We start from the raw sequence: 138182 nt of genomic DNA, 5'->3' as shown, positions 1-138182 counted from the left end.
AAGGGGGACGCAGGACCCGCAGCCGAGCGTCACCAGAGAACTAGTTAGGAGTACAAATCCTCAGCCCCTACCTGAACTCCCTGAATGAGAAAGCTCGGGGGAGGGCCCCTCAGTCTTTTCTGACACACCTTCCAGATAATTCCGAGGCACACTCAACTTTAAGGTCCACTGCATTATGGGAAACGCCCTGAGGCAGGTGGCCAGAGGGAATGACCCTGGCCTCTTTCTACCAACTGAGCCTCTTACGCGCCAGCCACGACCCACCTCCAGAAGCCCCAAGTCCAAGCCTCTCTTTCTTGCTTCTCACCTTGGGGTGTCCCAGTTGGCCGCCCCGCCAGTGAGAGCGCTTGAAGGAAGACACACACCAGACAGGGCAGTCTGGGCAGAGTAGGCACCCCTCCCGATAGCAGGCATTTCCTGGACCCTGAGCCCTGAAGAAGAAGAAACTGCCCCCACCAGGATCCAAGCCTGGCAGCAGCCAGTCCCGACAGCTGCTGGGGTCTCCAGGAGAACCACAGTGGCACTCGGCAGAGGAACGGCTGGGCTTAAGTGCCCAATCATTATGAATGGAGATGAAATGCATGTGTAATAGCACCAATTACGAAGCCTTCGTCTGTGATTCATGCGATGCCATTCACCACTGTCAGGGCACCGGGAGCCGGGGTCCAGGGCCCACCATGCCGCCTATTCTGCTCGGTGGGTGGATGGGGGCTTCCTCCCTGAACATAGGGCTGAGCCAAAGTTGGTGGGTGAGAGAGGACATGGCACCCCCGTGTTTACCCCACGCCCAACTCCCCCCTTCTTCCCCGCCATGGCGTTGCCTGCCTAATGAGTGACGCCTCTTGGAGCTGCTCTCCTCCCTGGGAGTCTGTCTGCACCAGGAGGGGGCGGTGTGGGGCACGTGCCTTGCTCCTCCTGCCACTAAACACCTACGGAAAACACAGGGAGGTCGGGGCAGCACGCCCAGGGCTCTGGAGGAGGGGCAAGTCTGAGGAGGAACTTTGGGGATGAATGGGCATCGGCTCTCTCTTCCGTGCCTGGCCCAGTGGGGTCCTCCCAGGGACTTGTGAAGCAGGCCCATCTTCCCACTTTACAAAGGAGGAACTGAGGATCAGAGAGGTTAGACACCTGCCTAACGTCACACAGCCTGGAAAGCACGGAGACCACTTGAACTCAGCACTGCTTCACATCAGAGGCTGTGCCTTCTCTTCACATCCATCCCCAACCCCTGCAGGGCACGGCCCATTCACAGGCCCAGGGGAACCTTCTCTGGGCTGTCACAGCTGCTCCCAGATGACCGTGTCGCCCTTTGGGATGTGGGCCTGTGGCTTAGGACAGATACCGTCACACGCTAAGACTTATTTACACTTGAACATGGGTGAGCTGACCAGATAGAGCATGGGAGGGGGTGGCAGACACTTCCTCCACTTGACCACTTGGCTGGTGCTCCTCCTGCCCGCTTTTCCCCACGAAGGTGAATTTCAAGCTCCTTTCCTGGCCTCCATGTTCATCCCCCGGAAGCAAAGGGAGTTGGGGTAAGGAGTGGGGACAGTGCTGCCAAGAAGCATGGGAAGCCGTCACGTGCTCCCTCTGAGGAAAAGCTAACCAGGAGACTTACCCACCTGGGAGCCCAGTGTGAAGGTAATTAGTGATTCAGAAAAACAAGCTCAAGAGGAGCTGCCAAGGGGTGGGGTGGAGGGGGAGGGCAGGGAGGGCCATGTGGCTGGGCCCCGGTCACCTGCAAGGCCCGGGAGCTTGTCTTGGGCCTCCCTCCACTGCTGCCCCAGGTCCTTCTGAGGCAGGTCTGGCTGAGTGCGGAGCGTCCCGCTTGCATTAGGATTTACCCCCTGAATTCCTGCCGTGTTCACTCACTTTAGCTTTTTTTTTTTTTAACACTGAGCTGTCCCATCTAGTCACCTCTACCCCTCGCTGCCACCTCTCAGGAGATGAGGGCAGGTAAAGGGTAGCCACCTGTGTCCGCTTCTCACAGGCACCAGAGACGGCAAAAGACTTGCTCAGGGTGGACCTAAGGGCCAGGTCTCCCGCCCCTTGGCTGGAGCTCTTTCCAGTTTGGCCCTCTGGCCAAACACGTGGGGACAGTCCACCCCTCCTGGATGGCATCTAGGGGGGCCTGCATCTCCCCTCCCCCCTCTCTGGGGATGGCAGCAGGTGCTCAGCAGGTCCAGGAAGCCCTCCCTCCGAGGAGACAGGCAGACGTGAGGCTGAGCCCTGACAGGGGCGGGGAGGTGGACTCTGGCATGCTGCCCTTCCGGGCCCCAATCATTCCTTTCTCCCCTATGTTACTGTCCAAATACGACTGCTTGGTAAGTGGGGGCCCTGCCTGCAAGAGGGGCTGTCACCTCACTAGGCCGTCCCCTCTGGTGGCGGGCACAGTGCTTTCTTTCCTCTCCCCACTCCTGATCGGGGGGGTGGGGTGGGCTTCCTGGGATGGAAAAAAGCCTGGAGGAGGAGGCGGCACCACCCTGAGGGAGGGGTCACCGGCCTCAAGCCTCCCGTTCACCCCACTGGGCCATCCCACACAGCGGGCAGCGTGTGTGAAATCTTCCTTCCCACCGGCCCCTACCAAAGGGGACCTCTCTCCTTCGGAGATAACTCGGGGCACGGCTCTGCTGGAGATCAGAACTGTCCAGGCAGAAAACTGCCCAAACAGCCAGGCTCCTGTGAACTGGCCAGGCGGAGTCAGCTCCTCTCCTGGCATCTGGGAGGGTGCAGGGTCGCATCGCCTGGGACAGGAGGGGCCTCGGCTCTGGGCAGGAGACCGCTGTTTCTCCAAGCTTGCCACCCCCCGTGGGCCCCTCCCTCTGGCTGGCTGGGGGCACTCCTGTCCCCAGAGACCCAGGTATTTCAGCTAGTGGTCCAGTGCTGTGACCAGCTTCCTCCACCAAGCTCAGCCTGGGACGGTCCTTGATGAAAATGGAAAGCCTCACACTGCTGGGCGCAAGGTGGGCTCCACTGCTTACTTCCCAGGAGACCCTGGGCAAGTTTCTTAACCTCTCTGATCTTTGTTCACCAAACATAAAGTTGAGCACCTACTAGGCCCCAGACACTGTTCTGGGGGCTGAGGAAAAGCAAGACACAAAACAAGACAGCCCTGTCCTTTAGGCCTTACATTCTAGTGGAGGGATACTGTCAACAAATGAAAAAGTGAAATATATAGTATATCAGATGGTGTAAGCACCAGACAGAAACATAAAGACAATGGGGGGTAAGGAGCAGGAGGCTGGGGGAGCCATTTCAGAGTGCTCAGGCCAGGCCTCCGTGCCAGGCTGACACCCTAGCAGAGACTGAAGGGGTTCTGAGAGGACCCAGAGGAGGGGAGAGACAGAGGGGACCGGCAGGGCAAAGGCCCCGAGGCTTCGGCACGCTCGAGGTGCTGTGGGGCTGAGGGTGGGGCTTACCTTACAGGGCTGCTTTGAGGATGAAAGAAATGGCATTTGTCAAACTCAGCAGAGAATGTCTCAGGAATCTGGCACAGGCCAGGGGGCGGTGGGGAGGTGACAGACACCAGTCACTGGAAACTGAATACAACCAATGGGGGCAGGGAAGGGGAGCCCAAGGAGGGAGGGCCAAGGAGACAGATGGACAGATAAACATAAGGAGACTCATGCCCGGGAACCTAAATTAAGGATGAAGTGTAGGAGAAAAGAAATGTGAGAACACAGCCGAAGGCACTTGCAGAGGAAGCGCTGTGGGGACGAGATGAGGAGCTGAGCCTTCTGGGGAAGCGAGATCCTGGAGCCCGGGAAATGCTGGGAAGTGGGCAGCCCTGAGGTCTAAGAAAAGGGAAGGAACGGGCGTCTGCAAGGCAGGGCACCTCTGAGCTGTCCCCGGGCTCCTGGGGGACAGCCTGCCCACCCTATGAGATCCGTGTGTCCCCAAGGCAGAACCTGGGTCTTCGGACCCACACTGGTTTTAGGGTCCAGGACCAGCCTTTACCTAATCCCACACCTGTCGCACCAGCACGTGGGGCCTCTCAGGGCCCCTGAGCTGCCACCTGCAGCCAGCGAGTCCCTGCCCCGTGGGGAATCCAGTGGCCTGGCTGAGCTGGATTCCCCATGGCCCTGGGCCCTGAGCTCATCCATCTGCACGTTGCCCATCCTTGTCCCAAGCTGTCCTTTCTCTGCTCGAGCTCATCCCCTGGCCAGAAGCTCCCCGCTTTCCTCAGCCTGCACGGGTAGACACCACCCACACTGAAAACTTACTTATTTATAACCTGCCTCCTTCCAGAAATTACCTCAGGGAGCTAAGTCACCACCCTGCGGGGCCTCCCAGCTCACCTTCTGCCTCCTGGTGGACGCGGCCCTGCACACTGCCCCCGCCCGTCCCTTCCTCCCCCTGCCTCCGACTGAACTTTATCTTTTAAGATGCCTGGGACACCGCTCCTGATCTGTCTCGTATTGTCATTGCTGTGTCTTGTCACCTAACTTCCCTCCACGGCCACCAGTTGCCCCTGACCTGGCCCTTTTCAGGGACGAGCAGCCCTTCTGATGCGTCTCTGCACTGACAGAGCCCGGCCCGGTGTCTGATGGTAAATGTTTCCCGAACTGGAGCCCAGAGGCCTGCCTGCCCTGTCTCCTGGTCCCAGGGGGGCTGTCTTGAGGAGAGATGGTCAGCCCCACTTGCTGGGGCTAGAGGGGACAAAGGTGTGTGTGCCTGGCACCGCCAGGCACCTGGGCTCTCAGACTCTGTGGTTCTCCAGGTTGGGCCCCATCTGCTGCCTGACGGGGACCCCTGCTCAGGGCCAGGTAACCATCACCCAGCAGGGAGCTGGACAGAGGTCGTGGCCAGCAGCTCACCCAGGCACAAGGATGGCACTGGTATGCTGGTGTCCAGGCCCACGCTGTCCATGGGGCGGGGGAGGGGCCTGGAGGCTGCCTGTTCCCTAGGCCCAGCCTTGCCTGCCCCTCCCCTGACTCTCCAAAATAGCCCAAGTTTATGGTACCCCCTCCCCCACTTCACACCCAACCCCAACCAGCAGCAGAAACACCTCGTCATCCACAGACAAGATGTTCAAGAGGCAAATGTCGGGCCAGAGAGAAAAACAGAGAATCAGCCCAGGAGGACGTGGAAGCTGCCTCAGGGCAGGTGGAGGAGGGCTGTGGGCCTCAGCCTGACACCCCCCTGACCCCCCAGAGGACGTGGAGGGACTGTGCTAGGGCCTGCTGGCACACCCCCCCAACCCCGGGGCACCGAAGGAGGCAGGGCAGCCAGCACCTGGGCTGGGCTGGCTGGCTTTCCCTAGCCCGGAGGGGAGGGACCCGGTGACCCCTGTCCTCATTCCAAAGCCTGTCATGCCCACTGGCCAGCTGGTCTTAGGCAATGCCCAGGCCTGGGGGCAAACGTACTGGGCTCTGCATTTCCTCCCTAGAAGGCCTTGGTTTCAGTCCTCGGCCTGGGCCGGGGTGCCTAGTCTCCTTATTTTTTGTCCTATGGAAGCCCCACAATGAGAAAAAACACAGCAAGCTCAGATTCGGGCAGTTCTGGGGAGGGAGGAGACGGGAGCTTTCATGTGGAGTGCAAAGTGAGGGAAGCAACAGCAGGACAACAGAGGGGCCACTCTGAGCCCCCCTAAGGCAGAGGACCCCCAGGTCGCAGCCCCAGGAGGTGCAGAGGCAGCCACATTAGCAGATGTGGATTCACGAGATCCGGCTTTGAGTCTAGTTTACCACCGAGTGGCGACCTTGAACAAGCCCCTCTGGGCCTCGGCTTCCTTCTCTGTAAACTGAGGTTAATAACTTCTGCCTGACATGGGCCAGATGAGATATTCGAAGAGAGCAGAGGCGACGGCACGCAACACCCAGCAGATGCTTCGTCAGTGTGCAAACCCAGCTCCAGCCGCCTGCGGGGCACATCTTCTCCTTAGAAGGGAAACCTCATGGAGAAATTCTTCCCCGGGAGTGATTTGGCCAAAGCAGGACTCTTGTCCTCAAGGGGGTTGACAAGTGAGCTAGGCCAGCCCAGCCGCTGGGACCTCTGCAGAGTGGGCGAGGGGACCTCTGTGAGGGAGGCGAGTGTTCCCCGTCCCATACATCAGCCTCCTGTCTGCCCTCGGGAAAGGAGGAAGCACCCGATTCTGGCTGCTTCCAAAACCACCGGTGGTCTCTCTTGGCCTGCAAAGCCACCCTGGCTGTCACTGAGCCCCACTCTACCTGGGACTGAGGACAGTGGGCAGGTGGGGACAGGACCAGCTTGTGCTTGCTGCCAGGTCTGGCCAGAGAAACGGAACCACAGCACCTCGGCCCATGGGCCCAGCCACGGTGAGGGGAACAGGGGTGAATACCCTCTGTCTGACCTGGGCCGGGCTGGTAGCTAGACAACAGGCTCCCACAATCAGCTCAGCTCACTTCCCGTTGGTGTCTGGTCTGCTCCTGTCAGAACACGCTATTCAAACCAGACTCTGCGTGTGGAGAGATGCCTGGGGCAGAGTCCTGCTCCTGGGCCCCACCAGCCCTCAGTGAGGACCCCAAGGCCATGGGCACAGCACTGCTGGTCCCTGCCAGGGAAGGCACGCACACAGACCCAGGTGACTGAGTGGGGAGGGCCCAGGCCCAGAAGTGTAAGAGAGGAAGTGTCACCGTCTGCCCTGGGGCTTTCCGATGTCACCCAAGGGAAGTACAGACCCTCAGAACACCTTCCACAGGAGAGTGAGAAAGGAGCCAGTTCCCCACCATTAGTGGAAAAGGCATGGTGTAATGTGGGGCAGTGGGTGTCGGTGGCTAGGGGGTCGGAAGCCCTGGCTCTGACTCACGGCCGCCACTGGGTGGCTGTGTGATCTCCGGCGCGTTGTTTACCTTCCTGCAGCCTCGGTCTATTAGTGGGGATAATGCCTCCACTGTAAATTCATTGGGAGGATTAGAGACTAGTGCTAAGTATACGCATGGAGTGCTCAATAAGTCGCAGTTGTCATTAGTTAATTTTTAAAAAAATTCTGTGTCTTCATTTGAGTTCCAGGAACAGCTGAAGGCCCCCTTTGCCTGGGCTCCTGTGCAGGAAGCCAGGGCTCAGTGACAGGGGCTTTTTCAAAGCCCAAGGCAGCTGCGACACTGGTCTCAACAACCAGAAGCCAGAAACCCGGGGTGGGTTGCTGGCTCTGCTATTGGTCCAGTGTCTTTGACACGATGCTGAACAGCTCTGAGTCCTGGTCTCCGCATTGCTTCCATGGGGACCCATGACTGGCCCCAAACCTCCCACTTCAACTGGAACACCCTGGCTGACATGACTGTACACCAAAAAGACCTAGAGGACCTCAAGGGGCTGAGTAAGCTCAGAGCCCCTGGCTGGGCCGCTCTCCAGTGAGGTGAAGAGGAAATAAACTCACTGATGGTGCAGCCCCTTGGAATCCAAGAGGGAAGAATCCGAGAAGGCGCGAAGTCCCCAGAGAGCCCGGAGTGCTCAGGAATAGGGCCTGGCTCCCCTGGCACCTCACTCATCTCCCCGGCTGGTCCCATCCCCATCAAGCTAAATCTGCCTCCTCCCTCCCCTGCCCCCCACTTCAGAAGAGTCTGAATTATCTGCACTTGTCTCTCCCCCACCCCAGGGTACACAGCCAAGAGAGGACACCCGCAGGGTCAGAAGACTGCACTGAGAGACCCACAGGACTCACAGCAGACCCAGGCCAGGGCGTGACCTCGCCTTCTGAGCTGGCGTGGGGGGCATGGGGGAAGGAACTAGGGCAGCTGACCCTGGCTTCATTCGGCCCTGGGGAAGGTCCCTGCCTTCCAGCCCTGGGACACCTGCAGCCCTGCTAGGCCTGCCACGGCCACAGCCACGGAGACCTCTGTTCCTCCCTTGTCTTCCAGGCGGGATATCCACCCGCCCCGGTCTGGCAAGCCCGCCTGGCCTGCACCCCACTGCCCCACCTCCTGCCCTCTCTTGGAGGGGGTGTGCAATGAAACTCTTCCTTCCACGACCAGGGGGAGGGCCAGCCCCGGAGGTGCTGGGGACGGCAGCAGGGCTCTGAGACTCAGCAGCATGACAACCTGGGACACCAGAGGTGACAGAACCAGTCCCTAGACCCAACACACAGTGTCCCAGAGAGGCCCCAGCCAGGCTTCAGCTGCCAGCCACGAGACCAGACGCCAACCCAGGGCTCCCTTTTTCAAAGACTCTAAAGCCACCCTTCAGGGCTGCTTTCCACTGCCCCACCACCCCCTCCCACCAAGGGGCGTTTAGGGAACCTGGATGGACTTAGGGAAGGAGTGCTGGGAAGGGACTAAGCCACCCCCAGCCCACCTGGTTCACCCATTTCCAGCAGAACCCTGAACCAGGGCTTTCCGGGGAAGCCAAGCAGGGAGAAACGGCCGCAAATCTGGGCTCATCACCAGGCAGCCTGTGGCCCGCCACCAGCTGTGGGGGCCCGCAGGGCCCAGGCATCAGGCCCTTCCTGTGGAACTCTCTCCTCATCCCCGGTGAGGCCTGGACACCCGGGTGTCCAGGAAACCTTCGGGGTAGGCATCTTGTCACCCTGATAAGAGGCCTTCCCCAAATCTGGGATCACAGGCCCGGCTTCTGGTCCCAGCTCTGCCTTTTCTGAGCAGAGGACACGGAAGCCGGTGTCCCCCTCTCGGAAACTCCTAGTTCCTCTCACTCTGAGCCGCGGGGAGGATCTCAATGAGGTGGCACACCTGGAGGCAGCTTGCCAAGGGCACGCCACAGAGTGGGCGCTAAACATACTCTGTGGTTTTCTTCCCCTGAACCCAGCCTGACCCCGGAGAAGGCCTAAGAGCAGCTCCCCTCCAGGGCTCGGACCCTGTGGAGGGTGGGGGTAAACCAACACAGGGGGCCTGTGCAGACAGAAGGCAGGGAGAGCTCAGCAAAGCACACCCCCAAGTACTGGGAGGCGATACAGCAAAACAGCCCAGTCCAAGTAGTAAGTCAAGTGTGTGCCATCTCCTGATGAGGCGTGCAGGGGACAGGGCAGGGGTGTGATACTCCTGGGGGCCTATGGAACGCTGCGGGGACAGGGAGGGAAGTGGTGAAAAGCTGGGTCAGTTTGGCCGAGGATCCTTCCTGCCTCTACCCACCACCACCCCGGCCCCCTTGCAGGCCTGAGAGATGGCCCAGGCTCCTGCCACTCACCCTGGCCGCCCTGGAGGAGTAGGGATCCTCGAAGAGTGCCCACATGCGGGGTTGCCAGCCTCGGCAGCCCCCGGACCCGGCTCCTGGGCCCGCGCCTCCCTCGTGGGGCCCCAGGCGTTGCAGGGCCAGCTCCCGCTCCTCATCGCCGGCCTCATCTCCCTGTCCCGCGCCACCACCGCCTCCGTCCGGGCTCTCGAAGATGTCCAGCGCCTCCTCGGCGTCGCGGTGCTGCCGGTAGGTCATCCAGCAGCAGGGCTCCACGTCGGTCTCGTCGATGCCCCAGAAGGTGAGCTCCTCCTCGAAGAGCGGCCCGCACACGTCGGCGGGGCAGTGCAGCTTGCCGGTGCGGTAGTAATTGAGCACGTACGCAAAGACGCCCGGGTGCCGGTCGAAGAAGAACTCGCAGCCCCCGCCGCCGCTGCTGCCGCTGCTGCCCGCGCCGCCGCCATCGGACTCCGGCCGCCCCCCGCCGTCCGGATCAGCCAGCCAGGCGAGGCGGGTGCCCGGCAGGGTGCGCAGGGTGCTGCGGTAGGTCTCATGTCGCGTGCCGCCCACGTTGATGATGATCTTCTCCGACGCCTCGCCCTTGGCCATCTCCTCCTTCAGACATGTTTTGGACGGAGGCTTGTTCCCCGACTTGCGCCCGCGGTAGGAGGAGACACACACCGAGCTGATCATAAGAAGCGCTGCGGGGCTTCGGCTTGGGGCGGCCGCTGCCCTCCAAACACCCTTCCCGAGGAGGCAGCGTCAGACGGGGGAGGGGGAGGAGACGACAAGGAGGCAGGAGGCGGCGGCAGCCCCCTCTGCAGCGTGGCCCTGCCCCTGCCTCCCCCCCGGGGCGCTGAGCGGGAGGAGTTGGTGCACAGGTGGTTGGGGTTTGGGCAGGCAGCCCCGGGAGGGAGGCAGAAGAAGGAAAGGAGAGCCGAGAACCCCAGCGAGGGGCCGGAGGTGGCGGGGGTGGAGCAGGGGCAAGCTCCCGCGCTAGGACTGGACACTCAGACGCTCTGCGCCCGGGACACACCCCCACTTTACCCCCAGAAGGCAAGGAGGCGCACAGTCCCGGCGCACCGCGAGGCTCCGGGGCGCGCGCGCGCTCACTCTCACGGGCCACCTTCTGGCTCCCTGACCGCGCCGAGCCCCGGTAGCGGCCGGCTTCCCCGCGGTGGCGGCGGCAGCGCAGCAGCAACAAGTCTTCCGACCGGCTGCCGGGGCCGGGCCGACGCTCTCACGGCAGCCGGAGCTCCGCTGGCCCGGGCTCTGTGCGGTCAACACAAGGCGGCGGCGGCGGCATGTGGCCTCTATCCCCCATTCATAAATCCAGCGCAGGGCACCGATGGCGGGCGGGGCTGAGCTGAGCGCGGCGATAGGGCGGGCGGGGGCTGCGCAGGGCGAGGCGGCGGCAGGAAAACAAGCGCACCCGCAGGAGCGAGCCTCAGGTCCTGCGTCCGCGGCTGGCAGAGGCTGGGAACGGCGCTGGGTTGGGTGGTGCGCGGCGGAGGCTACGCTGGGGCGAAGGGGGCCTCAGACGGGGCGTCCTGGCTGCGCCAAGCCCAGGGGGCGGGACTGCCCCGGGGAGCTGGATTTGGGCACTGGCGAAGAAGTCTCCCGGGTGGCGGCCAAGCGGCCAAGGACACCTGCAGGCTTCCTGGGATGCGCCAAGTGGGAGCCTCAGCGCAGCGCCCCGGCACCGGGCTCCTGTGATCTGGCGGCGCTGGGAGCCATGCCATCCACGCGTCTACCCATCTCCCGGGGCGCGGGCCTTGGCTCGCAGCAGGGGGTGGGCGAGAGGTGGCCCAGCGAGCGGGAGGAGGACGCCGCGGCGCCGGTGGGCTGAGGCTCAAGGGGTTCTCTGTCTCCCTCCGGCGATGCTAGCAGACACCCTTCTCCGGTGGCGCCTTTTCCTCTTGGGCTCCGCCTCGCCCGGGCGCGCCCTTCGCTGGGCGGGGTGGGCGGGGCGCGACGCGGGGCCGATAGGGCTAGCTGCAGGGCTTCGGCGACTCGATCTCAGCCTTCCTCGGCCAGGCCGAGCCCAGCCGAAGCGCGTAACCCTCTCGCCGCCAGCGCCCAGCCCAGCGCGCCACCCTTGCGCGCCTCCGCCACCTTCTCCGCTCGCCCCACTCCGCCCGGCTCCCCGCCTCCCCCGAGCCCGCAGCTCCTCCCACTGCAGCCCGGGTGACAGAGAAGCGCTCTCCACCCCTGACCTCTAACCTCCGCTCTCCCCTTCTGGCGGTTTCGGTAGCCCCCTCCCCGCCAAGATGGTCTCTTTGTCGTGGTTTCATTGCGGCTGACTGGAGGCGGGATAAGAAAGCGAGTGCAGAGATGGTGTCCCGTTCTGCCCCAGACACCCTGCTGGGCCTCCTGACCACCCCGCCCCCATCCTCCGCCTGCCAGGCCCTGCCAGGCCCAGCCAGGCCCAGCCAGGCCCAATTGCCCGGGGTCTCGATGCTTACCTCCTCTGTCACACTCATGGGATCCCCGGCGGTGGAGTGGGGACCACGCTGGCTCCTGGTCTGGGGGAAAGGAACTGGAGTCCTGGCGCTGTTACGGGTGTCGGGTGGCTGGGCCTGGGAGACCATTAAGTTAAGGCCAGGCTTGTCGTTGCCGGCCCTGCCCTGTGACCCCGTCCTGTTTCTGCTGCTGTTTCACTCACCGAAGTGTGACTTTGCCCTTGTTGTGACCCATCCGCCTCTCTGACCCCAGATCCCCCAGGCACTGCGTTTTCATCTTGCTCTCTCCCACAATGCCTGCCTCCCAGAACTTGTTTGCTAAGTGATTGAGAAGCCGCCATGCCCAAAGCATTAGGCACCGGCCGACTCGACTGGCCTCATCCCAAAAGCAGCTTCCAGATTCATTTGTTTTTAAGTCCAGAACCTCTTCTACATCTTTAAATTAAGTCTCATCTTAATTTTCATTTTATTTTTTTACAGTCGTAGGCAGCCTCCAGGTCCGTCTGGGTGATGCAAGGAGGATCTTAAGGCAGAAATGCAAGGCGACTGGCACGCTTGCCAGGACACCTGTGCACCATCGGATTTCCAGACCAGGAGAACCTGGCGGCACCGGACAAGCAAGACAAGGGCCTCTGGGTGCTCCGAGGAAAGGGTAAAAGCCCATTGCACATTCAAGGGATTCTTATAAGCCAAAGCCTCATTAATGATGGAGCGAGAAAACCAGAGTGACAATGATCTTTGATGATCTACATTAATAGGCAGAGGAGGTGGGGCATCTGGCCTGTAGCCAGAAACACACATTCACTGGCACCCCGTTTGTGTCTCGTCCCCCTACCCCTTGGCCTTGATGTTTGCATTTGAGAGTTTAGCTGGCTTTGAGCTTCCTGCGGCAAAAAAAAAAAGAGAAAAATCCCAAACATGACTGGAAAGAGAAGATCCAGGCCTGGCCATAAGCTGGAGTGAGGAAGGAAGAACCACAGCGAGAATATTAAGGACCGGTCTGTAATGAGCAGCTGTAGAGTCCAGCCTGGTTGTGCACTGGCAAACTCCCTTGCGGTCTGGCCCCGCCCCTTTCTGTTATTCGGGCAGCCTGAACTCAGTCATCCCAAGAGAGAGGCTGGTGGGAGAGGTGAGAACCCATCTTACTCCTGAGTCATTTGTTCGTTGGAGTCCTACTAAGTGCCAGAAGCCGGTCCGGGCACTGGAAATCAATCACGACGACACAACCCCACCCCATGCTTTCCCTAGTGAATTTCTGCGTTCTCGCTCTTGGTGCTGCTTCCGTTCTGCGGTGTTTGCGGATGGTGATTGGCAAGTGGGGGATGGGGGAAGAAAGCAAGCTGCCGGTGGGGGGTGGGGGGTGGAGCCCTGGAGAGGAGGTCAGAGAGCTGGCGTTGAGAGTAAGGGAACCCCGGAAGAGCCAAGGGAATCGGAGGGCCCAGCCCGGGAGGCGCAGTGGGATGAAGGTGCCCAGGCGGAAGGGCCCCTGACTCAGGCGCTGACAAGCTCCTGAATTGGAGGAGCTTCAGGCCACTGGCCTCCAGAGAAGGCCTCAGCACTGGCTGAAGGTTTTATTCTAGAGCTCTGGGCTAATTCCTTCTGGAATTTTCTGGGGGATTCAATGCCACAGTTGGCATCCTAGGGCTCGTCTCCCACCAGTTCTGCGCTTATGAGGTCATGCTATTTCCCCAGGAAAGCACAGAGCCCAGGAAGCGGGGAGAGCCCCCTGCCTAACCTGCAGTGAGTCTATTCTGGATGGGTGGGTGCTGCCCCCTGGTGGTGCGAGGAGACCCTGCGCCAGACCTCCCCTCAGCTCAGGGCTGTGTTGATCAAGAGAGAAGGGGGCGAACCGGTGGGGTGGCAGCTGATTCTGGACTTCCCATCGGTTCCAGGACCTCATATATCTCTGCCGGCATGACCCTCCCATGTGGGACTCTGCCTGCTCATTCCCCTTTCCATCCTTGATAGCTGACAGGCTGAAGGAAGACTGATGCACTCACAGTTGGAAATTCCTAATTCTGCATCTTCTTTCCCTCAGTTACCACCTCTTCTCCACCCTGGTCCCCTTGGGGCCGAACATCTCTGTCCAGGAGCCAGTTCAGGCTGGAGTGTCGGCTACCACGGGCTTTCCTTGCTGGGAATCCAAGGGCAGCAAAGGCCGAGGAGAAGCACGTTTGAGTCCAGAGTGGCGCGAGGGGGCCTCTGAGCACCTGCAACTTTTCTGCGGCCCCTCAAACAGGGCCCTTATTCTCAGAGCGGAGACTGATCCCACCAGGGCAAGCTGGGGAGCCTGACATCAGAGCCATTTCCCCTCCCCTCTCCCCACCAGGGCTTGGTGGGGGGCTCAGCCACTTCAAGGTGACAAGAAATCTCTCCTTTTTCTCTGCGTGCAGTCTCTCCTTTGGACTCTGCTTGTTTGGAGGGCTCCAGGCCTAGTAGCAGACCCCACGGCTGCCAGAGCAAGGTCCTATCCTTTGCTACCCACACCTCCCTCTGTTGGCATTCGAGCTCCTGCCAGGGACCACTCCCTTCTCCCTCAGGTCCAGATCAAGGAGCCGGCACCCTTTCTGGCCTGCCCTGCTCCCCAGCCCGGTTAATTGAATCGCTTTATCGGCCATCATCACTAAGGCGAGGCTGATAGGGCCCGCCTTAGGAAGGGAGGGTGAGAGGAGGCTCCAAGCCTCCGGTTTGCTTATCAATTCATTTAACCTCGCCTCCCCCCACTTCCTGCCTACCCATCCCGCCCGGCAGCCTGCAGAGATGAGCAGGCTCCAGATCAAAGCGGAGAGCCTTCCCAGGAGGGGTCTGAGGAGGACCCGGTGCAGAGGACAGCCCAAGGGCCCTGCGGGGGGCGGCTGGAGTGCCCCTGCACTGGGGCTGAAGCCAGGTTTTGGGTTACTGGGAAAATTTGCTTGAAAGTGTATCTGGGGATCTCCAAGTGTGGCCTTTGATGGCCCAGCTCTTAAAGGGAAAGGACCAGAAGGGTGCGGGCCACAAGCTCAGGCCTGGCCAGGACTCCGAGCTTGTGAACCATGGACTTGGAATTGAAGGGCCGGAAGGCACCTGAGTGCCAGCTTGCAGCTATGGTCTCCTTGAGGGATTTCAGGCCTAGGGAGCAGCAGTGAGCTCTGGAAGATGGGCTGGGCCTGGGCCTGGGTCGAGGGCAGAGGGCAACACAGGGGCCCACATGGTCTCTGCATGTAGAACAGTGTTCACGGGAATCACACGGCCAGGGCCAGCTGAGTGGACCCGCAGAGCCCTCCTTGCTCAAGGCAGCTGCGGTAGACGCCCAGCCTACATCCAGAGAACATGCACGCACACGTAGGTTAGCGTGGGGCCCTGCTGGCGAGACTCCTTTGGCACGCAGCCTGTCTCCATCTTCAAAAGTACAGATTCCTCCCACCTGGGCTAAATTCCAGCAAAACTGGTTCATTTCATCAGCATAGTTAATTAGTCCTGATGGACCCGGTCCCCTCCAGCAGTGTCCTGGGGAAGGGAGAGAAAATCGTCTGGAGAAGCCGGACAAACTCAGGCTCCCCTTAGGTGGTCCCAGAGCCCAGGGACCCTCCCCTGCTTGGGCCAGCCTGGGAAGAATGGAGACCCAGCCCCCAGCCCCCTCCAAGCTGGGGAGCCACAGGGCAGATCAGCACCATCTTCTGCTTCCCCGCTCCTGTGCCTGGCATGGCGTAACCTTAACAATGGTTGGTTTGCTGTTAAGGGACAGACATGGTCTTCTCCTCACTTCCTGCGCTTCTTGTTACATAAGACGATGTAAGTAAAGAACGCAGTGGTGTGCCTGGCCTGGTGTGGCAGGTCGTTCCGAGTCAGGTGCTGACTGCCCCGCTAGGAGGCAGGGCCCTGCCAGATCCTTCTCTGTGTGTATTCTCAGCGGCTGGCACAACTCTGGGCACTCAGAACACTCCGTTTGGGCCTGATATGTGGACTTAATGGGGGGTAGGGCTGGGGGAGCAGGGCTGTTGGCAAGTTGCCATCCTGGAGGGAGCACAGGACTGAGTCAAGAAACCCAGGGCTTTGATCCAGTGTCCCCCATGCTTGGTTGTGGGAATTCTGGGTAGAACCCTCCCCTCTCTGGGCCTCAGTTTCCCCAACTGTTCTACGAGGGTGTTGGGCCAGGTAATCACTAAGGTATTGTGGTTATGATTGCTGCGAAGCAAGTTATTGCCACAGTTTAGTGGTATAAATCCAACAAGCGTTGTATTTGGCTCGTGGTTTTATGGGTCAGGAAGTTAGAAGGGGCGTGGTTGGACAGTTCCACGTGGGTCTGTGAGTGTCTGAAGGTCAGCTGGGCCGCATGTTTACTAGGGTTCATCCACTAGGGCACGTTCACCTGGGGCTGGCAGTTGATATCGGTGGTCAGCTTGGGTTTCAGCCGAAATTGTCCACCCAAGCACCTGCAAGCACAGTTTCTCCAGCATGGGCAACGTCAGGGCAGCCAGACTTTTTATGTGGCAGCCGGGTCCCCCCAGAGCTAGTAACCCTTGAACACCTCCAAAGTGACAGAGCATCACTTCCATAATAATGCATTGGTCAGAGCAGGCATTTTTTCTTCCTGATTCAAGGAGGGCATACCGTGTCACTGAGATCCCCCACAATCTGATACTTCTTTTCCCGGAAATGGTTCCTTCCCTTGCCTCCTTCCAGGGCTTCCTTGGGTTTGAGGCTGAAACTATTCTTTCTGAATAGCTCTGGGAGAAGTCTCCCTGCCTGGGTGACAAGCCTCCAGGAGGAAGCAGGCCATGGACTTACAGGTACAAACAGGAAGTTAACATTTAATGAGCACCTATTATGTTCCAGCTGGAAAGAATTCTCCTGTATCCCAGTAGGTACTCCAGGAGTTCATCTATTTTCCTCACACCATCTCTGCAGGAAAGAGATTTTGTTGTCATTCTCCTTTTACATTAGAAACGGAGGTTCGGAGAGTTAAGTGACGGACCAAAGGTCAAGCAGCTGGGGACAAAGCCACGATTCAAACCTACCTTGTGGCTCCACTTCTGGAGCATGTGGGGCAGAGGGAGCTGTCTCCCCTGCCTGCCACTTGTGTTTCCTCTCTGCCTGCTCCCTCCACCCGGGCCCCCACTCAGCCATTCCCCTCTCTCTGTGAGTGTCCCTGTCTTGTGCCTCTAAGCTGACACCCCCTTAGGAGATAGTACCCTCACAGGGGCCGATGACTGGGAGTCCCTGGCCCCCTGGAATAGATCCATCCCATGGGCAGCCACAAATTCTTTGGCCCCTTTCCTCCCACCGACAAGTGCGGTCTCACTGCCTTCCCATGAACCTTGGGCAGATGCTGTGACCCTGGCAGAAGTGACACTGAGTCATTTTTGAGGCCCAGGCCTTAAGAAGTGGCAGCGTCCTCCTGTCCCTTGAAACAATCTCTCTGGCCACCCAGAGATGAGCGATGCCCGAGTGGTCTGTGGTAGGCGCGCCTCTGGAGACACACGGAGTCCAGCCTTGGGGCCGTTCTCACCAACATGCCGGCACTTGCACGCAGGTGAGTGAGGCTGCCTTGGGCCCTCCAGGCAAGCCCGCCTGCCATTGAATACCACCAAGTGACCTCAGCTGCCACCAGGAGAGTCACTCACAAGCTCTGCCCAAATCCCTCACTGAAAACTCCACAAGACGTAATAAAACAGTTGTTTTAAGACATTAAGATTTCGGGTAGCTTGATACGTAGCAGGACGCACCATCTCGGTTCAATCCTTTCATTATACCTATTTTACAGACCAGGAAATGTAAGCTCAGAGGCATTAAATAACCTGCTCTAGAGCTCTCAAGAAGCAGAAGGCCTGGCTGGCATTTGAACTTGAGCTTGGGAAGTCCAGCTCCTTAGCTCCCTCAAACCCAAGGCCTTTTCATACTGCTCCTTAGTGCACTTGTGCATCCCTCCCGACAGGAGGGTTGACATTTCAACCAAAACCTTAACCTCCAATCACAGGGTTGAGTAAATTTTCCAGGAGTGGTACTTGTAGCACCAAGACATTCCCCATTCGGGAGGCAGGTGAGGAGATTAGGGGGCGGGAGTGGGGGCGGGAGGGGTTCCCTTCCCCCACACACACTCGGGACAGTGGGGGATGATTTATCTATCTTTGTGAGTCCGTAACTGGCACGGAGCCTGTCCCAGTGGATGCTTACTAAATATTTGTTTAACAAATAAACGAGCCCAGGAAGGCGTTAAGTGATGGAGTTGGGAGTGGACCAAGATCTGGATAGAAAGGTTTTCCTGCCATCTGCTGGCTGTTCCTGGAACAGCACCATCTTCTCTGGCTGGAGGAGGAAGTGGAAGGTGCCCTGTGGGGGCTGGGCTGTGTGTGTCCCACCCAGGCAGTGGGATTCCAGGCTGGAGAGGGCAGGGTGGGAGTGGGGGGGGCCTTACCCCTTCCCCCAGGAGCCAAACCTCCTGCTTCTTTTACTGTCTGGACTCCTTGCTGGCGAGGCAAGAAGCAGCGCCTCCCCCTCCCACCAGCCCCTTCGGTGCTTCAATAAATACTTGAGATTGAAATTTGAGAAAGTAGGCAATGGCAAACCCCGTATTTCATCTTCACCTTGTACTTGAAGAGAGGGGCCGCTCTTTCACAACTTAGAACGTGGCTCGCTCCCATGAACCCTCAGGTCCCCCGCTGGCCCCTACCTGGCTCCCAGGCCTTCCCAGCCACCCCACCCCTTCCCTGTGGGGGCCTCCACACACCGCAGTCTTGCAGAGCTGACAGATATAATTGCTCTTCCTGGCAACACGGCAGGGCAGGAATTTCCCCCTCCAGGCCCTGTAAGTGGACAACACCCTCCTTACATCGGACACAAAAACCTGACAGCCAGCTGGCCCTTGGACAACGCAGCCAAAAGTCTTGGAACAGCATAGAATGGCCAGAGTTGGGCTTCCCCGCTGCAGACGAGCAACTCTGCCCTCCTCCCGCAGTTGGGTGAGCTCACAGAAGTGGAGTCCGCTGGTACAGGGGGCCGGCCGACTGTATATTCACTGGGGAAAAACCTGCGTGTAAGCGTTGCCGTGCAGCATAAACCCAGGCTGCCCGCAGGTTGGCTGGATTCACCCCAGAGAGCCCGCTGTTGCAAATGCTGTCTGCGATGGCTGATGGGGAACACTGGGAGCTGATGGGGCCTGCTACAGGGACACCAGGGCAGTTCCTGGGAGAGTGAGTAGGTGTCCCTCCTCATCCTCCCCAAGTCCCCAGCCAGTCAGCCACACCCAAGGCTCCCACAGCCTCCCATCCAAGCTTTTACCCTAACACTGCCCCACCCCCACCCCACCCCCCTCTGGGCCAGTCAGAAAGGCAAGAGGGGGTTGGTAAGAACAGACACTTTATTGTACACCATGGGGGGAGCAGAGAGGAAGGAGGGGCTCCAGGGTGACAATACCTTGTCCCCTCCCCTGGGCTGAGTGGTCTTGACCGACCCAGGGTTTTGGCCAGCCACCGGCACATGGACTTGAACCTGTGCCAGGACCTAGTGATGCTCTCGGTGTGTGCCTGCATCTGTGCAAAGCAGCGCTTGGGATGAGGAGGGGCCCTGGGCCCCCTTCCGCAGCCCCATTTGCCAGGCCCCACAGACGGGGCAGCAGGTCCCCCAGTTTCAGGGCCTAGAGGACGCTCAGGGGGTCAGGTGCCTTCCAACCTGCCCTTCTCTCCTCTTCTCCACCCTGGGGACTGCTCTGGGGGCAGTGGCAGGGGTGCTGCTGCGAGGACAGGTGGAAGGGCACCCCAGCCAGAATACTGCAGGTCTGCCCAAGGTCTGGGACCACGCGGCCCCCAACCCCCAGCCTCTTAGCTTCTCCTGGCACCAGGAAGGGGACGATCTCTACACGTTTATGGCCAGAGGGCAAAGCTACCCTCACTGGCTTCGACTTGTGCACCCACCCGTCCAGACCCACCTGGGCTTCAAGTTGCCTCAGTGGAGACGGCTCCCTGAGCAATAAGCTGGTGATCGGGCCAGAGGACAAGGAGCAGGGGACTCACAGGCATGCCCTGGCCTGGAGCCCACTGTCTCCTGTGGGTGTTGCAGGACGGCACCACAGCCAGGGTGGGCGGGCACCCCACCTCCTGCTCCCCCAGGAAACCTGGGGCTGGATCTGACCTCATCAGAGGCCCCACCTGCCCCACTTCCAGCCCCCCAAGGACTTTTGGGCAAAAGTGTGCGTGCCAGCAGCCCAGGGGCCAGGTGCACGCAGCTCCCCTCTGAACACAGTCAGGACTGTCCCAAAGACAAATGCAAGGTCCAGGTGCTGGGAGAGGCCTTCCTGGGGCTGCACCATCTTAAGGAGCCCAGGACTTTCCTTGGGATGAAGAGCCTGGGCCTCCGGTGGAGACAGCAAGAGGTTGACTGGAAAACAGACGCAGTGGCCTCCCTGGCCCCACCAGGCCCCTCCTTTCCAGTGGCGTGAAGGCAATGGGTCCCCCCAAGGAAAGCTCGCCTTCCCCAGACAGGGGGCTTCTGACAGGCTGGCCCTGAGGCCTGGCTGAGAGGGGGAGGGGGAGGCAGGGAGGGCGGTGGGGTCTTCAGGAGCACGGTGAACATTGGGGTTCACAAGTCAGCACCCTACACACAGCCACACGCACGTAGGCACACACGCCACACACGCGCGCGCACACACACACACACACACACACACACACGTCAAGCTCCGGGCCCTACGGCTAACACAGCAGACACAGCCGGATGGGCTAGGCGCGCTCACCAGCCCATGGGACTGAGAGGCTGCCCGGCTCAGCCCCTGTGGCAGGCTGGTGGCCCAGCCACAAGCTACAAAATTAAAAATATATCAGATATACAATGAAAATAGATCTGTACAGCATTGAGGATGGAGAGAGTCCACCAGCCACAGGGTAATATTGGGGTTGTCATTAAAAGCATGGACACCCACATGTTCAGACTGACTACACGGCAGAAGTGGGGTGTGCAGAAGAGTATGTATAGTGGAGTGTCTCTCCTGGGGCCTCGCTTCTCCTGTTGCTAAATCGGCTGGGACTGGGCTTGGGGCCACAGGGGAGGTGCTGCTGGGTGGGGGGCCTGCAGCGGGACATTGTGCTCCAAAGGCTCGGGTCTCTGGGGAGACCTGGGTCTCTCCTCTCCCGTCAAGTCAGGAAGGTGGATGGGGCTGAGAGGGCCAGAAATGGTGGGGGAGGGAGGGAGGGGCGGGTAAGAAAAATGGTGGGATGGGGGATGGATCCGGAGGAAAGGGAGGAGGCAAGGGACTAAGAAGTGAAGGAGGGAACCCTGGATCTAGTCTGTCCCCACCCCCACAAGTGACTCAGGACGCTCTGCCAAGGTGCCCAGGCCTGGGGATGTGGCCTGATCTCTCCCTTCCCACCACAGCTCTCAGCGGTTTGCTGTGGCGGCCAGTCTGCCCTCCTTCCTACCTTCCATCATCCATCCCCCCACCCACCTACCCATCCATCATCCATCCTGCATCCATCCATCCATCATCCATCCACCTACCCAACCATCATCCATCCATCCATCCATCCACCAATCTACCTACCCATCCATCATCCATCACCCACCCACCCATGTACCTACCAATTCATCATCCATCCATCCATCCACCCACCCACCAATCCAGCTACCCATCCATCACCTATCCATTATCCTCCCATCTAATCATCCTTCCATTGGTCCATCCACCACTCCCAGCCTTACCCTGAGGGCAGTCATATTCCAGGGTCAGCCAGAAGGCAAGAGTTGGGGTGGGGAACGCTGTGGGGCTGCGCTCCAGGACAGAGACCCAGCCCCCTCCTCTTGGCAACCTGCAGGGTCCACCGCAGCGCCTGTGGCCCTGGGTGACGAGGGTCGGGTGGCTTGGGAAAGGTTCCTGAGGTGTCTGTCCATGACGGGCACCCAGGGAGCCATGCTCACACGACAGAGGGTGAGTGGCGGCCCAGAAGGGCAGTGGAATTATCTCTTTGCCCAGGTGCTGGGCGTCCTGGGTGTGGGCCCCAGAACTCCAGGGACCTCGTTCCAGGGAAGAAGCTGCCACTAGAGAGAAAACAGGGGCCCCGATGGAATTAGGGGATGTGCTTTGCAGCTGTGCTGCACACCATCCGAATTGTGCTGTGGGCGTGTGTGCTCTGGAAACCTCCGGGAAAAGCAGGGGCCACCACCTGGGGCTCCAGGATGGGGCTGGGGGCCGGGAGAGGACAGGGAGACGGCTAAGCCCGCACGGAGGTAGGCAGGTTCCAGCCCAGTCATCACCTTCCCAGGCAGGATGTGGGAGCACACCCTGCCCACTGGGGCAGAACCTAGGACATCAGGGATTGCACCTAGAGCTGGAGATGGGGGTGCCCCTACCCCTCTGCTGTTGGAGTACCACATGCCTCAAATGACCCCAAGCCCAAGCCCCGGGTGCTGATACGTCTGTCCCATCTCCAGCCTTCAGTCAGGCAGCCTCTGAGTACCCCACCCCACCCCGCCCCTGTGCCTGTCACCAGCACCACCACCTGTCAGCACAGAGGGACTCCAAGACCTAGGAACTGCAGGTAGCAGGTTAGGGGGAGAGAAGGAAGGTGAAGTGACCCCGAAAGTGGCCACTTGGAGTCTCCCCTGCGCTGGGAATCAGAATTTCAGGATTATTCCAATTATGTGGCCACCATCTGGGGGGATCTTAGAGGGTTAGATGGGGCGGCTCCCACCCAGGTCTAGGGAGCAGAATTGGCCGGGACTGGGATGGGGGATGAGTCAGGGCGGACCCCGCTGTTGGGAGGGGTGAACAGGCTGGGACGGGGGCTGGCTGGGTGTGGCGGAGAGGTGGGTGGTGAGGGGGACTGGTGGTCACAGCTCTGACTCAGGGGTGCTGGCCAGGAGGTAGCCACTCCCATAGCGTCCATTGGGGTCCCCGCTGGGCTCCAGGGGCGATGTGCTGCCGGGCCCCAGGTAGGAGCGGTGAGTAGGCATGGGGGAGGGCGCCTCGCTGGGCACCTTGTTGAGGATGAAGCGGGTTTCATCGTTCTCCTCCAAGTTGGAGATGTCCTTCATCATGCGGCCCTTCTTGTAGGACACGGAGAGGGTGTTGGAGCCGTCGGAGAGCAGGTGGAAGTGCCTCAGGATGAACACCACGGGGATGGGCAGGGTCGCCACCAGGATGAGGGTGATCAGGAGGGCCATGGCCCAGTTGGGGAAATACAGATAGCGCTCGGCAGCCTGGGGGCGGACAGGGGAGGGCAGAGGGCCGCTGCCTCACAGGGCACACTGCCACAGCCTCCCCCACCCCAGACTGCCTCTTCCCACCCTCTCCAGCTATCCCAGCCACTGTTCTGGCCCCTGCAGGGGTCGTTACTTAAGTTAGCTGGTCACCTGCGTCCCAGTCTCTACACTTGCAAAAAGGAAGGGTGATGTCACTGCCCACACACAGAGAGACAAAACATGAGTTAGAAAGACTGGACAGGTGTGTCAGCCCTTCCGACCCTCAGTCCCGAGAGTCCCGGCTGCCACCCTCACCTCCTCTTTGATCCAGGCGCTATAGCCCGGGGGTGTGACCCCCAGCTGGATGATGCTGGCCGTGGTGAGCACAGCCATGCACAGTGGAGACACGAACTTCCACATGTAGAAATAGAAGCGGTAGGGCCGGAAGCCCAGCATCTCCGTCAGCTCCTGCATGAACCTGCCAGGTGCAGCAGAGGGCCCAGAAGTTGGTGCCTGAGCATTCCCCCCCCAAGAGCCACCTCCTCCAGGAAGCCTTCCCTGACCATCCCATCCCTCCCAGGCTCTTCCATTCTTCGACTTCAAGGCTCCCGGTATATTATCTGTGGCCCTGCTGGCCTCTGGGCAGGCTCTGCCACCTTCCTGTAACCTCCTCTGACTACATCAAGTCACATCCCACCCAAGGCTACCATACAACCCATGGGGCACACCAGAGGGCTGTGTGCTCTGGGTGCCCCCCAACCCCCACTCACAATGGCCTGGCTCTAGACTCCCCCTGCTGGAAAAGCGGTGGCAGTGCACCTTCCCCGGTGTCCAGCAGGCTCCCTGACTCGGGTTTCTACACGGCCAGTGGGTGGAATTCTGGGAGGCTAGCAGGCTGTGTCCGGGAATGGCGTTACAACAATCACCTTTACCTCAATAATACCTCACTGAAATATCGCATTTCTTTCTATTATAAATGCAAGCAACCACGGTAGTATTAACAGCACCTGGGACTCTGCCAGCAACAGATTAAATCTCAGATATTTTCCTATCACATTACAGCGGAAATTACCTGCAAATATCATTGATTCTCATCGCTCACTTAAAGTTACTGCTGTTATTAGACCCATAGCTAGATCTTGCGACTTAATGCAGTAAAAATGAAGTACACAGATACTACTACAGCTCAGATTTTCAACATTTTGCTAATTTTCAGTCAATTGAGTTGCCTGCACAATACTATATATTTTATCATATGCATTTAAAAATAATGTTCTGAGAAGGGTCTAAAGAGGCAGCACCTTTCAGCAGTGCGTCCCAGCCCCGGCTCTCGGGGCTGCTCCCTGCCTTCTCACCGGCCCCTCCTGCACCCTGCCAGGAGTGGGTGGCTCTCTCGGGGACATCAGGGAGGGGGAGAGAGCCTGATTCTAAGGCCAGGTCCAGACATCAGGGGAGGGTCAGGCTGAGGGGGTCAGTGGAGCCCTGGCCTTAAGCAAGTGGGAGGGACCCAGTCCTGGGGCTTTCTGGGTGCACAGCTTGGTCCTTAAATGAGGAATGAGGTGGGCGGCGGACAGTGAGCACAGGTCTGCTCAGGCTCGGGCCATGAGACCCCATCCTTTCTTACTGCTGAATCCTCTCACCCACCAGACCCCCAGCTTCAGGCCCCAGCTACACCCCGTCTCTCACCCCTGTGTAAACAGCCTCAAAGCTGTGAGTTGGGCTGCTGAAGTCTACCAGCGCTTGGAAGGCAGGGGCCCCTCGCATACCCACTAGGTGTTTAAGCTTCAGAAAATTCTGAGCAGTCGGTACCCAGGAGAGGTGCTACGGTCACTTCAGGCAGTGGAGGGCGGTGTCGGGGCCTGAGGCCTGGAGACTCGTGCCCTCAGCCTGGCTCTGCCTCTCACCAGCCAGGATGCCTCCCTCTGAGCCTCAGTTTCTCTAAAGGACCCGTGAGAGCACTTTCAGCTCCGTGATCCCCTGCCCACTCGCAGCAGCCCTGGGAACACAGCACTCTCAGGGGTGTCACACCGGGACAGACCCCTCCTCCTGTCCACATCTCTCCCCCATGGCCCCTTACTTCTTTGTTCCATAGATCCAGGCCACAGCGATGTTCTCGAGGATGACAATGAGGGTGAGCGGCAGGGTGGCCGAGTAGTCATCAAACATGGTGACAAAGTAGTTTCCGGAGCGCTGGACGAACAACAGCCCCACGAAGAATGCAAAGACACAGCAGCCCACTACAGAGAGCCGGGAGGCCGGTGTGGGGGCAGAGGTGCAGGTGGGCGGGGCCCGGGGGTCTTGGGGGCGCCCAGGCCCCTCCCATCCCACTCCTCCCTCCAGCAGGCCCAGCCCTGTGGGTCAGGAGTGTGACTCTCCAAGTCAGAGCCGCAGCCCCGCTGTTGTCCCCAGGGCAGCCCACAGGCCGGGAGCAGTTACCTGTGAACATCTCCTTGGGCACCTTGAAGGTGTCGATGATGGGCGTGGTGATGCCGGCCATGGTCCCGATCATACTGCCCAGGCCCAGGTTGATGAGCATCAGGAAGAACATGACGGACCAGAACGGGGAGGCGGGGAAGTGCGTCATGGCCTCGGTGAAGGCGATGAAGGCCAGGCCTGTGCCCTGCACGGACTGCGGGGGGCAGGGGGCAGGGGGCAGGGGGCAGGGGTGAGGGCTCTGTGAGGGCCCACGCCCCCCCTGGGAGCTGCTGGCTTCGCCACCTCTGCCCTCAGAGCTTCAGGACTTTCTTAGGGGTCCCCACCCTGAACTACGTCCAGCTGCTTTGGCCAGTGTGTCTCAGATTTGAGTGGGCAGCAGAATCCTTCCCCCCGAAAGGGAGGAAAGCACTGACTGATTCAGGAGTTCAGCTCTGGAGCCTGGAACCTGCCAGCTGTCCAAGGACCCCAGGCGATTCAGACGAAGATGCCCCCTTTTAGAAACACACTCAGCTCAAGGCATTCCTCCTCTAAGAAGTCTTCCCAGATTGCTCCCAGCTCTGATCTCCAGACCTCAACCGCGTGATCTCAGCCACGGCTGCCCCATGGGATCACAGTGGAGCCTTTAAAAACACCCTCGCCTGGGTCTCACCCCAGCAACAATGATCAGATTGGTCTAGGGGTAAAGCTGGGTATCTGAGGGTGACAGAGCCCCCAGCTGGCCCCAATGGGCAGTGAGGTAGAGAACCCCAGTACTGATGCTTGGGCCCCGCTCAGGGGGCGACTGACCACACGCTGCCCACTGGCACCACCTCCCCGTTGTCCTGTGACAAGACTGGGACAATATTAACTCTCGACTCAGGACACGTCATGAGGGCCGAAGGGGACAGAGAGCAAAGGGCAGGTGCTGCTACAAACTGTTATTTTCTGCCTGCCGTGTGTAAGGCACTGCTCTGAGTGTGTGACACGTGGCAGTGACCAGGGCCCAGGAAGCCCATTCAATGAATGTGAAAGTCGTCCCACACACTCCCTGGGATTTCTGTGCCGTGTGTGTCAGCCTTGTCCCCTCACCAAGACTTAGCCTACCTGAGGGCAGGGGTTTGAGCTGATACCTTCCCCCCTCCCTGTCTGGACACAGAGGAGGCCCTTGCTTATCAGGTAAACAAATGAGCCCCATGGCCTGTCTGCCTCCCAGCCCAGCCGGGAGGGGCAGCCTGTCCCACACCTTGTTCAGCTCGTCCTCCAGCAGGCAGGGGTCAAGGCCCAGGGCTGAGAAACGGTCCTCCTTCACGGTCATGATGACCTTGTACATCTCCGTGTAGTCTTTGGTGGTCAGGTGGGAGAAATTCACGTGGGGAGGGATGAGGTCCCGGCTCAGGACGTTGGTGTGGAGGTACCCCAGGATTTTCTCAGCATTCCTGCAGCAAAAGGGGAGATGACCCCCCAAAAAGGCAGTGGTGAGCACGATCCTGGGGGCACCTCCTGGGCAGGACCTCCCTCTGCCTGGCTGTCAGCAGAGACACCTGTGATACCTCATGGTCCAGGGCTGGGGCTAGAGATTTCCTCGGGCCCTAGGGGCCACAGGGACTCCCCGTCCACAGCCCTCCCGCCCTCCGGGTGGTGCAGACAGGGAGGAGAAAGGATGGGGGAGAGGTGCCACCTACTCGACCACGCATTTCTCATTCATGATGTTGGCCTTGAAGCCCAGCACAGCGAACACCACGAGGGTGGCCAGCACCGAGGTGAAGAAGTTGATGAAGGACACCAGGGCAGCGTCGAAGTGGCAGTTGTTGTCCTGCTTGTTGTAGCTGGAGAAGGCGATGACACCCCCGAAACCCAGCCCCAGGGCGAAGAAGACCTGCGTGGCCGCCTCCCGCCACACCTGCGGGTCCAGCATCTTGTCCAGCTGTGTGGGAAGGGACAGTGGTGGGGGGAGAAAAGAGACACAGTGATGGTTTTGTTCAGTGCAGTGGAGGTCCCACCGCGCTGCCTTTCCTCAGCCTCGGCCAAGTTCAGGGGCTCCTTGGCACAGTGGGAAAGGGCTGTGTGACCCTGGGCATTTCCCCTAGACTATCCGTAACCATTTCCCCACGTGCGAAACACAGACACCAAGAGTATTGACCTCAGAGCCTCATCATCGGGCTTAGGTAAGAAAATGAACACTGCGTGCTTGCAGACTCTGGTCATTTTAACTGCTGTCATTGTTTACCATGGAGCCATCATACGAAGAGACATCACCAGGGCCATCAGTATGATGCATAGCACACAGCCCTAGGGAGTGCCACTCACTTAGACTAGAGTGTGAATGGTGCCTCCTGGAGTTGCTTGGGGTGCAGCCTGCACAAGATGACTGAGAACATCAAGGTCTCCTTCCACTTCAAACCACAAAAGAAGATACCAATGTCCTCCTCCTGCCTACCCACTCTCCCGTTTCCCAGAAATAAAAGGCCCAATGCTCATTCACACACACCTACCAACTCCAGGTCACAGAGGAAGCCCACCTCACCACGCCCAACCCTTCCTGGAGAGGGGCAGCCCCTGCCTGACCCCCCACCTACCCCAGACCCAACAGGAGCCTGAACCACAGCAGCATCTGGAAGGCAGGGGACAATTTCCAAAGCGTTTTCACGACCGTTTTCCTTTTACGGATGAGGAGGCAGGGACCAGGGACCCAGCCCAGGGCTTTAGAGTCAGACCACCTGGTCCATCTACATCATCGGACTCCCACCTTCAATCAGCTGAGAAGACTGAGGCAAGTGGTTGTGCCCGTTCTATGCGCCTCGGTGTCCTCATCGGGGGTGTGGGAATAACAACAGTCTCCCTCCCAGAGCGAGGGTGAGCATCAAATGGACAGCCACCGGTCGTGCCTGGCCCCTCGCAGCATGCAACCCTGACAAAACGCCTCGGTCCTCACTGGGACAGAGGACTTTGCTGGGGCGGCGAGGGGCAGGGATTGCTACTCACACTTTGCAGAGAGGACAGAGGCCCAAAGGTGCAATGACTCATTCAAAGCCCCGGCGCTCACCCAGCCGGGGCAGAGGCGCTTCTAAACTACAGATCACCTCACACAAGGCCATGGTGCCCTCCTAACACCGTCCGTGACCCAGCTGGCCCGTAAAGCCGGGGGGAAATCACCTGCTGGGGGCCAGGGTGCTGGGAGGGGCCGTCTGGATGTGCAGGCTGGTGAAGCGGTTTCAAAGGTCACCGCGGAGCACGCACAGAGGGCGCGCCTGCTGGAGAAACGGAGCAGGCCCTCTTCTTCCCCCAAGTGCAAGAACACAGGCCTGCCATTTCTTAAGGAACCTCTCGGGGGCCCAGGCTGGTTTTGGAAATCAGGCTTTCGTTCCCAGTTGTACTGCGGGCAGGTAATACAGCCCATATGCCACCCAGTCACGCAGCGCCCCAGCGGGGTCTGGGACAAACCCGCCATCAAACCTATTCGAGGTTCTGCCGCAGACTATGAATATCCACCCGAGTGATCAATAATGACTATAAATAGCCTTGTATCTGCTCAGGTCATTCTGACACAAAACCAGTTCCCAGGGAAAGGAAAGAAAACACCTTTGTTTTTCCGGGCTATTTGGACTCAGGCATCGTGAATAAGGAAATGGGGCCCATACACCCTCCTAATGGGGATTCGAGATGATAAAGAAGAAAAAAACGCAACCATCCTCCCCTACCGGCGGTTTTGCTTTCCGCAGTTTCAGCGACCTATGCTCAACAGCAGTCCGGAAATATTAAAAGGAACATTCCAGACATAAACGATTCACAAGTTTTAGATCATGCACCATTCTGGGGGGTGTGGTGAAATGTCACGCCATCTGGCCCGGGATGGGACCCGTCCCTCTGTCCAGCGGGCCCCTCTGCGCTCGCGACCAGACGTCAGTCACTGCAGCCACCTCGGCTATTGGCTTGAACGTTGTGGTACCGCATATTCGTGTTCAGGTCACCCTTATTCTACTTAATAATGTCCCCAAAGTACAAGAGCAGTGAAGCTGGTAATTCAGATACACCGAAGACAGCTGTGTTTGCCGTAAGGGAAAAGCTGTGTGTATACACAGGGAACAACTACTGTGTGTGAGGTTCGGTACTGTCTATGGTTTCAGGCATCCACTGGGGGTCCTGGAACGCATTCCCTGCAGATTTGGGGGGGGGACTGTTGTAACCCTAGTCCTACTGGTAGTCCTTCTGCACCTCCCCTCTCCTGGGAGGGTTTTTTTTTTTTTTTAAGATCCTCCCACAAGGTTCCAGAAATGGGCAGAGGGATTACTTATGCCGGCATTCATTGATGTAATAGATGTCAATCATGACCATTCGACCAATCCGGAACCTGGGCACTTCTCTCAGGCTAGAGACCAGGCCCTAGTGGGAGGGCTCTGGGGAAACTCCAAGTGGCAGTTAGCTGCTTTCCAACGAGAAAGCGGCAGAAGGTTCTGGAACAGAGGCAGGTTGGGACGGACCTAGCTCTGGTCACATCATCTGTGTGTTGAAGTATGTCTGTCGGTTCTGTACTGTTGGCTGGAAGACCTTCCCCACTCCATCTGAACACTCCGACCGCAGTGAACTTGAGACTCTTCAGAAGCACCACAATCTCCTCCTGCCTGTGGTTTCTGCCCAGGCTATTCCCTCTGCCTGGAATTTCCTTCCTCCTATCATTTTCTGGTGAACTCCTATGAATACCTCAAAACCCAGCACAAATATCACCTCCTTTTAGAAGCTTTTCCTGACTGCCTCTAGCAGAACTAGTCATGGTCCTGGGCTCTCACAGCTCACACCTGACTTACTGGTGAATGTGTCTGCCTTCCTTTCAACACTTTGTGCTTCTTAAGAATGGAGCCCACCTGGACCATCTTTGTATGAGCAGCACCTGGCCCACAAAAGCGAAGGGAGGATTGGGGCAGTGGGGAGGGGAGAACAAGAGAGAGACAGACAGACAGGCCAAGGCTGACCTGTGTCCTAAGGTGAGCTGAGCCGGGCGCCTTCAGTACAGAATGCCCATGGGCCCTGAACTTAAAGGGGGTCTTTCAGGATTCCTGGGGTGATGGTGCATGACTTCAGCAAGGTGCTGACCACAATGTCAGTGGAACGAAGCCACAGCTAGACCTCAGGAAGCTCAGCACCCTTTCTGAACATCAGAATGAGACAGCAGAGGAGAGAGGTGGGGAAAAGGGAACTGCGCCAAAAGCGAGGCTCACACCCTGCCTGGGGCGCTCCCTGAACAGCTTCCCTTCACGTCCTTGGCACACGGCTGAGTCACTCCTGACACAGGGAGCGAGGGGTTTCGTAGCATCTGACTCAGGGGCATGGAGATGCATTTTGAGTCCATGAGCTGTGGCTGAGCACGCAGCCCGAGTGGGTTTATGACAGGAGCACCCGACCTCGTCCCCTAGTACACTGCCCCACACCTGCCCATGCGAGAACCAGATGGGACTGCAAGACACCAGCTGGCACTGGAACTCCGGGTGCCCACTGCCTATGGGCAGAGTCACCTTCAGAGGGACGGGAGTAACAATACTGATGCTTCCTGGGCCTGTCCCGACTGCTGTGACGGAGGCACCGTGCTTCTCCCGTCTTGCAGCTGCAGCAACGGACAGGCTGAGGAGCTTGCCCTGCGACTGCGGAGCCATGCGCTGAGATCTGACCCAGGCCTTGGGCTCTAGGGCGCCCCCTCTGGTGACAGGCTGGGCTGCCCACATCATCCTGCTCAGAGGCCTCACTCTAACTGTGGAGCCAGAAAGTCTCACTGCAGACCTTCATGCCGGGGCCTTCAGGGCTCACAGGGGCCCCACATTTCTTCTCTCAGGGCTCCCGCACACCCTTGACCCTGTGGCCAGTCTGGCTCACTGGTCTGGAGCTCACTTGTCTAGACTCGGGGGTGGGGGGGAGCAATGCCTACAGCTCTGTGTGCGGGTGGGGGGGGGGCACCAAGTCCAATGCCTGGAGACTGGTGTGGCTCCTCCCATCATGGCTGCTTGTCTTGTGGTTCAAAGGTGAAGAGGCAAAAGAGGGTCCACAGTAAGGTCTCCCTTTTGTCACCTCTGTAGCCCAGACGCCCTGTCCCCTCCCCTGGACAGGGCCATGACTTCAGTTTCTTGCACACCCTGCCGGCAATAGTAACGTGGTATATTTACACACACACACACACCCCCGTGCACACACCTGTGGGGGTGTGTATTCCCCCCTTTCTCTGCTGTCCACACCAGAGTTGTCCATGGAGCTCTGCACCCTCCTGGGCCACCTCCCTCATCCCACCTCCATGACCCCTCAGTGTGCGGAGCTGGGAACCTGCAGCGTTCCAGGGCTTCCGGCTGGCTGCCCCTTCTCTGCCTCATCCCCACAGTCTGCCCAAGGGGCCTCCAGGCCTGGCCCCTCCGTCCCTGGGCCCCAGGTACTGCAGCTGCTGCAAGACGTCCATGACTCCAGGGCTGTCCTTCTTCATCTGGACTGCACCCGGGATAACCGGGCCTGTCCCCTGCTCCGACTCCAGCCTGAACCCCTTCCTCATCGCTGGCACCCTGCTCCACCCAGCCGGGGGAGCTCAGTCCACCATCAGCAAAATCCCCCATCTTTCCACCCTTCCCTGGCAGCTCCCTCACCTCCCTGTTCTGACTCTGGGCTCTCCAGCCCGGCTGCAGGTTAGAACCCCCTGGTGAGCTTGGAAGAGACTGGACACCACACGCAGTGCTCGGGGTAGTTAGTCCCCTCACTCAACTGTGATTAGTGGGAGTGGGCCTGATGACTGGCCTGTCTGCCCTGCTGCCAGGGCTCCCAGGGGCACCTGCTGGGTGGGGAGGGGCTGAGCCAGCCTGGCTCTACCCTGAGCCCTAGGCTTCCCTGTGGCCCTCTCAGGGGAAGAAGGCACGTCCTCGGGGTGCTGGGGCCTGCAGCATCCAGGGCGCTGCTCGTCCCTCCAGGTCCCTGCCCCGCACTCCACTGCACTGCTTCCTCTCCCCAGTGCGAGCTCTGCCAGTGTCCTGGGCGACTCCAGCACCCACGTCGGTGTGCCCTTCCACGGCTGCCTCTCGGGCCCTTCACTGTCTCCCTTCCAGGGCTCTTGTCCCTCTCCCACCCCTGTGGTCATGCCGTGGCCTTTGTCACCATCTCTGTGCTCCAACCTCAGCATTAAGGAGCCCACGCTCCAGATGCCCATCTTTCCAGCTCACTTCCTCCAGCATCTGGACTCCAGAAAGTCTTCTGTCTGTCCCATTGGGCCCTCCCTCCGTCTCCTGCCGCCCACCCTGCGTGTGTCCTCACTTCCCTTCCTCAGCGGCTGAGTGACAGTCCATCCTTCTGGTCACTCCCCTGCTGACATTCTCGACTCCCCTGCCATCCCCCCATTGTCATCACTTGATGACCTCCACACACTGGGGACACCCAAACCTCCATCTGCTCGGGGCTTGGCCCCCACACAGCCAAACACACAACGCATACCTGGCTCCCCGGACAGGTGCGAACTTGGACAAGTCACCGACTCTCTCTGTCCTGCAGTTTCCCAGGTGCGAAACGGAGGCAACAGTAATGCCATGTCTGGGCTTGGAATGTGTTTAAATGAGCTAATGTACGGAGGGTGCGTGCAACAGTACCTAGCATGCAGTGAGCACTGACGGTGTAAAACACGGGTGGTTCTAAGTCCCATGCTGGTCCACTTCAGCAGCTCATACTCCCCGACCCCTAACCTCCGGGAGCTCACCTGGCACTCTATCCTCCTTAGGCCTCCAACCTTTCCTCCGTCATTCTCCCTCTCCTGCTCCTCAGAGAAAAAGGACACGATCAGAAGAGGAGGCCCGCCGTGAGCAGCTGTCAGCGCCTGCGCACACAGGCTGGCCCGTCCCTCCTGTCCCTGTGGGGACAGCGTGTGCTCCCCACTGCTAAGATCCACCCCTCCACTTGGGCACCGAGTCCCATCTCTCCGGCTCACTCAAGGGCATTGGTTGCCTCCTCCCACAACATCAGCTTCTCCCCTTGTTGGATTTTGTAAGTGTGTAATTCACGGTGGTTGTTAGCAGACCAGGTTGGACAGCTGCGGCCTTGTGACCAGAAAGCTATTTGGTCTTCATCCACAGCTGCCGTCACGGCTCCCGAGACCCTGGAGTTTCCTAAGTGCGCGGAGTGAGAGAGGTGCCTTGTGTTTCGTGAGTGAAGCAAGTTCGGGAAGCCACCAAGGGTGGGGGCTGGCTGCTGGGGGACCAACCATGTGGTGAGAAGAGGGGCGAGGGGCTGGGGAGGGAGTCCATCACCAGGAGCTGACGCTTCGTGTCTGTATCATGAGGCCTCCATAAAAACCAAAGAGGACGGGTCCCGAGAGCTTCGAGGCTGGCAGACACGTGGAGATGAGGAGAGAGCAGCTCACCTGTGGGCCCGGCAGCTCCACACCTGTCCCCGCACCTGGACCCGTGCAGCTCTTGCTGTTCCTGAGTTAAAACCTTTTCTGATAAACCCATGATCTGCTAAGTAACGTGTCTCTCTGAGTTCTGTGTGCCCTTCCAGCAAATGCATCGAACCCAAGGAGGGGGTTGTGGGAACGTCTTATCGACAGCCAGGAGGTCAGAGGTACAGGCAACAACCTGGGCTGTGGCTGGCATCTGGGGACGGGGGCACAGTCTGTGGGACTGAACCCCTGACCTGTGACATTGGATGCTATCTCTGAGGAGTTTCAGAATTGAGTTAAATTGAACTGAATTCTCAGACACTCGGCTGGCCTTCCGAGAATTGCTGGATGGAGGCGCAGGGATTACCGCCCCCCTGTTGGAAATTGAGTCTCAGAATGAAACTTAACGGCCATTACCACCATCGATTTTAGAACATCTAGCGGCCATTACCACGGTCAATTTTAGAACATCCTCATCACCCCAAAACAAAGCCATACCCATTAGCAGACAGTCATTCCCCACACCCCCTGCAACTGCCCCACAAGCCCAGCCTGAGCCAGCCCCACAGACCACAGTTTCTCCAGATTTGCCTGTTCTGGAACGACACACTGCATGGTCTTTCGTGACAGGCTTCTCTTGTGTACGTCATGTGTTTGAGGTTCACCCACGCTGCAGCGTAAGTTGGTACCCCGTTCCCTTTGATGCCTGGGTGCTATCCCACAGCGTGGATACGCTACCCTGACCTTTCCATCCCTCCATGATGGACATCTGAGTTGCTTCTACTTTTTGGCTATTGCCAACAGTGCTGCCGTGCACGCTTGGGTACGAGTTTCTGGGGGGGACACGTGTTTCTAGCTCTCTTGGCCGCGTGCCCAGGAGTGGGGCTGCTGGGCCACACGCTAACTCTGCCTGACCTGGGGCACTGCCGGATTGTTCTCCCAAAGCGGCTGCGCCATTTTCTGTCCCCACTGGCAGGTCGTGATGGATCGTTTCCATCAGCTGAAATAACACCTCTGGTCCCGCAGCCCGGTCCAAGTAGCACCCCATTTCTCATGCCTCTGCACCCCTTTACAGCACAACTGAAAATAAACGGCCTCTATTACTCATTTCCAATTTCTCACCTCCAATTTCCCCTTGAACCCCTTACTCGGAGACTGTCCCCGGCGCTAACGACTCTTGTCGATGGAGTCCATCTTGTCGATGGATTCTTGTCGGGATCACCAGTGACCCCCCTGTGGCTACGTGTGCCGGCTGCTTCCCAGTCCCCGTTACCTGGTCTCTCTGCAGCTGTGGGCTGGCCCATTCCCTCCTTCCTACAGCACCTTCTCCTCTTTGTCTCTGGATGGACACCTCCCTCCTCCCCCTCCTCCCTCACGGGCTCTCTCTCTCCCCCAACCTCTAAGCCCTGGGACCCCAGTGCTTGGTGTCCAGACCTCCTGTCTGCTTTCACTCTCAGAGAGTCAGTAACCAGCCCACGACTTTAAATTCTTGGACTCCCAAATTTACACGTCCACCCAACCTACACACTAACCCATCCACCCATTCAGCACCTCCACCCACCGAACCTGCCACATCCAAAACAGGACTCTTTATGCTCCCCAAAAACCAGCTCCTCCCACCATCCTCCCCCATCTCGTCCATGTCACCTCCACCCTCTTCGTTGCTCATTGCCGGGGCAAAAGGCCGTGGAGTCATCCTGGAGCCCTACCCCCACCCCAGCTCACACCCAATCCAACAGCAACCCTGCTTGACTGATTCACTTCCTCCAAATCCACACTGCCATGCCTGGGCTCCAGTCACCGGCACCTCGCACCCAGAATGAATTCTAGCCCCTGGAAGAATTTGCCTGGAGGCGGCCTTCCAGCAGGTCTCCCTGCTCCGCCCTGGACCACTCAGATTCTCTATGGCAACCAGAGCCATAGAGATGACTTCCAAGGTGAAGTCAGAGCAAGTCACTCCTCTGCTCAGATGGGTCCAGTGGCTCTGGGAATGAACTCCAAAGGCCTTGCCTGGCCTGCTGACCCTCAGGATCGGCTGCTCATTGCCCACCCACCCCCGCCCCACGTCTGCACGTCCGACCGCCTTCCCCTCCACTCCAGCCACGCTAGCCGCCCTGCATGCACCAGCCACATTTAATCTCAAGGCCTTTCCTTTGCCCTCCCTGTTTGCAGTGAAATGCGCCACCTCCACACAGCCGCACAGCCTGCTCCCTCGCCTCCTTCGGGCCTCCCCGCAAATGTCGCCTTCTCAGTGAGGCCACCCTGAGCACACTGTCTGAAGCAACCCCTTGCCCCAGGCCTCCTTGCTCTGCTGTATTTTCCTCCTCACCCACACCACCCAGCATCTCCTTTGTCTCACATTATCTGTCTCCCATCAGTAACACCCAGGCTACACAGCGGTCAGGAAGGTCACCTGCTTTGCTCACAGTTGGGTCCTAGGACCCACGCCAGCACCCAGAACATCCCAGGCACTTGCTGAACCTCTGCTGCATGAGGCAATAAATGAACAACGGTCATTTGGGCTGTTTTCAGTCTTTTGCTACTAAAACAAAATGCTGTAATGACCCAACTGGGCACAGGTCATTTTGCTTGTGGGCAAGTCCATCAGCAGGACAGACACCTAAAGGGGGATTGTGAGGCCACAGGGCGTGAGCACTGATAACTGTGATGGTCATTTCCTCAAATTTTTGAAAGTTAAAAAACATACCATCACCCACCACATTAGGCTGAGCAAACCACACGATTAATGGAGTGGTGCCCCACCCTGACTTGCTTTTTAACTGGACGGAAAAAAGTAATCAGGACAGAAGTGGCTTGAGGAATTTGAGAAGTCCATTAGCCATGAACATGGGTCCAGGTCCCATCCAAAATGCTACTGGCCATGGTGGTATCCTGACCATGTGGCATCTGTCATGCTCAGGAACTGCTTGGAGTCGAGGACGGGAAGTCTGAGTCCTACGGTTTGGACTGCCTCTGCTGTTGGAAGACTATGGGAGAAAGTGGAGACTTTGCGTCCAGGGCATTCAGCACATCCGCAGGGCGCCTGTGCTTCCCTCAGGGCGCTGAGACACCCTGGCCAAAACCCTTCTTGGCCTCTGCCATGGCTGCCCCTGTCATTTCCCCTGTGGCCGGTGGGAGTGGGGCAGGACGCATCCCGGGTGGCCGTGTGTACCCCCCCCCCCGACACTCTGTGGCGCCATTCCAGGGTGAGAACTTGCAGTGGTACCAGGGGTCCTCCTGTCTCCCTGTGCTGTCCTGGACTAGGCATGGCTCCACCACACCTGGGCTGTCAGACGGTTGCTTCTGGGAGCTGGGCCTGTGCAGATGGCTGGGACGGATTTGTCCACAGGAACCTCCCCCAGCCATCGCTGCTGGCCTCACCTACATCGAACAGTGACGCAGGCTCTGGTCCTTGGTGGAGGACGTCCCCTGAGACCCTGAGGCCCCCCTTCCCTGCTGAATACATCCCTCCAGGGTCAAGGGCAGGAGCTGCACCACAGAACTGTGCAGCGGGCAGGGTCTCGGGATGGGCCCACAGATTCCATCAAAACGGAAAGTCACAAGAGCTTTGTGGGCCAGAGGCCACACTGGCCGGGTCCTGGTGACCTGGCTCCTTCAGGGCCTTCTGGACGTAGTTCCTTTATCCTTCACCCGCAAAAGGCTCCTGCCTCTGCAGATGCCCAACTGCTATTACATGGTTTCCCCCAACACCCAGGAGGGGGGGTTTGGAAAGGAGCGCCCCCTGCTGTTCAAAGTGCACACTGACCATTTGTGCCCATCTGATCGACAGTAACTGAAGTGTAACAGACTCAGGGACCGTGAACGGAGGCCACCAGTTTGCGGAGCATTTTGGCCAACATCTCCCGAAGCTGGAGATACGCCTACCCTTTGGGATAGCAATTCCACTACTAAATACATGTGCCCCAGGGAGAGCTATGCACACGAAGACCTGTGTAATCATGGTTGTCATAGCATTACTAGCAATGGTGAGCGCTGGAACAAACTTAGAAATGAAAAAATCGACTTTAGCTTGGTGCTACAGGGGAATACTATGTAGCCCCAAAGATGGATGCACTAGGCTACACATCTTCATAGCTAAATCTCAAAAAAGAGTGTTGGACAGCCCTGGCTGCTGTGGCTCAGTGGCTTGAGTGCCAGCCTATGAACCGAAAAGTCGATGGTTCGATTCCCAGTCAGGGCACATGCCTGGGTTGCAGGCAGGTCCCCAGTTGGGTGGTGTACGAGAGGCAACTGATTCAGGTATATCTTGCACGTCAATGTTTCTCTCCCCTTCTTTCTCCTTCCCTTCCGCTCTCTCTCTAAAAATAAAGAAATCTTTATGTAAAAAAGAAAAAGATGTTTCCAAGAGTGTCTGATTCAAATGGGGAGCAATGTGTGTGCTGGGACTGGCAGCCAACGCCACGATTTGGTTCCCTTGTTCCTAGAATTAAACACCAGGCCTTCCTGGCACCACCAGGGGGCCCCTCTGGGGGCCTGTGTGCATCACCGCATTTACGACCATCTCCAGAGCATATTATTTCCTTGTAAAGTTCAGCAGAGTGTAACTGAGAGACTCAAGTGTGCGCATCAGACTGACTCTAGAAATAGAGTTGAAGTAATTCATAAAACTGTTCACTTTCTTCTCATGGCTGATACCTGCTAAAGAAACCAGGTTTGCAGTTTATTCCCTTGTCAGACACCTCCGGTTCACAGCAACCCTGGGCCAGCCATGTGGCCCGGGAGTCACACTCATGCCTCTGGAGATTCACCGAGGGCCTTATAAAGTGGACCTCCATAGCCGTTCCCATAGAAACCTCAGAAGTGACTTCCCAGTATGCTGAGGGCTGGTTTCTGGGGTCTGGGGTATAGGGAGCGAGTGTGTCCTACCCATCGCCACCCACCAGAGGGAGCAGGAGGGGATGGGGACTCCTCACCCTGTGTCATCAGGATGCACTTTCTGTGTGAGCGTGTTTGTGTGTGTGTGAACAGGTGAGACACAGTACTACAGAGGGCCAAGGTTGGGGGCCTGAGGCTGGCAGGCTTCCGACTCATGTGCGTGGACTGCTGGTGGTTGACCCGTCAGCTGGCATTTGGAGGTGGACTTCCCAGCCTGCCCAGCGGGGCTGCTAATTACATGGCTGGGGGCACCTTGAAGGACGTCCCAACCTGCGCTGAAATTCTCTTACTCCTCAGGGACTGGCTCATGTCAGCCGTGCCCAGAGGTCGAAAGGGGAGCAGCCTGGCAGGGGCACATGGTGGGCAGAGACCTCGGGAGGAACCCTGGGTGACCTCCTTCGGGACGCCTGCGCGGCAGGCCCGGGAGACGGGTGCAGCGGGCCTGCTCAGCCCCTCACTGGGCTTCTGGGAGGATGGAATCAGAGAAGATGTGCATGGATTCTGTGAGGGTAAAGCCACTAATCACGTGATCTCTCATCTTTATAGTGACATTGTTCCCCTGATCCAGGTACAGGCTGGGATTCCCAGGGGCACCTTCCTTCTCCTAGGCATCTTCCTGGTTTCTGCTGTCGCAGATGCGCCCCATGAAAGCCCCACCACTCCCTGCCCCTGGGCCCCAGCCAAACCTGACTCCCCCAAGGCCTCAAGCACGCCCAGTGCTTTTCCACACTCTTGCTCACGTGGTCCCTTTGACCGCACTGTCCTGCCGCTCACTGAAATCCTATCTGCTCCCAGAGGTTCAGTTCACACATCACCCCCTCCCTGAAGCTTCTTCTGATTTCCCCCAAATTAACGTGATGTCCTTCTCCTGGGAATGCCAGGGCAGGGCCGAGGCTCTGCCCCCAGGGCACCCCTCCAGGGCCTGGCACACAGCAGCTCCCCCACGAGTCCAACGCTGCCTGAGGCGGCCGGATGCCTACCTTGGGGGTGAACATGTGCAGGATGCCGTCGATGGCGCCTCGAAGCAGCAGCCCCCGGACCAGGAAGCAGGCCAGCACCACATAGGGGAAGAGGGAGCTGAAATACATCACCTGCAGAGAAGACAGGGACCCACCATGGGGCAGGGCCCCCCCGCAGCTGCCGTCTCCCTCCCCACTCACAGCTGCGGCACATGGGCCCCCTCTGATAGTTGCAGGAAGCAGAGCCCTGGGACCCCTGGGCACAGGGCCAACCCCACCGCATGTCTGGCCTAGAGCCAAAGCAGAAACAGGAGCACAGAAAAGCCGGAGTCAGCAGGGCTGGGCCTGGGACTGCCTTTCTCTTTCAAGGGCTGGCTGGGCTGGGCCCGAGGCCTCCCTGCTCCTGAGGGCCACCAAGGGGGCGGGAGCCCTTCGCTTCCCCTTCCTCATTTTTTTCACATCTCAAGCCTGCTTTCCTGCCCCTGGCTCCCCCACTGAGGATCTCCCCTGTCCTCAGAGCTCCTATGACAGAAGGCAGCCAGGAGGTCACAGTCAGGGCTCCCAAGCAAATACATCAGAAGAAGGTCCTGCCTCTCGCGGTTGTAAATTGTGTGCCATTTTCTAGCATGTGTGTTTCTTGTGTCTTTGCACATCCCCCCATGCCTGGCACAGAGCCTCACGCAAGGAAGACGCACACACAGTGTCTGCGGCACTGAAACAGATCTGGAGGGTCTGCTTGGGCCCGGAGGGGTGAAGGTCAGGAGCATGCCTGTCTGCAGTGTCCGCGTCTGCAGCCAGACCCCCGTATTCTCCTCCTGGCCCTACCACTTACGTAGTACGTGACCTTGGACTGTTTACTTAGCCTCAGCTGGCCTCCATCTCTTCATCTATAAAATGATGAAGGGCATAGTAACTCCCAATTAAAAGGTCACTGGGGATCAAATGCATCTCTACACTGGTAAGGGCCATAGAGTTGGGCTATGATTTTGGTCTTCAGAGAGGGGGCTGAGACCATGCTACTGTTCCAAGGCTTGGCTTCCTTGCTCCTCAAGTCTGGTAAAGAGCCTGGGGCCCCAGGCAGACAGATAGCCAGGGCTCTAACTCCAGCCCTGAGGTGGACAGACTGGCCGCGTGATCTCAGGCGAGCTGCTTTCCCCTCTCTCAGCTGCATTTTCCTCTTCTGAAAAACGAGCGGACTGGGCGACAGGATCCCTAACGTTCTTTCCAGCCCCGGCAGGCAGTCCACAAACGCTGAGAAGAATGAGCCCTTATTTGAAGGAGATCCGACTGTGGGGGGATGTGGGGGGCTCGGCTGGTCTGCACCCGCAGAGACCTGGGGGGAGCCCCCTCAGGGGGGTGACAACACTGCAGCAGGGCCTCTCCATCCCACACTAGGGGGACCTGTGTCCTCATCCTGAGTTACCCGGAGGCCAAGCCCACACACAAGACCCTGCGCAGGGCAACCCAGATTTCTCAGCCCCCAGCCCTCCCTACTTTTCCCAGACTTCTCAGGTCTGAGTGCCCCTCCCAACTCACCTTCCCCGAGGACTGGATGCCCTTGACAACGGCCAGGCCCACAATGGTCCAGGCCACGAGGAGGCACAGGGTCATCTTCCAGTTGAGGCCGCCGCTCTCAGAGATGGAGTTGGAGATGTCCAGGGCCTCTCGGTACCAGAAGTAGGTGGTGGCTGAGCTCTTCTCGCACTCGGTCTCCACCACTGCACCAGCAGCAGAGGTCTCAGCGGCGGGGCTGCAGGACCCCCATCCCCGTGGGCCCCCACCAGGGCAGCAGTGGGCGAGGGGGCAGGGGAGCTTGCAGCAGGGAGGGGCAGGGCCTGTGCTGCATCAGCCAAAATCTGGCAGACCCTCAGGACGCCTGGGCTCCCGACAGCACCAGGGCACATAGACCTCAGTTCCCACCGATGCCACGCCCTGCCCACGTCCAGGCGGGAAGGGCCAGGCAGACCTGGCCCCTAGTTCCTAGGGAAGGACCTGAGCTGGGAGCTGATGACCTGGGTCTCCATCCCCTGGTTAAATCAGTGGTGTGACCATGGGAGAGTGCTTTCCGGGCCTCAGTTTACCTGCCTGTGAGTGGGAGGAATCGCCCAGGCTTTTATGGAAACAGCACCCAAGTCAAGGCCCTTTCCAGAGAGGAGGGCATTCGGGCAGGGCAGAGTAATTGGTAACAACTAGAGAAAAGTCGCCATTTCCAGAGTTTCACCCGCACTCACGAGTTTGTTCAATCCCCGTAAGACTCTGTGGGGCAGGCTGGTGAGTGGGCATCCGAAGGGGCAATGTGGATCAGAGAGGGCAGGTGTCTCATCCAAGGTGACACAGCACTCAGTGCAGCCCCGAAGCTGTGCCGAAGCCTCCTCGGCTCACTCCGCTCCTTCCCAGGACAGGGCTGGCTGGGGTCCCCAGCCGGTCAGACTCAGGGGGGTCCCATACTTGCCTGCCACAGTCCCATTCCTGACAACTGGACATTCGCTCCAGGGCAGCGGGTACTGGAAGGACTTGAAGAAGTAGAAGATGCTCCACCCGATAATCACATTATAATACAGCCCAACGAAGAGGCAGACCTGAGGACAAGGGTCGTGGCAGGGGTCATGGGGGCGGCAGGGCACTCCCCCACCCTTCCCCACCCACCTCCCACCCCACCCAGGGCTCAGCACCAGGCGGACCGCACACAGCACAGCCTTGGAGGAGGAGGAGGGATGAGACTGGGCAGCCCAAGACCCCTCCTAATCCTCCCTTCCCCTGGTATTCCAAGAATCCAGAGAAGAGTGTTTCTGGTATTAAAGTTCTCTCCTTTAAGCAATAAACTCTTAACATGTTAATCTTTTCCAGTGTGAAATTCTTCTAAGATGCCCTAAAGCACCTCCCCATCCTCGGCTGATGCCTCAGAATCAGAACCCGGGACCCTGAGGGCACGCACAGCGTTAGCCTCCGTGGTCAACTATCCCCAGACTGCGGTGCCTTTCGAGGTTTTCTGGATGCTTCTTACTGGCTTGTTGCATACTCTCTTCTCTCGGGACACTCCTCTCCCGTGGCACTGCCTGCGGCCCACCCCTCGGAGGCCGTCACCCCTCGGAGGCCGTCAGCCCTCGTGTTTTGGAAGCGCGATAACTAACTTGGGGAGGACTGACTGAGGGTCCAAGGCCGCTTTGAAAGCAGTGCTTCCTCATGCACAGATCTGCTGCTGCGACGGTGACAGGCCCCCTCTGCCTTCTGGGGGCCTGGCCGTCTTATACATCAGGCCACTGCTGGTCAGTGTGACAGCTGAGGGCCCTGGCTTTGTCAGTTTCACCTGCGCCCTGGCATGCAGGGGCAGACACCCTACGGTACCCTTTAGGGGGTACAGAGGGAGAGGGACCCCCATCACCTTTACTGGCTGCTTCAGTCTAAGCGGGGACCCCACTCACACCCATAGCCAGACCCAGCAGGGGGCCATCCTCGGCCGTGTCCCCCGTGCACAGGTGACGCTGGCACAGAGGGGTGGCTGTACAGACCCTCCTCGGCCTCTGCCTGAGCCAGGGATGGGCAGGCCCTGCAGCCATGCCCAACGGAATCCTCCGTCCCGTCCAGAGGCAGGTCCCAGTTTTCAGCCCCGGTGTGAGCGTGGACACCTGTGGGCTCTGTCCCTAAGGGAGGCTCGGTGTCCCCACCTAGAGCACTAAGCCAGGCCTTGTGGACAAGCTGAGAGCCCTCATGACGCTCCCCACCCAGAGGTCTCCCTGACTCCCACTGTTCCAAAGCCTTACCCATCCCAGGCAGGTCCTGTCAGGGTTGCCCTCCAGCTCTGCCCATGCACCCACCCAGTTAAAATGCTCTATGACCAAGAAAAGAGAGGGTGTCTCCCTCAAGGGAGCGGATAGGCTGGTGAGCAGAGAGGGGTGTCCAGAGTGGTCTACTTGCCCCCAGAGAGCTCCAGCAGAGGTGTCCCAGGGACCCTCTGTGCATACGTCCCCACCTTTCCTCCTCAATGACGTCCCCAATTTAGATCCTGCCTCAGGCCGTGGAGCCAACTTTCGGTTGAGGAAATCCCGTGGTCCTGAGTCGCCAGCTGGGAGCAATTCTCCCGTGGAGGGTCTCCTTCCCTGCCCTTGGCCCGGCCCAGGATCCTGGTCTGCAGACCCCGTACCCACGAGCCGCCCCCCCGCCTCCCAGGAAGTGCCCGGGGTCAGCCCCCGACTCACGATGCAGCTGGAGAAGCCGATGCCCCCCAGGCGGGGGCACACGTAGTGCCACACGCCGATGCTGCCCCGGCGTATCCTCTGGCCCACTGCCAGCTCCAAGAAGAAGAGCGGGATCCCGATGATGATCAGCAGCACCAGGTAGGGCACCAGGTAGGCACCTGCAGGGGAGGGAGGGGCGTTGCAGGGCGTCGCAGGGCGTCTGGGGCACAGCGCAGTCCCGCCCACCTCTCTGATCATCTCGGGCCGTCACTGGGCCTTGGGCTCCTCAGGAACGGGCTGGCTCATACGTGTGACCTACACACACTTGACCTTCCTTCTTCCCCTCGACTCCCCCGACCTGAAGCACCAAGGGAGGATCCAGACCTGCATCAATGTCTCCCGCTTACGAGGCTGGACCCAAGACAGACAGGCAGACAGGCAGGCAGGCAGGCAGACACATACGCCAGCAGACACACTCACCTCCTGATCTGCTCTGTGGACACCCGCTCACAGCCCCTGCCACCCACGGAGCAGCGGCCCAGAGGGATGGGCCCCCCGGAGGCACCGACCCTGGGCAAAGCCTTCCCTGAGTCTGCGCCAGACGCTGACGCAGCAGACGGGGCAGCTCCAGGGAAGCAGAGCATAGAAGCTCTCCAGGGAGAGGGGTCGAATCCGCGTGGCCCTGAATCTACAGCTAACTGGGAGGGGCGGGAGGGAAATTAGCGGTTCAGGAAGGTATAGCTGGGAGGATCGTAAAGGAGAGAATGGATGCCGCCAAAGATTCCAAATGATAAATGAAACTCGCTGTCCCAGGCCTCGCTGCACACGCAGTCTTGTTTCCAAGTGACAGGGCATTTAGCAGGAGAATTAAAACCTCATCTGGACGCGGTTGAGCGGCCCCATGAAGAGCCGTGCCAATGGCTCAGTCCTGTTGGCAGAGTTGCTGGCCCAGCCCTGCCTGTCCGTCAGGTGGCGTCAGGCCAGCGCCGGTCACCAGTGCCCTGCTGGTCACCCCAGACCACGCCCTTCGAGCTGAGTTTCCAGAAGACCCTCCAGCCACATGGCTCTGCCCCACACAACACGATGTCCCCCATGCTGCCCAGTGTGTGCTCGGCCTGCCCACAAACCCGGGGGATCGGCACCTTCTAGGCACAAGACCCAGCCTTGGCAACCATCAGGCGGGGGCCCCTCTGCACCAGGCCCACGCAGGGAGGGCACGTCAGGACAACAGAGGGCTCAGGTGCTCTCCTGGGCGAGCTGGCAGGTCCTCCAGATTCACATGAGCAATGTCAGCACGTGTGCACACACACACGTCACACAGAACCAGCTCAGCACACACGTGCTGAGGGGCCGAGAGAGCCAATTGGGAAAGGTTTCCAGGGGAGGCAGCCCACTGAGCTCACACAACAGCCTCCAGCTCACTAACACACACACACACACACACACACACACAGTCACACACACATGCAAATTCCACTCGCCACTAACGAGCAGCCCCCTTTAAAGGAGGGAAGGTCTGTCTCTGAACCCAGTTCTGTCTCTCAGTCTCAGGCCAGGGAAACGGAAGGGAGAGCAGCAACCCGTGGGGCAGTGAAGGGACACAGCCATGCTGGCTCCACATTCCGCCCGAGTGGCCTCGGGTGGGCAAGGCATTCGGGGAGGTGGGTTTCAGGGTGTCGGAGGAGGAGTTTGGCGTCTTCTCTGGATGCACCTCTCCTCTCCCTAGAGAACCAGGGAAGCCTCCGCGTGAGTACAGTCCAAAGAGGGGCCTGCAGCAAGGACCGGCCACCCGCCACCTACCACCCGCCACCCTTCGCTCAGGCCTATCCACCTCTGCCAGGCCCCGGGGCGCTGCCTTGCCTACGGGTCTCACACACAGGCAGAGGCCTCGCCCACTGGAGGGCTCGGGGAATGCAGGCTGGACAGGCAGGATTTCTGGGTAATCGGAAGTACTTTTTCATATTGACCTTTGTTGGAGTCACTGGGAAAACGCACCCTCTTGCACCCCAGGAAATACAACTTAGGGATACCCCTGGATTCCCTTTGATGTCCCTGAACAGCAGGAAACTCAGGCCATCCGCCAGAACGGCAGGAGCACTGCTCAGGGTTAGAACATTGAGCGGACGATGGTCTTTTTCTAAAAAGAAAGTGGTCTGGGCCTGCTGAGATGCATGCTGAGTAGGATGGGTTGAGACCCAGAGCGGAAGGGGTGTGATTCTGGAGTGAGACCTCCTAGGGGGATTCAAACTCGGGGCCTCTCCTGCCTGTGAGGCAGTCTGTGTGGGGATCGCATGCTTAGGCCTGGGGCCACGCTGTCCAGGCTTGAATCCTGACTTTATCACTAGCTGTGTGACCTTGAGCAAGTCATCTAACCTCTGTACTTCAGTTGCATGGTCTCTAAAATGAGGGTGATAATAACACGGGGTTGCTGGGGGATTCGATGGTTGAACCACATGAAACTAGTGCTTTGATTGTGCCAAGATGCTCAAATATCCGCAGTTTCGTCCACTTCAGCCTCATATCTAGCAAGTACCTAGGACAGTGCCTGGTGCCTAGTAAGCATTTAATCATAACGCCCAGAAGTGTCTCCTTACAATGTGTAAGATCCCGTGTTCAGCATTCTTCATGTCAACCTCCTTTCATCCTCCCAGCTACCCTGTCAGGCAGGAATTACTATTATTCCCATTTTACAGATGAGGAACAGAGAGGCACAGGGAGATGAAGCTATACCACAGATTGCTGACTGCTGGACGGGGACTTGAACCCAGGCCCGCCGGGATCTCGGCAGGTCTCAGCGCTTAGCAATTCCTGGGGAGCCTCACTCTGTCATCCTGAGCTCCTGCCTACAAGGGTTCCAATTCTGCCTAGGACAGGGGGTATTCCTTTTCACCCCTCAGCCCGGCCTATTTACAGGACGCCCCACAGCCCACTGGTCTGCCGCTTACCGCCTCCATTTTTCTGGCACAGGTAAGGGAACCTCCAGATGTTGCCGAGGCCCACGGAGAAGCCGATCTGGGCCAGGATGTACTGCAGCTTGCTGTTCCAGGCCGGCCGGTCCTCGGCCTCCAGCTCCTCCTCCGCTGCCGCCTGCTTGCCGCCTACCCCACCTGCCACATTCAGGATGCTTTGCTTGTAGTCCACGGGCTCCTCGAGGGCCAGCAGGTCAGCCACTGACTCCGTGACATGCTCATTGCTGTGCTCGCGCTGGGTCACCTTGCTGTTCTTCGGCATCGGTGCCACCGGGGCCACGTGGCCCTGCTGCCCAGCACGCTGAGAAGGCGGGACTCAGCTGTTGTCAGCTCCTTCTCATCCGGGACCTGTGAAGCCGGGCGGGCAGGAGAGGGTTAGTGGGCCAAACCGGAGGGGCGGGAGGCTCAGGTGAGTGCAGCCAAATGAACTCCTTGTCACGCACTCAGAGCTGGTCAGCGGCGTGGAATACTGAGCCGGCCTCCTTCCCCACTGGGGGTGCCCACTGAGGAGCCCAAGGTCTGCAGACTCAGTTTCCCCCCAGGGCAAATCTAATGAGGCAGAAGAGGCCAGAGCAGACACCAAACCCAAAGCCAAGGTCATCCACAGAGCCTTGTTCTCTCTCATCAGAGCAGATCCAAGTGCTCACGACTGATTGTGTGGAGGCCCCACTGCCATCAGCTCCCACGGTTGAGCGGGTTGTGCCAAAGCCAAGGCCATGACCTCTGGTTCTCATGAGCCTAAAGCATATGGTGGGACTCGGAAGCCAGCAGCTGCCTTCTTTAGGGTCCTTCCACTCAAAACATCACCGTGGGCCCGAGGCATCATCAGGGCTGGTTAGAAATGCAGAGTCAGGCTCGCTCCAGCCCTGCTCAGCCCTTGTCTACTTCCACAGGACCCCCAGGTGACTCAAAGGAACATAACACAGGAGTGGAGGGTGCTATCATTCTCACCGTGGGGCCCCTGGACACCAGCCCCTGTGGCCCCTTCTTCCCCAGGTAGGAGCGCTGAGCACACTCAGGGTTCTGGCACCAGAGTCCTAGAGGTGTGTGCTTGTTGCCAACAAATCCTGGGTCATCGCTCACCGATGACATTATCTGAGGGCCACCTCAGCCAAGAGCCAGCTCTCCATCCTTCAGGGACAGTTTTAAAGCAGACACTGTCTGCTCCCCAGGGCGGGGGGACCGGGGAGGCAGCACCTTCCCCACCACTCCTCACCCATCTTCCCTGCTTCCCCAAACACAAATAAAGCCTCCAGGAAGTGACCCCTTCAAAGTACCCGGCATTCTGCTCTATTTCAAAGCACCTCCGCACAGGGGGAGGTCAGAGAATTGTAAATTAAACACAACAGACACCTGGCCTGCAGTTGCCCTGCATCTTTCTGGGGATGTAAACGGGCCCGGCTCTGTCATTACTTAACTAAGCGACGCGCTGCCTCTGGAAGCCAGCTCCTGTCTGTTGTCCTCGGACGGGCCAGGGCAAGGCACAGCACAAGTGTGCCCGCTGCCCTCCCCGCTGGGCTTGACTCAGACCCTCTGGCTGACTCCAGCAAAGACCGCCCTTCGAGGGGACCTGGCCAGCCAGATCCTGCTCATGAAGTGGGGAGACCCGGCAGATGGAGACAACTGTCCACGCTGCATGTGGGGTGAGCCAACCCTCCCAGGTGAGGGCTTGGGCCACATCAGCAGGTGACACTTCCCTGTCCTCTTCATTCAAGGGGGACAGTGAGTCCTTAGTGACTGCCCCCTGCCACCCCAGGAACAGTCAGGGTCTTGGGCTTTGGAGTGACTGAGACAGAGCCACCTGCCTAGAAGACTCCAGAATTCCCTAGAAGAAATACAGCTCTCTGTTGGGACTCCACAATGGATCAGCTAACTGTCCCATTGTGTCTTGGAGGTATCCCAAGGAGGAACTGTGTGTCTGTGGGCCCTCCAGCCCCTGCACAAGCAAGTGGCACCCCAGGGCCCTAGCACTGGGGAGGTCCGTGTTCTTGCAGGGCTTCCAGGATAAGCCCCTCCCCCGCCCCCAGCAACAACAGGTCCCCATCCCCAGGGCCCTGAAAGGGAGTGAACCTAAGGCGCCTGCAATGGCTGCAGTCTAGCTTCCCCGCCTCTCCTAGAGCTGACATGGAGAATTTTTATTAACACTGGACTGGGGAGAAGGGTCGGGGTCCCACTGGAGACCATGTGGGCAGGGCGCCTCAGCGCAGAGCCCGTCTCCAGCTTTCCGGCTGCAGCGGAATCTGATCAGAGCGACCTGCAGTGCATTAGGTTTGATTTACTGTGCATCCTGCCACAACGGGAGAAAAGCAAGGGGGGATTCCGCAAGTCTGCAGAATTTATCTCGATGCTGACTCCATACACAGCTCCGTGAGTGGCAGCTCTGGTCGCCAACATGGGAAAGGGCTGGGGGTAGGGACGCTTCACTTTCAACTAGGAGGACTCAAGGACAAAATTAGCAGGCTGTGGCAAAGCCCGAGATACCACGGCAGCACCACAGGAAACGGCGCAACAGGAACGGCTTCTTTCCCCCCAGATGGCACTGCCCTCACCCCGATCGAACACCCTGCACTGCAGGGTGGGGCCCGGGGGCCTCGGGGCACCGTCACCTCTGCAGCAGGATGCAGCGTGCTAGCTCCACTGTGCAGGCTGAGGCTTGGGGCTGGGCTGCGATTGCGGCTGGAACCTCTTGTGCTCAGTGAATATGCTCAGGTGACCACCCCTGACTCTGACACTTAACATGTGAAGGCTCGAGGGACCCTAGCCCCAACCTCAGTTTATGTAGGAGGCAGCAGAGGCCCAGAGAGAGCGCGCCAACAGCCCAAAGGCGCTGGGCCAGCCCCTCGTGGACGAGCACAGGGCGAAGGTGGTGGTGGTGAAGACTGGGGGCTTTGAAGCCAGACAGGCCCGGGTCTGAGCGCTCGCATGGCTTTCATTCATTCATTCATTCACTACAGCAAGTACCACCACTGGCCCTTCAATGCCTTCTTCTTCCTTTAGTGCCCGGCCCTTCTACAAGAAGTACGAATTCCCTGCACTGCTGGACACGTGCAGGGACAAGACAAATCCCATGCACCTAGAACAGGGAAGGCAGGCATGGCTCAGGGGTCTCCTCACTCCCGTGCTCTCTCCTTGACTTTAAAGGGGAGGTGGTGCCAGCAGCAACCAGGAACAACCCCCCCTCCCCACCCCACCTGCTTCCTGGAGTCCCCGTGCTGGTGAAGGTCAGCTTTCAGACCAGCACCTGGGAATCCAACGTGTACGCTGCCAATGACCCCAAAGCATGACCTAGGACAAGCACCAGGGTCAGCAAAGGACCTAGGAGGGGAGCCAGTCACAATCCAGGTATAAGAAGGTCAATGAGGGCCTGCGAGCCAAAAGATTGCAGTTCGATTCCCTGTCAGGGCACATGCCTGGGTTGCAGGCCAGTTCCCAGCAGGGGAAGCACGAGAGGCAACCATACATTGATATTTCTCTTCCTCTCTCCTTCCCTTCCCTTCCAAAGATAATTAAATTAAAAAAAAATTTTAAAAAGAAGGTCGATGAGTTGCTGGGCCTGACCCACCACCAACCAACCACACAATCTGGCAAACTGGCACAGCAGCCCTGACCTTCAGGGCCTCAGTTTCCCTGTGTGTGAAACAGGGTGGTCTGGGTGACGTCTGAGGACCCTTCAGCTCTGCATATATCCAGGGAGTGCCCCCATGCACCGGGGTGACAGGGAGGCCTGGCGTGCCCCAGGTTCTAGCTGCTGCAGGTTCTTAGGCCCGTCTATCACACCACCCTCACTCACCCCCTGAGGGCTTGCTGGGGTGTCGGGGACACTTGGACAGCCACCCCAGCTGTACTGGAATTCCCCCCAGGGGTAGCTGGGTAGGTTGAGAGGTTGCTTTTGGGAGCGACACGTGAGGTGCCGTTCCATGGCATTCTCTGAAAGGGACGTGTCCATCACTCCAAGCGCAATGCAGAGGGGCTGGAGGGCCAGGAAGCCCCGTCACCTAGCAACCATGCGGCTCTCAGCTCGGAGGCGCGCACGTGAGGGAAGAAGGACTCAGCCACCGAACTGTGCATCTTCCTAAAAAGAGAAAAAAACACCGACTAGGAGACAGACAGGGAAAAACACCTCCTGTCTGGGGGCGGAGGGCTTCAGGCTGACTTTTCAAGCACAGCTCTCAGCCAGCACCTCAAGGGGTGTGGGGTGGCTGCTCGCCCCAGACCAGGCCGAGCGGGAGCCCCTCTGCCCCACGCAGCCAGCGCCCTCTGAGCTGCCTCCTGGGCTCAGGGGTCTCTCCCTCGGGAAGATTGTACTGTGTAACTCAAGGGAGCCACTTATTTTCCAAGTCAGACCCCTGGGGAGCTGAGCGGAGAGGCCACGTCTTTGGGAAAGCAGGCAGCCAAGGCGGCCCCAGACCCCGAGCCCCATGGGGCGGGCCCAGCTAGCTGCCCTCCCGTCCCTCGGCTCTGGAAAGAGTGCTTTGCATTTCTTAAGTGCAAACCTCTGCATCAAGGAAGCCGGGCAGTGAAGAACCCCCAGGCTCCCAGGCCCTCAAAACAAGGCCCAATCAGAGACTAACTCGGGCTAAGAAGAAAGCGAAGTTGGGGCCCTCTCTCTGAGAGAACTTGACAGCTTCCTGATTTCCACGTGACAAGCCATTTCGGCCCCGACAAACTCTCCTAATTACCTCAGAGCCTCGGGGCTTCCACGGAGCCCAAAACAGGTCACTGTGATCAGAGACACAAATTGTCCTCCAAATCATTTTTAATTGTTTTACTGAAACCTCGGGCAGTCACCTGGAGCACACTGCTGTGGCAGGCCCTGGCCTTGACCGGGTGGCTGCTCTCCTTGGGTGTCCTCGCCCAGGACACCCAGGCGGGGACACGAGCACCATTCTCGACCTCTCCATCCCTCCTGCATCTTCCGAGTCACTGAGTCCTGTCAGGAGTTCAGATCGGCCTTCTTTCCCACCCCTCATCGCCAGTCCAGACCCTCCCTCTGCTGGACCCCTGCCGCAGGCTCCCAGCACACTTCTCTTCTAGGCCTTCGGAGGCAGCGTCTTGAAATGCCATGTGGCCTGCTGCCGACTTGCTGTGGCATTTACAGCTCCTCTCCTGGGCCCCCACCCGCCCCCCACTCCCGCTGCGTGAATCCTGCCCCACGCTCTGCCTACCAAAGCCTTTCGTCTTTGGAGGCGCGGTTCAAGGTCCACCGTCCAGCCTCCACAAGGCCGTCTGCCACCCCTAAGTGAGAATGAATGTCCTTTCTCTCTCCTTCCCAGCCCGCCCCTTGGAACACTCTTCTAGGCTTTCACCATCTGGCTTTCTCGTACAGCTGGCTGTTGCCATGGCTGATTCCTTTCCTGAGTGCCATGCCCAGCCCATACAGGGCGGAATGTGGCACTTAACGAATGTCCCAGGGTCCCTGCCTTCCCAAGAACCACCTGCTGCCACTGACGGTGCAATCTGCCCCCTGCCTTTCTCTCTGAAACAAAGAGGCGGGCCTGGGGGGCTGACAGATCTGATGAGCGCCGGCTGAACCTCCAGGAGAACTGCACACCCAGCTGGGATGGGGGCTCTGATGGAGCAGAGCCCCGACACACATGTAGGGGGGACCCCAGGACTTGGAAGCTGGCTTTCCGTTCCTTATGCATCTGCTAAACAGGGAACAGGGCTTACCTACCGACTGTATCTGGTTACCACATGGATGGAAGGGGCAAGAGAATGAAAGGCTGATTGAGAAGCCAAATAAACGGAACGGTCACCTCTCGCTCCACGTCACAGATTTATGGGGTCTGAAACCACCCTTGCTTCTGCAAGGCCACGTCCTGGTGTCTTACTCTGACACGTGCTCAGGAGATGATATGAATGAACTGAATGAGCGAATTGATGACCTGATGCTTGAGCTGCCCGACTTTTCTAGAGTCTGATGTAATTCCCAGCTTCAACTCTGTTCCCGTTTGCAGCTGCGATATTCTGATCTCAGGAAAACCAGATGCCCACGGATGCCCCGAGCAGCAGTTCAAAGCTAAGGCCTGACTCTTGCTCACTGACTGCGGGCTTCTGACAAAGGAGCTACTCTTCTCCGCCCCACTTTCTGCACTTTGTAGACAGCATCCATCCTCCCCGCCAAGAAACAAGCACCAGATGGGCACAGGCTCAGCCCTGAGTGTCCCGGGGGGGCTGGGGGGGATAGGCCCGAACAGCAGCTCGGGCCCAGGAGCCAGTGAACCCTCTGCAGCGCAGCTCACCTTCCCGTCCCATGTCCCTGCGTGTTCTCAGCAGTGGGCATTTTGTTTTCTCCATCGAGAGGAAGGGAAGCAAGAAAACGGGCAGATGGTCGGGAGGGGTGGGGGCAGGAACCGGCACCGGAAAACGTGGGCGGGCCAGTGCCAGCCCAATCTTTTGGTTCAGTTTCACCACTTCACGTGGGGGAAATACATGCCCAGTGGGGAGGCAGCGAGACCAGCACCACGGCCTCCCCACGGGCTCATGACCTCGTGCTAGAGTTTAGGTGCTGAGGGAACTTCGACGGCACAGCCAGTGTGGTGATAGACATTGACATCAGCGGCTCCCAGGCAGCATCTCCTGAGGGCGGACTCTGCAGATACCATCATATGCTTTAACCCACCGCCAACGGTGCGGGGTCGGCACCACCATCGTGCTCGTGGACAAACGAACAAGCAGCGGCTTAGAGGGGTGAACGACCTACACTCCATTGACCTCCAGGCCCATTGATGCTGGTACTTTCTGGAACTTACTGGAAAGGGCCAATGGACGGTTTTTACCCAACTAGGGTCCCATAGCCTCCTGACCAACAGCCAACCTGAGGCATTGTTGATTGTACGTCACAGCCTGACTTTAAGACGGGACAATGCAATGCACGCAAGTATGCATCTTGGAATGGACACAATGAGGTGTACAGTCGGGAAGTGGAGGCCCTGGGTCCCCACCAACCGTCTGACTCCAAAACCACAAAGCTGTCACAGAGGGATCATACACTTTGGGCCTGGGAATCCTGGGTTTGAGCCCTGGGGCCTCTGACTAGAGTCTTCGGGAAAGCACACAACCTCTCTCGGTTTCAGGTCCTGGCCCTGACATGATGGGAATGGGTCTCTGACCTCACAGGGAGGCATGGGGATAAAATGAGGGGACACGCCACAGACCAGCGCCAGGTTCATGTGAGAACATGGGGGAGTGGGCTCAACCAGGAACGGAGGTGCACCCACCCACTGTCCCGCGGTGTCCTGGCACTGACTTGGCACAACAGCAGGTACCTGAGGATGCCGGGGTGGGTGACAGTACGCAGGAGCTCAGGGCTCCCACGGAGCGCCTGCTTCCCTTGTGGGCCGAAGGAGAATGGAGCCCGGACCCCTGTGAACTAGAGATTCTGCTGAAGGGTAAACATGGGATTCTGAAAATCCCTCTCCATATCTCCCCCTCCTTCCTCGACAAATATTTACTGAACACTAAGCATGGTCCAGGCCCTCGCAGGGCAGAGAACCGAGCAAATAATGTTCCTGCCCTGTGGGATCTATATCCTAGTGCAAAGGGACAAATAAAGCAGACAAACATGTAATTAATAATGTACAGAAATATACTATATCTGTAACATACATAAAGATATCAGGTAAATATGTAATAGAGAGTAGGAGGGGATGGAGTGAGGCAGGAATGCTACAATATAGAGGGGGTTAGGCAAGGAACTCTGAATGAGGCCTGGGAGAGCCACGCGGATATGCTGGGAAAGCACCCAGGGCAGCACTAACAGGGAGTGCAAAGGCCCTGAGGCAGGACTGGGCACATCTGATGAGCAGAAGGACAAGAAGAAGGGGCTCCACATCTAGAGTGTGCCAAGCAAGGGAGAGAAGGGAGGTGCTGAGACAGGGGCGAGCCGGAGCCCCAAGCAGGCAGGATTCGAAGGCCACGGAATGTACTGGGGGATTGCTTCCAAGGCCAATGGGAAGCTGCTGGCAGCTCTCGGGCAGGGGGATAAGGGGACCCACCTGTGTTAACAGGGATCACTTTCATACATGGGGAAAAACAGGGACAGTGGGTAAGAGAGGATGGTGACCCAGGCCAGGCTGTTAGATGAGGTCTAGGTTTCACAGAGAGAGGTAAACGGATGACTCAAGGGTGCTGAAGGGCACGCCAGGGCGCGGACAGGTAGACTGTCCCAATTTGGAAGCCAGAATATTTTTAAAGAGCAGATGTGAAAATAAAACGTCCAGGCGTGACAAGTGAAGGCCTCATTCTCCTTCTCTCATTCACAGGAGGCCCTGGGTGGTGACAGATGAGTGCTCACAGCATCTGCCCAGATCCTCTGACCTGGATTTCCTGAAAGCCATTTCTTTTCTCTTGTCTCAGACAGAGAGACAGGAACACCGAGGGAGCCAGGGGTGTCCAATTACCTGAGTCGCCCACCCGACTGCTGAAGAGCACTTGAAGAAACAGCGGTGAGGAACCCTTAATTACAGCCCACCATGATGCCTCTTTCCTGAGAACCAGAAACGTCTGTCTGCCTCCTCACCAGCCTTCAGGGCAGCTTTGTGAAGGGCTGGGCAGAAAAGCGCTCCTATCATGACTGATCGGAGGGCACAGCAAAGGGAGAGGCAACTTTGAAGTCCTACTATGCTTACATATGTTATTTATCCCCCACCAATGTGGGGTAAACTGTTATTCTCAGTTCACAAACAAAGAAGCCTGGGCAAGATAAATATCGAGTACAGGATTGCCCAGCCATGCCCTGGCCAAGTGGCTCAGTTGGTTGAAGCATCATCCCATGCATCAAAAGTTTGCAGGTTCGATTCCCGGGTCAGGGTGCATGAGGGAGGCAACCGATCAATGTTTCTTTCTCTCTCTCTCCCTCTGCCCCCTCTCTCTAAAATCAACAAACATATCCTCAGGTGAGAGTTTAAAAAATGAAAAACACGACTCACCATGAGTGGGGGAGAATGGGGATTCAAACCATGGTCTCCCAAACTCTGCAGCCCACATTCTTTCCAATACACGAAAGCTTCCCAGTCTTTTGCATGCATGTCTGACCCACAGAGAGAAGCAAACTGGCATGGCGCACTGGGGTACCTGGAGGGGGCTCCAGCACCCTAGGCAGCTCCTGGCTACTCCAAAGAATGAAGGAATCCTGCCTGGTGGGCCACATGCCACCCACCTGTGGCACCATTTGGGAAGTTCCCCAATGTACCAAGCCTCGTGGCGAAGTGTTCACCTGAGTTTCATCCAGCAAACTGACGGTGGGGGAAGTCTGACCTCCACCATTTCTCCCCGAGGTCGGGAGCCTCCTCAGCTAGCTGGCTCCTTTGCCAAAGCCAACGACATAATGCGATTTGGGGAGCGGGTCAAGGAAATTTCTTCCAGCTGTTCTAAAGGAGTCCCCAAGTGACCAGCAGGCAAGGTAGCTCAGCGGCATGCCAGGACCGTGGACAGCGCCCACCAGGCGACCCTGGGAGCCAGTCCACATCGCCCAGTGCAAGAGAACCCCCACCCTGTCCTGTAGACACATGGAGAAGGAAGAAGTCCGTGTCCTAACTGCGTATTTACCTGGGAACACCTGGAGAAGCCTCTCCACCAGGTGAGTCCACATCTCCTGAAAGGTAGCATTATCAAACAGTGCTCCCCACCTGGAGTGGGATTTCAACCCAAAGGAGCCCAGGTGTCTTGTAATTAAAGGGATGGCACAAGCAGCAGGAATTTGGGGTGTGCACCAGTGAATTCTGTTTGCAACCGAAATAGGTGGCAAATTAGCGGTGCACAGAAGCCAGCAGAAATTCTAATTAAACCAGCAGTTTGAAATGATGGACTACAGCGAGAGGCAACTTATCTTCCAGTGAGTCCTGAGTCGGCTCTGGGAGGCAGGGTGGCAGCTCAGTGGGATCAGCACAGCTGGCGAGGTGACCCCAGGCTGGGGAGCAGGGACCTGATCTCCCCCGGCCCTATGCTTGCCTGACGGGCCACAAAGCAAACAGGCCTGCACCTCACCTCCCAGGCTGGGGACTCGCTTGACCCAGAACCATTCCCTAAGGAATGTACCTGGTTCTGAATGTGAGAATAATGTCGTCCAGCGATCCAGCTTGTGCCTGAGCTTCTGTTCTCACTAGTTGCCTATACACCATGAGTATCTAATTATGTTTTTTAGTGCCTGGATTTATACATAAATGCACGATGTTTATATTTTTTAAATGACTCGTGCTGGGGGGGCAGGATTATTGAGGGGCTCCACGTCCATAAAATGGCTGCCTGGGGGGCAGGGGTGTCCGGGAAGAACACCTTGTGTCCTCGGGGGTAGGGGCAACACTAATGCTTCCAGCGCAACTATCCACCCTCTACGTACAGGAACTTCCCGCCCAGATCACGGGTGGTTTGGAGGTGCCAGGAAGGCCAGGGCAGTGTGGGCCTGCTCCTCCGGCAGGGTGATTTATTTTCCAGAGAGAGAAGAGATGGAGAGAAGCATACACCAAGTTTCCCAGAACTGCCGAGGGTGCAAAGCCGCAGAACCCTGAAGGCAAGGAGGGTGGGCTCTGCAGCGGGGAGCCGAGGACACAAGCAGCGTCCCTCTGAGCAGCTGACGCGTTCGGGCAGCTGCTGTAAATGCCCCTGCAGCTCCGTCCGCAGCTCTGCCCCAGGACCTCACCAGGAAGGGCTGTGCAATGTCCCTGGCTCTTGCTCTCCAGCAGAGAAACCTGACACACTGGGGTTCCCACCCGACTCTGCAGAGGCAAAAACCCTCCCCACAACACCCAGTCTGCTCTCTGAGTCTTCCCCTCACCCTAGCACCAACTCCAGACCTGGACAAACTGTGAGGGAACGAGGTGGGGGCGGGGGCGGTGAGAAGTCAGGGAGAGAAATGCAGACGTGACAACAAAGCGCCCAGACACAGCCTGGAACCTTCTTCCGGATGGATTCCAACCCACGTGGAACCACGGACTGCATTCCCCAAACCTTCCCAGTGGAGGTCTGTTCATTCGGTACCACTTCCCACTGGTGGGGGCTCACTGCCTCCGTTCTCCAGGCTCAGACTTCAAGAACTCGACCCGCGGGCTTAGACAACCTCGTGCAGGTAAATGCCTGGGGCCGGCAAATGCATATAAAGGATGGAGACAAAGCACATCATCGTCAAGAGCACGAAGTTTGGAACCTGGCAGACCAGAGTTCAAACTCTCAGGCTGCCACTCGCCTCTTGGGTGACCTTGACCAAGTTATTTAACATCTCTGAACCTCAAGTCCCACATCTTCAAAACTGCCAAATGCAGTATCTGTCTCCTGGGACGGAGTGAAGATTAAACAAGATGGTGCATGAATAAAGCACTTAGCACAGCGCGGAAGCCTCCGTGAAAACCTGGATATTAGCGCTGGGGGCCAAGCGTGGTGTGAGCTGTTAGACTCCAGAACTGCACCCCCACCCCCACCCCCGCAAGAGCTCACAAAGCGGGCATTTCCCCACAGGCTCTGTCCTGAGTGCAGAGAGTGCGCTAATGCGGATCTGCCCGTGGGACTGTGCTTTTGTCCTCGGAATGGGGGGGACACCAGCTGAGGGAGGCCGATGCGAGACTGCTTTGCAGGGGCTGGGTGACAATTTTCTCTTTCCTAACCCAGTGCTCCAGATGTGTGGCGATGAAGACTTCTTGCAGCCCAGCCTGGGAAGGAGTGATAACTCAGACCTGGTTCTAGAAGGGGAAAAAAAGCCCGAATTCATCTTCCCTTTAAAGTATTTTGCTGCTTAACAGCTTTAAAGGGATTAGTGATGAATGGTGCTCCGGCAGCTCAGCCAGACAGGACAGGGGCCTGAGGGAAGGGAAGGTGCCCAGGGAGAGAAGCCTGCTTCTCAGAATCTTCCCATCTCTGTCCCTAGCACCCTTGGAGTTTGCCACATAGCCCAGGAAGGGCATTGATTTTTAGGCTGCACAGCCCCCCCACATGTGTGCAAACACATACACGTTTCCAGGAGCAAAGTGGAGTGCCCTGGGTCAGTGGGGCCATCCTTACTGCCCCAGGGATCCCCTTATTTCCTCCACTCTTGAGCAAACACATTCAGCACCCAGTCTAGACATCCCAGAGGAGGAAGCCAGGGGCCCGGGACGCTTCAGGGCAGGCAGAGGGTGCACTCCTTCCCTCTTGGGAAAGGCCAGCCTCACCTTTCCTAGACAGCAGTCTTGCAGCTTCCAACTCCACTACAGATGGGACAGGTGGGGAGCAGGATGGCAAGACCAGCTCAAAAGGCAGGGACCCCTGAAGTCCACCCAGCAGGTGCCACAAGTTGGGACCAGGCCACAGCCACGAACAATGCTCAGGAGTCCAGGTCTCTGCGGGAGCCACTGCAGCAGGCCCAGGTCACCGCAGACCCAGCAAAGGCTTGCCCGCCCCTCCCCCAGAGCCAGGCCCTTCCTCAGGCTTCCCCATCCAGGGTCTCCTGGGGAGAAATGAGGGTCAGAAGTAAGTCAGTTTGCATCTAAGCAACAGGGTCCTTCTCAACCAGGAGTGAAGCCTGTCACTTCTTTTTGTCTCCACCCCCTCTCACACCAAGGAGCAAAAACAGGGAGAGAAAGAACGCTTCTGGTTAAGGCCCAGAAAGAAAGAGGTGGGGAAATCACATTTAACGAAGGCACATCTGCTACCTGTCTGGCGCATCTGCTACCCGTCCGCACTGGGCTTAAAATGCGCCTGCGGCAAAGGCACCTCAGGCATCCCTGGTTTTCCACCGAGGAAGCCCAGGCTCCAGAGGCAAAGAGGGGCTCACCCAAGGTCACCCTCCTGGCACGTGNACAACCACACGCCCCCCCCCCCCCCCCCCCCCCCCCCCCGCCGCCCTGCTTGCCCTTCCCAGGGCTCAGCACCCGAGGACCCTTGCCCAGGATCCAGGAAGCCTGAGCTCCACTTAGCTCCCCCTGAAGACTTGCTCACCCCCTATGCCAGGGTCGAGGGCCCCCCAACGCCGGCCATTCCCACTCACAGATCCTGGTTCCGAACTCCATTCAGCTCACAAGCAGCGGAGGCAATTCCCCGTGTGACTCAGGCCGAGCCGGCTCACTCCAAGCAGGGCGGGCAGCACGATCTGCCTCCTGCACTGAGTCACCTCCAGGCTCAGGATCCACTGACGCTCACCACCTACTTAGCCACAGCTGCTCCATTCGAGAAAAAGCCAGCAGAGGAGCCGGAGCCTCTGACGGTCCCCGTGGATGGGCCACAGCCAAGGACAACCAGCGTGACCTCAAAGCCCTTCCTGCCCAGTGCTGGGTCCACCTCACCAGACCTCTGATAATGTGAGGCCTGAGACGCAGGAAGCCCCCGAGGCTAACCCCTGCACACTCTGACTGCATCCTCCAGGCGCAGGGGCGTCCATCAGTGTGCCCGGCACAGCCTAAGGGGGCCTCACTAAAGTTTGGATTAATTTTTTTTGAGCTATCACAGGATCTTCTTAGTTTCTAGAAGTTCCTGTTAACAAGGGCCAGTGCCCTCAAAAGCTCTCCCCAACCCCACCTGCCTCGTGTTCACAGCTGAATTGCCCCAAACATAGCTCCAGTTAGAAATTCCCTAATCCAAAGAATTTGTTATAATATTCACCAAAGGAAAGAGTAGTGGGATCAAATTGGGTTCTTTTTTTTTTTAATACCTCCTGGCAGAGACTGGGTCCTCTAAGTCGAGCGACCTCGGGTTTCTGACACTTGGAGCCCTGAGAGAGCTGTTTGGGCTTTAAAAGGAAACACCAGGCTTCCTTCCGGCGGCAGCGCCCCTGGAGTACTGCGAGCATCGCTAGAGAGCCGGGCCCCGTGCGCACAGGTATAAACGTGGCAGAGGCCTCTCTCCCGAGACGGCGCCCCCTCCAGACCGGTACCCCGCGCACGTTCCCCATCTCCGCCATTCCGCTCCCAGATGCGCTTCCCTTGAGGGAGGAGAGGCTTCCCGCTGGCTCCGAATTCAGCGAGGACCAGCCCCAGAACCGGGGATTAAATATTCATCTCGGGAGTGAGCGCTCTGCTTCTCCTGCCAATGATACTGTCAAGGTCACGGGCCTGAAGCCTAGCGGCTCGGCGGGGGTCTCCAGCCGCGCAGATGCCTCCCCGCGGGAACTGCGCCCTGGACGCGCAGCTCCAGGTGGGGAGACCGGCTGGGCCTCCTCCCGGCTAGCCCCGGGCGCTTGTCTCTGCAAGTCTGCCCCGTTTCCTCCGGAGTTCTTGGGCCCATTAGGGCCCCGGAAGCTGGCGTCAGGTGTCCAACTCTTGAGTAAGGCGCTAGGCACCCCCGAAACGCCAGAGGAGCGCGGCCCGGGGCTCCGTCGCCAGGCAACGGAGGCAGGAAAGGCGGGAGGAGCCGGGGCCCGCGCAGAGCCGGGAGGATACAAGAGCAGTGCCGCCTCGCACCCGGGTTCTTAGGCCTTCCTTGCTGGGGCGGGGCCGGAACAGCTAAAGTTGCGGTGGCTGACCTGGCAAAGCCAGGCAGGGCGCGGCCCGCGACTCACCTGTCCCCCGTGGACCGTCGCGCGGACTGGACCCCTGCACTCCTGCAGAGCACCTGCGGCCCCCGACGGGTGGCGCACGGCCCCTCCCACAGTCAGCTGGAGTCTGGCGGCGACGACGGGCAGGGGCCGGGGCTGGGAGGGGACTCGGAGGCGAAGCGCGTCCGCGACTCTGCACGCTTCTCACTCACTCCCTCGCCGCTGGTCCCGGCCCAGCTCCCGCCCGCGGCTCGCTCAGTGCTCCGGGCAGCGGTCCGGGAACCCAGGTGTAGCGGCAGAGGGAGCGCGGGGTTGCACAAGCCGGAGCCTAGTGGCACCCTCCCTTCGTCCTGGTCACGCCGGGCTCTGCGGAGCGGAACGAAGCTGGGCGGAGCGCAGCGCGCACTGTTCCCTCGCTTTCCGAAAGGCCACCCTGGCGGCGGGGCGCCGTGACGCAGGCTTGACTCACGAGCGGGCCCGCGTCAATGCGAGGCTTTGGGGCTGCAAGCGAGGCTCTGATGGCCGACGCAGGTGGAGGGGAGGGGAGTGGGCAGAAAGACAGATAGGGGCTGCCCAGGATACCAGCCTCTTGAGGCCCCTCACCAAGGAGCCCAGACCCTGGAGAGGAGTCACCTGGGCTTCGGCCCTCAGAGAGGAATTGGACCCTAAAGGCCAAGGCCCCCCTGAGTCTTGGGCCTCATTTCTTCACCTTTTCAGACCCGGCCCTTTCGGCCCTCCCTCGTGATCTCCGTTGCACCCAAAGCGCTGGTTCCCCCTGCCCTGGCAACCTGCACCTTCCTGCCTCTTCCCCTCCTCTTCTCTCTTGGAATGCCTTTCTGTTCCATGGCCCTTCCATCCCACCGCCAGCAGGACCACTCACTGTGCAATTCAGCCCCTCAGCCTGTCCCTCGTCTACTGGGCTCCTACTGAAGGCGGGCACTGCAGGGGCTGAGATCGCGGAGACGGTGGTGGGAAACCTCTGGGGGAAGCAGAGTGGGGTTTGCCTGGCAGCCACAAGACAGGGGATCGTGTGGGGTATCTGGGATGCATTGCCTCTGCTCTAGAGGACATGAAGGGGACCTTGGCATGAGAGACAGGTGTCTGGGAAGGATGGGAGGGGTAGGGTGTCTCAGTGGCCCGACTGAAAGGCAGTAAGTAGGGCTGTCATCATGAACTGAGGGCTCAGAGACTTTACCTTTGCTTTTTGACAAGGTGGCCTGCCACCGTTTCCTGGATGCTGGCAGAAGACAAGAGACTCCTGGGCCAGAGACAAAGGACTTGACTACTCAAGGCACAACAGGCATCTTGGGCCTCCCAGTCCGATCAGTTTACCTTAATGCCAGGCCCATGGGAGGAGCCTGGGGCTGTGCCCAGGTGGCAGGGCACCTGCAGGGGAACTCTGAGCTTAGGAAACCCCAACCTCCTACACCAGGCTTTGAGCAAACCTGCCAGCCTTTGCCCCGAGGTTGTTACGCATATCATCGGTATTATGCTGGACCACAGACACACCTGTCCTCCACTGGGGTGACCCTGTCTCCAGCTTCCAGAGCTGTCTGCTGCACAAACACCCTAAAAGGATAGTTCTGGAACAATAAGCCATCCATGCCTCTTCTTTTAGAAGCACAAGGAGGATCACAGCCTTCTCAAGCTTGCAGTTTTGCCCCCTCCTGAATAGGTGCCCCCTACCCCCAGCCTTATCCCGCATTACGCTCCCTGCAGCCCACCACTGACACTGGCTTTCTCGAGCTCTCCGATCGCCCACTCCGTCCTGACTCAGCCTTCCGCCCCCTTGCCTCGGACCCTAATTCTTCAGCCTCTCCCGACCAAGGATCAGAATTCGGTCAGCCTCCTGAGTGGACATTTCTTCTCCTTAGTAGCCTTTGTCCCATTGGTAGTTCAGTACTGAATGGTGTGGCAGCCCCCCGGCTGATGTGTACATTCCACAGGGCAGAGACCACTCCCAGCTTCAACACGGAACGGCCTCTCATAAAGACCTGCTGGAACACATGGGGGTGCTGCCTGAGGGATTGAGGGGGGTGCCAGGTGAAGGGGAGCAAAGGGGGAAAATGGGACAACTGTAATAGCATAAACAATAACACAATTTTTAAAAAAGGGACAAGAAAAGATTTTCTGAAAGAATAAATGAAGAGCAGTTAGATACGTGGCTATCGAGTCCAGGAGCGTGGACCGGAGACAGACGGGGTCACAAGCACGAATGGGGTCCTGACGCAGACAGAAAAGAGAGCCCTCCGGGGAAGCACGGAGAAGACAGCAGGACAGAATTGGGAGCAGTAAGGAAGGGTCAGGACTAGGGACAGAGAGGAAGAGCCGAGGGGCGGGGAGACCCGGACAGGGTTGAAGAGGAACAGGCCGTCCGCAGTGTCCAGACCCACGGACGGGTTACAGAGGCCCTGTAGTTGTCCTGGCCAAAGGCACCCGTGGGTGGCAGGCAGGGGACCCTATTGAAGACCCTGGGATAGAAACAGGAAGTAAGGCTTCCATCGTGAAGTCTTCCAGAAGCTTCCAGTCTCAGTGGCCTATCTAGAACACTGATTCTGCCTTCTACCAGGCCTATAGAAATATATTTAAGTGACGTTGTTTTAACATCAACAGTATGAGGTAAGTACTATTAATCTCCCCACCTTGCCAATGGGGAGACTGAGGCTTAGTGTCTAAATAATCTCCCCAAGTCAGAGAGTGAGGTCTGTCCTGGTCCCAAGTCTTTGCTCTAAACGTGAGCATTTAGGGCTGTCTGTATAAGGCAGGTCCCTCTCCATATGTCTACGCCCTGCCTACCATGTCAGAGTGCGATGCTTACAGGGCGGGACCCTCTTCACTCATGCCCCCATGCCTCGTGTCCCCAGCATAGTGACCTGCACCCAGCAGGCGCTCAGCCCAAGCTTATAGGCTGGGCAGCCCTTCACACTCCACAGGTTGGACACTGGTCACCTAAGTTGAGTCTGTGTTTCTGAGTATCTTAAAGGCACAGATGGTAAAGAAGCTATGAGCTTGCCTTTGTTCTACATGGCACAATTATCCATTTTTCCAGAGCCTTCCGCCCAATCCTTTGACTATACTCTCCAAGAAGGGAAGCCTGTATCTCCCTCGTTTGAAGCTGGGCTCCGTGACCCCGTGAATGAGAGAAGTACTACAGGGTCTACTGTGTCCAGACCCAGGCCGTGAGCCCATGGTAGCGTCCATTCATTCTCTCTCAGGATGCTTGCTCTTAGAACTTAACTCCCATTCTGTGAGGAAGCCCAAGCGGCCCAAGGAGAGGCCCACTCAGACAGGAACCCAGCCCTGGCTGTGCTCTTGACCCCCAGCCGGCCCCACCATGCCAACCATGGGAAGGGGTCATCTTGGAAGCGGTTCCTCCAGTCCGGTCAGGCCTCCCCAGCCAGTGCCGCATGGAACAGAGACAAACAAAGTCCTTCCCAAACGCCTGACCCACAGAAACCATGAGAGACAGAGAGAAAAATAATTATTGTTTTAAGCCACTAAGCTTCAGGGTGTTTTGTAACACAGCAATAAGTAACCAGAACAGCCCTGTAATTGCTGAATAATTATGGACGTAGCAAGCAGGTCTGGCCCACGTGCTGATCTCACACCTTTGAGAACCCCCCCACCCCTGACCTGAAAGCAGTCAAGGGGCCTCTGCCCACAGCAGGTGGTCGCAGAGACCCCATCCTCCTGACGAATTGTGTTCAATCAGCAAAGAGCATGAGCCCACCTCGCCCATGTACGGCGCAAAGCCCAAAGCCCAGCTGGTAAGCCCCCACCCACCTCTAGCATGGCGTATCTGCAGAAGACATGCTAGGTTCACCACGGTTCTTTGAGACGTTACCCTTCCCCGGGCCTCCAAGGATCGAAGCAGTCCCTGTGCATGGTGGGATTTTACCTGCAGGAAGGCGCAGGTGCCAGGGCGACTCCCTGGGGGAAACAGAAACTGGGGGTGAGACGTGAGCCCCAAGCATCCCCGTCTCCAGAGCTGGCCCACGTCCCTGGCCCTTCTGACTCCTTACTCCCCTTTCCTGCCCTGGGGCCACCGTCCCTAACAAAAGGTGGTTCGCTGTCCCACTGGGCCCCCACTTGGCTACATGGTGCCTCACCAGTCTCCTGGAGTCACAAGCCATAGTCTCAGTCCTGCGTCAGGAAATGAGTGAGGACGTAAGGTCTCGGTCCTGCGAGGCAGGGGGACAGAGCAGCGCGGTCCCTGTCAGTGCAGCGCAGTAGGTAGCACAGTGCATGTGCTCGGTCCCTGTGGTCGTGGTTCATGGCCTCACCCCTCAGTACCAGCCTGGGACCCCTCAGGGCTGGGGTGTCCTCACCTGTGAAACGGGAGTAGTAATAGTGCCCCCTTCACCGGTGTTAACTATTAAATGGGAATTCCCCAAGTAACACTTTGGTCACAGCCAGCCTGGCACATAGTAAGGACCTCATACATGTACATTCCTGCTGCTGTGATGATGATGATGGTGACACAGTGAGCAGCTGAGCCAGGAGCTTGAAGGGGCTGCTTCAGGCTAGGGCTCTTTGTCCTGGGGTCCTCTATAGAAGGAACAGAACTTGGAGCCCACGGAGGAAGCTTTGCCTTGCAAGCCAGGCTGTCCAGAGGGTCACCTGTCCAGACTTGAGCCACGTGGCAAGGAGGGAACAGTGAGAACTGAATAAGGAAGGGACTTCCCTGGTTAGACGCAGGACACCACAGGCAGCTGGCCCTCCTCACCTGCTGCTGACCTTGGGGCATGGCGGCCCTTCCAGCCGCTCAGAGCCCACCTGCTGCGGCCGACATGCAATGGGTGGACTTTCAGATCCAACTGAGTCATGCTGGGGGAGAGTCCTCGGGGCCAGTGCTTAGGTAAGTCAGCTCACGGCGCATCCAGGGCAGGGTTATAAATCGGAGGACAGCCTGCAAGGTGTAAAGGAGCTAAACAGCCTTCCTCTGTACAGGGCAGAGCCCAACAAAAGCCCTGAAGCAGCCCCCCGAGGTGAGAAGACCACCGCGACCTTCATCCAAATGAAAAGGGAACCTTGTTAGCACCTACGGGGTGTGTCCCGTCCATTTTTGCTCTGAGTATTATGTTGCTTGGAAGAGGGATTATCATCCTTCCTCTCTCTCTCTCTCCAAAGATTCAAGTAAGAATCTTTGTAGCAACAGCACAGATGAGTTTATTCTGTTACATGGCTGTTTCTTCTCAAAATCCATTAACCTCAGTTTCTTCGGAGTTTGTAACAAAAATCACTGGAGTTTACTTTATTTCAAGCTTAAAAAATGAAGCAACGATGTGCAATGGCTGCTCAAACGGAAGCACCACGTTTCAGAAGCAACTGAAGTCGGAGCTGCATTTACGGAATCGTCGTTGGCAGGCGCAGGGTTGGGAATAACAAGTTCTCGCTTCCCGTCTGGAGCTAGAGGACCAGTGCAAGGAAATGAAGAGCAAGCAGGAGCAGGCTCATGATGGAATTCGCCGTGTCCCCGACCCACAGGCCTGGATCCAGCCAGGCTGTTTAGACGCTGCGGGCTCAAGGGACAAGTGGGAGAGAAAGCCAGAATGTGAGTGGACGTCCCGGAGGCAGAGCCCGGTGTGTGGAAAACCTCTGCTTCTCGTGGGAGGCAATGAGGGAGCAGGCCCCGGGCCAGCCTTTGACCTTAACCAGGACCCACTGGTCTCGAAAGCAGCCTAGTGATTCTGAATCCACGGAGTCCTTATGGAGTAGGGAAGCCCCAACTAATCACACACTTGCGTGAACTCACAGAAGACACACCCGAAGGACTGATTCCAACGGACCCTCCACTTCGCAAAAGGACTGGCCTCATCTCTCGTTCTGAGACAGCGTGACGATGTGCGGTGTCAGATAAACTTGGGTTCTGATCCAGCAGCACCCTACAAGTGACCTTTGACAAATCAGTTCACATCTCTGACCTTCAGGTTCTTTACCTGGAAAATGGAAGGAATAATCTGTTCTCTGTTGTCATGGGGTCATTGTGAGGATTCAATGAGACAAGACCCTGTGTGTAAACTTGAAGCCGAATTAAGAAATAATTGAATTGAATAGCTGAATTAAGAAACAGCCATTTACCTTGGGGTTGATGGGGGGAGGGGTTCAATATAATGTGCATTCTCCCCTTAAATCTGAGAGCTTCATTTAAAACATAATTCACATCTAAAAAATACTAAAAAGAACATAACTCAGCAATGTGATTGGATGCCAAATTAGCATGTAAAATATCATAACCTTCAAATATACCAACCGGTGAGAAGAAACCAGAAATGCTTCAGCTACAAGAGCAATAACCAAAAAAGAAAAATACTGGGAATAAACTTTAAAAGATGTGTAGGAAATCTTACATGATCTCACTCATGTGTGGAATCCAATGAACAAAATAAAGTGACAAACACAATAAAACCAGAGGCGTGGATACATGGAACAGACTGGCAAATCTCAGAGGGGAGGGGGTGGAGGGACTGGAAGAGATTAGCCACAGAACATACATGCACAGCCTGAGAACACAGACAGCAACGTGGTGAAGGCGGGAGTGGGGGAGTGGGCCTGGGGGCTAGGTGGAGGGGAGCCAAGGGGGCAAATAGGGGACACGTGGAACAGCGTCAACAATAAAAAACAAGAAAGCACCTGAATGCCACTGGGAGATAGCAAAGGACAACAGAACACAAGAAACGACATGTTCTTTTGTGTTAAAGTTAATTCACTCTAAATTAACCTATAGTTCTAAAAGGACTTGATGAAAATAACAATAGGGTGAGCTGTTGGTTTTTTTTTTTCTTTTTAACCAGACTAGCTGATTGCAAGGTTCGCATGGAAAAAGAAACAAGCAATTAGCCAGGGAAATCACCAGGGGAAGTGAGGGGCGTGGCGGGAATTCTCCTGCCAGCCGAGCTGCAAGTCTGAGACGTGAGAAACCCAGGAGGCAGAGCCCAGGCATCCAGAAGTGAATCCAGATCCCGTCACTGAGGACGTGAGGAGGATCACATTTTAAGTAGTGGGGGAAAGACCGATTTTTAACACACAGTATTGGTTCGACCATCCACAAAGGAGTACATATGATTCCTTTCCATACTCCTTCTACTAATATAAATTGTAGATGTATCAAAATTAGCAACTGTATGAAAGTGGGCCATAGGAAGGCATCTGAAGCAGTACTTAGAGGGATATTTATCACCTTCGATGGATATGGTAAAGAAAAAAGACTGCAAATCAATGAAGCAAGCCACCATCTCAAGACCCCAGGAAAAGGAGACAGCGGAAGCAACGAGAAAGGCAATGCAGGAATTAGTAACATAGGGAACCAAAAGTACACTAGACAGGGGCACCCGAGTTGGAACCTTGGCTTCAAAAAGTCTAATTTTTTAATTTTCTAAATGTTTTTTAAACTATTTTATTTATTTATCTTTAGAGGGGAAGGGAAGAAAAGAGGGAGAGAAATATCAATGTATGGTTGCCTCTCATGAGTCCCCTGATGGGAACTGGCCTGCAACCCAGGCATGTGCCCTGACTGGGAATCGAACGGGTGCAAAATGGTGGGGAGGTCTTGGCTGTTTGGGATGGAGGCACGTGCTTGTAGGGAAATACAGGAACCATTAAGGAACGACACTTAAGAAGCTGGTGTTGTGCTTTGCCTCTGGGGTGAGGAACTGCATGGCTGGGGCAGGCACAGGAGGAAGAGTTACCTTTCATCCGATACCTCTGGGATTTCATCCCGTATTCTGTACCGTGTACAATGTAGTCCATACATCTCTGTCTGCTTCTATACAAATGGGAGACTTCTGGAAATGGATGCCTGAAACTGCCCACAGTGGCTCCCTCTGCAGAGTGGACAGAGGCTGGAGGACCCTGGAAAGGGAAATTGGTATTGGACTTACCTTGGTTTTAATTTTTCTTGGAGCCTGTGCATTTATAACTTGTTCATTAAAATTGCAAGATGCGTTTCTTCTTGCTTTTCTGGGCTGCCCCTCTATGCCGCCCTCTCCTGGGTCCCCTGTCCCCTCCTTCAGGCACACTTTGCAGGGACTGAGAATAGGACAGGTCAGCGTCCTCATCTGTGGAATGGGGATGACAGCAGCATCTCTACCATTGGACAAGACAACAGACACCTGGGAGCGCTCAACAACCAATAGTTACCTAGAGCATGACCTCCCTTTTCTGGGAGTGGCTGACCCTTCCCAGTCTTGCTCTATACTTCCTCTGTTTAGCAGCTCCCTCCAAACTCAGAAGGAAAAAAGAAGTGGCCTAGCCTTTGAGTAATCACAGTATCTTCTAACATTTCCTGGGAGCTGCAAGGACATTCCTCTTGTTGGTACCTGAGGGGAAAGTGAACGAGGGTGTTACCAGTTGCCCAGGTACCCAGCGCCCTGGGGCCCCAAACTCCCAAGTTGGGAGGGAGCCCTGTTTGTCAACACAAAGGGGTGGGGTCTGCATAGTGAGAGCAGCAGCAGCTGGGAGGGGGCGCGGAAGGGGAGGGGCTAGGACACGGAGGAAGGGAGCGGGCTGTGCGCCCCCGCCCAGATGTAAAACCCACCTGCCCCGGGGCCAGCGTGGAGCTTTCCTACCTGAGTCAAATATAGACCCATTTCCATAAAAGCACCAGACTGCTTCTATAAATACCTCAGCCAGTTTTCCGGGGCTCTCATGTGACTTTGATGCCTACCTCGGCTGCGGGGATCCGTCGCCATGGTGACCAGGCCACGTGACCAGCCACTCTTCATTCATGGCAAGTTGCCGCATCCTGGGGTGGGGGGTGGGGTGGGGGGGTCGGGGTGGAGGGGGCTGGAAAGAGGGCCAGGAGAGGGAGAAGGAGACGAACAATAAAGATCAAGCGCCAGCGGTCCTGGGGGGAGACTGCAGAATTCTCGCTTGACTGCAAGGACGCTCTGACAGAATCATTGATCTGCCCAAGCTGCCGGTCAGGGGAGGGACCTTTTATTTGTGCAGCTATAGACATCTTGTGTTCGAGTCGGGGGAGCAGAGGTTCAGGGCTGGAAGCACCTTAAGAGTCCCCTGGGCCACTACTCTTGCTGTCAGATGAAGAATATCAGGCCCAGCAAGGTAGAGTGGCTTGTCCAAGGTCACACGGCAAGTCAGTTGCTAAAACTAGGGCAAGAAAAGGGGTGTGTGTTACTGGCAGGCTCCTCTGCACCTAGGTCAGGCTTGGCTCTGGGCTGAGGGTGGCTCCGGGGAGCAGGGAGCGGAACTTTAGGTACCTTTGCTCCCAGGTTATCCCAGCTGGCTGCCGGGGGGCGTTCCAGACAGGTGGGAACAGCTCAGTGAGTCTGCACCAGGACTCAGCCCTGCCCCCCACCCCCACCTCTGCTGACAAATGAGGAGAGAGGGCTGAGAAATCACTGAGAAGTCCCTCAAGGTGAGCAAAGGCAGAAGTCATCCTCGGCAACCTAGGGACATCTTTTTTTTTTAAATCAGAATATCCCAGGTCTGCCCCCATCTATCTAAATCCTTCAAACAGCACTCTGTTCTCTGTCCCTCTTTGCTTGGTGCTGGGGGAGGAGATGAAAAGGCAGGAAAAGGCCCGTCAGGCCGTGGTGGAACTGCCTGCTTAGGTGCACACAGAGAAGCAAACAGAAGAGAAGCGTGTTGACCACCAGCTGTGTTCCAGGGACTGGAGACAAGGTGGGTCACAGAAGTCGGGGAAGGCTTCCAGGGGGAGGTGGGAAGGAGGGCCCGGCCTGGCAGGTGGATGGGAGGCCCTCTAGGACATGCCTGGTGGTGGCACAGGTGCTGGGTGTTCAAGCAGAGGGACAGCGCTCTGGCTGCCGTGGGCTGAGGGGAAACGCCGGCCAAGCCTTGGGGTAGGACGCTGGGGACCTCAGAGCTGATTCATGCAGTCCAGTCACATGCACTCAAGTGCCTAGCAGCAAGGGTCCAGGGGGAGACGGATTCAGAACAGACAAAGAAATGCTCGCCTTGGAATATTCCTGAAGGAGATGGAGAACAAAAGCAGACATGAGCCATGGACTCTGCCACCACCCTGCCTTGGGAGAGGTGTCCAGCGGCCTCCACGGAGATGCAAACCCACTGGAGGCTGGTGGCAGCCGCAGTGGCCCAGGACGAGGCTCAGTCTCCCTTATGCGTCACCTGTGCCATCTCCATGGAGTTGAGGACACAGCCCACCTGCCCTGTCCCACCGAGGGTTGGCCTGCCAAACAGTGGACTGTCCCCACCTCTGAAGAGGGAGGCTGGGCCAGCCCGCAGCTGTGCCCTGGGTGAGCTTACCAAGACCGCTGGCTGCCAGAGTCCGGAGACAGTGCCGCCCTACTTCCATCACCGTCCCCCAGCTCGGAGCACAGACTCACTCATGGCTGGAGTCCATGAGTCCATGAGTCCATGGCATGAGTCCTGTGCTGGACTCATAGCGCAGACTCACTCATGGCTGGTTGGTGTTAGCGGGGGGGTGTGGGCAGAGCGCCGCTTCGGAGATGGACCCGACTCAGTCCTGGCTCTGTCCCCACTCCCGTGGCCTTGGGGAGCTTGTTGAGACTCTGTGGGCCTCAGCTGCTTCCCTGAAAAAGGGGACAGTGTTACCCACTTTGAAGAGCAGTTGTAAACATCGGAGACAGTGGTTATGAAGTGGCTGGCATGCAGAAATGATTTTAAAACCCATCGCCTCTGTTCCAGCAGGTGGGTGATGAAGTGCAAGTCCTTGTGGGTGGGTGGCCACTCCTCCCAGAATTCTGCTGGGTCTTCCCACCTGGCGCCTTCCTGGGCTCCGCCCAGTCTGCTTCGAAGCTCCTCCCACTTGGCTTCACCCAACAGAAGCCTTTCTGTCCCTCAAAGCCCCCTTTCAATGCTTCAATGCCACTGTCTCCCGCTGTCCTGCCTGGTCCCCTCCAGCCCACAAGAGGTCCTAGAGCGACTCTGGAGCCAGTACCAGCAACTGGCCATGGTGCCTTCCTTCCGCACAGGGCGGACCCCGCCTTTAATAGCAGCGATAACAAGAACTACCATTCTGGGGCACCCTTTGCTGTACCAAGAACCTAACATGCATGAGACCAGCAGAGGACGAGAGGCTCATCTTCGGTCTCACAGCGGAAAGGTGTTGAGGGTGACCTAACCCAAGCCCACCAGGTTCCACGGCTCCTGCGTCCTCACCGTTGCCTATCTTCTCACTCTGTCCCGTGAGTGTATAAGCCACTGTGATGTGGCAGAAAAACCACGGATCCTGGAGTCAGCTAGAAATGGGTCCAAAGCTCACCTTCACCACTGACTGGTCGAGTGGGCGCCCTCGTCCAAGTCCCTAACCTCTGCAAATCCATTTCCTCACCTAGAGTTGTGAGTGGGGTTGGACACTGTGACACACAGCGACGGGCCAGCCGGGGGCAGAGTCAGGTCTAGAACTCAGGGCTCCTAAACCCAGCGCTCTGCTTTCTCCCTCGCTCCCTGCTGTTCGCGCTGAGTCTCAAGAAGGAGTCGGGACCGGGGCCAGGACGTCTCCAACCATGGAGGAATTTGCTTTGGAGACAAAGAAAGACTGACTCCTGGCAAGGAGAGTCGCTCCTATTTCTGCGCCAGACAAATGGGAAGCTGCCACACAGCCCGTGATAAATCTTTTTGCTAAAGATGGTGCACCGCTCTGGGCTGGTTATGTGCAGTCTTTGGACGGCATACAAGTCAATTACTGGGACCAAGTTCCCAGCACTGAAAGGAGATGTGTTCATTGAGGGGCTGTCACGGAGCCAGAACTTCCCAGGGACCCGGCCGAGAAATGGGTTCACTTCAAGCTGGATGGGGGTGACTGCACAGTAGCGGGACCTGCCTAGGGGCCCCATGGGGAAGGTGTCCCTCAGTCCCATTGTGATGGCTTCCCTCTGTGTTTGTCCCTGAAGCCACCGCAGGCTGCTGGGCCAGCCAGGACCAGTCTGCCCACGTTAGAATCACCAGCCTCACCTGCCCTCACTCCCAGCTGCCTGGATTTGGGGAAATGAGTTACCATTCCAGGCTGAACTCGGTGCACAGCAACAGAGCTGCACACAGGACCTTGCTCCCCCTCCACCCCCAGTCTCAGAGGCACTTCCTTATGCCCTGAGGTACTCCTTACCCGAGCCCTGCCAGGTCATCCGTCTGTACCCCGGCCCCCCAAAAGCCTCCCAAGCATGGCAGCTTGCTGAGGCAGACCCTGGAAACTGTTCGGGGCCAGCAACTCCAGCCTCCCTCACCCACCCAAACCCTAAATGAAGCTTGCACTCGTCCTCCCAGCCCAGAGATTTTAAACCTAATATGTTTGCTGCTCCAAAAGGGTCTTCCCCTGGCCTCATGGCGGCATTCGGTATTTCCGGACCAAAGTTTGAGGTCCGAGCAAGGACCCTGGCCTGGGAGGTGTGAGCCTCGATTACTGCTGTGCGACTTTGGACAGGCCGTTGACCTTTCTAAAAGACGTAGCCAGCGGTTCCTCCCAGCTCCAAAAAGTGCTAAGATTCATCCTTGGGGTTTCCAAGAAGGCAGCTGGGGATGGTTGGAGCATAAGATGAGGGGGCGGGGTGGCAAGAAATACAGAGGGGAAAGATTAAACGCAGAGGGCAATGGTCTGAATCACAAAGAACTTGAATGTCACACTTCAAAGCTTAGGTTTTATTTTAAAGCTCACGGAGGACAGGGGAATATTTTTAAGCATGGGAAGTAGAGTTGCCAGATTTAGCAAATAAAAAATACCAGATATCCAGCCAAATGTATACTGGGCACTCTGCATTTTATCTGGCAGCTGTGCGCAGATGCGAGCAGCAGACAGAGCATTTGGCCACTGAGTGGACAGTGCATGGGAGGGGACGAAACTGGGGGCAGAGAGACCGCTGGGAGGTCGTTATCACGTTCCAGGCAATAGCTGCAGAAGGTAATCTTTGCCAAGTGCTTGTTTTTGCCAGGTGCTGTGCTAGGCATGTTGTGTGTATAAATTCATCGAAGTCTCATAACAAGGTGTGGTATTGAGCATCGGTCCCAGTTTACAGGTGAGGAGACCGCAGCACAGAGAGGCTCAGTGACTTGCCCAAGTCACACAGCCTGTTAGTAGCAGAACTGAGATGGGAGTCCCAAGCCCACATGCTTCACCACTGAGACACAGTGCCACCCCTAGGTGCCAGGAGAACCTGACCCCAGGCCTTGCCGTGGGAACTGGGTGGCAGTTAGAAGCAGTTTTGAATTCAGCCCCAGTCCCGGGGGACTAGTGAAGACAGGAGAAGTGAGGCTCACCAATCTGACTGTATCCAAGTTCTGGGTTCAGATCACTTGATAACTTTCAAAGCAGGAAGAGAGGCTGGTAAGAAGAACCACCACCACCAATTCTCAGCATTGACCAAACGCCAGGAGACATTATCCACAGGATGTGAGGGGAGAGGGGTGTGAAGGGGGACTCGGGGCTCTGGTTGGGGAGGGCTGAGGGCCACCTTAACCGGAGAGAGTGGGAGGATGAGCAGCATGGGGGTCTGCACCCCCAATGTGGGGGTTCGCAGAGAAGATGAGGTCAGCCCAGGACGTGCTAAACTTACTGGATCCAAGACAGTGAGGCCATCGAGGCCCAGANGGGGCCAGGAGACATTATCCACAGGATGTGAGGGGAGAGGGGTGTGAAGGGGGACTCTGGGGCTCTGGTTGGGGAGGGCTGAGGGCCACCTTAACCGGAGAGAGTGGGAGGATGAGCAGCATGGGGGTCTGCACCCCCAATGTGGGGGTTCGCAGAGAAGATGAGGTCAGCCCAGGACGTGCTAAACTTACTGGATCCAAGACAGTGAGGCCATCGAGGCCCAGAAAGGTTAGGTGACTATCAGAGTCACACAGAAGGTAGATGTTACTGCAGGACCTGGAACTGAGGTCTCCTGACTATACCTGGGGTGCCTGGCACAGACAGAGCCCTAGTCTAGGTTAAAATGGGGGGCCCTGGCTGGTGTAGCTCAGTGGATTGAGCGTGGGCCTGAGAACCACATGATCGAAGTTCGATTCCCAGTCAGGGCACATGCCTGGGTTGCAGTCCAGTTCCCAGCAGGGGACTCAAGAGAGGCAACCATACATTGATATTTCTCTCCCTCTCTCCTTCCCTTCCCCTCTAAAGGTAAATAAATAAAATCTTTTTTAAAATCTTTAAAAATGGGGTGAGGTTGGAGACCCCCCCCAAACACAGTGTTCCGGAGCCACTGTCCGATGCCTATGCACTCAGCTCTGGGGGCAGGGTCTGCCCTTCAGCTCTGACTGCCGCCAAAGCCTGGGCCAGGCTGGGCGGAGTTTCGGGCCCTGTGAGCCCAGGGGAGTCTTTCTGCAAAGGTTTTTTTCTCCATCTGTGGAAAATGGAACGACATCCACAGCAAAGTCGTTACAAGGATTAAAGGAGCGAAATAAATGGGAGAGCGATGCCCCGGGCACATGTAATTAGTGACTGTGCCATTAGCCGGCTCTCCCGCCTCTGCCGCTACCCGTCACCCCTGCCGCTACCCGTCACTCCTTCCGTCCTGCTCCATCTCCCCGCCCCCCAACTCCGCCCTCCCATGGCCTCATCTTCCCCGGCTCGCTGGAGGCCCCGGGCAGGGTCCGGTCCAGGGAGTGTCGGCAGAGAAGCCACCTCCGGCCCAACCTGCTTGGCTCCGCCCCGCCCCCTTTCCACCCTCGCATGCACAGGGCAGCCCCCCCCCACCTCCAGTTCTCCAGGTGACGCACCGGGTGGACCCTCCTCCCTCCACATCCGCCCCCTCCCCCCACCTCGTTCAGGGAGCTCCGCCCACTGTTGCCCAGGGAACCGCCAGAGGTGGCAGAAGGGACAACAGGAGAGGCCCGAGGGGATGGGGAGGCTCCAGCCCTGATGGCCTGACAAAGTACAAAGCCTGTCCCTGGGGACGAAGCGAGGGACTGACGTCAAACTGAGGCTGAAAATACAGTCAAGAAAGTCACGCGGCTCCGTGAAAAACGAGCTGCTCGCCTGCCAGAGACCGGGGACGGGGAAAGAGACAGAGACCTCGGCTGTTCAAATCCCCACATCACGTTTGGCCCCTGGGACCCTCTAGGATGCCTGCTAAGAGGTCTCAGGGTCACCAACGCCCCATTGACAGACCGCGGCACCCCACACCCCCGGAGAACAGCCGGTGTCCTGAGACGGGGGGGGGGGGGGGGGCNGGGGGGGGGGGGGGGGGGGGGGGGGGGGGGGGCACAAGGTTCAAGGTACCAGCCCTGTCCCACCCTGGCCCCAGTGCGCTGGGAACACCCAGGGGGCCCAGAGAGCCAGGACCAGTGCCTGCGTGTGGGGTCCAGGTTCCTGCGGGCACTGAGCTGTGACATCCTCATCTCCCGGGAAGACCGCCTTCCTATCTCATTTTCTCCTCCCCCTCCCCCCTCCCCCCAAGGTCTTAGGAGTTGCCCCTTTCCTACAGGAGAGGCTGAAGTCTTGAGGTCTTGAGTTCTTCAGTGGCCTGGGGCCTGCAGGCAGTCCGTGTCACCAGGGCCCCAGAATCCTCTGGGGCGCGTGGTCCTCAGAGAGAGGTTTCCTGCCACTCTCAGACGTCCAAGGGTCTTTCCTGGACTGGCGTGAAAGGGGCAGAGGACCCCTAGGACGTGAAGCCCAGCCTGCGCTTGGGGCTTTCTGACACCCAGGGCGGGTGCTGTCGAAGGCAGATATCCCCGCCCCCACCCCTGCCCCTACCAACCTCTAGCCGCACCCCACCCCCACCTCCCGGCACATCCCCACCCCCCACCCCCACGTGTCGGCTCTCCTTAATCTTCTAGGAAGTAAAACATTCCCAGGGAAAGTGACAGGGGTTCCTCCCAAATTTTTCATCACTCGGTAGCAATAAAGACAAGGGAGCATTTAAGCTATTTTAACAAAATAAAGAAAATGTGAGTTCTCTCACCCCGGGGCTGGAGATGAGACTCTTACCTTCTGCGCCCCTTCCCGTCCCTGTATCTTTCCCGCTCTGGCCCTCCGCCGTCCCTTTAACCCCAGCTCCACCATCCTCCGCCGTCTGCAACCCCCCACCCCACTCCCCACCCCCAGCAGGACCTCTCCGCCATGAATTGCTCTCCCCTCTGAGCTTCTCCTCCACAAACAGACCCTCCCCTTGGGGTGCACGGCTCTTCCAGGGCAGAGCCCAGCCCAGCCCAGCCCACAGGGTCACGGAGCCTAACCAAGCAGGGCTCCCTGGGGACAGCCGAGGGCTCCCGCTGGTGCCCCGAGAGCACTCGCTCTTCCCACAGCCCCGGGGGCGTCTACCGAGCAGCAGCTTCTCTCCAGAGGCCTGCGAGCCTGAGCATCGCCCAGCACAGCCACGTCCAGCCGGGAAGGCCAACTCCTCCGGGTCGGCATTAGCCCTCCCCCTGCCCTACACCCGACCTGTGGACTTGAGCTCCATTCGGGGACCGGGAAGGATGTGACTGCCCTCTCTTAGGTCCCCAACTCCAGCACTGGCGCTGGGCTCAGGGGAGACACACAGGTGCTGGAGCCTTCCCTGTTACCCGGACTCTGTCACCAAAACTCCCCCACCCCCCCAGTCTCTGTGCTAGTGCGTGTGTGTGGAAGGAAGGGGGTGTGCACTCAGAGTGGGTCAGGGAGGCAAAGTAGGAGGGGACTAAAGAGCATCATTCAAGGTGAAGTAGCAGCAGTGGCCTGAGGTTGTCTGGATGCGAGCAGGGCCCTCCCCCTGCCCTCTCTGATGGACAGGGGCTTTGATCCTGGGGTCTGCGGCTCATAAATAACATCCCGGCAGGGGTACCCTGGGACTGCTCCGGGGGCAGCTGGCTGACAAGGTCATCTCATCGGGCAGACGGGGACTCACTACAGCTGTGACAGGTTTAAAGCCCGCCAGCAGACAGTAGTTACCTCAGATTTATCACCCGTCCACGAGGGCAGAGGGAGCCCTTAAATCACGGTGATGGGAAAGGCTGTCGGAGGGGGTGCAGGGCAGGTCGGCTGGAGGCAGGGGCTTCCTGCCAGCCCCTCAGGTTGCAGTCCTTTCCAGAGGGGGATTTACAGCCCAGGGCTGAGTAGCTGCTGCCTGGTAGCTCCTCTGGAGGAGCCAGGAGGAGGAGGGTGCCCCGTGCCAGCTGGGCTGGGCAAGGCAGAGCCGGGCTGGGAAGTTCAGGGACTTAGCACCTGAAGTGCCGGCCACCGCAGTTGTGAGAGGTGGTTTCCTGCCACCACGTGCCACCACCGACTGTGCCTGGCCAGTCCCACCTGCCCGGCAGCATGTCTGTCTGTAAGCAGCCCCAGATGTCTGGGCTTTTTCTGTGGCTGTGGTCTGTTTTAAGGTTTATATGTGCACATGAGGCCATTTTGCATGGCACCTGAGCCCTGGACCGGGTAGAGGCACCTAAGGATCAGTAGTGCACATGCGGGGGTGAGGGTGGGGTGGGGACGTACCCAAAGGTAGTGGGATCTGGGTCTCTCCTGTCCACGCCTGCCCACCGCATGAATCTGGATAAAAAGAAGAGAAAAAGACATTAGAAGACAGGAGAAAAGCTGGTGGTGTTAATACAAGGGCAACCACAGACGAAAGGAATGAGAGGGGGGAGAAGGGGGCGGGGCTGGGTTGCAGGGGACATAGGAACGGAGAAAGAGCTGAAAGGAAGCACCCAGATGTCCCATGACAAAGTCAAAGTGTGGCCACAGAGAAGGGGAGGGAAAGGGAGAAGAGGTGTAGGAAGAAAAGCAGGAAAGACGGGAAGAGGAGAAAGGTGACCCAAGGGGAAGGAGGGACGAGACGGTGGAGGAAGCACCATCTGTTTCCGAGGGCCCTGGGCCCAGGCTCTGCAGCTGCTCTCACTTCAGCTGGGTCCGAGCACGACAGCTGGTGGTGCTGGACCCTGCCCTGGGGCGGCCAGGCCCCACCACAGGCTGGCCACCACCCAGGACTGCTCAGACCACAGGTAGAGTGACCCAGTCTGGGGCAGGGACCCGGAAGGCCAGCATGTGCCACCTTGCAGAGACCCCACAGAGAAGGGGTCTCTGTTGAGGCAGACATGGGCTGACTATGCATGCAGGCACCCTTGCAAGCCCAACAGCCGCCCAGCACACAGACACGTGTCCCACGTGTCCCTTCGCATGTCCCTACATATCCTAGAGACACCTCTGTCCCAATGACCAGAGGCAGGTGCTACTGCCTCACACACAGCACAGTTGGTCCCGGCCCTCGAAGTCCCGACAGCACTCGAGCTTCCTGCGTCTGCAGCCTTCCTGTTTGCCCTTGAACCTACTGCATGGGGTCTTCCAGCCGAGTTCCCCGAGCCAGGTGGGCCAGCTGGGCTCCAGCAGCCTGAGCCCTGAAAGGCACAGTCTGGACCCAGGCACTGAAGCGGGACAAAGCCCACAGTGCCTTCCTGCAAACCCAGCTTCACCATGGTAGGCCCCACGAGGTGGGTGTGAGCAGTTGGGGCGCTTGCGTGTTTGTGGCCACGCACCTGAGGTGTGTCTCCCTGTCTGTGCATCACAAGGCACCCAGCAAGTTCAGAGGCCAGTGTGCTGAGCCAAGCAACAGGTCTCCAGTTGTGACGTGGGAACCTCTGGGTGTCAAGAAAAGTCCCTCGGGATCCCTTTCCATCCTACACATGCTCAAACGCCGCCTCCTCCATGAAGCCTCCCTAAGACTCAGCTGTGCTCCCACAGCTCCTGGTCTGAACCTGACATTTTAATTGGCTCATTACCCGTGATTTCACTCATGACTTCACCAGTGATTTTCACGCAAAGTATATGACACAGTCACCACCTGCTGTGGCAGACAGACCTCCAATCAATGTCCAGAGTGGGGTCCCCTCACTCTGAATGTGGGGAGGACCTATGACTCTCTGGGGCTCTTGGAACATTTTAAACCCTCTCCTTCTCCAAGATCTGCGAGAATTTTTATCCTGATGAGTAATTCCTAGCCCCATCACTCGGGACGATGGGCCAAAGCAACATCACTGGGTAACGGCACATCACCGCTTGTCAAACCTGGGCAGCAGGGGGCGCACTTCTCCCTAACCTGCCTTCTCTGGAGACAGGCTCCTTCCTCCGCCACCAAGCTCAGTCCTTAGCACATATTAGGGCCACCATCCATGTATATTAATGGAGGACTAAAAATCTGATGGACTGGCAGGTGTGTCTCGGTTGGTTGGAGCGTTGTCCCACAACCAACAGGCTGCAGGTTGGATTCCCAGTCAGGGCACATACCTAGGTTACTGGTCGATCCCACGTTGGGGGAGGCAGCCAATTGATGTTTCTCTCTTGCATCAATATTTCTCTCTCTCCTTTCCTTTCTCCCAAAAATCAAATTTTTAAAAAAAGCCCTCAGGTGAGGATAAAAAATAAAATTAAATTAAAAATAAAAGACTGATGAAATAACGCAGGAACCAGACTGTTTTTCTGGGAACCAGGGCGCCTAGGGGGTTAGCCTTCCGCGGATACAGGATGGAGCCGGGAGAGACCAGGCTGCTCTGTGGGCACAACGCTGGACACCGGGTGGGGTGGCCTCTTGCTTCAGCAAAGTTGTCACTTGTGGGGACCTGGTGTCCTTCCCTGGTAGGAGAGAGGTGCTATGGGCCTCAGGTTCAAGAGTGTCATACCCACCGTCCCTCAAGTGGAGACAGCAGCAAAGGGCACCGAGAGCCTTCAGCGGGTTTGTTGGCACAGGTTCAAATCCACCTTTGGGACACGGGGGACCTGGGCACAGAGGAGGCTGTCCACGGCAGGCAGCCCACGAGCTGGGGACCTCTGCACAGAGTGGGACTCGAACCCACTGCTGGAGCATGAGGGGCAGCTCTGCCTGCAGCCTCCCCGTAGACACCCCCCCACCTCCAAGTTCATCCAGGAGAGGACAAAGCCTGCCCCCCAACAGTGGGAGATGCAGTCTTGAGGAGGCCTGTCCCTGGGAGAGGTGACAAACAAGTTCTCACTAAGCTCCAGGGGCTAATGCGTCCTATCCTGCCTCAGCTTTTGTGGGGACAGGAGCTGAGGTGGGAGGGGCTTGGGAGGGTGGGGTCAGGGGCAGGAGGCAGCCAAGGCACAGAAGGATGGGACAGCTTTCCTTCCCCCTGGTCTGGGGCTGCAGCCCTGCTCCGCTGTGGCGTTGGGGACAGAAACAGGGGAGGGGCTGCTCTCAGCCAGTACTGACTCTCCCACTAACCAGAGGGAAAAATAAAGGCCCCTCCACCCTTCAGGCCAGCTTCTCTCTGCAAAGGAAATAAAACGGCCCACTTACTTTTATTGCTCACAGTTTTCCTGGGAAATGGGCTATTAGTTCCCCTAATGTGGAGATAATGGGCTCATCCCCCTTGCGAATGGCACAGCCCCAGCACTGAGGGGCACAGAGCCAGCGGGAGGCCTCTTCTGACGAGGAGGATGCAAGGCCTGGTAGCAGGCAGGGACCAGGACCCTTTGGGGAACCCCAGGCAGGCTGGGGCTCCCACAGCCTGGCTCCAGCCACCCAGGACAGAGTCCTTCCTGCCCCAGGAAAGGTCACTTCTGTTCTCGAAAGCCCCAACTGTCCTCTCCTCTTGACTGATGGGAACAGAAGATGGTCCTTGGGTGAATGAGGGTGTCTCTCACTCTGGGGGTGGGGAAGACCACTACTAAGCAGCTTGCAGAGCCAGAGAGAGGGTTCCCGGGGTCTCCCTGCCTGTCACTCACCTTGCCCCGGAAGACACCATGCAGTTGTACAGTGTTTGCATCTAACTCTCAACCACACCTGGGGTAAGTGGGTGCTCTGAGAGTGAGCCGGAGTCAACAGGTGGAAACCGTGAGCCTTGGGCAGGAGGAACAAAGGCCATGCAGCAAGGCAAGGGCGGGGCTCGGCCTGGACTTGAACCCAGCCCTGAAGGTCCGGCACAGAATGGTAATGTGAGCCTGGCTTGCTTCCCTCCAGCAACTACTTTGTCCCCTTCCCTCTGCCTTCTTCACCGGGGATGGAGTCACCACAGTGAAAGCATTTTGGGACCTTGCCAGGGACGGGGGTCTTAGTGAATTCCCTGCCCCCCTGTACACAGGGTGGGGGCTCCTCCACTTAAGAAGGGCCACTCTCCCACACCAAGAACGAAGGAAAGGGCAGGCCCAGGCCCTCCCCACCGAGGCCCAGCACCCTGCGAGGCGGTGGCGGGCGCCTGGGCCTGTAGTCACACGGGCCATCCTCCATTTCCATGTTGCTGCTTTGCTTGTCTCCGATGCCCTGTTTCTCCATCTGGGCTGCATGCTTGGGAAGGCAGGGACCCTGACTGGTACAGTTTTGCCCTGTGGGAGCCAGGACAGTGTGGGGCAGGTAAGGGGGCCTCCATGGCAGCGGTGGACGGGTGACTTGGGGCAGACACGGGACATGGCTCTTTTCACGCTGGGCCTGGTGAGGGGGTGACAATGCCCTTTCTACCCGAGTCTCAGTTTCCTGCTGCTCCTGGTCTGCACGCATCTCCCTGAGACCTCCAGACCCGGCACACAGTAGTTGCTCTCCTTCCACTCCCACCTGGTGGTCCCTAACCCTAAAGCTGTGAAGGCACAAGCAGGCAGACAGCAGGGGCAGCCTGACCCAGGGAGCAAGGGGCAGCTTCCTGCCATCCCCCTTCTCGGCTGTCGGGGCCAGAGGGTTGGCTCCAGGGCCCAAGGCTGGAGGAGAGTGAGCCCACATCACCTTCCTGTTCCAGAGGAGAGGGAGGGTCTGTCTAGAGCCTTAAAGCTTTGCTAACAGGGCGCTAAACGGGCGCTGGATGTGCCTGGCAAACCGCCTAGCCCAGACTGGTGCCCAGTCTACGAGGTGGGGGCAGCCTTTGACCACACTTTTGGGCTGCCCATGGGGGTCATCGAAACCCCTTCAAGGGGGTGGCGATGGGCGGATTCACTCCATGCTTCCAAGGGGGAACCACAGAGAGGATGGAGGGGTCCAAAAGCCCTCCAGCTGCTTCCAAGTTTCAAAGAGGGGTAAGGAGACAGCGACATCAGTAGGCACTAGTGGGGAGGCACCAGGGAACACAAGGAGGAGGCTGGGCAAATTTGAATGTGCAAATGAGTAGGATGGCTGGTTTACTGGTCAGTCCCCGCCTCCCCCACTCCCTCCCCCTCTTCTCTGGGCACTGAGGCCACAGCCTCAGACTCCTCCTTCTCCCCTGGCTCCTCTGGCAGCTCCTCCTTGGTCAGGAGATCCCGTGCCAGCAGCTCCAGGTGCCCCAGGCTTATCCTCCGCAGGCGATCTTCGTGTTCCCGCCTCAGCAGCCGCAGCACCGCCTTGGCGTCCTGGGGCCCGAAGTGCTTGGCGAGGACCCCGCGCAGCTGGTGCCACAGGGGCTGGGGCTGGAGGGCCTGGGCGGGCGCCGTCTTCTCCGGGGGCCGCATGATGACATTGATGGAGGCATTGGGCCCGATGCAGTAGTCGGAGAGACACTTGTCATCCGCCAGAAGCTGGCCGCGGAAGAGCAGGTGCTGCTGCTCCTCGGGCACCTGCAACCGCTCCGACACCAGCTTCTTCAGCGTGGCCACGCTCTCCTGCCCCGACACCTTCACACTGCATCTCCGGCCCAGGAGGAGCTTGACCGTGAGGAACATCGGTAGAGAGCAGAATCAGGAGGGACCCATGCTCCGGTGGCTGCCCTGAGGGTGAAGGGGCCTGCAGGAGGCGGCCGCTGCTCCCTGTCAATGAAGGGTGGTGGCCCCACAAGGCCAAGAACTGGCCCGGGGGGCAGGCATTGGCTAATGCACGGTGACGTCACAATGGCGTCATGGGACATGAGTGGACATTTGGGGTGTAGAGTGTCCTTAACTCTGTGAGGGGGGAGAGGAGGAGAGAAGAAAATAAGAGGTTCAGGAAAGGAAGTAAAGGACGGAGAGAAAGAATAGCAAGATCAGGTATGGGAGGGCCCAAAGGACCGGGCGGCGGGAGGGAACTGGGCCACGTGGGTGTCTGTTCTGCCAGGGCCAGCCCTGTGGAGAGATGCCATCTCAGTGGTCGATCCTGCCCTGGGGCTGGGGGGGGGCGTCCGTCTGGAAGCCCTCGGCCTAGCACTCTAGCATCTTCCTTCCATCACGCCCTTCACACGCCCTTCCCGAAGCTGACCCTGGGACGCAGATTCCAGGGCCCGGATTTCGCTGGGAGGCGACCCCAGGAAGCACTAGTAGGGGGTGTGGAAGTGAGCCCAGGAAGCGGGGAAACCGCCAGCTGTGTTGATGGGCAGGTTGCCTTTGTGAGGCACCGAAAGCCTTTGGTGCCACCAGGTGCTTTGGGTGACCTGGGAGGCAGGCACCGCCTTCACCTCCATTCACTAGAGAGACGGTGGGGCTCCGCCTAACCATCGGGCAGCAATCCACTCAGTGCTGGTCTTCCCTGACCCCACGCGCTGATTTCTCAAACACTAAGCAGGCACCCAGCGGTCCAAGGTGAATGAGGGAAGGGATACTTCTGGGGACGCCATTGTGCCGGCCATAGTCCCACTTGTCGACGGTCTCCTGGGTCAAGTCCTCATGTGGTCTGACACAGGTAAATTTGTGAGCACAGTATTTTTATCTCATTTTCAAGTTGAGTGAGCCTGGAGAAGACCTCACAGATGTCTCCCAGTAGCTGGGTGATTTTTCCAGGGATCCCCTTGGCCAGCACCCCCCTCTCCTCTCATCCCTCTTCCCTTCCTACTTCCTCCTTTCCCCGGAAACTTGGACTACACTCTGCTGTCGCCCACACCCTTGGGGTTCCCAGGTCTTGCCTGTCCTCAGCGCCCACCCTGACCCCTCTCCACCCCCCGCCAGAGTTGCTCCAACCTCCAGCCCTCTCTTCTAGCCCTGGGACAGTGGGGGAAAAGACACCCAGGGGCACCACAAACTCAGCTGGCCCTCCCCCTCCCCTGCCACATAGTCTCACAGTTGGCAGGTGACCCAAATCCTAGTCCGGAGAAACTAAGTTCTCAAGTCAGGGGTTCCCTGACACCCTGCCCTTCGTCTCCCCAACCGTGTGCTGCCCAGTCCGGCTGCACCTCTCACCTCCCTGCTCCTGCCAACCCGTCCTCTTCTTATTTCTGTTCTTCCTTCAAACATCTCCAAAACCCACAACCCACAGACTGCTCCCTGGGGCTCAGCACCTACAGATCCCCTCCTCTGTCCAGTCCCACCCCCGTGGGCCCATTCCTGCGACAACCAGCATTCGAGTGCACACCATCTACTTTAACCCTCTTTGCTTGGGGAGTCAAAACTGGCTTCTCACGCTGGCCTCCGAAGGCGTCCTGGCCTGGCCCTGCTTCCCCCAGCCTCCGCTCCAGCCACACCCACCTGCCACTTTCACTGCCTCCTTGTCCCATTTACCAACTCTTCCTGCAAAACACTGGCTAAAAACCGCTTCCTCCAGGAAGTTTTCCTTGCTCTCCCCAGTCCTGGACAGAGGTAATCCCCCTTCCCTCTCTACTACTGAGAGTCCCCTTGAACACCCCTGTGTGGAAGCACACAGGGAGTGTGTCTCTTCCATCTTTGTAGCCCCGCCTCCAGCAGACCGGGCCTGGCCCCCAGAAGGCTGCAAACATATGTCTGTTGAATGAAGAAGAATGAAATTTAGACATGCTGAGCCTTGCAGGAGAAGGCAGCTGTGCAAAGATCTAAACCTGCGTGTCTCTCTCCCTTACCGCCACCCCCTCCTCCCCTAGAGATGAAAATCCAAAATTACATTAGAAATAAATCAAAGTGATCCCAGTCTTTACCAAAGGATCTTCTATAGTATTCTTTAAATAGCCAACTCCCTTGGTGCATTTGAAATGAGGTTGAATTTGCAAATGTGCATACAAGGTGTAGGGCCCTGCAACTCCATGATGGCAGAAGGAGCAGAGGTGAACAAGGTGTCCCTGCTGCCACCTGGGAGCTTCCAGCCTCTGGAGGAGGGGATTTGTGGTGGACAGACCTCAGGAGGGACATGCCTGGGGACACACCATGGGAGACGCCCAGAGCAGAGCTAATCCAGGAAGGCTTCCTGGAGGAAGGAGGTTTGAGTAATCTTCTGAAAGAGATGAAAGGAAAGTGAGGAAGGGACAGGAGCCAGGCTCTGGCCCTGGGGGAAGCTGAGGCCCGGCCTCTCCTCCTCAGCCTTGTCTGCCCGAGACACTGGCAGCCATGGGGAAGATGGGTCAGGCCTGGGCTTCTAGAAGCACAACTCGGGTCCCATGTCTCCAAGGCCAGTGGCCACTTGCAGGCAGGTTCCCCTGTGACAGGCTGTGAGGACTACAGCTGCTGAGTCCTGCTTTTCCAAATCAGGCCCTCTGGGGCAGAGTCCTATGTGCTAATGGGCCACCAGGACAAAAGCTTCAGAGTTAGGGGAGCCCCAGGAAGCTGAGAGAGATGGTCACCACTAACCCCTCCTCCATGCCTAGAGTTCACACTGTCCTCCTCAAGGGGGCCAGTGAGGGCAACTTCCCTGGCCCTCAAATCATATTTGCATCTTGGAAATTTTATAATTTCCCCCGTGTTATTACTGCTTGTCTTAATTATGGAATTAGCATGAGAAAATTCGGTTGTGTAATCAGCCCATACAATCAGACAATGATTGCCATCATTAGGGGGAAGATTAGCGGGAATGGGGGCCTCTGTGGCTGGAGGGGGAGCAACAGCTGTGTGCAGAGAGAACACCGGGAGGTGGTGGGCTCGGGCCCCTCTTCACCGACAAGTGCAGGTGCAAGCGTGTCATGGAAACACATACAATGTCGGGGGGTGGGGAAGGGGGTGCTTTGGGGCAGGTCTGTGAACGCACAGCTGCCTGCTGCCCTTGGCCGTGCCCCTGGGGCCTGACTGGACATCGTCAGCACACTGAGGGTGTGACTCTCAGAGGAGCAAAGCTAGTAGTGTCCAGCTGCCAGCCTGGGGCTGCCTTGAGCAGGCCGGCTCCCTGAGCCTCATTGGCCTCCTCCATCTAATGGGACTGTGGTCACTGCCTGGCCCCCCCGGCAGGGCGGCTGTGAGGACCCAAAGAAGCAGGTCACACCCCTCAGGACCTAGCAGAGCATCTAACTCATAAAGACCTTCAGTGTGGACTTGTACAGATGTGTAAAGGTGAGCGCTGTCACTCCCAGCTGTCAGGGAAAACCCCACGTGTGCCAAAGGGTGACGCCCCCAGGCCAGGGTGACCTGATTGCACAGGTAAGCAGGCACAGCAGCCCTGTGCAGAGCCAGCCACCCTTGGGGACGAGGCACTGAACAGCGCTTGGGAAGGTGGGTGGGCAAGCAGCCTGGGTTTTGAGGGGTCTCCGACCACTCCCTGGGGCTGTGTGAAACGCTCAGCAGAAAGACCTGTTGCGCCCCTCCCCACCCGCCTCCCAGGCAGGGTGCCGAGTTACTGCAGTGTGAGACAACAGGCTGGCCTTCTGGGCAGGGCTGGGGAGAAGTGGAGAGACACTATGTTGGAGACAAAGCCACAAAGCCAGCCGAGGACAGACAGACACACGGAGCAACAGGAACAGTGGACAGGGTGGGGCAGGGAGAACTGGGAGAAGGTGGGCTGGGAGATGTATAGACAGGGATGGGTGCAGAGGGAGGAATGGGAGCGGAGGGGAGAGGAGGGACAGGGCAGAAAGGTCTACAAGGACACCTGTGCCAGGAAGGGACAGAGAGGGCGGGGGTCAGGGGAAGAAGGGGCAGAAAGGAATCATTCCTGGGAAAAAAAAAAAAGTACAATGTCTCTGTAGGTCCCCTGGCTGAGAACAGTGTCCCTGTCTCTGACTGGCTGGAAATGGTTCATGGGAAAACAGCGGCAGAAAAAGCAGGGTCCTGTGACAGAAGGTTGTGAACCTGACATTGTGGGTCCAGCTCCCCTGCCGCGCCCCCCAAGCAGAGCCTAGCCCTCACCAGCATGTCCTGAGCACCCGTGCTGTGTGCTCTGCAAGGCCCTGGAGGGAAGGCAGTGCCTAGCAGGCAGGGTGATGCCAGTCGGTCCCCAGATAGAGCCTCTGGTGAGGGCTGCCTTCAGGCCGACTGTGGGCTTCTCAAGACTCCACTCAGCCTGTGTTGCCTGCTGTAGCTGTCACCAGGGACCCCTGTCCCTCTGAGGGGTCTCTCAGGGCTGGTCTCTGCCCAGCCAGGCCTGGCCAGGACAGGACAGGCAGTTCCGGAGGCAGCCCCTCCCCAGGCTGCCCCGCATCGGGCCTGGCACACAGCGGGTGCCAAGTAGATACACAAGGAAGGCCCACTGCCTGCTGGCATGGGCGCTCTCAGCAGCTGCACCCAACTGGGTTTGTGGCTGCTCCCAGGAGGACCTCAAAGCTTACCCCCAGGCCCAGGGGAGCAGAGGCTGAGGTGGATGGGCCTGGGGCTTGGAGGGCAGCCGATGGCACGGGGCCACGGGAGCCACCATAGCCCTGTCCTGCTGACTGTGGGTGGCCCAGCCCCTCTCCAGGCCTCGGTCCTGGCCCCCAACAAGCCAGTTCCTGCCCTGCACCACCATCCTGCAGCCTTGGAGGCAAGACAGGTGCCACGCACTGGCTGGGGCAGCACAGAAGCCCAGCCCAGAGATGGCGAGGGACCAGACTCACCTTCTGGAAAACCTCGTGGGGCTACATCCTGCTGTGGCCACTAGATGTCACTGGTAACCTCCCTGGCCAGCTCCAGAGTCTGAGGCCCATTCCTGGCTGGGGCTCTTGCCCCTTGAGGCCTGCACATCCAGGACTGGACTGGGCCCCAGCCTCACTCAGAGACCAGCTCCCTCCTCCAGCACATGTCCCTCTTTCCCTGCCCACCCTCGTGGTCATGTTCTGGGCACAGACGTCCATGCCCCCTGAGCTGGGCACTAGGTCAGGTGCTGAGGCAGGAGGAGAATAGTGGGACACGCCCCTCTGTTGGGGGCACATACACGTAAAGCTGTCATTGTAGCCCATGCACAGATTGGACCGTGGGGGGAAGGAACTCCTGGTCCAAGAAGAAAGAGGCCAGGTCAGAGACACTTCCCCAAGGGGGGGCCCCGAGTGGGTCAAGGAGGAGCTTCCCCAGTGAAGAAGGTGAGAAGGGCAGCCTGGCTGAGGGTCCAGCACATGCAGGCTGAGCAGACGTGCGTGGGATGGGTGGCAGATGGGACGGGACGGGTGGGTGTGAGAGACTGGGCAGGATGGAACAGACAGGGACCAGTCACCACAGAAGTGCTCTGCTTGGGGGCCCAGACTTCTCTGAGTTAAACAGGTCACACCCTAGACCCCCTCGGTGCACATGGGGGTCCCAAAGGAGCAGCCCACAGCTACAGCTCGCTCCCTGCTGTGCTCACACATGCATGGGTGTGCACGCATGCACGACACACACAAACGTGGGCACACATGTATGCTGACACACGTGTGTGTGCGCATATATGTGCAGAGCACACGTGTGCATGTGTGTGCGCGTGCACCTAGACATGCATGCACATGGGCATGCATGCACTCACGGGCACGTGCCCACCGCCCACATAAGCAGGGGCCAGTGCAGGGGCTTCCTTCTGCCACCAGGGCTGTAGGGGCACCACAGGGAGGATTCCAGTTCATGGGGCTCCACCGCTCGCCACATGTCCTCTAGTTCCTTACTGCTATGTTCCCCCTTTGTCCTGAAAAGCCTATAATCTTGTCTTAGGTACAACAATAAGGAACAGAGATGCATTCACACCAAGGCCAGACTCAGGGCAGAAGCAAAGGGGCTCCCCGGCCAGGCGGAACGCTGGCAGCTACAGAGACCCAGCCGAGGGCCGCAGGCTCCTGGAGGCCTGACATTGACGGGCACCCCCCCCCCCACTGCCCAGGAACGGCTTTGATGAACGCCCCCTCCCTCTAGGGGTGATGCTGCTTTGAAGATCAGAGTCATCAATCAGAGTGGCAGGAACCCTCCACCACGCAGCAGAGATCAAACACGACGCATGAGACTCGGGGACAGAGGAGGCGCCCGCAGAGCCCCGCCCTGGGCACCTCCTGCTCCTGCTGGTCTGCAAGTCCGCAGCCAGGTCTGGGAGGAAAGGCTGGTAGCCACTCGAAAGACACTGCCTCGCTGATTCCCAAGGGGCTCTGTGCTGCTCCCGGAGAGATGCCAAGGCTGGTCCTTCGACAGGGCAGCCTGTGCCGGCCTTTCCGCCTGGCTGTTGGCCCTAGGGTGCTGCAGCCGGTCCTTGGGGAAGGCCGGCTGGGGGTGCTTTGCCAGACGGGAACCCATGGCCCCAAAACGGGGTCTGGTGGGCATGCCATGGGTTGGCAGACAGGCTTTCCTCTCCAAGATGCTTCAGGGTCACAGAGTGCTCGGTGTCCAAAGCACAGTCTGTTCTCTCAAGCTCCCCCACTTACCTCTGACCCCTCCTTACCTCCCTGTAAGGACCAGGCTGGGGAGACGGGTGAAAGGAGACATAAGTGTGGAAGCATTGAGGATAATATTGAGGGAGACATTTCTGATAGAAGGCTGGGATGCTGCGTCCTGTAAACTTTTAGCAATAAAGAGAACAAGCCCTTTTTAATGGAACCCATTGGCCAGAAGCAGGGGGAGGGGCAAGGTGACCTTGACCAGCCTTCACGGGGAACTCAGACAGGGCTGCCCAGACAGGAAGACCCCTGCACGCTTGTCCACCAGGCCTCACACTGACGCAACGGGAAAAGGCCCATGGAGATGTCATCATCGTCTCGTGCCCAAGAGAAGAGGTGACCAAATGGCCCTGCTGCAGCCAAGCCTGGGGACCCCAGGCTGTGGAATCATGGTTTATCAGAGAGGAAAGGGCACTGACACAGGGAGTCCTGCTACCCCACCAAGAAGCTGGGCCCAGAGAGGGAACTTGCTCACTTCGGCCCTAATTTGGAGGGGTTGTCACGTCCAAGGAGCCCTGGGGACAATGCCTTCCAGGAGAGGAGCTGGCACCAAGCCCGAGGACGTGAGGCAAGGCCTCCATGGGGAGTGGGGGGTGGGGAATGGACCCCCAGGCCCCAGCCAAGTTTCTGGGCCCCAGATGAAGAGTGAATCACGGGTTCCCCCTGGAGGAAACCAGTCAGTCACTCCGTAAAAGTTTATTTTTATTCATGTCTGATCTATTTCACATCCGCTCCGATATTTTGACACACGTACAGGAAATGTGACTCTCGCCCAGATGGCATGTTTGCTTGACCAGGCGAGGGGAAACTCAATCGGGTCATGGGGGGCGGGCAGGGGGAGCTGCAGCAGCAGGAAAGAATGCCAGAGGCCCGAGGCTGTGGTGGGCACCTGGGGCTGGTGGGTTGGGGGCAGGGATCATGGTGAGTCCTGGGGCCCCGCCCCCAGTCATGGGGGCGTGCTCTGTCTGCCTCTCCCCAGGAGGGAGGGACTGAGGGGAGGGCTCCAGGGCCAGAGGCCCAAGGGATGGACAGTCAGAAAGACAAGGACAAAAGTGGAGATAGCACCGTGTCAGCGGAGGCACAGGACTCCAGCCCAGTGCACACAGAGGTCAGGAGACCACCAGCTCAGGTGAAACAAAGGGACAGGGAAAGGGCCCTACCCTGGCATGGGCACTGCCCACCCGGACTGTCCCCAAGTCACCGAATCTGTGGACCTCAGCCTCCTCACGTGCACACTGAGCATAATGCCCGGTTCCAGGGTGGCCAGTGGCCCTGGCTCGCTCCTTCAGTTCTGGGCAACAGGCACCGAGCTGACAGTCCGGAGGGAGGGAGACCCCATTGGGCCTTTAAAGCAGGTACACAGGCCCTGTGGGGGTGTGAGCCCAGAGCACTGTGGAAGACCAGGGAGGGGCACCCGCCACAGGGGTCAGAGAGGGTCCTTCTCAGCGCTCCCAAAGAGGAAACTAAACTCAATAACCCACTAACTTGGACATCACCTTCCTACAGGCACCCCCTGGAGGCAGGCCGCCCCCTCCCCCCCGTGAACCTTTCTAACTTGGGGAGCTGAGATAGGGCAGATGCCGGGCTCTCTCTATGGTCCCCTGGCCCTGGGATCAGACCCAGGGTGCAGACAAGGCTGCTGGCCATGGAGCAGTTTCTCCAGAGGAAGCCATGGGGGTCAGCCCAGTCCCTACGCTTAAACCCCCCCGAGCCACCTGACCTCTGCCTGTTGGGGGCCCTGCCTCTGTCTCCAGGGCGCCTTCCCCCTGGATGGGGGCACTGCTGGCCTGGAATATGTCACTGCATCGGCCACCACTGCCCCAGGGAGCTGGCTCAGGATGTCAGAGAACCAAAGCGGGGTCTCACAGTCCCTGCATGGGAAGTGGAGTGTGAGAGCCCAGAAACTGCTAAGTGCCCCCAGGTTCCAAACAGCCCTGAGGAGTGTCCGTGTCTGTGGAGGCTGCACTTGGCCTCCCCTCACCCCTGCCCCCACTCCCCTCCCTGTAAATCCTGGACACAACGGGAAGGCCTTTAACTAGCACATAAAAGCGCTTTGGCCTTTCACGGGCCCACTCCGCATCTACGGGCGCCTGAGGCTTTTATGGGCCCTTTCCAGCCCCCTTTCCATGACCCACTGATGCGGCTTGGTTTCTAGGTGGGGTGTGGGGGACTGGCCCTGCCCAAGCCCAGTGACCACAGGGCGGGGGGAAGGGTGAGAGACCCCTGAACCTGGGAGTCGAGGCCGCCCTGCCAAGGCTAGGCCGGGCAGTCTGCTAGGTCCCCCTGACCAACCCCCGTCCTCCAGAGGGGGCGCAGAGGATGTGGTCGTTTATCCATTGACGGATCTGCCGCCATAGTAACTGCGGGTCCATCCTGGAAGGGGCCCAACAGACACCTCTGAAGGGCAGTGAGGGTCTTGCCCTAGGAGGAACTCGGCCCATTCTGCAGGCGGCCACGAGCTGTCCAGACTGGGACTCGTACAATGGATCTTTGGTATTCAGCCCAAAAGGCTTCTGAGGATGAGGGGAGAGCATCGCTGAGCGCCTCTGCAATGCGGAGCTAGAACCTCCCCAGGCCAGCAGCCTCGCAGAAGGACCTCTGATGCTAGCTGGTCCAGGACCTCTGTGGCTCTAAGAGGGTGGGGGTTGGGGAGGGGCGCCTCCTGGCCTAGAGCTTTGAGAAGCCAGTTGGAGGGGAAGGAATGGCTAGGACCTTGGCCTCTGCTGCCCTCTCCCGCCCAGAGACCTCAGCCTGCGAGACATCGTGTCCCTGCAGGCACAAGGCAGACGCTGAGACCCTCCCTGGGGTGCGCCCACTGTCCCATCTCTCTGGGCCCCTCCCCACCCTTCTCCTCGGCCCCTCCCTCTGGACTCTTCTATCTAGCTCTTTTTCTCTGCTTTTTTGGCTTTACCTTTTGTTTCTGGCCGTTTGTTCTATCTCCCTTACCTCTGTACTCTGATTCTTGAGCCTCATTCCCGCAGCCACTCTCCGAGCCATTCTGTTTTGTTTTTGCCTTTCCTGTCCCCTCTTTCCTGTCTTTTTATTTTAAGATTTCATTTATTTATTTTTAGAGAGAAGGGAAGGGAAGGAGAAAGAGAGGGAAAGAAACATCAATGTGTGGTTGCCTGTTGCACGCCCCCTACTGGGGACCTGACCCCGCAACCCAGGCATGTGCCCTGACTGGGAATCGAACCCACGACCCTTTCTTTGGTTTGCAGGCCTGAGCTCAATCCACTGAGCCACACCAGCCAGAGCCCTTCCCATCTTTTTATTTGACTTTTCTCCTTCCCTCCTCTCCTAGGCAAGACTGTCGCTGGAGGTCTCACTCAGCAATGAAACACCGAATACCTAAGATTCGGTAGACACGGGCCACGCACAGTGGCAGGCTCTTCCATGCTTAATTTGGCAGTTGAAGTGCAGCACCCTCCCCGGAGGCTGAGTCTGCTCCCATTCCACAGGGAGCAGGCACAGAACTGAGGCTCGGAGAGCAGGCGCGATTGGCTTCCGACCACAAGTCCCTGGGCGACGGGCCCAGGACTACGTCCCCCTGCCTTCAGAGATAACGAGAATGATCAAGACTTCCCCTGGTAGCAGTACGTCCTGTAGGGCCTGAACTGAGCATTCCAGAGTATTCCAAACAGCCAGCTCCGCACAGCACACGGCACAGGGCTGTTCTCAGTGTGAGTGCTGAGCAGGTACCTCTTCCCCACAACCCTGAGGTGGGCACCCCTACGCCCCTCACTGCACAGACGATGAAACTGTGGTGCAAAGAGATCCAATGACTTGCTCACGGTGCCACAACACTCGAGCAGCAGAGCGAGACTCGAACCCGGGCACATGGCCTCCATACCCACCCCTGGACTCTGAGCTCTGGGATGGGCGGTGGCCCCATCAGGACATCCGGCTTCTGGTTCGAACAATAGCAGAGTTCTCTGGGTCCTTGACAGACAGAGTTCTCTTGCTGGCTACAGGGAAAGGCATCCACGGTGCACGTCTGGGTGTGTCCTGAGGGACTCCAAGGCCAAGTGCTGGGGAGAGATGCCACAGGGTTAGGGGTCAGCTGAGACAAGAGGAGCCTGTCTTGCTCCCAGACTAGAGAAGAAAGGCCTTTATTGGGAGCCCCCAGCTGGGAAGGCCCTGGCAAAGGGGCCCTTCCTCCTGCCCCTGCAGCTGAGACTTGTTCCCAGAGGCCCACTAGCCACTGTCCAGCTCGCCCCACAAGGACCTACGGATTCCCCAGCCCCTGGGGGCTGCTTGGCCCCTACCTGAGCTGCGTCTCCCCCCCCCCCACGGCCAGGAATGGGCTCCTGTCATTCTATCCTCCCTCCTCGACCCCAGCCCAGCGCAGAATTGGATTAAGAACAAAAATATGAGCTGTGTTTGTTTTAATCAGCTTCAAGACATGAGGGCTTTTCAAGGCAAGGCGAGCAGGCCGGAGCTGGCCCCGGGGCAGGCGGCCGGGCGGCATCGCCACACAGGGGTCAGGAGCACGCTGAGCAGGGAGTGCATCTGCAGGTCAGATCCTGGGGCAGATAGGGGCTGCCAGTGAGGGGACCTGGGGGCCGACTGCTGGGGCGGAGAGGGGATCGAAAGGCTGGGACGGAGGCGGGCAAAGACACAGGTTTTCCCTGAGAGCAGCTGCTACTCCCATCCTGCAGTGAGGAGGGGGGCGGCTGAGGGAGCCCCCCAGGCAGAGGAGCACCAATAGGGAGTCGTTTTGCCGAGGGAGGAGCTTCCTCCTGGTCTTGAGATTGAGAGACGAGGGGAAGGAGGTGCGCGAGTGTCAGAGGCAGCCCCCACCACCCAACCCCAGGAAGAGCCCACGCAAAGGTGTCCACACTCCAGCTGTGCGCCCAGGTGCGCCAGCACCGGGCAGTCAGGTGCCAACCTGAAGTCAAACACACGGAACCCGGCAGAAAATGGGACGTGTGAGGGCCCGGGTTGATGGAACAAAGGACCGATGGAGCAACAGGCTGGGGGAAAAACTGACTTCCCTGCACGGATTTCAAGTTCAATGAAGACCTGGAGGCTGTGGAGTGTGGGGGCGAGGCTCTGAAGTGGGAGCCAGCAACCTGGGTGCTCTGGGGTCCGAACGTTTAGTGCCTTCTAAACGAAGCCCCTGTGGCCAGACCATTGTGCCCTGGCCGTGAGTGGCTCTACTCATATTAGCCCCGTGAGTCAACAAGAGGGTTGGGGACGGGCCCCAGTCACTCAGCCAACCAGAGAGCAGGCTGGCGTCATTATCTAAGGCTCAGGATGCCTGATCTGGGCTCCATCCCCTCAGGTCGAGCCCTCGGCCAGTTCTCCGGTCCAGGCCTCCAGACAGAAACGGTGATGCTGGTAGGGCAGAGCTCCCTCCCTCCCCACAACCCTCCTGCTCCTCAGCCAGCAGGGCCTGGCCTGGCTCTGGCCACACGCCAGTCACCCTCCCACACCCTGGGCCCCTTGCCAGAGGGGGCTGCGAGGTGGTGGTGGAGGTCGGGAGAGCCGGACAGGGGCTCCCTGGGACACACCTGAGTCTTCTACTTCAGGTCCACAGAAGGGGCGGGGTTCCTCCATCGCTTTTCCCAGTCTGAGGTGAAGGAGGAAATCGGTAGTGGGTTCTTTTTAGTGGGAAGTACCACCCCTTTCCTGACTTAAAAGGCTCTGTCCTTGTCACAAACCATGTCGAAAGGAGGACTTCTAGAAGGTCTTCTTGGCAAAATTAAAATGGTCAAATCTGTGGCCATTCCTTCTGTGAAAATCGATTTTTAGTTGGTCCACACCACCCCCAAGCTTGGGAAGAGCTGTACTGTTTTATCCGGAGACCTTTGGACCTGGCCGGGGTGACAGTCATTTAGCAGGGACCGGGCGGCGCCTGCAGCCAGAACCTCCTACAGAGAGGAGACTTAACTATTAGGCAGCCTCGAAGGGGACCCCAGGGGCCACATTCCACAGCTCAAGGGGATGACTTTGGGCTCCTGGAGAGCGGGACCTGGCCCTGTCTAACGCACTGAGCAGGCAGAAGACTTAAGCGGGGGGCGGGGGACACAGGGGACGCACGTGCTCAGCTGGCCCTCGAGAGAAGTTCTGGTGACAACAACAAAAAGTCCTCCAGCCAAGAGAAAAGAGTTTCCCTGGACATTGGCCAGGGCTGAAGCCCAGACCAAACAAACGGCTGCTCGCTCGCCGTCCAAACCTCTGGAGGTGTCTCCCAGCCCCTGCAGGGTGGGACCAGTCTCAGAGCCCCCCTCCCACCATGAGTCAGGAAGCCCACCACCCCCTGTAGGTCGAGATGGCCTGATCCAGCACAGCAACACGTGCCTTAGCCCCTCCTCTGTGTCACGGCTGGGGACACGCGCATTATCCAGGAAACCAGTTCCTACGGTAGTACTGAGTCATTTCAATTTAGACTATATGTTTTCATATGGATCCACTGTATCCAAGCCTATGAAGATGCAATTAGACTCAACAAAATATGGCCGGTCTCCAGGCTCAAGGACCCGTCCTTGGAAAACAGCCCTGCTGACCTGAAGGGGACACAGCAGGGAGGGGAGACGCGGTCTTCCCAGGGGAGCATTCTGGCTGGCAGAGAAAGGGGGTGTCCCGCATGACCCAGCAACAAGCTCAAACCAGAGGCAGAGGAGCGGCCTGCTGGCCGGCCACCCCAAGGATGAGGCCACCTCTCTGAATGCAGGAGCTGGATGACAGTGGGGAGGGAGGGGTACAGTCACTCTGCCCCTCCCTGAGGCAGGGTCCTCACCCCACCGGGGCACGGAGGGCTGTGCCTGCCCAGCAGGGCACCATCACCCCAGCCACTGCCTCTAGGTGTGGGCGACTTTCCTGGAAGCAGTGAAGAGGTATCTTTGCCAGGCTCCCAGGATGCCGGGGGGGGGGGGCACAAATGCATCCATCAGTGTGAAACGGCCAGGGAAGCTGTGGGAGCAGCAGGGAAGCTGTGGGGGTGGGGGAGGGGAGGGCAGCCAGCTCTGCACAGTCTCAGCCCCAGTCCCCAGACGCTGAGGGACACCCGCCACTGACACCGTCGCATTGGGTTTCCCCAGGCTGGCTCAGGCTACTGTCACCTGGCCTGCCAGGAAATTGCTGCTGACACTCGGGACAGCCCCGGGAGTGGGGAGGCTGGGACTGTGAGGTGGGTGAGTTCTGAGCGGCCTGGGCAGGGAGGCAGCCTGGGTCTGAGGGAGGGTGCGGACACAGCCCTGGATCTCTATCCTGCTCCTGCCCCTCCGGGGTCCCCAGAAGGTCGGGGTCCCCAGAAGGTCGTCGGGTCGTCTTGGAGCTTGCAGCCAGCTCAGCTTCATAGGGGGAGCTGGAGGGGAAGGGGCAGCGGTGTCCGGGGGTCCCAGGACCCCCCTCCCCATCCCCACCCCCTCAGCTGTGCAAATGTGCCCCTTAGCCTCCATCTGGAAGTGCGCACCCAGGTAAGAGCCCTGGGTCCCGGAGCCTGACGTGGTTCACAGTGTGGATCCTGAACTGCCCCCAACCCCAGGCAGGAGGAGGAGGGAGGAAGGCCAGAGGCGGGAGCAGGCCCAGAGGAGGGGCAGGAAGGGGCTGGGCCCGCTGGGAGCAAGCTGCCGGGCAGTGAGGCCCTGCCACAGGTGAGGGTGATGACGGGGCTGGGGCTGCGGAGGGTGGCGAGCATCTGTGTGAGTACGGGGTGCGGTCGCGAGAGTCCAGCCAGGGTCCCCAGAAGGCGGTGGGCAGTTCACGGTACCAGGCTGGCATCCTGGGCTCTCGACCTCACCAACCAGCACCTGGGGCACCCAGCCCAGACAAAGGCAGGCCCCTTCAAGGGCAGGAAGGGTCATCTACACAGCAGACCAATCCATTCATCCACCCACCCATGAGCAGGCATTTTAAAAACCTGCTGCCGGCCGGACGCTGTGACGAACGTGCAGAGTTGTCCCCCCCGTCACCTGTCAGAATGGCTGCCATCCACAAACCAACAAACAAGCGCAGGTGTGACGTGGAGAACAGAGAGCCCTCGCTCACTGCCGCCGTGAGAAGCAGCATGGGGTTTCCTTAAAAAACTAAAAACGGAATTGCCTTTTGACCCAGTGGTTGCACTTCTGGGAATATACCTTAAGAACCTCAAAACACCAATCAGAAAGAATATATACACCCTTATTTTCACAGCATCGTTATCTACAATCACCAAGGCCTGGAAACAGCCTAAGTGCCCAACAGTAGAAGAGTGAATAAAGAAGATGTGGTACAGCTCTGGCTGGTGTGGCTCAGTGGATTGAGTGCCAACTTGCAAACCAAAGGGTTGCTGGTTCAATTCCCAGTCAAGGCACATGCCTGGGGTGCAGGCCGGGTCCCCAGTAGGGGACGCACAAGAGGCAACCAACCACACACTGATGTTTCCCTCTCTTTCTCCCTGCCTTTGCCTCGCTCTAAAAATAAATAAAATCTTAAAGAGAAAAAAAGAAGCTGTGGTACATTTACACAATAGAATATTATGCAACTGTAAAAAAGAAGGAACTCCACCTTTTAGACAGCATGGATGGACCTGGAGATCATTATGCTAAGCGAAATAAGGCCGTCAGAGGATGACAAGTACCAGCTGATCTCACTCATATGTAGCATCTAATGAACAAAATAAACTGACAAACACAATAAAACCAGAAGCATGGATACATTGAACAGACTGGCAGATCTCAGAGGGGAGGGGTGGAGGGACTGGAAGAGATTAGCCACAGGACATACATGTGATATCCAAAGCCTACAGACACGGACAACAGCGTGGTGAAGGCTGGGGGCGGGGCGGGGCCAGGTAGAGGGCGCCAAAGTGGGGGAAGGGGACGTCTATAACAGCGTCAACAACAAAATAATTGGGTTGTGGGGAGGAGGAGGGACTCTTATGAGTCAAAACAGACCTAAGAGCTATGATGAACAGAAAAAGAAAAAAAGAAAGAAAAAATTGCTCCCTCAGCCTGGGAGACTCAGGCGGGCAGTGCAGAGTAGGGTGGGCCAAGGGGCTAACTTACTGGTTCCCAAATTTGCCCTTAATGGACCATGACATTATAATTTAATGTTCTTTTCATTTAACCAAGTAAGGACATTAAAGAATTGACAATAGTTATTTTAACACTTTAAAAAAAATTTTTAAGTGTTTTACACCCGGCTGGGGAGTTCAGTGGATTGAGCGCAAGCCCGCAAACCAAAGGGTCTCTGGTTTGATTCTCATTCAGGGCATGGGCCTGAGTTGTGGGCCAGGTCCCCAGTAGGGGGCGCATGAGAGGCAACCACACAGAGATGTCTCTCTCCCTCTGTCCTTCCCTTCCTCTCTCTCTAAAAATAAACAAATAAATTATTTTAAAAAACAATAACATAAAGAGGATAAAATAAAAGACAGTCCTTCCTAATATCAATGAAAGATAAAGGTAGGTTAAACTCGGGGTTACTTGGGGGGCACTGACTGAAAGGCACCCCAGGAGGTCCAGGGCACTAGTGAAGGACTAACTCCGGATCCGGGAGGTGGTGACATGGGTGTGAGACACACAGAAGTGAGCCGGTCATTACCTACTACAGATACCCCGTTCTACAGGGGAGAACCCCCCGCAGGACGAGTACCCGAAGTCTGCACCTGGGCATGCCACTCTCACACTGCAGACAATCCAGCCCAGCAGCAAACCTTGAACGATGGCAGAAGGAAAAAAATGCTTTACCTGTGGAGGAATGAGGACAAGCATCACGTGGGACTTCTTTTCAGACACCATGCCGGCAAGACGACAGTGGAACGAAACATTTCAACTATGGAAAGAAACTGCCCTCCAAAAGGAAAAGAGAAGTGAAGACGTTCCCTGAAGGAAAAAGCAGGTTGAAGAGTCGGAAGAGGGTGGGCAAGGTGCTGACCGAGAGCTCCGAACACCTCGCTCGGGAGGGGCCATTTCACTGAGGACCTGAAGGAGGAATGCAGGGGTCAGGGAGAGAGCGTCCGGGCAGAGGGACAGCGAGGGCAAAGGCCCTGGGTGGGGAGGCGGGTGGAGGGTGGGAGCATGCCGAGGTCCGGCCGCAGCTTATCTTAGGGTCCCTCAGGTGAGAGTAGGCATTGGCGCTGGGTAACAGGCAACTACACAGCTCAAAGGCAGGTGAAGCACTGTTCCGTTTATTGCAAGTACAAGCAGGTTTTTATATTTTCATTTCTGGTAGTGATTAACATTTACAGGTGCATGGCATGATCAGTTAAGCAGAAAAAATCAATACAAAGGTAACTAGGAAAAGTATGAAAGTTCCCATAGTTTCAGTTATGTTAAATAAAAGTTATTTTGACCAGGAAAACCATTAATCAGACAATTTGAAATAGTTCTATGTATACAGTTTGAATGTCTTATTGTTTATTAAAGTTCTCAGAAATTGTCATGGGCAACAGGTACGCTTAGACCGAGCAGAGGTTAGGAAATTTATTATAAGCCTTTGTAATATCTAATTTAGCTATCTATCTTGCTGTCTAAAATGTTTTTTGTATACTGAGGACTCTAACTCCTTGGTAGTTGTTTCTAAGTGCTTAGTTTGTAATAGCTAACCAGCTTCTTCTGTTTTTATGCCTGTCTAATTCTAATTGATATATATTCCTATTCAAGGTAAAGGAGGGGCTGTTACTCTAACAACTCTTTGACAAACAGAGGCTATTTTCTAAAGGGGTTTTTGCTATTCTATGAGGCAGTTCTGTGGGAATACACATTTTTCCCTGAACTGTTCTTTCTTGGGTGGCTTTCACAGGAACAAATAAGTAAAGTACGATGCCTTAATTCAGCCAGGGTGATATTGCTTAGGACTTGAGCCAACTGTTGTTTTTTCTCTGAGAGTGGTCATTAATTCTAGGAGATTCCAAATTATCAGAAGTGCAAAGGTTAGAATACTAAGAAACAGTAAGAATAAAAGCAACACCATATATCCACTAATGCCACGTCCGTCCTGCTGGAAAACGCTTCTGTGAAGCCTTTGTCCCCAAGCCGTGACTGTGTCAGCCGACCTGGTTGGCATTGGACGCGGCATCTCCAAGCCGTGACTGTGTCAGCCGACCTGGTTGGCACTGGACGTGGCAGGAGCACACTGAACCGGGCAGAGGGGGTGAGGTGCGGAAGGGCAGGTGCAGGGCCCGGGTCCCGAATGGAGCGTGGATCTTGTTCTGGGAGCCATGAGAAGCCCCTGAAGGAATCTACGCTGAGGGTGTACACTCCGTCCGATCTCTTCAAAACCCTCTCGGCTCTGGTGTGCAGAACAGGGCGAGGCGGGGAGGCCGGCCATCAGGCAAGAGAGGGCGGGGCATGGCCCAGGACGGTGGCGGAAGGGCTTAGAGAAGTCACTGAATTTGGGATGCTTTGGGGAGGTGGAGCCAATAGGACAATGGATGGGCTGGACCCCGGTGTAAGGACAGCAAAGTGGCCACGTGGGTGTCCTGGCTCCAGCCACTGGAGCGTGGCAGTGCCTTCAGCTGAGATGGGGCCAGGGAGAGAAACAACAGGTTTGGGGCCGGGGTCAATGCTTTGTTCCGACACGCTACCTTTGGGATGCCCGGCAGGCCTGCCCATGGGGAGGACCAATGGACAGCTGGACAGACAGACACGGCCAGCACTCAGGGACATGGGCAGAGCTGAAAATATCTGCTGACAATCGTCAGGAGCAGACAGTGTCGCTCAAATGCCCTGCTTGCTCCTGTGACGGGACTTTTCTTGTAACCTTGAGCGGAAACCCCCACAGCTCTGCATAGAAAAGCAGTAACAGTCTTTCTAGGGTTATCTCCTTAAGATTGGAATATTCTGGGCAACGTCAGAGAAAGCTAGACTGCTCCCCACCCCCAACCTGGTCTCCAGCAACTCCACCAGGTCAACCCTCTCCCTGGGGGCAGGTCCGAGGGCAGAGAGCCCTGTGAGGGCCCGGTGATCAGGGGTTCCCTGCGAGGGACACTGCTGGCCAATGGCCAGGGAGCGGCTCCTCCCAGGCAGGCTTGCTGGGCGCCCCTGGGGCGGACCTGGACAGTCTTAGGCAGCGCCCTGAAGTGTGAGAAAATAGTTCCTCTCCAATTCTCTTTCATATGTGATTACGACCTGCCCTTTTAATAACAGCTGCACCTGGTCACTAAAAACATGGCCAGTGGGGCTTTCACACCCTCTAACACTTGCTAATGTGCCTGGTTCAGGAAAGAAAGCAAACCTCCGCCTCAGAGCCCTCCCCAAGCTAACCCTAACCCTGGCTGCAGTGGAATCACACTGCTATGATTTCATTTTATTTGTTTTTACGGCGACTCTGTTTATGACAAGTGCTACTAGCTTTCCATTTATGGTAAGGATGTAAAATTTCCTCTTAAAAGATGTGTGTGTGTGTGTGTGTGTGTGCACGCGCGCGCTGAGTTAATTTAAAGAAAAATGTTAATAGTGCAAGTGGTACTCAGATGTGGACCAAATCTCGAAGGTGCTATTCACGTGACTAAATCTGGGCGGGGGGACCCCAACAAAATTCGTGGCTATAAAAGACGCAGGGATGCAAATAAGAGCTCTGAGCCTCATATTCATACCCAAAGCTCATAATCACCCAAACCACCCCAAGATCAAGGCAGAAACACTTCCTTTTCCCTGTGCAGCCCCTGCAGGCTGCAGGTGGCCCACCCTTCCCTCTCGAGTTGCTTCTGGCATTTGCCGAGACTGGATTTCGCTAACCGGGAAAACTCTCTGAATGTCCAATTCTCACCACCTCTAGGTCCCCAAATGGACGTTGTTACCGAAGACATCCCCCCAAATGCCACCAATTCCAGAAACGCCTCCTGAATTGGCACGGATTAAACATGCCCTTTAAATGCCAGTTGCATCCGGCCACACTGCTGGAGTTTTGGACAATAATGTCCCCAAATGTTGGGTCTGGGCATGACTCAGGACCCTGGCCTAGACCAGACTCTCAGGCGGCCCAGACACTGCACTGCCAGCCCGAGTCAGATGACAGTGGCCGTGTGGGGTCCACGGACCCAGGCAGAGAACAGCGCTCGGGAGAAAAGGCGAGAGAGAGAGAGAGAGAGAGAGAGAGAGAGAGAGAGGGCATTCAGATGCCAATCCTGCTGACCTCCTGGGGCCTTCAGAGGAGCCATCACACCCTCCCCTGGAGACCTTTTGGCCCTGAGATGTTATCCCAAAAGTAGGAAGCAAGCTGGGTCCTGGGCTCTCGGCACCTCCAGCTGTGCTGACTGAGGGAGGCGCAGCTGTCTTGCCCGTGGCTGTGTCTCTTGTGAAGGAGAAACATCCGGCCAATTCCATCAAGAATGTCAGTCAGAATGCAGGGGAGGACTCGGTCAGCTCAGCCATCCCATCCGGTCACTCTGGTGTCCTGAGGGTGGGTGCTGGGACCATACTTGCCCAGGGCCCGGAGAGGCCCGTCTCCCAAGGCCAGTGGCCTCTGTGCAGCCCCCTCACTCCACAGTCCTTGGGTTGGTGGCCTACAGCTGGGGGAGGCACAGGGACTGGCAGGATGTGACCCACAATGTGGGGACCTGAGGGCTCCAGATATGCGGAGGTGAAAGGGCAAACCTGTTTCCAGTCTCCTTATCAGGGACAGGCCAAGCAAAAGGGAAGTGGGCAGCCCTGGAGGTCAGGCTGGGGGGTCATGGCGGGGACAGGGCCAGACCCAGGGGACCTGAGAGGAGACCCTGCTGGGAGAGAGAAGGGGAAAGGGGGCAGGATGGAGGGAGGGCCAGGATGCACCAGCTGCAGGACCCTTTCCCTAGGGGAGCGGTGGAGAGGGGGACCACTGTCAGGTGTGCCTGGGGCTGAAGGGCTTCCTCAAAGACAGAGCTTCAGGTTTAAACCCCAGGGTGGCAGGTCACCCTGGAAGTGGCCCTGGCTATACGCCTGTTAGACACCTCCCCTCCACTGTCCCTTGTGTGAAAACCCTCCTAAACTTCTTCCCACCACCTCTATTCATTCAACACTCGGTAATGGGGCGCCTGCTTGGTGCGGGGCACTGAGGTCTCAGCAGCGAGCCTGCAGACTACGTACGTCCTTTGAAGCCCCACTGGCACCCTCTACTGCCCACAGACCAGCCCGCTGCTCACTGCCTCCGGCATGTTTCTGGAAAGCTCTATTTTGTCTGTCCCTCCAATTCCCCAAGGCGGAGTCTTTGTCCACTTCCCTGCCTCTGATTCCCACTGAGCCTAGCTTGGGGCCCGGGGGGGTGGGCAGGATGCAGTGGGGACCCTAAGCAGAAGCCAGGAGCTAAGGCCTTGGGGGCAGGATGCAGTGGGGACCCTAAGCAGAAGCCAGGCAGCTGGGGCACCTCAGGGACTACTGGGAAGGGAGGGGAAAGTGCTGGAAGGTGCTGGGGTTCCCGCCCCAACAGACTCTGCTGCCGACTTAAGGAGTAAGGCCCTGCACCATCGAAGTCACCAGGAGACAGACTGTAAGCTTGTTGCAGGCGGTGTCTCCATGCATGCATCCTCGTCCACCATGCAGGGAGGTCCTTTGAGGGGACTCCCCACACTGTGTGGACGGACAACAGCAGCATCAAGCCTAGCCCGCAGAGAGCAGAGCCCCACGTTTCTGTTCTGCCCCCTGGTGGCAATACGTCATATTGCAACTCACGGGATATCAAAAACAGGGGGTGGGATTTCTAACTGTGGCTAAGCTGAGGCCATGAGACACCCCCATATTTGGAACCCAGTCCTGGGGTATCGTTGGGATAGGGCTCATGGGAGTTCTGGGAACAGCTTAAACCCAGTCACTCCTAACAGCGGGGGAGGCGGGGAGAGATGGGCCGGATGTGGGGAGAAGACACCAGAGCACACCCAGCCTGGGACCTGGGCTCTGTCCACAGTCCGAGGCCTCCAGCAGGCAGAGCACAGAAGGGAGCTTGGGACCCTTTAAAATCGAAAGTCCGTGCTCACAGTTGGGTTTTGGCCTGATCTAATGGTAGTCTTTGGTTCCTGGTACCTTCTCATGCTTCCAGTTAGTTCATTTTTCTTTCTTTTTTTGAAAGATTTTACTTATTGATTTTTAGAGAGGAGGGAAGGAGAAAGAGAGGAAGAGAGGTATCAGTATGTAGTTGCCTCCTGTGCAGGCCCACAACCCAGGCATGTGCCCTGACTGGGAATTGAACCGGCAACCCTTTGGTTCACAGGACTTTGGTCAATCCACTGAGCCACACCAGCTAGGGCTCATTTTTCATTTAACCATTTTTCATAAGGCACAAGCACCTATGCACTAGAGATTTTCTTTTCTTTTTGCCTTCCTTCCTTCCTCCCTCCCTTCCTTCCTTCCTTCCTTCCTTCTTCAGCAGCAGAGCACCGCCCCCCCCCCTTTTCTTCCAGAGGCAAGGTCACGTGGAACCCACTACACAAAAAGCGCAACTGCTCTGGTTGCCACCGCCCGCTCGGCCGCCCTTCACTGCCCCTGCAGCCCTGAGTGAGGCGCCCCTTAGCGTTCTGCATTAGATGAGCTATACCAACGGCGCCCAGAGGGACCGTCTCCTCCATTCCCATCCCCCACACCCAGCGCTGGCCCAGCTCAGTGCCCTGTTCCAACAAACGCTGGATGAAACAAACTGCGTGAGAGCCACTTGTTCCATCAACGACCCCGGGTCAGGCTGCGGGCAGGGGAGGGGGGGGAAGCCTCTGCCTCCAAAGTCTCCCCCATCGGCCTACCACATGTCCTCCAGGACTTCCAGAACAGACACTGCCTCCTCCATGAAGCTGTCCCAGATGTCCCCAGCCGGAGTCATCTTGCTGCCTTGGAATGCAGGGGCCACTTCATTACACCTCTTCCGCCCATTTCTCACGCTCACTCAGCCTTCAGGCCGAGCTACCGGCTCACAGGCTTCCTCTCCCCAGCGACGCCACGGCTGCGTTCCTCAAGGGCGGGGCGCCTTTGATTAGCTTTTGCACCCATCTCTGCGCCTTCACCCGGGACTATTCAGTAAATCTGTCTGAGGAAGAAGGAAAATCTCCCGACGCTCCTGAGGACTCTGTGTCTGCCGAAGGGCCTGTTAAAATTCTTCAGGAGGGGCACCTGGAATTCATTTGACCTACTAAGCCCTTAGAATGGTTTATCGACTCCACAAACTGTCACCAAGCGGAGAGCACGGGAGGGATTCAGGAGAGGTGCGCTGTGGTGCAAAAGAGGCATCCAGGGTCCCCCACTCAAGCCAGAGCTGCGTGCAGAGCCGGGGTCCCTGGCCCTGAGAAGGAACCTGAAAGTGTGGCCAAGAAGGAGCTGGAGGTAGGGGGAGGGTCCTGAGTCCCGGAGCCCTTGAATTTGCTCTGGGAGCCTGCCTCCAGTGCCCTGCAGGCTACGACCCAGGGGACAGACCAGTTCCCTCTTTCTCCCCAGAACATCTGGGGCTGCATCAGACGTAACGATCTGGTAAAGAAAATTGTTATGGAAATCTGTAACCATGAGACGTTATCAAAGGCATCTTTAAAGTCCCTTCTCAACCCCCAGCCCGGTGGAGGGAATTGGAAATTGGAAAACTGGGAGACGATTACGGGACCATCAAAGTGGCCGAAATTCAATCCAATCTGCAGGTTTAAGGATGGCTAGCAGACCGCTGCCCCGGCCCAGAAGGCTGCAAACCCACTGTTTAAAAACCAAATCAACGGCATCTCCAGATCCGGGTCTGGAGCAAACAAATGGAGCCCACAAAAGGCTGCCCTGGATTTCCCTTGCGTCGGGGAAATCTGAGAAGCCAGGCCCTGGGGAGGCGCCGAGCCCTGGGAAGGCTCCCAGCTTCCAAGGCTTCGATCTTCTCCTCCCCACCCCACCCACCCCTCCCCCCCGCTGCCTGGGCTCAGGCCCTTTGTCCCACCATCCCTCTTCACGTGTTTCTTCCACATCTTTCTGTGCTACTCTTTCTCCTTCCATCCGTCCCTCCTCCTCTCCTTCCACCTCTCCCTACGTCTTTCTTTTTCCAGCAGTGTCCTCTCTTTCCTCTTTCTGTCTACCTCTCGTAGCCTGTCTTTTTGGGACATGTCCATCTCTCTCGTGTCTTCCAACACCGCGTCTGTCTCTCTACAGCCGTCCTCTCTCCTCTCTCTGACTTTCGTTATTCACACACGGCCTCTCTCCCTCCAACTCTCTTTAATTTTTCTGCCCCTTGGCTGGCCATGAGGCGCCGGTGATTTCACACGACGTAGGAGGTGAAATCCTCCTGCCGGTGGGTGTTTACCGACGTGAGTCCTGGGTTTTTCCCCCAGGTGGCCCAACACAAGTGACCCCCCCCCCGCCGTGCACGTNAACACCGCGTCTGTCTCTCTACAGCCGTCCTCTCTCCTCTCTCTGACTTTCGTTATTCACACACGGCCTCTCTCCCTCCAACTCTCTTTAATTTTTCTGCCCCTTGGCTGGCCATGAGGCGCCGGTGATTTCACACGACGTAGGAGGTGAAATCCTCCTGCCGGTGGGTGTTTACCGACGTGAGTCCTGGGTTTTTCCCCCAGGTGGCCCAACACAAGTGACCCCCCCCCCCCCCCTGCACGTCCACACCCTGTCACTGGGAACTGTGGTGGCACCATCACCGGGCAGGCAGCACACACACAAGCACTCAATATAGACACGTGGTCTCACCTATGAGCAGGCTCGGCGGACACCTACATTGATGTCCTGGGGGCGGGGGCGCAAGGCTGCACCGCGGAAAACTGACACACGCAGAAAACGTCCAAGGTTTACAGTTCCTTTTTATTTGGGGCGAGAGGAAGAGGCTGCAGCTTTGCTACTAATAAAGTTCTCCAGATTTATCAAGATAAATGAGGGTTTGTCTTCACTCACAGCTGTCCCTGTCGGAACCTTGAAGGACGGCCAGTCGTCCGTCTCACCGCGAACCCCGGGGAGTGTCCCTGCGACCTGCGAACTTTGTCAGGGAACACGAGAAAAAAGCTCCAGATTGAGTCATTCACCTTAAAGAATCGGGAACGGAAGAGGAGACCCAAGCCTAAGCTTATCGAAGAGTGGAACAGAGAAGGGGCCGGAGAAAATGAAAGCTGACGCCTTGCCGGCGCCGCAGGAGCCAGGAAAGGCACGGGAGCCGGCGCGGTGCGGTCAACCGACGGGCTCCGCGATCTTTGCCGGCCGCCCCGCGCGGCCTTCGGCCGAACAAAAGCGGCCGCGAGGGCGGCGCGGTCTGGGCAGGCGGCATCCGCGCGCCTCTGGGCCTCCCATCAGGTCGCCTGTCCTTCGCAGGCCCCCGCGCCGCGCTCCCGGCTCCCGAGTCTCCTCGGCCTCCGGCTCCGCGCCCCGCTCGCCCGGCTGCGCGGCCGACGACTTGCGCGCGGCTCTCAGTTCGCAGGCCTCAAGTTCACGGGCGCGGCGCCCTTTCGGCTCGCGGGTACCCGGCGCGTCCAGGCCCGGCTGGAGAGAGGAACTCAACTCTGCCGGCTCCCCGAGCATCCAGGCGCCCGGAGATCCGGGGAGAAACCGAGCGCCTGTTCCCTTTGATCAGCTTTTATGGAGATTCGATGTTGACATTAAACTGTGAATGCTTTTTTCTCTTTCAATCGCATTCCCGCTTTGGGAGGGGTCTCCCGTGCCGGCGCGGCAGGCCAACTCTGGGTGTGCGCGGGTGGGACGCGGGCTCCAGGCACGGGGACCCACCGGCCGGGCGGCAGGAGGGCGCGGGGGCCATGCTGGGCGAAGACACCCACCCACCCGCAACTCCTGCTCGGCCCGGACCTCTCCCCGACCCACTCTCTCCGCGACGCCGGCGCGGGAGGCCGGTGCTGGGCTGAGGCGCCGGACAAAGACGCAGGGCAAGGAGCAGAGGAACCTCCAGCCGCCCGCACGGCGGCCCTCCGTCGGTAGCCCCCATACCCAGGCCCAGAGACTCAATGACATGCGTAATTAATAAATCTCCCGGAGCAGGAGGCAAGTTCTTAGGGGCCAAACTCAAGTCAGCGGCCTCCGCATTCGTAGAGAGAGGGGCTACCGTAGCAGCCGCCCTCCGCCCTGCGCCCCGGCTTTGGTGGAGCCGGGGAATGAAGTTCGGGAACAGGGTGTTTCCTGCTGGGACGATACTGCCCTTCGCTGGTCGTGGGGGGTGGGGACCCCGAGGGACTTCCTGACTCTGTGGGTCTCTGTTTAGATCGGGGTCAGCCAGTACCGGGGCCAGAGCCCCGGCGCCCAGGGGAGAGGCCCCGCAGAAACAGACAGCTTCGGCGAGCGCCCTCCCTCTCTCCGGTTCTCCTTTGTCTCCACCATCCCTCGTCTGAGTCCTCTTGATCCGACACTTCCAAACTTGGTTTTGCAACACCCCCGGGAAACTCCACGTGTCTCCAGGGCTTTGTGAAGTGCTTGAAATGAAATAAGCGTTAATTAACTGTAATCATTTAACTGCAGGTTAGGACCCCGGACGGGGCAGGAGAAGCAGAGAAGGATGTTCACAAGTCGCAGCACCGCACAGGTCAGCCCCCTGCAGGTGAGGGATGCCGGCTTTTGAATTTCAGGGCCTCGAAGGAACGCCCAGCTCCCGGGAGGGCCGAGGCTTAGTTAGGAGGCTCTGGGGCCAGGGAAGACTCTGTGAGAAGAGGGGCTGGGGTGGGGGTCTGCCCTGCCGGTTCCTCCCCCCACCCTCTTGTCAACCATCTTCATGTAGGCGTCCCTCCCCACTCTGCCCCCATTTAAAATCCTTCAGTAAGGTCCCCCTCTGGACAAAGCAAACTCGTCCCTTCCCTGTCTGCTGGGAAATTCAGAACACTCTATCTGTCGTGAAGCTGCTCTTTCAGAAGAGTTACTCACCCAAAAGTCTCCAAGGGCCCCGCACTCCTCCCTCCACCACTAGGTCTAGGAAACTGCCTTTCTTCCCAGTCCAGGGACGGGAGCCCCGAGAGGTGACCAGATGGCCACGGTGGAAGACCACTTGCTCTCACTGCGCTGGCAAGGGACCACGTGCTTCCCTTACAGAGAACAAATCTGCCCCAGGGAAGTGCTGTCGGAAACACACCGGGCCCAGGGAGAGCCAGCAGGAGACGCAGATCTGCTCTGCAAGGCCACTACGGGCCGGGCCGGGGCGAAACTAAGCCTGCCTCGTTCCCTCTCACTTGGCCTGGCCGATGGAGGGAGGGATGACTGACCGAAACATCCGCACTGAGCGAGCCTGTGTGTGGCGCTGGTCGTCTGGAGCTTTAGAGACAGCATGCGGGGACAGACAAGGGAGGAAGGCGCTGGGGACCTGGGGGCGCCTGGGCTCAGGCCGAACTGGAGCCCACTTTCCGGGGCCTGAACTCTGTAACAAACACTTCCACGGCTTGGGCCCCAGCGACACCGCTGAGCTACACAGCTCACTACCGAATGGAAAATATATAAACACGTAGCAATTGCCTCTAAGAAAAAAAATCATTAAAATCCCCCCATGCTATGTGCAAAAGAAACAGCTGAGACTATATGAGCGAGGGGGAGTGGTCGAGTCCTTAATTAGCTGTATGCTCCTCGCCAAAGTCCCCTCTCTGGGCCTCCATTCCCTCATTTCGAAATGAAAACGACAGCCCTGATCTGTGCTCCTCAAACTGCATCAGTATCACCCAGAAGAATATTGTAAAAATAAAGATTGCTTGGCCCCACACGCCGAGGCTCTGACTGAGCAGGTCTGGGGTAGGGCCAATAATTTGCTTTTCTGACAAGTTTCTTCCTCCCTCCCTTCCTCTTTTCTTTTCTTTTTTCTTTCCTTTCCTTTCCTTCCTTCCTTCTCTCTCTCTCTCTCTCTCTCCCCTCACCCAAGGACAGGCCTATTGATTTTTTGAGAGAGAGAGGAAGGGAGAAAAGGAGAAAAACATCAATGTGAGAACCATCAGTTGGCCACCTCTCAAATGCACTGAACCCATATGGGATTGAACCCATAACCTAGGTATGTGCCCTGACTGAGGATCGAACCCCTGACCTCTCAGTCTATGGAACAATGCTCCAACCAGCTGAGCCATACCGACCAGGGCACTAACAAGCTTCTTGATGCTGTGGATGCTGGCCCGGGGACCACACGGGGCGAACTTGTTGACTAGATGAGGTTTAAGCTGCCATCCATACATAGCTAACATGCGGTTCCCGTGCCACACCCCTGTACTTGCCCCACACCACGCCTGAGAAGGCTGCTGGTTTGGGAACCAAATAGGGGAAAGCTGATGTTTTCACAGTCAAGCTTGTACCCCCTGTCATCAGTCCTAAACAGATCTTTCAGGGGCTGGTCACCCTGCCCACGGAGGGGTTCCTGACCCCTGGGCGCCATCATCCCACTTTGAATGAACCCCAGCTGGCTGGCTGCAGGGCCCCCATCTCCACGGCAGCGGTGGAGGGTGGTTTTCCTTTGTATGGAGCAGGGATGGGCCCGACTGGAGCTGAAGCCCAAGCAGGCCTGTGCTGGAGAGAGCCGCCTTCAGAACAGCTGGCGAGAGCCCAGGGCACATCTCCGGGCCCCTCGAAGTGGCCTGGTGTCTGCCAAACACTTGTCCCAGGGCGCACACATAGACACGCACGCACTTCGCCACACACGGAACCCCTGGTCGTCAGGAAGGCGCGTCTGACTTTGATGTACCTTTCTCTGCACATTTGTTTCAGCCCCTCTCTTGAAGCCATGGCCATATTTATCTTCTTGGCATGGGTTCTTAGAACCCTTCCACTCAGGCAGCGGCGAAATCACTCAGCTCTGCCGTTTTACGAAGTTTATCAAACAGCAAAATATCCGGCCTCTTTGTCCAACGGGTCTGGCGTGAATGTGCCTACAGAATCGCTTCTCCCCAGACATCCCGGGGCCTGTGTGTACTTACACACATCCTCCCCGTGTGGACCCCACAAAGTCTGGGGCTTGCCTATTTGGGCTGCGAGGGCCCCCGAAGCAGATGAGGGCTTTGAGGATTCCGAGTCGGAGACCCAGCCACACATCGTCCACACGTGCACACACTATGTTCGCACGCCACCAGCAGGCCTCAGGCTGCCCCAGCAGCCTGATGCCCCCTGCCCCCCGCAACCCCCTCTGTGTGCCAGCCTCCTGGCTGCCGTAGGGACCTCAAAGCAGGGGCTGCCTCTAAAGTCATCACCGTCATCGATATCCCAGAGATGGGGACCTTTGGAGAGGGACACTCCCCTGCAGCTGAGGGCCTGGGCCCTGCCTCCCATTTGAAGAGACCAAGGGTTTCCCGTTCTCCACAGGTGGACTCAGACAGACACGGCCCGGCTCTTCGCCACTGCTCGTCCCTCCCCACGAGCATCCTGCTTGCTTCCCAGGAGTCACGCCAACCCCGGGCTGGGCTCTCTACCTCCAGCCCCACCTGGGGCCTCTCAGCCAGGGCCAAGGGGTGGCCCGTACTCTCTGAGGGGCCAGAGAGCCAGCAGCCAGGCCATTGTCACCCCAGCGCCCAATGTGCCCACGGCTCTCAGCAGGGTGGCACCAATCACAGGACCCCAGGGCCTAGCATGTCCACACAGGTCTCTCCTGCCTCTGCCCCCACGTGCAGAGAGTGGCCCTAGGGCTTTGCAGATGCCGTGACTTTGTAGGTGACGATTACACTCAGTGAAGGACCCCTTTCTGGGCAGAACTCTGTCTTGGAGGTTCAAAATGTCCCCCGGAGACCTGTCCCTGTGCCCTGTCTCTGCAGCGCCCTCTTCTCTGCATTGGTGACCACTGATCGCCCCCACCCTGACCCCTGTGGCACTAAGTCTGGTCATTCCTTCCTACTAAAGACTTCCCTCCAGTCACCCCTCTTCCTTCTTGTGGCCACACCCCCGTTCAGGCCTTTGTCACCTCAGGCCACCTGGGCCACTCTCTCACACACTGACTGTGACACTTGCCCCCTGGGGCAAGCTTCTGATTCTCTCTGTGTCTTCCTCTCCTCTCTCATCAGGAAGGGCCTGGCCCACAACAAGCGCTCAGCAGGTGTTAGGCGTCTCCACCGCCATCGCTCTGCTCAAGCTGCGGGGAGCGTCTTCCCCTGCAGGGAGCGTCTTCCCCAGCCCGGCTCTCCTCTTCCTGCTACTCCGCACAGAAACAGGCCAGCCCCTATCAGCCACTCACTTCTTTTGGGCCAGCCCCGCTCCGAGGGTTTCTCAACACTCTCCCATGGCTCCCCGTTGCCTAAAGAGAGCAGGCCCCACGTTCCGCACCTGCGCACTCTGGCCCTGCCCAGGCTCTCCGTTACCGTGGCAGCTGCTCCTTCACAGACCCTCCGCGGACGGCAGCCAAGCTCCCTGTGTGCAGACATGTCCTGTGCACTTGACCACGGCTCAGCCCCTCCCCTCTTCTCCATCTGCCTGCCTTTTGCTGGCCTTTCCCACTTTCTTGAGCTACAGCTCGGAGAACTCCCAGAATTCTCTGTGGCAGGGAGTGGCCCTGGGCCTTGGTCCCCAGGGCTGTGCAGGTGGGAGGGAGTCCAGGGACTGGCGCTGCTGTGCTCACGACCACCCAGTGGTTCTGGTCTCCACGCAAGAGTGACCTTAGGGAACACCAGCCACTTCCTGCGCATGCAGGGTCCTCAGCGAGGGCAGCCTGCCACACACTCCGCAAACACCTTGTATGACTGGGTGGCTGTGCATGTGTCCACATCTTGTGGGAAGAGAAACAAATCTCGTAAGAAGGGTCTACCCCAGCTTTGGAGCAAGGGTGCATTTTTAGCTCCTTCCAGCCCCGATTTCTGCCCAGCAAGGCCTCTGCCCAACCAAGTGCTCGGATCCACAGAAGACAGGGAGCATGACGTGCTGGAGACGGTGCCAGCTTGTGAAGCCACCTGCCGGGGAGTCCCTCCTGGTTCTATCACTTAGGAAGGGTGTGACACCTTGGACAGCTTACCTTCTCTGAGCTCTGTGCCCTCATCTGCAAAGAAGAAATAATAATAGCTATCTTACCCCCGGAGCAGATTACGTAGAATTTTAAAATGTACAGTGCCTAGTTTGGACCTAACTCATCGTGGGCTCTCAGCACCGCCTCCCTTCCCTGACACTCAGCTCGAGGCCCAAGTCAGGGCTCCCTTTGCTAAGCTGACGGCAATGCAAACGGGGCACTGTTACACCCTCCCCAGAGGGAAGGTGAGCGTGCCTCCTCCCTTCACCCACAGGGACGGAGAGCCCCCATGGAGCCCCGAGACCAGCTCAGTGCACGAAGGGAGCCCCCCAGGAGCTTTCCTGCTGTGACAGTTAAACACTCGGGGTACAGAAAATGCCAGGGCACAGCTTGTCCCCATTCCGGGACTTCCTCCATCTTGCTGGGGACAGGCAGTGTGGTTCTCACAGCCCAGTGGGCTTCTCCACTTGCCTGCGGACACCCGGTCATGTCTCGCCCCCCCGCCCCCGGCCCCAGGTTTTATTCTTTTTTTTTTTTAATTTTTTTCTAGATTTTATTTATTTATCTTTAGAGGGGAAAGGAAGGAGAGAGAGAGAGAGAGAGAAATATCAATGTATGGTTGCCTCTGGTGTGTCCCCTGCTGGGAACTGGCCCACAACCCAGGCATGTGCCCTGACTGGGAATCGAACCCCGACCATGTGGTTCGCAGGCCCGCGCTCAATCCACTGAGCTACGCCAGCCAGGGCCCAGGTTTTATTCTTAAGCCATTGGCATAGCCGCTCCATCAGACCCGACACTTGACCTGGGAGCCTCACCTTCGGAGTTGGGCAGCCTGGGTTAGAATCCCCACGGAACTCAGCAGCAGTGGGACCCAGATGTTTTCTGGATCAGTCTATGGGAGCAGCCTCCTCTGTGGCCCCCGAGGAGCCACACTGAAGCATCTTCTACATGAAACCAGACTGACCCACGTGGCCAGCAGAATGAGGCAAGCGTAAGGGCCAGTGAGTTCTGAGGCCTATGTTGTACAAGGCGCTGCAGCTTCCACCGGGGTTGCCTGGACCCTTCGCTGTGGGGGAGCCCACAGGGGAGGAACTGAGGCCCGCCACCCGCAGCCAACACCAACCTGCCGACCGTGTTGGCAAGCCACCTGGGAAGCAAATCTGCACCCTCATTGAGCTTTTAGAAAGCTGTAGCCCAGCCAAGATGTGGCTTGGGGTCAGGAGACACCCAAGGCAGACCACTCAGCCCCTCTGCTCCTGAGTCCCTAGCCCACAGCCACTGACTTACTTGGGAACCACTGAGACTCGAGGTTACTTGTTACGCAGCACTAGCTAGCTGATTAATATGCAGACTGAACTCCATTTCCTCTTTTGTGAAATCGGAATATTAACACAAACTTTATGACCCTGGAGAGATGAAATGTGGTGGTGCCGGCCTGGCACGCTGCCGGTGTTCGGCTGATGCTGGGGAGTGCGACCATCCCCCATCCCGCTGCCCGGCCTTTGCTGCAGGCTCCAGAGGAGCTGGGCAGAGGCCTCCTACCCTCTCCACTCACTTTCCTCCCATCCCCTGGTCAGGTCAGCCCCAGTCTTGACTGTCTCTCTCCCTCCCTCGTGGGAGCAGACCCCAGACCGGAGTGGGTGTGCCTGGGATGTGGGGGCGGACCCCCTTCCAGAACTCGAGCGTGGGTTCCACTGGCGTTTCTCAGGGTATTCAGTGGTGTGTGTTTGCATTTCTTTTGAAGGGCCCCACGTGTGATAATTACATACTTGTTAGCCCTGTAAAATAACAAATCTGGAATCTGCACTCTGGAACCAATGGATTTCCTGCCGAAATGCATTCAAGGGGCGCCCTGGCCAGCATTCCGGTTAGGAGCCAACACACTGCTCCACAACGCCCCCCGCCCCCGCGAAACCCAGCCAGCCCAGCTCAGCCCACGACACAAGCGCCCCTGCCCCCTCCCCTCCACGCCCGGCCCCACTGCTCCCAGCAAACAGATGCGCTTCTGCTGCTGTTGATGTTATTTTCATGTTTTCTTAATACATGCCTGCTGGGCGTGGTCCTTGGTTCCCCCTTACAGCAGGGGGGGTGCTTCCCGGGCCTGGGGCTTCCTCCTCCCTGTGTCCCACTAGTGAAACCAGAGCCAGGCCTGGCAGATGTGCGCCGATGCCTGTGGAGCCATCCTACCTTCCCCCCCGAGGTTCTCTGGATTCCTGTGGCCGCCATCCGTCGTCTCTCCTCCCCCGGCCCAGCCCCAGCCCCAGCTCTCTTCCTGCCCAGGCTCCAGCAACACTCCACAAACCCCAGGTTCCCACACCTGGTGTTCACCTCTGGGCTGTTCTCTTCGGAATACCCTCTCTCCCTGCTCCCTCCGTACACCTACCCCTGGTTAATTCCTGCTCATCTTGGATGGAGGCATTTCACGGATTCAGTCTGCATTCTGTGACCAGCTGCCCCCATCCAGGGCGGGGGCAGGCGCTTTTCTCCCGGCTCTCAGACCCTCCTGCCCTCCTGCCGGGCTGGAGCACCCTGAGGGTAAGGGGTCTGTGTCCCTGTCCTCAACATGCACCCCACTGGCTGACACATGGCAGGCACACAGTAAAGGCTTGGAGAATAAATGAACACAAAAGATCAGATGATCAGAGTGTTAAAATTGCCAAGTTTAAACCTGCCCCCCACCATTTACACCGAGGCTGAGTTCATCAAAAACTCCCCCACAGCCTGGCTTCTAGTCTGCGCAGGCACTTGCCACAGAGCCCTTGACAAACGGCACGCAAAGGCCAGGAGGCAGACGCCAGGGCACGCTGGCCTCGGGGCACTGCCACATCCCGAGCGTGGTGCTGCCTCTCAGGCCGGCACCCTTTCCCACCCAGCCCCCCGTAGGTGAGCAGAGAGAAGGAGCAGAGAAACAGAGGCTCCGGGTAGAGTCAGGCTCAAGAAATGAGCTCGGATGGCCGGAGCAGGTCCTGATATGCCGAGGTTCAGGGTTCGATTCCCGGTCAGGATACATAGAAGAATCAACCAATGACTGCATACATGAATGGAACAACAAATCGATCTCTCTCTCTCACATACACACACACGAACACACACCAATAAATAAAAATTTTCAAAAAGAAATGTCTGTGTAAATGCTTCGTCGGCTTTGTTCCAGTAAACCTGAACTAGAGAGTCATCCCTCTCAGTTCTCCAGGGGAGAGAGTGAGGCACCCACAGGGCATGCGCCTGCCCCAAAGAAACAGGCCGAGTCGGCAGAAGACTCAGCTCCCTCGCTGCCCAGAACTCTTACTCCAAAGCACAGACCTCAGCCCAGACCGTGAGGAGCTCGGGGAAGGATTCTGAGTACTCACAGCCCGGAGCCTCCCCCCATCCCACCCCCCCACCTTCCTTCTTTCTTTTAAATATCACGGGTGGGGAGGAAGCGCCAGATTTGGACGTTTATTTACCATTCCTCGGCCTGACCTTCCAGGAAGAATGTCACTAATGAGAAACAATCCACTTGGGCTCCCAAGCCCGGAATTTCCATAGGGATCGATTCAGGATTCCAGAGTCTGAACAGGGCAAGGGGGACACAGGCGGTCTTCCCTTCGAAGGAAACAGTAACTGAGTCTTTCCTGCCTGGAAGGAAATGTTGTGTGTGTCAAACGAATGTCAGATGTGAGGTCCCATCTTCCCCGTTGCTCCGGCCCCTTCGGGAGGAGAGAAGGGCATTCGCCTTCCTGGGGTGCAGGCTGGGGAAAGTCGAAAATGAAAGCAACGCGCTAGCTGGGACTGAAGTCTCCCCGGTTCAAGAACTGACCTTGCAGTGGTGGCTGTCGAGACCAGATTTCACTCCCATCCAGATTGGGGCTCTTTTCACTGGGGTGAGCCGTGGCTGTCCCCACAGAGTGCACGCTGCCTGAAGACAGGGGTCCGTCTGCCGCGTTTCTGCTGCGTCCCGGTGACAGCAAATGCTGGTCACATGGGGGTGGGTCCTCCTACCAGGTGAATGAACAAAACGGCTGGTGAGAAACAGTTGCATAGAGACAGTCAGTCTACTGTATCACCTCCAATTTAAGAGTAATACTTCTCAGTGGGAGCAGAGGTTTTCCTTTTTACGATTTTTTTCACGACATAACCTAGAATTTTCTGGGTCACCTGGCCTGTTCATCTTGCTTGCTCTAAGGACAAGGCATCAGTGACAAACACTATTGTAAATCTAGCTGGTTATTAAACAGTGTGAACCGGGACCTTACAAATTCTCTTTAAACTCTGCCTCACATCTGGCTGCGTCGGTGGGTCGTAAAACTTCTCAGGTGTTGGACGCTCTGTTTCATTCGGTCTCACCTCGAAAGAAACCCCTCTCCACTGACTGCAGAGCCGCCACGGCGGGAGGCTGCTAGGGTCTCCACAAACAACCACTGGGTGATCAGGAAGGCAGTGGTGTGACTGCACCCAGGACCAGCTCTGCCCCCCTTGGCTTGGCCTCCACTTCTTCCCTTTGTTGGAGACCACAGATGTGAACGCAAATTCTGGTTCTGCCACGGAGTGGCTGCGTGCACCCTGGACAGCTGGCTCCCTCCGTGGCCTCATTCTCTTTCTCTGTGAATGGGGACAGCGGTGCCTACTTTGTGACGTTGTTGAGAGACTTCAATAACTTGGTGGATACAGACCAGGTGTGAGAGTGTCTGGCACGCTGTCTGTACCAGTGTTAGCTAGTGCTTTTGTCTCTACACGGCCGGCCTCTGTGTTTCTCCAGGACCTCTCGGCCCTCCTAGGAAGGAAAACTCAGCAAGCGGTTTCCTTTTTTTTTTTTTTGGCGTTTCTATGCACCTGCCCCGTTGAAGTCCTCCAGACCACAGACGGATGCAGATGGGGGTTTGCACTAGTGATTTAAGGGGGTAACAGCAGAAGCTCTGCTGTGTCCTCTGCCTTGCACGCTCCTAGGACCAAACCCTCCCAGGAGGGCGATTCCAGCTACCCTGCCACCTCAGCTCATGAGGCAGCACCACCTCAGCAAAGAAACCGGCCCATTCAGAACGGGAGAACGGCAGGGGTACTGGGGGGCTTGGGGAGGGGTGGAGGTCCCCAGGGCTCTCTGGCTCAGCCCCAGCCCTGGCCTGTTCCGACGGGGTCAGCTGCCTCCCGTCACTTCAGTGACATAACCCAGAAATCTGGGCTGCTGTTTCTGACTACAGTCACGATAGTAAGAATCTCTTCAGTCAACACAGCTCATCACATGCACCGAAGCCTGAGTGTTTTTCACTATCCCACCCCCGTGTGCACTGCCCGTGTTTCTGATGAGGAAGCAAAGCCTTTGTGGATCACCTGAGGCGAAACGCTTGGCATTAAGGCTAGGCTGCCTTGTTTAAATGGTCAGTGGGGACACTTTTCCTGTGTCATACTTGCATCTTACACAGGAAGCCACGTGATTCCTCGTTCAATAGATGAAGGTGTCCTGCACCAACACTGACATCCCCCTACATGGGAAAACGATGTCCACAGCGCACCCCAATAACCCCGGAAAAACATTATGCGTGGTCCGAAGGGATCACACCGCTGTCTGCCCAGAGCTGGAATCCACGGGGTCCCAGAGAACGGATCCCTGGTGAGGCCAGAGAGGAACTTAATTCTGAGCTGAGCCTCCCTCTTGGCTGGAAACAGCAGGCCCCAGGTGCTCCCGGCTCACGCCCATCTACAGGCAGTGAGCAGGGGCCCTAATGGCCATGATGCCTCCAGTTTGGTGTTTAAACCCATAAGGCTTCAGAGAAGTCACGGTATGTTTAATAACGGCTTAATGACTGTTTGCAAGATGCAAGGCTTCTGGTTCCTGTTTGGCCGTGATTTACGGCCTGACTCTGGTTGAGGACAGCCCCGAAACCCCTCCTAAGCCCCCAGCGGAAGAGGGAGGTGTTCACACCAGGCTTCTTGGATTCCTTTAAAAAAATTGAGAATTCAGATGAAATACAAATGATGTTTGACTCACCACCTTTTCTCCCTGGTCTCCTGAGACACTGAAAATAAGACACGGCGTGACTCATTCCACAGAGGGACCCCTCAACCCACAGAGGTGAGCAGGGCCCTCCGGCATTTCTTACGCCATGAATCCCAGGTAGGATGGGGGTTGAGTCTCTCGTGGGAAATTAAGCTAAGCTATTGTGTTAGTTCTGTGCTTCCTTTTGGCTGGAGAGCCCCACCTCCCAGGAGATGCGATGCTACCCTCCCTCCCCTGCAACATGGCCGGCCTGGGGCCGAGGAGCCCTCTACAGGGCAGCCCCCCCAACCCCCAAACTTCCAGATCATTTGCCCGCGGCCGCACATTCACTCTGTGCCTACCATTCAAACCCCAAGCCCGCACACCTCCACCACCTGCTCCAAAGGCTCCCTCTGTGGGTCTCTCTTCAGGCCCGAGTTGCCCCGGAGAGGCAGCCTAGGTGCTCAGGCCCTGCGGCCGCTCCAGACCCACCAGGAACACCTAAAAAGAGGCTGAGGACTGACTGGGTCTGACCTCTACAGTTAGATGCAGGGGTGGGAGGGAGGGGCGGTGGGGGCTGGTTCCAGGTCCCACAGCTAGCTGAAGACAGTGCCCAGCCCCCATGCCCACATTAGAGCCCTTTGCACACCACACTCCTGGTGACTCTGATCCCAGGGAGAAACGAGCTCTCCAAGGGAGGTGTTTTGCTGGAGGCGACCTTTCCCCAGCCCCCTGCAAGGAGTTAGGTCACGTCCCAGTCCTTACCTGCCTCTGCCCTCATCCTAGACTGGTGTCTGGAGACCAGGCCTAACAAGTTCTACTGTGGGGGGCCGGTATACGGTTTGGGGAGAGGACTGCCTTCCCCCTCTGGGGGCGAGAGCCTCTAGACGGGGTATCAGGACCAACGGTGCTGCTCTGAGCAAGGGTCTCCGAAGATGGGCAGACAAAGGGGTCTGCCCCTTTCCTCCAACTGCCTCGGATACCCAGGCTGGGGTGAATCCGGGGGCTCTCGGGCTCCGAGGGGTTAACCCGCGCAGGGGCCGCACGTGACGTGGATGGTTCCAGCCGAGGCGCGGCCCCCTCCACTGCCCCCCGCACCCCCCCCACCGCGGCGCACGCAGCTCCCGGGGGCTCCGCGCCCCCCCCCCGAGCCCAGGTCCCTCCCCCTTGGCCGGCGCTCACAGGCCGCGCGGGTAGCGCGAGCCCTGGAGCCCCGGCGGCCTATGTGCCCCGAGCCGGCATGGACCAGGAGCGCTGCCCGCCTTTCGGCGTGGGGCCAGGGCCCGACCTCTATGCGGCCGCTGGGGATGAGCCTCGGGGAGCCCAGGGGACCGCCGCCGCCGCGCCTCACCTGCACCCCGCGCCGCCCCACGGCCCGCGACTGACCCGCTTTCCGGCCTGCGGGCCCCTGGAACCGTACCTCCCAGAGCCGGCCAAGCCGCCCACCAAGTACCTGCAGGACCTGGGGCCCGGCCCGGCGCTCAACGGCAGCCACTTCTACGAGGGCCCCGCGGAAGGTAACGCGCGGCGCGGGGTGCAGCGCGCAGCTGGACCCGCTCCCCTTTCCTCCCTGCCCGGCCCCGGCCTTCCCGCTTCTCTCCCCGGCTCGACTATTTCTCAACTTTGTGACCCTCTTGCCCCGGGCCACGGCTCGCTTGGAAGAGGAACCCGTGGTGGTCCAGGCGGGGCAAAAGCCAGCATGGTGCGGGAGGCAGAGCCACGCGTGCCTTCGGCGGCGGGAATGGGAGTCTGGAGGTCGAGGAAGGGCGGAGCGGCGAAGGCCCGGGCCCAGTCGGGCCCGAAGGCGGCTGGAGCCGGGAAGGAGAGCTGTGCTGGCCGGGGTGGGGCTGGAACTGCCACCCACCCAGAAACCTGGACCCGGCCTAGGGCGCGGGCGCCACACTCAGCCCTCGGCCCTGACACTAGCAGAGAAGCGCGGCTTTTTTTGTGTCTAGCTCCAGCGGCATCTCCGAGGCCGGGCTCCGACACAGAATGGCTCTGCCGGCCCGCCGAGGGCTGCGGCCTGGCCTCTGCCGGCCTCTCCTCCCCAGGCCCAGCCTCCTCGGGGAAGGCGCTGGTGGGGTGGCCGCCGCTGGTCCCGCAGTGCCGGGGCCACCCTCACTAAGTAATAACTGCGCTCTTGTTTCTCCCACTAACCTGGCTTCCCGTCGTTAGCACGGCGACGGCTCCGCTTCTCGCAGCCTTGGCTTCCTTGCTGGAGCAGCCCGGGAGGGCCTAATCCCCCGGCGCCCCGGCGCCCCGGTGCCCTGTGCGCTCTGGCAGTTGGACCGCGCCACCTCCCGCGATCGCGCCCGAACGCTGGGGCCTGGCAGGCGGCTCCGCAGCCCCGCCAGCGCCCACCGCACGGGTGGATCTGTGGGAGACTGGGCGCCGGCCCCTTCTGCGCTGCCACCTCCCGCAGCTTAGGCCCAGAGCTGCGCCCTCCGAGATCGGCCTGACCCGCCTCCGCCCCGCTGGCGCCTCACGGGCTCCCGCGGAGTGGACGGCCAGCTCCGGCCTTGCCCAGCCGGCAGTGGGAATGTGCAGGAGAGGGCGGAGGGGTGTGGGGGTCAGCGGAGGAAATGAGCGAGGCCGCGAAGCTTCGTGTCTGTGCCCTTTGAAAGAGGCTCTCCTGATAGAAACCACAGTTGGGACTTAATGAGAAGCAGTTGGCCTGGCTCCTCTGATCCCAGCCAGAGGCGGCGGTCGCGCAGCGCCGGCGGCACCGTCGGGCACAGGTACCCTGCCTTGCTGGGCGCGCGGCAAAGGACAGGATCCACCCTGCGGGCCTGCCAGGCGCGCCGGACCCCGCGCCGGCCGCGGGGGGCCAGGACCCGCGCGACGCCGAGCAAACGGCGGAGAGCGCTGGGGCGGGCGGAGCGGCCGGAGGAGCCGGCGAGGGCGAGGGGGCCAGCAACGAAATACGCGGAAAGAAAACCAAAGAGTGTGAACCACCGAAAAGAGGGGAAAGGAAACCGAACGAAGCATCGGAGGAGAGAGGCGACGACGAGAGTCGAGGCAGTCGGGGAGCTCGACAGGACGGGAAGGAGCGGATGAAAAACGAACAAGAAAAAAAAAAGCGAGCGGAGATCGAACGAAGCGGGTACATGGAGCGGGGAGAAGACGAAGGGAGTCGGAGCAGGCAAAACGAAAGAAGAAGGAGACACCCTAAAAGGGCAGAAAACAGCAAAACGATAACAAGTGGGAGAAGGAAACGAACGATTCGAGCCCAGCAGAGGACAGGCCAAACGAAAAGGAGGCGCAGTGGGTGCGAGAGGAGCCTGGAAAGAGCTCTCGCGTCCCCGCGCCCCGGCTGGAACTCGGCGGGCGGAGGGGCGCGCGGCCCGGGCGCCTGAGGCGGAGCCCAGCTGCTGGGGAGCGACGGCCCCGGGTCCCGGGAGCGCAGTCTGCGTGTGAAATGTGGCGGGCGAAAGGGGGACCCGCCTTGTTTCCCGGCTTTTAAAATAACGGGCTTGAATGTTTCCAGTTCAGACCAGTGAGCTCGCAGCTGCTGCCCATCTGCGGCGCGATCTCGGCCACGGCCGGGCAGTTGCGGGCCCCGGAGCCTGGCTCACCCCGCTCCTCTCCCGCTCTTGGCGGGGAGCTCCCAGCCTTGCTCCGGACCCGGCCGCGTCCAGTCGGTGCCGGCCACCCTCCTGCCCCCCGCGCGTGGCTGCTCAGGGCGCCGGAGAGGTGCCCGGTGGGTCTGCTCGGAGAGGTGCCCGGTGGGTCCCCTTCCTGCTCTGCCGGGCCTTGCAATTTGTCCGCTCGCTGGGCCCTCTGACCTCGGAACTGGTGGGCTGACTCGCGGGCCCTGAGCGGGGTCACCTTCAGGGCTGCGGTCCCCGGGGCAGACCGTGGCCTGAGGAGAGTTCCAGCTCATCAGCCCAGGCAGAGACCTCTAGGGCTAGGGACGTCCAACCCCTGGCCAGCGGGTCACACTCTGCCCAGGATGCCTATGAATGTGGCCTACCACAAAATTGTAAATTTACCTAAAACCCTTTTTTGACTCATCAATTTTTGTTGGTGTTTGTGTATTTAATGTGTCCGAAGACAACTCTTCTTCCAGTGTGGCCCAGAGACCTTGATAGGCCAAGGCTGGGAAACCCCAGGGTGAGCACCAGGCCCCCCTGGGGCCCCACATGCTGTGCTTGGTTCGCGCTGGCTTCGGGTGCCAGAGCTGTGGGAGCCCCAGCCGCCACAAGCGCTGAGGGTCGATCCAGAGGCAGCTCGGGCGCAGATCAAGTTGGGGCGAAAGCTCAAAGCTGGGTGGTTGGTCCTGCGGACTCCGTGGACGCCATCGTGAGGGGCAGTGGGGCTCCAGTTGGGCGGCCCAGCGGGGTGCACCCTGTGGCTGCTAGGAGGGGTGGCGGGAGTGCTGTGAGCATTAGAACCAGGGATGAGCGCCGTGCCCCGAAGTCCTCGTCCTGGCCCCTGGCTTTCCTGGTGCTTCGGTTTACACAGGCCCTGCTACCCAGGCTCCGAGTCCCCAACATGAGCACTCTCCCTTAACACCCCCCCCCTCCCGGCCCCCGTGTCCCCGCCAAGGGCGAGGGCCTCCTACACACAGCCTGTACCTGGATGGCCCCCAGGGTCTTAGAGCCCATCCTTCCCCGTAGGAGCTTAGCTGCCAACTGCTGGCCCACTGACCGGCTCCACCTCCCACCTCCATCTCTTTTCTGGGCACCCATCCTCAGTGCTGCTTGGTTTTCTTTGAGGGGCGCCCCATCCCCCCAAGAAGGGGAAGGCTGCCCTCCCCCCACAGTCCTCCAGGCAGCTGGGGAAGGTCTGGGGCAACGGCGAGGAGGGAGAAGTTTCCGGGTCCCTGAGAGGACTGTAGAATGGGCAGGTGTGGGGGGCCACCCAAGGCCACCCAAGGCTTGGCCCTTCTGGGGGCAGCTATCCTGAGAAGTCCCAGTGCACCTTCAGCCCTGATCCTGGGGGGCTGCTGGTCAGGAAGACAAGTCCTAAGGCCCCAGATCTGGCCACTTCCGCTGGGCAGATCCCTTTGGAACAGATACTGAGGGCCCAGGAGGCAGAACAGCAAGACCCAGAGATTTGGGGGGCTCTGCAGCGATGTCAGCACTCCCCTGGCCCCCACCCATGAGCCCCACTCACCCTCCACCCCCAGAGTCCAGGGACCTCCCTCTGACTTCTCCACGTCTCAGGCCTGCTAGGCGTGGGGTGTCCCCTTTTGGTCTCCCAATCTCCTGATCATTCCCAACGGTTTGCTTCACCTCACCTTCCAGGGGTCCTTCTTCCTAAGCTCCTACCCCCAGAACAACCACAAGAAGCCTGTGTGGCCCAGAGTGCAAGCAGGGCAGGAGGTGGTGGCTGGCAATTTTCTCTGCAATCTGAGCTTCACCTGCTGTGAAGGCAAACTGGCCCCTGGCCTGTTATTTGTGCGCAGCCGGGGCCAGGGTGACCTGACTTTCCCAGGCCACCAGGACACACAGCAGGGAGCATACTTCACTGCCTGGGTGGCCCTGTGAGGTCCCTGCCCACCCCCTTCCGAGGGACACCTGCACCACCTGTCCTCCACAGCCCAGATGGGGGCTTGTTGGACCCAGAGTCCACCCTCCAGCCCCGGCCTCTCCTCCGCAGCCATCCTGACACCAAGTCCCGGAAGGAGCTGCGGTCTGGTGCCAGCCTACTGGGCCTCCTGGGGGCCGGCCTGGGGCTAGGGAAGGGGGCCTGTGAGTCAGTGGGGCGTCTTGGTGGCGTCTCTTCTGTCATCCCAGCAGACTGTTGCGTGGAGATTTCATGGTCAGGCTGTGGGGGGTCCTTGCCAGAGGGAGAGAGTGTGGCAGTTGGGGTAGGACGTCGCCAGCTTCCGGAGTGCAGGGCTAGGCCCCTGGAGTGGGGGTCCTGGGGGCTATTCCCAGTCTGCAGACAGGTCCCCCTGCTTGTCTGCAGCTCTAGAGGAGGGGGGGACAATGCTGGGGTTGGGGGCTGAGCCCTGTCCCCACACCGGCCAGCCGACCCTCCTTCTCTGAGCACGGCTTAGCTCCTGCTTCTCTCTCTTGCTGGAGCTTCAGCCCTTGCCCAGACATCACAGTTGTGGGAGGAATGAGACAATCCCTCTGGAAGCTTCTTTGCCCCATCTTGCCCTTTATACCCCAGAGCAGGGGGACTGCACTTAGCCCTGAGATGTGGGGCCCAGGGAACGTGGTGCAGCCGAGCCAGCCAGGCTGTGTGAGTGACCCTGTTGTCATCTGTGTGGTGGGCACAAGGACGTGGGAACCAAGGCCCGCAGCGACGGGGACAAGGAGGTCCTTTCTGGCAGGGGCAGGGACATATCAGCTGCCCCGTCCTCAACTCCCTCTGCCCGCCCAGGCGCTAGGCCGTGCTGTGGCGCCATCCTGGCACCGCCACACCCCGTGGGACGCACCCCCACAGAGTGCTTCCCCGAAATGGACCTCCCTCGGCCCCGGCAGACCCGCCCAGAACACAGACAGCATGGCTCCCCGGGGCCCCCTCCCCAGCTGGAGACTCCGCAGGAAGGCCTCCCAATGCCAGGCTCCATGGAGGGTGTCTGGGGAGGGAGGAGTGAGAAGGGAAGGGGGAGGCGGGGACTGAAGCGTCAACAGTCTTCCCCTCCCTCCATTCCACCCACAAAACCCCTGGTTCGGTTTCCATCCTCCTTTCTGTGTTTCCATTGCAGCGGAGGAGAAGGCCTCCAAAGCCGCCAGCTTCCCCCAGCTGCCCTTGGACCGCCTCGGGGGCCCCAGAGACGGGCCCTCTACCATGCAAGGCTCCCCGGGCCCTTGCCTGGCCAGCCTGCGAGTCCCTCTGTCCCCGGGACTCCCTGACTCCATGGAGTTGGGCAAGAACAAGAGCAAGAAGCGCCGGAACCGCACGACCTTCAGCACCTTCCAGCTGGAGGAGCTGGAGAAGGTCTTCCAGAAAACCCACTACCCTGACGTGTACGCCCGGGAGCAGCTGGCGCTGCGCACGGACCTCACGGAGGCCCGAGTACAGGTGAGGGCACCCTGGGCCCTTGGCTGCCTCGACCACCCAGGGGCGGGCCAGGCCACCTGAGGGCTCGGCACAGTGCCGCCATTCCTGGTGCCTGCGCCCAGCCTGCCCCTCCTGGGCTCGCCCTCTGCACCCAGTTCTGCTGGGGTCACAGGCTGGCAGCCCAAGTGGAGGCTTAGGCCTGCATGTGGGGCCTATGGCCTCCGGGGGTCAGAGACCCATGTGGCAGTACCGTCTCCACCGGGTGCTCACTGACCAGGTGACGTGGGGCCTGCCCATGACTGTCTCAGTCTCCCAGCCTAGGAGAGGAGGATGGGGCTGCCTGCTTATGGAGTAGCTTTGAGGAGTGCAGCCAGGCAGTGTTCTGGAAGCAGAGAAACGGGTAGGTACCTATTGGGGCTGCTCCAGAGGTGGCTGCCCAGAATGGGAGGGGCCCCACTGGGGGTTCTCGGGTTCAGTGGTACTCAAAGCCATCCTGCGCCTGTGACCTCCAGTCCCACCGACACTCAGACCCTGGTCAGGGGCCCTGCCCCACCTAGCAAACTCTTCCAACAGGGATGTGGCCCCAGGCTTCTGGATGGGCTGTGGCCAGCTTCACAAAGGGTGGGGCCCAGCTGTGGGGGTGCAGGTGGCAGATTGACAGGTGCTGGGAACAGGGGAGAGGGAGAAAGGAAGGCCCTGTGTAAGCCATTCTGGAGGAGAGGAAGAACTTGAAGGTGGCCAGCAGGGGTTGGGGCTGGGCAGCTTCAGGAAAGGTCTGACCCAAGGGGAAGGTGGTGGTTGCTGCCCTTTCGTGCCATACCACAGGCTCCCTGGGCAGAGGTGACGGTGTGGGCTTCTGGGGGATGGCGAGGGGATGGCCTCCGGGCAGGAGACCTGGTTGTCACTCCCCAAGTAGGGCTCCTCCCGAGTCTGTGGCGGCACTGGGACCGGGAGGCTCTGGCAGACTGTGGGGACCGTCAGGCCAGCTGCGGCCAGCGGCGCGGGTCCTACAGCTGGACTCCATGTAATACCAGAGGACCTGGGCTGTGTCCCCGTCTCTGCCGAGTCCTCTTGCTCCCATGTCCCCTTCAAAATGGGTGTCTGGGACTGCCCACCAGCGCTCACCAGGACCTACAGCCATCAGAGTGAGGAGACCAACCCCAGATGACATACATTGCAGAAGGCCAGAGCATCCCATCTCTAAAGGCCTCTGCGAGCCGCTGGGCTGCGGTCTGACCAGCTACCCCTAGGGGACTGCCCTGGACATGGGCCCCGGTCCTCCCCTTGGCCTCCCAGCCATGCAGGGGTGTAGGCAGAGCCACAAGGCCCCAGACCCAGTGCAGAAGCGTCCCAGTGATGGAGGCTGCATAGCAGGAATTCCGTCTCCAACAGGAGTGTGACAGCCACCCACAGGCCCTGCTGTGCAGAGGATAATGAGGCCACATATGGGACAATATATAGCAAAGGTCCAGAGCACACACAGGTGCTCTGGAGGGGATCCAGAGAGAGCAGGTGGTGAGAGGGAAGAAGTCCCAGGCAAGTGGTCAGCCTCACTGGCCACAGGTGACCTCGTAGGCCTGTGGGGGAGGGAGTCAGGAAAGGAAGGCCGTAGTGGACAGGAGCCAGGCAGGTGGGGCACCCTTCCTCTAGGTTTGTCCCAGCCCGCAGTGGGGTCTCTGCAACCCAGGGTTAGGGGGAAGGGTGTGCCCAGCTCCCGAACTCAGGGCCTGACCTGCCTGCCTGGGTAGGATGACTGTGGAGGAGTGTGAGGGGCCGCGGTGGGCATGCGTGCACGCTCACACACACAGGGCTGCTTCTAATGCAGCCCCAGCTAGATCCTGAGGAAGCAGGGCAATGGTTTAGGTTTGGTTCTGTTTTAACACTGCCAATGTCTAGTCTACAGGCCGACACGTAAGTTCATGAAATGAAAGTGCGAACGCTGATACACATACATGTAGCTGTCCTTGGGCACGTGCCCAAGGAGAGATTCATCACAGAGACACACAGGACACCACATGCCACCCTGGCTGCCAGGAGCTTGCAGACGAAGGGCAGAGACGAGCTCCCAACACGGACAGCGGCAACAGGGTGTGGTCTGAGACTCATGGAGGGATGGTGGACGGTGCCCAGCTCAGATGCACGGGCTCAGGGAGGGTGAGCGTGGGCAGCGTGGGCAGCGCAGGCAGGGACAACCTGGCAGAGGCAGGGATGAGCAATGGGGCAGAGTGTTTCAAAGGCCAGCCGGGCCAGAGGCAGCTGGGCAGTCCCGAGCTTGGCAGCCTGGCAGAGGAGGAGGCTGAGGAGCGGGCAGGGCCTGGTGCAAGAGCGGGGCTCTGGGCTGAGCTCCCCAGGAAGCCAGGGGGCTTTAAGCAGGACCAGGGCCTGAACAGAAATATCTTTAACAGTCCTCGGATGCCAGGAGGTGGGGGGACTAGAAAAGGAGAGGAGGCTGGTGGCTAGAGCCCTAATATATGTGTGCCAGCACCTCAGAACCCCAGGCCACAGAGCACCATGACACCCTTATCAGACTTGGGCAGGCTGGAGAACCAAAGTGACTCAGCCTGGAGACTTGGGGGGGGGATCTCCCAGGCTCCCCTGGCTCTGAAAACCATGTGGATTTACAAGTTGCTGCCACTCAAGATCCCCCAGCGGGGAGCCAGCTCCCCACCCTATGTGCCACGAGCATCAGCTCTCTCCCCAGCCCCCTGCACTCTGTCACCCCTCACCCTCTGCCCCCAGGTCTGGTTCCAGAACCGCCGAGCCAAGTGGCGGAAGCGGGAGCGTTATGGGAAGGTCCAGGAGGGGCGGAACCCCTTCACATCTGCCTATGACATCTCCGTGCTGCCCCGAACTGACAGCCACCCCCAGGTGAGACCCCTCCATGCCCCAGGCACCCCTCCCCCCATCAGGTCTTGACCACATCCCAGGGGTAGCCAGCAAGAGTGTAAGCTCTGGCCCTGGGGAGACCGGGAGTGGCACTGGGTCCTGTGCGGCAAACTGTGGGTAAATCACTTCCTCCTCTGCCCAGTGAGCCCTCAGCCATCTCCCCAGTGATGCCTGCAGGGCAGTTGGCACAGAGGGATTCTGGGGGAAATTCCGAGAAGCTGCAAGACAGGCCTCCTGTGAGCATTGAGGGCAGGATGGGGGCAGATTCTAGACCTGGGTGGAGTAGAGGCCTCTCAGGAAAGTGTCAGGAGCCCTAAGGGCAAAGTGAGCCCCGAGTTGGGGAGGCAGCCCCTGGGGCTACCGATTCATGGGCCTGCTTTGTCTCTCTTCTCAGCTGCAGAGCGCCCTGTGGCCCAGCCCAGGGTCCGGGAGCCCAGCAGGGCCCTGCCTCGTGTCTCCGGAGGGCATCCCATCGCCGTGCATGTCTCCGTACTCCCACTCACACGGGAATGTGGCTGGCTTCATGGGGGTGCCGGCCTCCCCCGGAGCCCACCCCGGCATCTACCCCCTCCACAGCTTTTCCCCTGCCCTGGGGGACCACAGCTTTGAGCCCTCCCCGGACGCTGACTACAAGTCTCCCAGCCTCGTCTCGCTCAGGGTGAAGCCCAAGGAGCCACCCAGCCTGCTGAACTGGACCACGTGATGAGATGTGTGGACGGACTCAGCTGCCGCCCCTTCCAGCTCCTGGCTGTTCCCACCCCACCCTGGACTGGATGCCAGAGAGGACGCACGTCTGCCTCCCGCCCCAGATGGTTCCCAGAGGCGGGCGGAGCAGCTGGGACCCTCACCTCCTGCCGAGACTTTGCTCTTAGAACAAGGCAAGGCTGCCCAAGAGGAAAGGGGGCTTCTCTTCCCACCACACACTGGGTTGGAGATACCACCCTGCTTCCTTCCAACCTCATCCGAAGCCCACTGTTATCCTTCTGGCTGACACGGCTTCGTGGGCTCCTCACTTGCGATGCAGGAGAATGGGAGGAGGACACAGGTTGAGCTGGGAGGTGTTCTTGTGACTCAGGGGAAACCAGAACCTCTGGATGTTCCCCTGCAGGGGCCTCACTCCCTCCTCCCACCACCAGAGGGCATGCACTGAGCGTCTGGCGCTCATCAGGACCTGAAGCTGGAGGTCAAAGGTGCCAGGCCTCCCCTTACTGCTCCCCTGTGCGTCTCCCCCGCCCCACTATGCTGTGGAGTCCTCTCCACCCCTCGAGGGAGGGGTCAGGAATTCTACCAGAAACCACCAAGTATTTAGATTCTCCTCCATGGGACCAGGCCAGCGGTATACCATAGGAACCCTGGACTCTCTTGGTATACTCACTGGGTGTTGGTAAGAAAACAGATTCCCAGCCTTTGAGCCCCTAAGATCCCAACCTCCCCCCGCCTTTTGTAAAAATGATTTTGTAAAAAAGAAAAAAAAAGTGTGCTGCCCAGCATAATAATAAAGGTGGCAGCACTCAAGACCTGGCAGTTGTGGATCTGCGGGGTTTGCTCTCAGGCTGCTCTGTGCTCAGGATGGCCAGGCCCTCTGGGGGGCTGCAGGGACCCCTGGGGCCAGGGAAGGGTGGGCCTGCAGCAGAGCCCCCAAGGCTGGTGCATGCCCTGCCTGGCCCTGTTACCTGCCCAGGGGCACTTTGGCTGGTGTGGAAGGCAGGGAGAAGAGCCCAGCTCTGGGGCGGCTGGGCTCCTGAGGGAATTTGAGGTGGGAAGGGCAGTGAGACAGCGCAGGTAAGTTGTGGCTTAACTGACAACGGAAGGCAATGGAGCGGGAGCCCAGGGAGCCCACTGAGGGCTCTGAGCTCCCAGAGCCATGGGGGCGGGGCAGACTCCTGCCCCCAGAAGCCCCTAGAGAGTGTCTGAGCCGTGGGCAGAGACGAAAGCCAGGACTCCTTCCTGCGGTTTCAGAGTTCGCCCATCCTATCCTTCATCCCCACTCTCTGCCTTATCTCCGCAGCCCGCCGGGAGGCAAGGGAGCAGCAGTCTCCGCCTCCCACCCTCCCAAGCGAATAGAATACCACCCCATGTATAACTCCGATCTCAGCCTCCAAGGCTGCCCCGCCACCCCAGGCACCGGGTAAGCCCGGCAGGCACCAGCACTGGGCTTATTCTCAGAAGAGGAAAGGCCCCCATCAGATGCGCCTTCGCTCCAGGACAGTCACTGTGACTGGGCTCATTGTGCCCCAGAGGAAACCTGTGTCCTCCTCTTCCCATCCTGACACAGCCTGGCTCCTGGACACTTCTCTCCAGGCAGTGCTGCTGCTGGCTGAGCTGCAGCTGAGCCCCATCCGTAGGAAGGGAAGAGTCCGGGAGGGAGGGAGGGAGAGCCGCCCAGCTTGTCGGTGATGCGGGGTTAAGACCGCTGCACCAGAAGTGCCTTCCCACCCCTGTGAGAGGACAGCGGAGTCCTGGACTTCCTGCCCACCCCCACCCCCCACGTCGGAGATGCAGGAAGAGCAGTTTGTTCTACAAATGGTGCCTGCATGCCCACACCGGGCGCTGTGCTGGTGCCAGAGAAGGGGCAGGGCTCCAGCTTGGCCTGGAAAAAGATGGAGAGGGAAGAAGGACATAGCAAAGGAAGCAGAAGCAGGGAAGAGACCGATAAGAAAGCTGAGCCAGAGACTGCTAGGACCAGAGCGGGAGGGGCAGGCAGGGGCGGGCGGGGCCCGAGGGGGAGGGCACCGGCAGGCTACTGGCTCCCATCCAGGGGCATCTACCCACAGCTCATATTTTTCTGCCCAGTGACAGCTAAATGAAGGGAAAGCTAACTTTACAACCGCCCGCTTCACACATAATGAATATGAATGGGCATCCCGGAGCCTGTTCCCTGGGATTATCTGCGCGCTGCCGGGCTCTCCCACTGACTGAGCCATCCCGGCCGGCCTGCCCCGTGGTGGGGCCCTGGGCAACCCTTCCACCTGCTTCCCATTAGCCACCCTCCCACCCCTTTCCTCCACACTCCAGGCATCTCCCCACTAAGGCGCAGCCCCCAGCCTCGCTCCAGAGGTGACCTCAGGCCACAGTCTAGGCCCCATGCTTCCCCAGGGCCAGGCTAGAGCTCTGGTCAGGGAAGAAAGGGGAAATGGCTTCTCCTGGAATCCCAACTTGAGAGCCGCTGGCCTTTGCTAAGGCTCCTCCCTGCCCCAGTGAGGCCACTCAGAGAAGCCCTAGGTCTGGGTCCCAGCATGGAGGCCCCTAGACAGCAGGCCATTCGGTCCAGGCTTTGGGTCTCAGCCCAGCACTGGGAAATGCTTCTCATTAGAGGCACTCGATCTCCCTTCCCGCCTCCCCCAGTCACTTACACAGCAACTGAGTGACAGTCTGGCCACACTGCCCGCTGAGGCCCCAGACAGGAGCAGGCCCAGTGCCACAGGGCCCTGGGCACCAGGGGAACAATGCCCACAGTGTCTGCTCTAGGGCCCTGTTTCTGATGCTGGGGTTCTGCCCACCCAGGCTCTTTTCCAGTGGGAAGCAGAGGCTGGGGCTGGTGGGACCTGTGTGGCCCTGCAGATGTCTGTGCCACACTGTCGCTCTGACTTGCTTTTGTGGCCATCTCAAACGCGAGCTCACAAGGGCACCCAGAACAGGGAAGAGGCCTTCGAGGCACAAAGGCAGGGCTACGGGTCAGTGGCTGCCCCTTCTGAGAGTCTCCTGTATTCAGAGCAGAGGCTAAGGACCAGGGATCTAAGAAGGCCTAAAACATGGTTCTGGTCCTTGGGGTGGGAGGACGGGTTGTCTTCCCACGGGACACGGGAAATGAATGCAAACGTGCAGAAGGTTAGAGTTGGAAGGGCCACTAGCAATGCTAAGAACAGCTGCCGTTTATTTACCAGTTGTGTAGCTCCTTGCCAGCCAGGACCGTAGGCCCATCATCCATCCCTGGGGCCTCTCACAACCGTGCTGCCGTTACACCGATGTTTACGGAGGAGTCCACAGGCTGAGTCTGATGAGCTCAGGTGCCCTCGGTGACTATGAGCCAGGGCCACACCGAACGGCAGCCTGAGGCTGCCAGTGCCCAATGAGTGGCACAGCGGCCCTTCTCTGGGAAGTCAGTGCATTAGGGGATGACCAAGAAGCCAGCCTCCCAGGAGAGAAACCTAACAGGTAGGGCAAAGGCAGCCACACACGCACGAGTCCTCTGGGACCCAGGAGGGAAGGATGTGTCAGCTCGGACAGAAAAGAAGAAAAGGTAGCAGCAACAGCCCCCAAATTACCTCGAAGGGGCACACCTTTGGGGCACACCAGAGGCCAGGCCAAGGCCAGGCTTGGGCGGCCAGTGAGGGCCTAAATCAACTGGCGCTCACCCAAAATCTTTCCAGGGACAGCACCTGAGCAAATACTGGGGAGTGACTAAGGGGGATACGTGACCAAATACATGAGCAAACGCATGCTCCGGTGGCAAGTGCTGGGCAGTAACACGGTTATTAGGAGGGAAAGGGTTGGGGAGTGGGACGCACACACGCTGGAGGCAGAGACCTGGGTCTGTACCCAGCTCAGCTCTCATTGCACTGCAGCCTCGGGCAGGCCCTTCACCCTCCCTGTGCCAGTTTCTCGTCTGCAGGACAGGCCCGGTAGGGATACCACCCTCCAGGGCTACTTCAAACAGGAAGACTTTACACGCAGAGCGCTCACAGCAGCGGCTGCCAACCACTGGCTGCTCCGTGGACAATGGGCTTGAGAAGCACCAATACAGGCCTGTGCCTGGGTGACGCCCAGTACGTGGTAACCGCTGACTGACTAGAAAGCTCCTGTCCTTGAAGTGAAGGAAAGAGCAGTGGGCCCCAAGCCTGGTTAGCAACACTCCACATTTAATGTATCTCAGCCTTTTACAAGGGGCCATCTCATGCCCTGCCCAGCTCGCAACCCGGGCGGGACAAAAGTCACCAAGATTGGTGGTCACTGGGCTCACAGGGCCAACCTGCTGTGACCACTCCCTGGCTGTGCCAAGGCTCACACCCTGCTGGGCCCCGGGGCCCAGACTCCACCCGGCTCTGTGGCCCTTGTGGCCCTCAGTCCGTGTTCCTGTCTGCACAGACTGAGGCAGGTGTTTACAGGCCACTGCATGCCACGAGGAGAAATGGTCTCTCTGGTGAAGGGATGCTTCAGAGGGGTGGGGAAATCAGGAACGCAGACCAAAGCCTCCGGCAGGCAGGCCGAGTGACCAGACTGCCAGTGGGTAAGAATGGGCAACTCCCTTTCACCCGAACCGACCCCTCATGGCACCAACTTCCTGTTGGCCCTGGTGCAAGCCGGCAGAAAGCCCATCTCACACACACACACACACACACACACACACACACACACACACACACACGAGTTCTGTCAAATCCCCACATCCTGTGCAAGTTATGTTGGGGCAAAACACTAGTCACCCCAGGGACATCCATCTCAGAGGCTGTGTGACTTACGTCAGGAGTGCGCTGCTGGCTGCCGCCCCACTGCTCCCCACCACACAGACACATCAGTGCCTGTCCTGGAGCGCTGACCCCCGGGGCCTGGGCTCAGCAGGACCCAGGCAGGACAGGCGCTGAAGCAAAGAACCAGCACGGGAGGTTCCTCCAGAACACGATTCCTTTATGAATCAAAACCCCTTGGAGACATAAGACTCATACACAGGGCTTACGGGTGAGGTATGGGAACTCCCGGTAGCTCTGAAAAGGGAACACCCCTTCCACCAGCATCAGAATGGGAGGTTGGAGAAGCAGAACCTCAAGACTGCTAGGAGAAGGCAGGTGTGTCCAGGGCTCCGAAGGCCAGGTGCCGGCTCCAGACTGCAAACTCACAGCTGCCTCGAAGGTTCTCCTTGCTCTCCCCACCCTGCTCAGCCCTGGGGCTCTCAGGCCCTCGCACACTCCCTTTCCTGCTCTGAGGCTGACTCCTGATGAGCTGCTTCCCCAGGCTCAGGGCTCCTAAGTCTCCTCTCAGTCCCAATGGTCTGCCCAGCGAGGGCCCAGAGCACCCGACCCCAGACCAGCCCTTTCCCCCAGCAATGAAACTGGCGCAGCCAAGGCCAGCTCAGGAGTGCGACCCGGAGAAGCCTGGGGCTCCTGCCACAGTGACGTCAAACTCAGGGGTGCAGAATGTGTCATTCCAGCAGCCCACGTCATGAAGCTGCGGCGACTCCAACTGACTGGGCAGAGGGAATGCTTTGGAGGGGCGCCCGCCCCCACCCCAGAAGGAAGAGGTGGGCAGCACGGCAGAAGACAAGTGGGCACCTACCAATGCAGGCAAGAAAACCCACTTTCTAGACCTGGAAGAGATACGCAGGAGCCACACGTTCTGCAGACAAGGCCACTGGGACTGCCTTTGCTTCCTTTTAATGTAAACAGAACACAAACATGTTAAAAACCCCGGGATGGCACAAGAGTGCATACACAGACTCATGTACAGGTATTTACAGGCCCGCGCAAACCAAGAGGACACACGGCACCACTGGTGAAGGGACACGTCTCTTCCCACCCCCACCCCATCCAGAAACGAAGTGCCGGTGAGCTGTGGGATCCCTGCTACTGCTTCTGGAGGAAACTCGGCAGGAGGCTAGGACGATGACACCACAAACCCCGAGGCAGAACCAAGACTCTGACTTCCTGGCCCTGATCCTAAGCCCTCCTCCTTGGCAAGCGGGCCTGCCAAGGGTTTGCATGTCTCACGAATTCGGCATGACCCCCGAAATTCAGATGTAATGGGTTCCCAGCCCATCCGAGCTTTTCCCAGCCTTGGGCTGAATGGGAAATGAGCTGTAACCAACCATGTCCGAGAGAAGAGGGAGGGGGGAGTGAAGAGAGAGGATGCCGAGCAGAGATGGCTGCTCCCAGGACACTGGGCATCAGCCAGAGGCTGAGCCAGTGCTGTCAGGGGAGGGTGTGGCGGGGCTGTGCTGCCACCTGGAGGTGGACAGGCACACTGCAGTGACCCGGGCGGGACCCTGGGCACCTGGACCTCATCACCTCTTTCCTCTTCAGTCCCCTGACCAGGAGCCTCACTGCAGCAGCTCCTCCCAGGAAATAGGCTTGGAGAAGACCTCCCTTTCCAACCAGAGGTCGTAGTTCATCTGGAAGTCCTCAGGGAGGTCCACCCGCTGGCCCAGGACGCTCTGCAGGCAGTTGTCCACAGGCAGGAAGTCGGGGTTGCTGTGGGCCCGGTCGTAGCGCCGGGCGTTGAAGCGTTCAATGTTGGCACGGAGGGCGCACTCCTCTGCCTGGAAGTCCCACGGCCGGGCGTCCAGATCTGGGGAGGAGCAGGAGGAGCAGTCAGAGCCGGGCGCTCTGGGCAGCACCCCTGCGTCCCTGCAGGTGAGGGCCAGGCTGCTCCGGCCTGACGTGCTGATCATCAGCCCCCAAGCCCCATGCCTGGGGATGTCAACGGGACTTCTCCCCTAGAGGACTCACGCAAAGGAGGGTCGGGTGAATGGAAGAACCAGCTCTACGGAGCAGGGGCCACACCGCCGTCCATGTGGACGCAGCAAGGACAGACACAATCATTTCTCTGAAAGCCACAGGTCCAGGGGAGGAGCCCGCAGGTCCCCTTGTGAGCCCCTTCTCTGCCCCGGGTACAAACTCACAGGGCCCCAGGAATGCAATCAGGTGGCCACGGTACGCTGGACCAGGGACTGTGACGGCAGCATGGTGAGGGGACACCGGGAAGAACCCACTCTGCCCCGGAGGCTGAGACAGCTGCCCAGAGGGGAGGAAACACAACACACGCAGATAGGGGACAGACAGGGGACACGGGGGGCACCCTGCTGGAAGAGGGCACAGAAGTGGGGACAGCACAGGCTGACGTGCATGGACCAAGTGCTCTGTGTGCCCAGTGCTCTGCGTGCCCTGTCCCTGGGCGGGACAGGCTGGTCTGAACAGAAGCTGGGCCAGATCGTGGAGGAGGACAGGGAGGGGTGCGGTGTGGGCCTCAGGTGGTGTGCTCAGGCGTTCGGCTCTGATTCTAAGGGCCACCAGAGGTTAATGAAGGCCCTGACTCAGGGGGGCGCCACCAGATCTGCATTTGGGAAAGTCCCTGGAGCACAGTTCCAGGCACTGACGGAGGGAAAGGCTCTGGAGGCGAGAAGCCATCAGGAGCCGAAAGGACGTGGCCAGAACCGAGGCAGTTGCAGAGGAAGGAAAAGACAAGACAGCCTTGCAACAGCTTCTGGAAAAGGAATGACTGAGGGAGGCTCAGAGGAATGGGGGCCGACCAGACTCTCAAAGTCCTTCCTAGCACTCCACGCGACCCTTCAGAGGGCACCAGGGCAGGGCCTCACCGTTGCCGTATGCCCAGTCGTCGTTCAGCCGGTGCCGGACCTTCTGGTAGATGGCAGACATGGTCTTCATGTTGCTCTTGCGCCACTGCCGCCCCAGGTACTTGGTCTGCACCTTGAGCAGCTTCAGCACGTACAGCTGCATCATGGCCTGCTTCACCTTCAGCGCACGCTTCAGGATGGGGGCAGACTTGAACACCACCAGCATCTGC

At 58.5% G+C, this 138182-nt stretch overlaps 5 protein-coding genes and 2 long non-coding RNA genes across 11 annotated transcripts in view; 1 reads left to right on the top strand and 6 right to left on the bottom strand.

Moving 5' to 3' along the window:
- KCNC4 (potassium voltage-gated channel subfamily C member 4) overlaps window positions 1–11126 on the bottom strand; it is a 21445-nt gene extending 10319 nt beyond the window's left edge. The window contains exon 1 of one of the 3 annotated variants that reach the window (XM_037038816.1): window positions 9100–11126. In XM_037038816.1, the coding sequence (XP_036894711.1) occupies window positions 9100–9777 (678 nt within the window). In that variant the 5' untranslated portion in view covers window positions 9778–11126. The remainder of the gene's footprint in view (window positions 1–9099) is intronic. The other 2 variants (XM_037038818.1, XM_037038817.1) reach the window with 2 other exon arrangements.
- Window positions 11127–21144: 10018 nt separating this feature from the next.
- SLC6A17 (solute carrier family 6 member 17) lies at window positions 21145–61355 on the bottom strand. 2 transcript variants are annotated; one of them, XM_037038885.1, is made up of 12 exons: window positions 60956–61355; window positions 46471–46842; window positions 43547–43704; window positions 41803–41929; window positions 40887–41068; window positions 39372–39482; window positions 26792–27033; window positions 26353–26545; window positions 25131–25323; window positions 24772–24931; window positions 23010–23172; window positions 22344–22712 (listed from the first exon to the last, which is right to left on the bottom strand). In XM_037038885.1, the coding sequence occupies exons 2-12, from the start codon at window positions 46754–46756 to the stop codon at window positions 22344–22346; spliced, it is 2184 nt and encodes a 727-aa protein (XP_036894780.1). In that variant the 5' UTR covers window positions 46757–46842; window positions 60956–61355. The 2 variants fall into 2 exon arrangements, with proteins under 2 accessions (XP_036894781.1, XP_036894780.1); XM_037038886.1 differs by lacking the exon at window positions 60956–61355 and having other exon boundaries at window positions 21145–22712; window positions 46471–46756.
- Window positions 61356–68857: 7502 nt separating this feature from the next.
- On the bottom strand, window positions 68858–69551 carry LOC118982032 (uncharacterized). The gene is made up of 3 exons (XR_005065458.1): window positions 69499–69551; window positions 69083–69249; window positions 68858–68988 (listed from the first exon to the last, which is right to left on the bottom strand). It is a non-coding gene; the product is annotated as an uncharacterized LOC118982032 (long non-coding RNA).
- Window positions 69552–82904: 13353 nt separating this feature from the next.
- UBL4B (ubiquitin like 4B) lies at window positions 82905–83547 on the bottom strand. Its single transcript, XM_037038792.1, has one exon. The coding sequence runs from the start codon at window positions 83421–83423 to the stop codon at window positions 82905–82907; it is 519 nt and encodes a 172-aa protein (XP_036894687.1). The 5' UTR covers window positions 83424–83547.
- Window positions 83548–93720: 10173 nt separating this feature from the next.
- Window positions 93721–122037, bottom strand: LOC118982004 (uncharacterized). 2 transcript variants are annotated; one of them, XR_005065451.1, is made up of 3 exons: window positions 121980–122037; window positions 117669–117846; window positions 93721–94164 (listed from the first exon to the last, which is right to left on the bottom strand). It is a non-coding gene; the product is annotated as an uncharacterized LOC118982004 (long non-coding RNA). The 2 variants fall into 2 exon arrangements; XR_005065452.1 differs by lacking the exon at window positions 93721–94164 and adding an exon at window positions 117320–117487.
- Window positions 121018–131132, top strand: ALX3 (ALX homeobox 3). Its single transcript, XM_037038903.1, has 4 exons — window positions 121018–121339; window positions 126487–126803; window positions 129522–129650; window positions 130063–131132. Exons 1-4 carry the CDS (start codon window positions 121063–121065, stop codon window positions 130369–130371), a joined length of 1032 nt encoding a protein of 343 aa, XP_036894798.1. The 5' UTR covers window positions 121018–121062; the 3' UTR covers window positions 130372–131132.
- A 4891-nt stretch (window positions 131133–136023) lies between these two features.
- STRIP1 (striatin interacting protein 1) overlaps window positions 136024–138182 on the bottom strand; it is an 18421-nt gene continuing 16262 nt past the window's right edge. Inside the window, exons 20-21 of the mRNA XM_037038781.1 lie at window positions 137974–138178; window positions 136024–136946 (exon numbers count right to left, since the gene is read on the bottom strand). Of these exons, the coding sequence (XP_036894676.1) occupies window positions 136699–136946; window positions 137974–138178 (453 nt within the window). The 3' untranslated portion in view covers window positions 136024–136698. The remainder of the gene's footprint in view (window positions 136947–137973; window positions 138179–138182) is intronic.

Source organism: Sturnira hondurensis, unplaced genomic scaffold (assembly GCF_014824575.4).
Source record: "Sturnira hondurensis isolate 20B ecotype Veracruz unplaced genomic scaffold, ASM1482457v3 Scaffold0024822, whole genome shotgun sequence".
NCBI lineage: Eukaryota > Metazoa > Chordata > Mammalia > Chiroptera > Phyllostomidae > Sturnira > Sturnira hondurensis.
Note: the sequence above shows the minus strand (reverse complement) of the source record. Positions and strands in the feature narration are given on the sequence as shown.

Excerpts from the sequence above, each read along its gene's own strand:
- ALX3 (XM_037038903.1), top strand. The coding sequence starts at position 121,063 with ATGGACCAGGAGCGCTGCCCGCCTTTCGGCGTGGGGCCAGGGCCCGAC. Across the intron at positions 121,340-126,486 it reads CTACGAGGGCCCCGCGGAAG|CGGAGGAGAAGGCCTCCAAA; the intron begins GTAACGCGCGGC and ends TTTCCATTGCAG. Across the intron at positions 126,804-129,521 it reads TCACGGAGGCCCGAGTACAG|GTCTGGTTCCAGAACCGCCG; the intron begins GTGAGGGCACCC and ends CTCTGCCCCCAG.
- UBL4B (XM_037038792.1), bottom strand. The coding sequence starts at position 83,423 with ATGTTCCTCACGGTCAAGCTCCTCCTGGGCCGGAGATGCAGTGTGAAG.
- SLC6A17 (XM_037038885.1), bottom strand. The coding sequence starts at position 46,756 with ATGCCGAAGAACAGCAAGGTGACCCAGCGCGAGCACAGCAATGAGCAT. Across the intron at positions 23,173-24,771 it reads TGGATCTATGGAACAAAGAA|GTTCATGCAGGAGCTGACGG; the intron begins GTAAGGGGCCAT and ends TGCACCTGGCAG. Across the intron at positions 22,713-23,009 it reads GCGCCTGGATCAAAGAGGAG|GCTGCCGAGCGCTATCTGTA; the intron begins GTGAGGGTGGCA and ends GTCCGCCCCCAG.